The 106369-nt window shown below is 35.7% G+C and overlaps 4 protein-coding genes across 5 annotated transcripts; 1 reads left to right on the forward strand and 3 right to left on the reverse strand.

Annotated features, from left to right (window-relative positions):
* Positions 1-14690: 14690 nt before the first annotated feature.
* On the forward strand, positions 14691-16444 carry LOC127790871 (trihelix transcription factor ASIL2-like). The gene has a single exon (XM_052320598.1). The coding sequence runs from the start codon at positions 15127-15129 to the stop codon at positions 16282-16284; it is 1158 nt and encodes a 385-aa protein (XP_052176558.1). The 5' UTR covers positions 14691-15126; the 3' UTR covers positions 16285-16444.
* Positions 16445-21995: 5551 nt separating this feature from the next.
* Positions 21996-35207, reverse strand: LOC127790637 (uncharacterized). Of its 2 annotated transcripts, none has more exons than XM_052320221.1 (5): positions 35111-35207; positions 34802-34938; positions 25030-25869; positions 23811-24155; positions 21996-22665 (listed from the first exon to the last, which is right to left on the reverse strand). In XM_052320221.1, the coding sequence occupies exons 2-5, from the start codon at positions 34922-34924 to the stop codon at positions 22390-22392; spliced, it is 1584 nt and encodes a 527-aa protein (XP_052176181.1). In that variant the 5' UTR covers positions 34925-34938; positions 35111-35207; the 3' UTR covers positions 21996-22389. The 2 variants fall into 2 exon arrangements, with proteins under 2 accessions (XP_052176181.1, XP_052176182.1); XM_052320222.1 differs by lacking the exon at positions 35111-35207 and having other exon boundaries at positions 25030-25415; positions 25545-25869; positions 34802-35104.
* Positions 35208-35848: 641 nt separating this feature from the next.
* On the reverse strand, positions 35849-43125 carry LOC127790730 (E3 ubiquitin-protein ligase SPL2). Its single transcript, XM_052320362.1, has 6 exons — positions 42545-43125; positions 41669-41770; positions 40361-40531; positions 39947-40068; positions 38926-39045; positions 35849-36571 (listed from the first exon to the last, which is right to left on the reverse strand). The coding sequence occupies exons 1-6, from the start codon at positions 42914-42916 to the stop codon at positions 36280-36282; spliced, it is 1179 nt and encodes a 392-aa protein (XP_052176322.1). The 5' UTR covers positions 42917-43125; the 3' UTR covers positions 35849-36279.
* A 24902-nt stretch (positions 43126-68027) lies between these two features.
* On the reverse strand, positions 68028-70034 carry LOC127789621 (uncharacterized). Its single transcript, XM_052318557.1, has 5 exons — positions 69526-70034; positions 69054-69372; positions 68850-68945; positions 68641-68708; positions 68028-68497 (listed from the first exon to the last, which is right to left on the reverse strand). Exons 1-5 carry the CDS (start codon positions 69933-69935, stop codon positions 68368-68370), a joined length of 1023 nt encoding a protein of 340 aa, XP_052174517.1. The 5' UTR covers positions 69936-70034; the 3' UTR covers positions 68028-68367.
* Between the last annotated feature and the right edge of the window lie 36335 nt (positions 70035-106369).

Genomic DNA, 106369 nt, shown 5'->3' on the forward strand with positions numbered 1-106369 from the left:
AATTTCAAGAGAGGTTTGTACTATTTTTAAAAACTCAGAGATATCGGGTGTAATTTAAGAAAATCTCAAACACGGTATATAAAATATATCTAAATATTAATAATTATATTTTTGTAATCTTATAATAACATTGATATTATTGATATAGTTATAACCATTTCATTAAATTACTTAATACATGACTAAGGTCTGCAGATCCATTGCTAACCTGAATGCCAAAGTATATGGGATTTTTTCGACCAAAGTAACTAACAAAGGGTCACCTGAAACGTTCTCACAGAATAAGAATAAAATAATAAACGATCATATCTACCAAATAAGAAATTCAACTCTTGTCGTCATATAGTGTAAAAACTATGGAGCTATATTTTTTTTTACAATTTTCATAATTTTATAAAACAAATAAGTTAATTTCTATAATATTATTCTTCGTGATATATTATTTTAAATAATATTAATATTAGTTAGTAATATAATAATAGTCATTTATTAAAATCATAATGTTATGCTAATAATATTACACTATTAGCAGTACTAGATAGTAATATGAAAAGTATGATCTTAAATAAAAAAAAAATAACATTGTATTAATCCCTTGTAGTTTTTGAATTGTTTGTACTAAAATTTTATTATAATTTAAAAATATTGTTATTAAAATACAACAATTAAAATTTATGAGACGAAAGAGTTAGAGTCACGACAAAGTGAGGTGAACAGCTGACAGGTATCTGCTTGTGAAAATATGTGTCGGGATAGTTCTGGTCTCTGATTATCTTACCAGGGTCTCGAACAAGCCCTCAGGGGTATTTTCGAAAGTGGATTAATCCATTCAAGAGTAACCTCATGTCCGTTCAATGCATAATTGCGCTCACAAGAACAAATTAGAAAACACGCGAGGATTCCTCACCCATGTATGCCATCCGATGCTTAAGTCCATATGTGAAGAAAAATAGTGCAATAAATAAAAGATGCAACAACAAATACTAAGGGGTCTGCAACACCAAGACTTCCTAGGGAGTTATCCATCCTAGGACTATTCTCACCCAAGCACACTTAACTTTGGAGTTCTGATAGGATCTAATGCATTAATATTGGTATGATCACTTAACTTCCCTGGAGAAATGACTCTCCTTGAAAAAAATGAGTCTCCCTAAAGAATTTGCATGAAGAGTCTTTTTAAAGAATTTTCTTAAAGAAAAGTCTTTCCAAGAGGATTCCCACAAAGAACATGTCTCCTCGAAAAAAATGTCTTTCGAAAGGGTTCTTCCCTGAAGAAATGTCTTCTTGAAAGAATTATTTTCTAATTGATTTCCCTAAAAAAATGTCTTCCTTAAAGAATTTACCTTCCCTAAAGGAAGTCTCTAAAGAAATATCTTCTCGAAATGATTCTTTTCTAAAAGATTTCCCTAAAGAAATATCTTCTTTAGAGGATTTGCCTTCCCTAAAAAAATGTCTTCCCGAAAGAATTTTTCTCTAAAGGATTCTCTTAAAGAAATGTCTTCTTTAAAGGATTTGTCTTTCTTAAAAGAAATCTCTAAAGGAATGTCTTCTCGAAAGGATTCTTCCTTAAAGGATTCCCCTAAAGAAATGTCTTCCCTAAAGGAAGTCACTAAAGAAATGTCTTCTCAAAAGAAAATTATATAGTGTCCCAAAAGAAATGTCTCGTTCAAAAACCGTGCCAACCCCCTACTCTTCTCTTTTTATTGTGTTTTTTATAAGGAATAGTGTCACATTTTTCTTTAAAAAAAATTTCTTTCAAAACCATACATATTTACATTATTAATTATTCATTTGCCATTTATTCATGATTTCTTCTTGGAAAAAATATTTTCACTTAGGATTATTCATTACTAAATTCAACAATTGTATTTATTAATTTAAAATAAGCCTACTTTGAATTTATTAATTAAAAGCATTCTTGGGTGGACGCTCGAATATTTTATGGCTCTAACAAAAAAATAAGTCTGAATGTCTTTAGGATCTAAATTAGTTCCTCCAACACCTTTCCATTACAATGTAAAAATGGAAACAAAAAAATAAAAAAGTGTCCCAACTCGCGAATTCTAAATCTCTAATCATATAATCTTCAAATATACGTGTTATCTTCATTCTTACGACTATCACACTCTTAACATTATTATTTTTATAATTACCACTGTCACTTACTTATTTTATATATCTTTGTGAAGTTTCATTCTGATCATTATTATTAATACACTCTACATATATAATTGACGCTTTCTTAATATAGCCCAAATTGCATATTTTAAAAATTTGACAAACTCATAATTTTTGTTTAATAAGCAAATTTAATTTAATTAATGGTACTGTAATACTATGTGAAAACAAACAGGGGCGTAGAAGCCACGGCCTTACCAGTTCAGGCGGAGCAACGGCGGGTGGTGACAGGCGGTCGGCAACGGAGGACGCAGGCGACAACGGCGGATGCGATGAACGACACAAGAGGCGGCGATCCACTCGGGCGGCGCCGACGACGACGGCGAGAAGCGGCGCAACGGAGAAGGACGACTGGCGGTGATTTGAAGGAGGTGAAAGACCAGCTGTGGAGGAAAAATCGGTGGGAAAAGGACAAGTTTGGTAGAAAAGTTGTCCTGAGAGAGGACACGATGGAAAATATATATGTATACAATGTGTATATATATACTAAGCAGGCTTTCCCTCTATATAGATATATATATATATTTATTTATTCAATCACTATAGCTATAGGCCTAATTAAACTGACAAAGCAGCATTAATTAATAAGATGAGGCAAAGGTTAGTAGGTGTGACGTTGGTAGCATCCATCTAGGGAATGTAGCACACAGCAAAGTAAAACTTTCAGCACCTTTCAATAAATGGTGGCCGCTGCTTGTTGGCGCATCACATCCACCATTAACATTAGAAAAGTTCTATCCGCAGCTAATAAATTTAGTCTTCACAACCTACATTTCATTAAATTCTTGTAAATTTCTATTTTACCTTACAGCTCACAACTCACTCTCTCATCTGACCATCCCCGATCGTCGTCTTATCTCTCTTTTTCTCTCTTACACCATATACACACAAACATATACATACATATATATATATATATATACACGCATGGTCGGTCATAGCTGCCGATCCACCGTAATTGCTGGGTCAATCACACCCCCCCCTCTCTCTCTCTAAAAAAGCATCTTGTCCCGTTCCTAATCACTCTTACCAACCTCATCCCAAATTTGTTGCATTAAAGAAACAGGGGCAATTGTCATTCAAATATATTCGTTCTTTTACACTACTAATCAGTTCTGCTTGTAACAACCAAGCAACTAACAAGTTCTACAAACACTTTGGGGCAGAGAACCACAAATAGTATCTCCAACAAGAGAATTATGTGCTTCCACTGCCGCCATGTATTCTACACCATTACTAATACTTAAAAAATGAAGTCTTAATTGAACATTACAGATTAGAAAAACATAAAATAGAAAATAAATGAACATAATCAAATACAAACTTAGCCACATTGCTGAAATACTAGATCAATCGTCATTAGTCGACCCACACACACACTCTCTCTCTTTGTGCGATGGCCTTGAGGTGGGTGGGCACTGACATTGCCAAGGTGGGTCAACTATGGCCAACCCACCAGGGGAGGAGGGGAACCGCTGAACCCCGGGGTTCAGGAACCCCCCCAAATCGCGGGGTTCAGGAGTTCGAGAAACCCTCGAATCCCGAGATTTGGTAGTTCCCCCCTCTCGATGGGTCAGCTGACCCACCTTGGCAATGGCAATGGGTCGGTAGCCATAACCGACCATGTATATGTGTGTGTATATATATATATATGTGTTTGTGTATGTATGGTGCGAGAGAGAAAAAGAGAGGCAGGGCGGTGGTTGGAGAAGAGAGTGAACTGTAGGGGTAAAATAGAAATTTTAAAATATGTAAAAAATTTGGCGAGATATAGATTGTGAAGAGCAAATTTGTGGGCAGTGGATAAAATTTCCATTTAACACTAATACTCTGGTAACCTCTCTCATATTATTCTCCTTTGTGCCCAACTTCCATCTTATTAATTCAAGCACACCAATAACTTGCTTCAAACCATTAAACCCAACCCCACTAATTAATTAGGTTTGGTTTGATTTGGTTTAAGCTTTTCTCTATTCACATTTTAGTTTTGATCTTTTTTTTAAGAAATACGGTTTATAACTTGATTTCAACTTATGTCACAAAAAATCCCAAACCAAATATTATATACTAAAAGTATATCTAGTACCAAAAACTACTAATTATAATGCACAATGTCCATCTATATATATATATATATATATTTTAAATTTGTATATAAATTTAAATTAATTACTCGTACAAACCCTTTTTTTTTTTTTTTGTCAAAAAGATTCCTATACTTTTTACCTTATTGCTAAAACACCCCATTTGTTACTAACCACATTAATTAAGTCAAAACTGAGTTAAATTTAATCAAAAAGTAAAAATAAAAAAATAAAAAGTGGGAGCCCATCAGCGACGGTGGTTCTTGTTGCCGATGGATTTCTAGAACCCACCCATTCGGTGATCTATGCAAGAATAAAGACCTGATAGGCAAGATCTAGAAGCAACAATCCGATCTAAGTGTTGCTTGCGAAGACAAAATTAAGAGTTGTGCCATGGGATGGGTAGGCAGGCTCCTAGAATAGAATTGCAGCAGAAAGGTGGACCTTGACATTAAAGAAAGACAACACAATCAACAACGAGACCCAATCTTATCAACGGTGAAATGGTAGACTTTTCCCTCTCTACTACAAGCAGAAGCAGTTGCCTCCTCGCCCGCCGCCCATTCAAACTAACCCCTTCTCACCACCTTCTGTCTCTTCGAGTCACCATCACCTTCCTCCCTTGCAAATCTATCTCTTCCTCGCCTCATCTGTCGAGACCCATGGATTCGTCAATAGAGATATCCCTCTTCCTTGCCTCATCTCTCTTTTTCTCATGTTTAACTAGAATGACGAATTTGTTAATGGGTCAATTGGAATGACCAATTTGACTATAACGATGAAATCTCAATAAAAAATAAATATAAAAATGACTGTTCAGTGACAACAGTTGCATGGAAGGAATGCAGCGATTAGGGTGGTCATTGGTACTGATGATGCGGAGCCGATCACCTTCTTCTGTCTCGGACCAAGTACCTGCAAAAAGGGTGGGGACTTGCTCCCCGTGATCCCTCCAACGCTCAAGTCAGTTCATAGGGTTTTTGAGGAGTATAATAGTAATGGAAAAATAATATATGAGTCCCTTAGGAGTCAGATCCGATCCCCATACCTGTAGAGGTTGCCCTCTATTTATAGATGTCTCGTGGCCTTTCCCTTAGGAGATAAGATATATTTCAAAAGAAGAGGTTGATCCCCTTTCCATGGGGAGAAAAGATAATCTTCCCTAATAGAGATAATTCTTGGGATATTTAAAGATATCATTGGTTGACTTAATCTTCTTCTTTATCTCTTTCCAGTTCAAAATCATAATAAAGATTATAAAGATAAGCGGAGCTCCTAAGTCTTGACACATGGCGATCGCATATTGGTCTTTACTGGCACACATGACTCCGAGTTAATGGTAACCTCCCAGGGATAGTACAGTAAAATTGCCCCCCTGTAAATATTCCCTCATCAGGTACCGATCATGGTAATGAAGGCGGGGAAAGGGACAGTGAAAGGCGACGATGACCAAGGTCATAAAAGGTGGAGTGGGTTATCTTTTAATTTTTTTAAAATACGTAAGGTATCATTCTAATTTACCTAAACTATGATATATCCCTTAACTTGAAGGGAGATTTATTGTACCCCTCAAATTTTAAATTGAATCTATTGCATTCTTCAAATCAAAATTTTAGATCCGTTGTCCAATTCAGACAGGTGAAATCTAACGCGGTTGAAAAGGGTGAGCCATAAAATGGATATCTTTTCTCTCTTCAGACCCATTCTCAGCTTCTCCATCGTTGTTGGCGCCTCTATCTCTTTCGTGGTAGCCGTAGTCGCAAGCCATCGCCTCCAACTCTATCCCCATTCTCATCGGTCGTCGCCTCTAGCCTCCATCATTGCCTCTTCCATCAGCTTCTCCGTCATTCATCACTCGCACCTCCATCGTCCACCACCTTATCCATTGTCGACGTCCCCATCTTTCATGTATATGTATATATATATTGTATTAATATATTTTTTAATTATTATAACAATAGCTAATGATAAAATTTTATTTGAACATCAACATATATATATTGTATTAATATAAAATTTTAATAAATAATTACATATATAATTTATCAACATATATATTATATTAATATAAAATTTTGTCCAAATGCATGCATTTAAAATTTGAGGAGCATAATAAATTTCAATTTAAAACTTAAAAGGTACAATAGGTGTCCCTTCAAATTAAGGGACATAAATGATTAAACGGACAATCTCATAGGTATGGATGTGTTTTTAGCCCCTTAACTATTGAACTTCTGCAGAACAGCCACTGTGATTTCACATATTGATGTGAACATCTAATAAAATCCCTCCACATACACACCTATGTGTATTGATTGTGCTTTGGTTTTCAAATACCTTTGGGTTAATTTGAATTCATGGGTTTGGATTGATGTGGGTTTTAGAATTTCCTTGATGCAGCAACTTTTGGGTCAACACGAGGAAGAAAGGAAGATGGCGACACATAGGGCTTCAGACCTCTGGGTCGTTTAGTCAAGGAAAGACAGAAAGAGAGAGACATGGGAGAAAGTGGGAACGGGAGAGAAAGGGCCTTCAGTTAATCATTTCTTGTCATTTTGTTCAAGAAGATTTGTTGCATCAAACAACCACCTCAGGCCCTCAACTACCGCCACCAAAAAAGAGCCTTATCCTTATATATATATGCAAGAGGTTCTTTGTCGTTTAGGGGGTTTTGTTCCACCAAATCTCAAAAGAGTGCTAAGTTAATTTACAATTTATTAATGGGTATATCCAACTTTCAATTTCATTTCAATTATAAGCTATGGTGTAACATTGGCAATTCCTGTCATCATATGACAATATGGAAAGTTGGGGTGGATGCCACCTCATCTTTCTCTCTCGAAACACCACGGTCGAAAACTCCGTCTAGTTTCTGACCATGGGTTCACTATGTGCGGCTAGTTGTAACAATGAAGATGACAAGCTACAATAGAGGAGGCAGTACCGGCAATGGGCTACAACAGCGAAGGCTGTAGCAACATCGACGATGCAAGTGAGCACACTAGTGACGACAACAGAGGCCCATGAAGGAGGAGGGAGCAACGATGGAAAGAGCAGGGGAAAATCTGAGCACTGACGGAGAAGGTGGTTACTGGAGAATATGATTGCAAGGCAGTTTACGGACAACTACAAATCTGAGCATCGCATTTCAAGCTTGAACTCCGCTGCAATGGGGTTCAGATCAGGCCAGAACCCCATTGCAATGGCTTCTATTGAATTGAAGAGAGCATGGCTATTTATAGGAAAATTACAACCAGAATTCTACAAAAAACTCTCACAGATCTCACTCTCTCTAGATCTTCACTAATCATCTATCTTGGGATACAATTACAAGAAGAGAGCATGGCTATTTATAAGAAAATCAAGGTAAGCAAAAGTCAACAAAGTTAGGCAATCTGCCTAACCCGCCTGATGCATCCAAAGATGCCAAACATTTGCCAAACCCACTGCCGCCTGATACAGCCAAGGCTACCAAACCCACTATCATCATTCAAACCATGTGACTTGACTTCTACAATTCTTCCCCTCTAGTCACATCTAGATCTATTGTCACCTGGCAAGTATCCCAGCTATGTCTCTACATAGCTCTACCTTCTCTCGAGTAACTACTTTAGTTAACATGTCGGCTGGATTCTCCTTTGTATGGATCTTCACTAGTCTCAACAGCTGTTGATCCATTACTTCGCGTATCCAATAATAGTGAATGTCAATGTGCTTTGTACGAGAATGATACATTGAGTTCTTGATCAAATTCAGAGCACTTTGACTATCACAATGTATCTTGTAGTCCTCTTGCATGATCCTAAATTCTTGGAGAAAACGCTTTAACCACAACATTTCTTTCCCAGCTTCTGCTACTGCACTGTACTCAGCTTCTGTTGTGGATAAAGCAACACACTTCTGCAATCTTGATTGCCATGACACGGCTCCCCCAGCAAAAGTGTAGAGAAATCCCGAAGTAGACTTTCTACCATCAAGATCTCCTGCCATATCTGCATCCGTATAACCTTTCAAGATTGGATCAGCTCTCCCGTAACAAAGACATGTTTTCGGCGTACCTTTTAAGTACCTGAGAATCCATTTGACTGCCTCCCAATGTTCCTTTCCAGGGTTAGAGAGAAAACGACTCACTATACCCACTATGTAAGCAATATCTGGTCTTGTACATACCATCGCATACATCAGACTTCCCACTGCTGAAGAGTATGGTATTGATGACATCTCCTCGATCTCTCTCTTAGATGAGGGGCACGAACTCGTGCTCAACTTGAAGTGATTGGCTAATGGAATACTTACCGGTTTGGCATTTTGCATATTGAACAGATCACCCGTTCAATGTACTTCTCCTAAGATAGCCATAACCTTCTGTTCTTCCTGTCTCGAATGATCTGCATTCCTAAAATTTGTTGAGCCGATCCTAAGTCCTTCATGTCAAAGGACTTTGAGAGTTCCTTCTTCTGCTGTCTGATTTTCATCACATCTTGTCCCACGATCAAAATATCGTTTACATATAGTAGAAGAACAACAAAGTTCCCATCAGGAAATCTCTAAATATACACACACTGATCTGCAGCAGTTCGCTTGTACCCTTGACTCACCATGCAAGAGTCAAACTTCATGTACCACTGCCTTGGTGCTTGCTTTAGACCGTATAAGCTCTTTTTTAGCTTGCAAACGAGGTTCTTACCTGACACCTCAAAACCTTCTGGCTGCTGCATGTAGATTTCTTCATTCAGATCTCCATGAAGAAATGTTGTCTTGACATCCATCTGTTCAAGCTCTAGGTTCAACTTGGCTACCAAGCCAAGAATGACTCTTATTGAAGTCATTTTTACAACTGGTGAAAAAATCTCATCAAAGTCAATTCCCTTTTTCTGTTGGAATCCTTTGACTACCAATCAAGCTTTGTGCTTCACCACCTTTCTGTTGCCATCTTTCTTCAGCTTGAACACCAATTTATTTTTCAAAGCCTTTTTCCCGTGTGGAAGATTGACTATCTCATAAGTGTGATTCTTCTGCAGAGAATCCATCTCATCCTGCATTGCAAGCAGCCACTTTTCTTTATCCTTATGAGATACAGCTTCTTGAAAATTTTCTAGTTCTCCATCTTCGATAAGCAGAATGTACTCAGATTCTGAATATCTCGTTGACAGAATCCGACCTCGTTCATATCTACGAACTTCTGGGTTCGAAGGTTCACCATCATCTAATCCTTGTGACGGTCCAATAGCTTCTGGTGGAGGGGCTTGTGGCTCCCCCTGCTCAACACCCTTTGCTTCTTCCTCCTCTTCTGCTTCCAGCATTTCCTCAGGCACCAAATCGTCATCAATGGAAAATTTTGTTGGTGCTGGTCTTGAAATGTCTTCATGGGTACTAGAATATGGATTCTAAAACATTATGGGCTTTTCAATGTCTGTTATCGTCTGGCTTTCATGGAACACTACGTCCTTGCTTCTAATCACTTCTTCTCCTTTGGGTCCCATAACCTGTATCCAAATTCCTCATCTCCATAGCCTATGAAGATACATGGGGTTGTCCTTGCATCGAGCTTTTGTCTAAGCTCCTTGGATACATATGCAAATGCTAAGCAACCAAATACTCTCAAGTGAGAATACGAGGGGTTCTTACCAGACCACATTTTCTCGGGGACTTCAAAATTCAGCGGTGCTGACGGTGATTTGTTGATTAGGTAACAGGCGGTTCTGACAGCTTCTCCCCAGAATGGCTTTGGCAGCTTAGTCATACTGAGCATGCTTCTAACTCTTTCCATAATGGTCCGATTCATTCTCTCGGTAACACCATTATGCTGTGGGGTGCGTGGGACCGTCTTCTCATGTCGGATGCCGTGTGTCATGCAGTAGGCATCGAACTCTTTGGAAGTGTATTCGCCTCCATTATCTAACCGAAGACACTTCAACTTCTTTCCTGTTTCACACTCTACCATGGTATGAAATAGTTTAAAGTAATCAAACACCTGGTCCTTAGTCTTGATAAAATACACCCACACTTTTCGAGAAGCATCATCAATGAATGTCAGAAAGTACTTGTTTCCACCTAAGGATTCAGCTTCCAGGGGACCGCAAATATCATAGTGTACCAGACTGAGCAACTCTGATCTCCTCGTTGAAGAGTAACTAAAAGATACTCTGTTTTGTTTGCCAAACAAACAGTGATTGCAAGGATCTGGAGCAGTACCTTTGGCAACAGTAATAAGCTCCTTCTTTTCCAGGGTTGACAAATCCTTCTCACTCATGTGACCAAGTCTCTGGTGCCACAGATTCTGAGAAGTCTTCGTTTCAACTATGTTGAGGCTATCTATACATATTTTTGCATGAGTCTTGTACAACGTGCCACAAATATGTCCTTGGGTAACTACCATAGCGCCTTTTATCAACTTCCATATGCCATTGCTAAACTAATTATCATAGCCCTGTCTGTCAAGAGCTAGTCCAGAAAGTAAATTCAGCTGAAGATCTACACATGTCTGACATCCTTCAAGGTGATTGTGATCCCTACGCTCGTTCGTATCTGAACATCACCAATTCCAGCTATCTCAGAGGAATTAGAATTTCCCATCTTCATTGCTCCAAAATCACCTGTTTTGTATGTTGTGAAGAAATCTCTGTGGGGAGTCACGTGGTAAGATGCTGCAGTAACTACCACCCATTCTGTGTCTTCTTTTGAGACATGAAGGCATGTCTCATCTTGGATGGAACAGTAGGCTACTTCTCCATGAATAGTGACTAGTGTATCTCTATCCTTCTTCTTCGGCTGGGAACTGCCTTGACCCTACTCTCGTTGCAATTTTCGACAGTTCTTCTTCAAATGACCCTCAATGCCACAATGGTAGCACTTGTAAGTCCTTTTTCCATCTGTGGATTTGCCCCTACTCTTGCTCTTTCCTCTCCACTTGCCTCGACAATATCGTTGTTGTCTTCCTCGATTTTCTGTTACAAGGGCATGAGTCTGGTGTCCTTTCTTTTGGCCTCCTCGTTGAACAGGGCATCCTTAACCATTATCATGGTAAGTTTTCCTTCTGGGGCCGAATTGCTAAAAGAGACTACTAGAATCTCCCAGCTATCAGGAAGAGAATTGAGAAGTAAGAGCGCTTGTGTTTCATCCCTAAGCGACATATCCACAGACGACAACTGGTTTACCAGGCTCTAGAACTCACTGGTGTGCTCGGCAACTGAAGTTTCACTACTCAGCTTCAAATTAACTAACCGCCTCATTAACAGGGCATTGTTCCGAGCAATCTTTGCCTGGTACATGCCTTCCAGTTTCGTCCATAGGGCATGTGCGTCTGTCTCTTGTGCGATATGGTGGAAGACACTATGATCAATCTATTGCCAGATTTGACCAATAGTTTTTCTGTTTAATTTCTTCCATTCTGCTGGTTTGGAAGGATCAGGGTTAACACCCAATAACTCCAGGAGATCGTACAAATCTCTACAACTGAGAATATCTTCCATCCGAGGTCTCCGTAGTGTGTAGTTGGTGGACGTGAGCTTTATCATGGCTCCTGATGATGTTCTTTCCTTCATTTTCAATAACTTGTTCAAAAACAAAGTTGAATCTTCCAAAACGGAGCGCATTGTTGCGTCCGGAAGGGTAAAAAATGGTAGATTTGACTCTTACGGAGTCAAATTCTAATTTGTAGAAAATCATGGGGCTCAAATGTAATTTCAGAAAGTTCAGAGGGCTAAAGTACAATTTCTAAAAAGTACAGGGGCTAAATGCAATTTATGAAAAGTTCATGAGCTAAATTACAATTTATGAAAAGTTCAGGGGTCAAAATGTAATTTCTGAAAAGTCTAGGGGTCAAACTGTAATTCCATAAAACTTCAGGGACCAATCTGCAATTTTTCAAAAGTCCAGCAACGTGCTGACGTGGCAATTGACGTGGCGATTTGACCAGATGATGTGGCGATTGACCAGCTGACGTGGCGAATGACATGGCGCCACATTGTCTTCAACCTCCAGACGGCACGTGGTGAGAGTGGTCTTCACTCTCCGATCTTCAAGTGGCGCGTGGAGGCGCGTCTGGTGTCCGTTTGGCCTGCGAAAAATTTCTGCATGCTCATCTTGGCACGAGGAATCTTCTAGTATGATTAAAATACCAATTTGACAATTTTGAAAAAATCTCATTTCAAGAACAGAGGCTTTGTTATTCAGATTCCTATCTTCAGCGCTCAACCTGAGGCTCTGATTTCACTTGTTGGGAAACCAAAAATCAAAATACCAATGAACCAAGAGATAAAATGAGAGAAAAGGAATCTATTTCTCACTGAATAAATTCGCAAAGAATTACAACCAGAATTCTACAAAAAAACTCTCACAGATCTCACTTTCTCTGGATCCTCACTAATCCTCTATCTTAGGATACAATTACAAGAAGAGAGCATGGCTATTTATAAAAGAATGAAGGTAAGCAAAAGTCAACAAAGTTAGGCAATCTATAAGAGAATGAAGGTAAGCAAAAGTCAACAAAGTTAGGCAATCTGCCTAACCCACCTGATGCATCCAAAGATGCCAAACATCTGCCAAACCCACTACCGCCTGATACAGCCAAGGTTACCAAACCCACTACCATCATTCAAACCATGTGGCTTGACTTCTACAACACACACTCACTGACATGATAACTTTTCGACGTCTCCTCAACTCTCTCTCTCCGGCATCTCCTCAACTCTCTCTGTTTTTCCGACGACGTCTCCTCAACTCATTCTCTCCCTCCAACGACGTCTCCACAACCCCTTCTTTCTATCCAATGAAGCTACAGAGCACTTACTCAAGTAACTAGAACAACTAAGGGCACAAAAATGAGTATCTAAAAAGGAAGAGAAAAATGTCAAAGCCAGAGTTGTTCAAACTCTATAGATGGCTGATTGTGAAGAATTATCTCCTTCCTTGTCCTCAAAATCAAGCGACGACAAAGAAGGAGGGAAATTGAGGAGACGTAGCCTGATAGAAAAAGGGAGACCAAAGACGTCGCCGAATATGAGGTGACACAACTGAGGAAAGAGAATGAGCCAAAGAGACTTGAGAAAGAGAGAAAGGAGACGCCAGCGAAAGAAGGACACCAAAGGAGACACAGCCAGATAGAGAGAGAGAAAGAGAGAGTTGAGGAAATGTCAGAGAGAAAGGAGTTAAGGACATGTAGCTAGAGAGAGAGGGGGGGGGGAGTTAAGGAGACACTAAAGAGAGAGATAGAGCTAATGAGAACGTTGGAGAAAGAAGAGACGTTAGAGAGAGAAATAATGAGTTAAGGAGACACCGAAAAAAAGACACGTCAACGCGATTGCGTATCACTTGCTACCCAAATAGGTGATTTTGCATGATTTAGGGACACATTTGAAACTACGAAAAGTTTAGAGTTCCATGAGAAAAAAAAAACGTAAAAATTTGAAAGCAAAAATATGTTTTTGGCCTAAAAGTTAAATAGCCTTTTAATAATCTACCCTTTCAAAAATATTTTTACATGCACACGAAACACTAAAATAGGATTAAAAATTGTTTGTGTAAAATATTTTCATATATAATTATTTTTCAATGTAAATCTACTTGGAAACATGTAGGGCTTGGATTCACCTACTTGTTTTCTTTTGGTGTCCTATTACTTAGTCCCTATAGTGGGAATTATAACCAACAGGGGTGAATCTAGGGAGGGCAGGCACGGGCTGCAGCCCATGCCCGCTCCAGCCCTCCCCTAAATCTATCATGAAATTTGGACCATTGGAGATTGAAATGGCTTCTGGATTTGGGGGACTCCAGATCCATCACTGGATCCGCCCCTAATAACCAACGTATAGCACAAGTAAAAGTCTTGGCACGGATGAAATTAATCCCAAAAACTAATGAATTGGGATACAGATATTTATTATGCTAGGCTTTCTGGCATAATCTTTTTTTGGTTTGTTGTGTGGGGGTTGGGGGTGGAGGGGATGTTCAAGACAATTGTAGGTGACCAATAGTGAAACACTCACTGCCCTTGGAAAATACTAATTTGTTGGTCTCCCTAACATGGAATGTGTGAGAGGGGTCCAATTAGCAACAAAAACTTCTAATAGGTATGGGCATCTAAATTAGATATTGGATAGGATACAAAACAAACACCATACTGAACTTGAGCCATTGCTAACCTAACTAAATACCGGTTTGCGCACAGGTGGCATCCACCACCTTTAACACCGACAACTACAGGTCCCGTCCAAGTCAAATGTGGGGACACTGAGGGGCCGGGGGAGAGAGAACACTTAAAAGATTATGAATGAATGAAAATCAGCAACAGCCCATAGCTCCCAACAACGTTTTCAGCATTTTAATTTATTACCGATGAGAAAAAGGTCGGAAGCGTAAAATGTGTCAAAACCCCCCAAGGAGTTTTTAGTCATTTGATATGAGCGTGGGGGCGGGGTTGGGGGTGGGTGGATGGGAGATGAGAAAAAAGCAGGCAAGGGGCAGCAAGGGGAAAGGTCCGCCAACGAAGCCGGCAGAGGGGAGAGAAGCATATGCATCATCAGTCCGGTGACGACGGATTTCCCGGAACTATCCAATTCGATTCAAACAAGCATTACCGGCTCACCCCTTTCTTTCCTTCCACGTGTCCCGCCTCCACCCACGCCGTCAATACACTCCCTCCGGTCCCTTCGCCCGCCCTCGGTTTTTTCCGTCAACCGAAAAATATAAAAATTCCTTTATTTCCCTGTCCTAAATGTTAAAACGACGTCAAAACACGCACTCCGTCAATAAATTCCTCCGGTCAACACACCGCCCCACCTAATAAACCCTAATCCACCCCTCCCCCATCTCTCTATCTGCTTTTTCTGTTCTCTCTCCAGCGGCCGTCAGATCGGAGGCTTCCATGGAAGACGACGACGAGATCCAGTCGCACCCGTCGGCTGAGACGGATCCTCCTTCTTCACCTTCGCCGCCTCCGAACGGTCGGACAACGGTGACGGTGGCGGCCGCCCCGCCCCCGCAGAGCAGCCTGGCGCTGGCGCTGCCCATGCAGCAGCCGCCGAGGGCGGCCGCCGGTAACGGCGGCGGCGGCCGTGAGGATTGCTGGAGTGAAGGCGCAACATCGGTGCTGATCGACGCCTGGGGCGAACGCTACCTGGAACTGAGCCGAGGCAATCTGAAGCAGAAGCACTGGAAAGAAGTCGCCGACATAGTCAGTAGCCGCGAGGACTACACCAAGACCCCTAAAACCGACATTCAGTGCAAGAATCGCATCGACACCGTGAAGAAGAAATACAAGGTCGAGAAATCGAAGATCGCCAACGGCAGTGGACCCAGCAAGTGGCCGTTCTTCGACAGACTAGATCAATTGATCGGCCCCACGGCGAAAGTAGCGGCAACCGCGACTCCGAGCCTGCCCTCCGGCAGCCACAAAGTGCCTATGGGGATACCAGTCGGAGCCAGATCAGTTCACCCTTACCAAAATCAGCACAAACAACCGCAGCAGCCGCCGCAGCATCAGAAGGAAAAGCAGCAGTTTCGAAGACGTCTTCCTATCACCGATTCTGACTCGTCCAGATCGGAGCCGGAGCCGGAGCCTCCTTCTCCGGACTCTACCGACAGTTTTCCGCCGGAAACCTACGAGAGGAAGAGGCCTAGGATTCAGAAAGAGTTGAATAAAAGGAAATTGCAAACCGGGGGAGGAGGAGGAGGAGGAGGAGGAGGCGGAGGCGGAGGAGCGGGAGCAGGAGCAGGAGGAAGAGAGAAAAATTGGGGGAATTCACTGAGGGAGCTTACACAGGCGATTCTCAAGTTCGGGGAGGCGTACGAGCAGGCGGAGACGTCGAAGCTGCAACAGTTGGTGGAGATGGAGAAGCAGAGGATGAAGTTTGCCAAGGAGCTGGAGTTGCAGAGAATGCAGTTCTTCATGAAGACTCAGTTGGAGCTTTCGCAGCTGAAGCATAGGAGAGTTGGGAACAACAGCAATAATCACAACAATATTAGCAGCAGCAACCACCACCATATCAACAACAATAACAATAACAGTGATAGCAGTGGTTAGAATTTAGATTGATCTAGGCTAGCCATGCTCTCATGCATTTGAATCACTCTCATCCGTGCCTCTGTCACCCATATTGATCAGTTGATGAGACGAATTTGTATTTGAATTTGGTAGTCTTTTTAACTTTTTAATGGTTACCTGTCCCTTGTTGCTGTGTTTTTGTCCAAAATTTTAACTTGGCCACATCCCAAAGGAAGTGTATTTAATGCCCTAACTCTTGTTTAATAATTCACTTTGGACATAAAGTTGCTTTCCTTCTGTGGACTGGATCACAAATGGCTCTGCTCCAAGGATTTCCTAATTGAGAGCCTCTTGTTGAGTTGATTTCACTTTGTAGAAACGGCTTCATATATACTTTGCCTTCTGAACCTTATTCAACGGGATTGGCCTGGAAAACAAACTTGGAGAAGTAAGCTAAAGAACAGATGAGGTACCTTCTGAAGAGATTGATTTTGCTTCAGATGCCTTCCATCCTAGCTATTGTATAAAATTTGACTACTACTCTTCTCCTTTGAAGGATATGAAAGTATAGCAGATGAAGAAAAGAGAGGCAGGGAGGAATGGGATTGTCCAGACACACACACACGAGGAGTTTAGTTTGATTCAAGCTACTACTTTCACTGGCAAAGGAAGCTCATGGTAGTAATATTAAAATGAATATATGCCACGTCAGTGAATAATTACTTGAGCTGTTACGAAGACCTGAGGTAGTGCTTTGACCAAACAAATCAAAGAGCATCTACTGCGGAGCTAGGAAGAACGCAACACAAGGAAATCATATTTCATTTAAAATTTCACAGGGATTGCTTACATTTGAAGATTGCATCTTTTTGGCACAATTAGTTCAATTAGTCAAATAAAATTAAGACTATTCTTCAGACCCTGGAAAGGTTAAAAGAGTCTGAAGCTTACATGAGTGTCACTGGCACATTTACGAGATGTTGACGTCCCACATTATCTGGGGGTGATGAGTAATGTAAAGCGAAAATCATATGCCAGGTAGGTTAAGATTATCTTCTAGGATTCATTCAGAACTGACTACTGGAAGGTGTATGAAGATTTATCATGCCCCCAAAAAGGGGAAATTTCATTTGACTAAATATGCCAATTTCACCCAGGAAAAATAATGCCAATTTAATCCCCACTTGTGCTAACTTAGTGAAACACTTTTCTCGTGCCATGGTACTGGTATCAGCTACTTTGCACGAAAGCTTAGCAGTAAAACAACCACCCAAGTGACGTGGCATATCCTGTTGCTTTCAAGTTTTTAGAACAAACCAGTTAAGAGAAATTCCTTTAGGAACAAGCAGTCAAAAAGTTTTTCAAGTGTACAAATAGTATAGCAGCTGAGTAGTGGATTTTTGGGAACAGTGTTTCCAAATCCAAATTATCATCTGATGTCCCTAGACTAGCCACAATTCTCTAAATGAAGTTAAACGGGTTAATTTAGGCACAACAATATTAAAATCATTCAATTAAGGAACGAACATTCTGATCCAAAGCCATGAGTGCAGCAGTGGGGAGAGATGTACAACTGATGTTTCACTTTTCTGCCTCTTCTAAAAACAATGTTCTTTTTCTTGGCAAGTTTGGCGCCTGGCCTCCTAAGCCAAAACTGTATAATAAAATTCCCCTATTTAATATATTTATCATATACATGTATTAGATATATTCCTCTTGCCTTCAAATGAAAAAATGAAATCCAAGCCAAACCTAATTACGGAGGAGCCAAAGTATATTTATAAAAGATGGATACCAAAGAAATATTGACTATGAACTTAAAGGTCCAGAAATAAATTTGCTCATGGGAATGACCACTTATGTACATATATTTTCCCACCCAATCCCCAAAACCAAAATTTTTTGCTCATCCACGAAATATGATTCAACTTCCATTCTCTGGTATGCATCTGAATCTACATAATATAAATCCAGTAACTTCTTTGAAACGGATAGCTAGTTGGATTTCAGGAAGGGTTCAAGAAGGGACTGAAGCAGAGATTAGATAAACCTTTCTTTTGAGGGGTCACGCAATAGTTGTAAGATAAACTTTAGACTATAGTTCTCTCCCAGTGAGAATGTATAATTCAGTAAGTAACCATTTCATCTTGATATCCTTTAAGATGTATGACAGCCTTTTAATTCAGTGAAATATTACCATACCAATTAGGGACAGAAAGACGACTTCCTGAAGTAGAGATCTCATAATTGTTAAGTTCAAACTATGTAATTCAAATAAAATTCTTAGTGTAAATAGACCTAGATTGTTAGGAATCAGAATCGTGCATTGTTTTCAAAAATTAGTCGAATTGTATCAAAGCTATATCCATCATTTAAATTGTCGATTACAATGAAGATCAGTAATACTCATTCAGCACAAGTACGTTCTTAAATTGTCACAATGCACGCAAGTCTTTTTCTTTTTTCTTTTTTCCAAAATATAGGACTGTACAGAGGAGATAAGTACAAAACAGAGTTCGCCCCTGAAGGGGGTAGATATCCAGTGGAAATTGGTACAATCAACAGGCCATCAAGTTTGGTTTATTAGCAGAAGAACTAGACAGTCTCGGAACTCTCCTAATGATTGAAAAACAAAAAAGAAGAATTAGTACCAAGAAAAAGTTAGCTAAATGGAACTTCAAAAGAGTAACCTAAGAAGTTTCGGCATTGGTTCAAGCACGCGGGCATGATCCATCAACTTAGAGGGGTGCAAGAGGTAAAGCTAGAGCTAATATAAGATTTTAACGATTAAGCTGTTTTTAAGGTATAACGTTTATGGCAAGATATCCTGTCAGCTTTATTCAATCTGATAGCATAACTTTTTAATGAACCAAATATGAAGCAAATTCAACCCAGTCATGATAAAACGTCACTGTTTGACGGGGATATAGTCAAAACTTGAATCTAAATTATGAGACAGGTGCACAATTTTCTGATTACTCATTATTACCTTTTGGATACTTTACATTTCAATATCTTGAAAAAGAAACTGTTGGCACATTGTATCAATGTACTGAATTCCAAGTGCATCCAAACTCCAAAGCATCACAACTTGCAAGTTTACAGTGAAATCAACTATAACCGAGGCACGTAAACATGCAAGCCGCATATATAAAATCAAATGCAAGCAAGTCCAAAATTCTAGTAACAACGCGGGGACACAGTTGGGGATTCACGAAACACCAGTAGAAGCTCAAATTGAATGACACGCAACTTAAAAAGCAAGATCACGATTCCCCCAGAGGATTTAACTCACCGTTCATGCACATAGATGTACACGCATTTTGACATTTCAATAGCGATAACTCGGTACTGATCTGAGTCAAATACACAACCCTAACTCTCTGATAAGATACCGAAAACACGACAAGAGATGTTGAATTGAGCGGGAGAAAGCACTTGAATTCGAAACCCAGCGAATTGGTGAACATGCGTCCAGCAAACAGGCGGATATCATCGAAGCACAGAGAGATTAATCGCCATATGCAGCGAAGACTCGCTTCCTTCCACTCCTTGTTATAATGCCCAAAAATTAGGGAACTTTAACATCAAAGTTTAGTTGAGTATTGTGTCATCCAGATACCTCGGCTAGTAGGATGAATAATATATTCGTGTTAATTTAATAAATTGTGAATTTGATTTTTACTCTACGTAAGGTTCAAAGGCTCAACTTGTAATTTATTTTTTCTGACGTAATCAAGAACCGTGTAAGAGCGGTCGTCCCAAATTAACGATTAATATTTTATTTTAAACTATTTTTTTTAACAGGAAATTATACTGGCAGGTAATTTCTATATTTTCGTTAATATCTCCCTTAATGAGTTGATAATAGATAATTAACAGGATCAATATGAATCTACTTTAAAAAAAAAAGGGAGCAAATTACACTTGGCTGTCACGTAGCTTCACCAAATTACAGTTTGTATCCTAACATTTTGAAAATTATACTGAGTTCTCTTTTTGTTAATCGGATGCAAGGAAATGAGTTTAAATATATAAAATGGTTACTTACGCTACACGAGGTACCATAAGATTACTTATATTTATATTAAATTTCAAAAGTATAATATGGATTTTATTTTGAAAAATTACTTTTTTTTATCATATGAAAATGCCATGAGTTCTATTAATATTAAACTAAATAAAAGTATAGATAACATAACTAATAATAAATATTTATATATTCGATGAAAATTTGACATGTCTATAATTTTTATTCTAGTCTATAAAAATATATTATGATTAGTAACACCTACATGTACTTCTCATCAAGAAAGACCTTATCTTGTCCAGGGGCATAACTAAGTGGTAAAGGGGTAGACTAAAAAGCTTGTCTAAAGGTTCCTAGTTTGGGTTCGATTCTTGGGGAAGCAAAATGCTTCATTCTAGGAGAGGACTTTAAGAGTGATATTAGTGGTGCTAAATTCTACCACCCTGATCACTTGGGCACATTCCTCGATTTACCTCCTTAGTGTAGTTTTAGGAATGGGGTGGTCGAGAACACCAATAATGGGACATAATCTAAAAACAAATAAAACCTTATCTAATAAAAAATGTCTTGCTGAGATAGCTTGAGATGTAAAGATTGATATATAAAATAATTGTTTATTTGATTGTTAATCATGAAAAATATGTTTTAACTATTTGAATCAAGCACAAACTTCATTCTTGCATGCGAACATCCCTGAAAGCATACACTATAATAAGAGATAGAAATTTTTTTAATAACATAATCAAACGAGTAATCTTCTTCCTAATTACAGATCCCGTATTACTTCCATGAAGTGAAAATTCATAACCTCGATTGATACGAGAATACTATTTAGTTGTCCAATACTTGTTTGAATAGACTCGATTGATCTTGTCTTTCCTTTATAAGAATGGATATTTTATTTTCTTTAAATAATTGATAACCCTAACAACTAAACTACCCAAACTGTAAAGATTTTTTATATATCTTTTACTTTTCTTAATATTATCCAAGAGATATTTGAATGTTTAAAAAAGTTTTGAATACATCTAGGAGTTTGTCTAAAGAGTTAAATAAGTGCATTAGATAGTTAGGGCCTCACTTTTACATGCACCTTCTTTTTGACTTGTGTGGAGCTATTAAGAGTATGGATGATTAATTTTTCTTTTAAATTAAAAGGTAAAATTCTTCGTCCTAATAGCTCCCGCAACTCAATTTTAAAATTTTTGTAAAGGGATCAAATTAAGAAACCCAACGGTGGAATTCAAACACGGGACCTACATCAGCTATATAACGACTAAATTCAAGACTCTTTAAGACCAACATGTGTATGGTTTCAACCGCTAAGTTATACCCATGAAGGCATGATTATTAGTTTTATACCATGTCAAACAACGAAATCAATGACTATTGAGATATTCATTCTGCTAGATGCAAACTTCAACGTGAATATTCATATCAAAAGGATGCATGCACTAATCTCACATTAAAGGCGTAATAATTTATCTTAGATCATGTAAGTAAAGAAAAGATAGACAACACTGCTTCAGAACAATCACTCTAGGGTTGAATGACACTAATACCTAGCCCATAAAGGAAAAAACCGTACGATATTAGAGTGTGCTTGGTCAGTCTGATCAGTAAGTTCCAATTGTAGTGACTATGATAGAGAGCAACAAATTACCCACAAGACACTTGTACTGACCAAAAAAAGGACTCCAATTATCACATCAGAATCAGCTGGCTATAATAATAATAAAGTGATTTTAGGACAATATCCTGTTTGATAATGCAATGTTCCTGCAACACAAACTGAGATTCATCTGCAAATTCTAATGCTACTAGCAAAAATATTCCAGACACGGGATTCCATTTCTTTCTACTCGCATGATAATCAGGAATCTATTTCCATAAGAGAGGCAAGCTAGCTACTAATATTTACACAACTTTCTGAGACAACCCCATAGTATCCATACAGTAGGTATAAAGTTTTCTCAAAATCCACCTAGCAGCTGCCAAGAATTCTCAGTTTGTCCATCTTCATTTCCCGCAGCACTTTCAAACGATGGCATCCACGTTACTTCCGAATTCAAAGGAATCAGAAGGATGGGGTTTTTACGCACTCATAATATCAACTAATACTCCCGGAATGTCAGATTCAGACGGCCAGGGATCAGGTTTGTTTCATCCAGTAAGGCCTTAGGAGCAGTGTCTGGAAAAATGGCTGCCACACCGTGATATATCAGTCTAGATTTCCCACCAAATATTAAGACATCTCCTGATTCCAGTGTGACCTTATCAGCCTTGTCAGTATCCCTCTGATCACCATACAAGAATTCTGCAGAGTCACCTATGGAGAAGGAGACTACAGGCAGTTGTCGGTTCAGACTGGATTGGCTTTCATCTTTATCCTGCATTAAGGAAAAAACGGATGAGATATTTACTTTTGATTTCCCTTCCTTTACTCTTACGTTCTATTTGATTGCCAAGCGGATATAAGAACATAAACTTGCAATAACAATGCCGCAGAGTAAGAAGCTTGTGGAGAAAATGATTGTCTGCAGTCTGAATGTTGTGGTCATGCTCCAGTGTCAGCTTGGAAGTAATTTCACCAGTTTTGCATTTTTAACAACAGTTTCTCATGTCAGAAGGAAACACCCAGCAAAAAAACAAACAATCACATCAAAGATTAGAGGAGAACTGGATGCTAGCATTCTCTTTTGGTAATTACTGGCTAAGCTACAGTAAATTGGAGAAACAATTTGCCAGGATATATCAACATGGAAGGGACTGATCCTAACTTGGTTAGGATATGGTGCAGTTGACAATGATTTCAACATTGAAGGGGAAAAACTAGTGCGAATTTGACATTCACATTGAGGAAACTATATTTAATAAAAGTGGCTGCAGCAAAAATCCAGGGAGGTCATTAGTAATTATTCTATAGAACAGCAAGGACCTGAAGCAGTTTCAGCAATAAATGAATGCTGAAAAAAGCCCAACCTACAAGCTCATATAGTGATGGTCCTAAGCAGTCAATACAAAAGCTCTTTTCTATTATTTTTATGAAGACGTGTAGAATTGAACTCAGAGAATTCTGGCCATACACAGAAAGGGTGAGGCTTGGTGGCAATGGAAAGGTTGTTTCTTTATAACTGGAAGGCCACGAGTTACAAGTTGTAGTAACAGCATCTTTGCAAAAAAGCAAGGGGGTGCTGCATACAAATATAACCTTCTCCCTATCCTCACAAACTGGGGGTCTCATGTGCTAGGGACGCCTTTTAGCCAGATGACAGAGCTTAAACTTAATCATATATTATGTTAACCTAATGACTTGGCATTTGAAACCTTGTTGAAAGGCCTAGAGTTAAGCATGGCACAGCACTCAGCATCTTAACAAAGTTGGAGAATTTTCCATATCAAGCCATTCAAATCAGGGACATGGAACAAGATATTCTAGTCTTATCTGGAACAATAGCAGCTAGATTATTGGCAACTAAATCCTGCTGTCATGATAATTGTTTATCTAATGAACAGATCACCAGTAGTTTCAAACCTGATGGAGACCCAGCCGGCCAGTCTTTGTGTAAAAGTTGACAATGCAGATGTTTGGTGATACTGAAGGAAGTACTTCTTCTACACCACGCACAGCGGTATGTTCTCTCAAATAGGAATGGGAAGCTTGAATTGCTCCAGTCACCAGCTGACAAAATTCAGTAGGAATCACGGGTGGTTTAGCTTCATCAATTGGTCGTTGATCTCCATATTGACAGGTCTCAGGGTCCCAATTTTTACCAAGACACATCATCTTTAGATGCAACTTTCCTCCATCCCTATAAGCAGGCTCGTAGAAACCTCCAGAACCAAGGCCAAGATTTCGGCATGCCTTGACTATTTTAACCTAACAGGAGTAACCAAAGTTATGTAACATAAACGACAAAACAGATACAAGTACAGAGGAAAAAAGTGGTAATGTATGCACACAGTGGCCTTTACAGGAAGTTCATTGACATTGAATACTGGGTTACTTTGGAGGAACACAATGCCCTGTTCTTTTCACCAAACATGTCAAAACCTTTTGTTTCCTAGGTGACCAACACAAAATATTAGCAAAATATTGAAGTCCACTAGATCAAATCAGGCTTATAGAGAACACCATAAAAAAAAACAAAAAACAATGAATTGTTTGAGAGCTGTTAAAATCTGAAGAAAAACAAATCCATTTTGATTCTTGTTGTTTTAGTAACAATTTTGGAAAATTTACATAGGTTCTAGTTTTATTTCTAAAAATTTGTAATTTTTTATTGTTTCCCTTGCATTTCCAAACTTTTTCTGTTTTCAAGCCAACTAAAAGAACACAAAGATGAAAACTTAGTTCTGCACAGATGGTTGGTCCAAGCCAAAAACCTCAGAAAGTGTAAAGCAAAAATATGAGCTGAAGATCAAAATACGGATTTCATTATTGATGTTCCAAAATGAAGTCAGAATTTGATCCATCCATTGATCGAGAGAGAGGGTTGGGGGGGGGGGGGAGGAATTTTATGGACACCACAACTGATAGAAGACCTTCTAATGCAATTCTACAAGGTTAGAACAAGGAAAGTTACACATTATTTATCACAATATATAAATTGTAAGAATTAATTTCCCTGTCTATTAATGAATACAGAAATATATATTATATTCCAATATATTAATTACCAGACTGAAACTCTCATCAGGAAAGCTTTAACAAATGATAACAGTCCATAACATGAGAGAGAACAGAGTAGCACCTGATCATTGAAAGAAATGTATCTCCTGAGAAGAAGCATCCCAGACCTTAATACAATTATCTCTGCCCCTCCCTGGGTGCGCTTAGCTTCATTCCTCTTTATTTTATTCTGTACATGTAGGGGGGCCTTCAGTGTGACACCTGTTCGACTTCTGACAGGACAGATTTCAAAGGGAACTACACCAGCCAGAGACTTAGAATTCTCTGAATGGCCACTACCTGCTGTCTTCTCATGTAGAGTTTTCTCGCTTAGGGATCCGGCAGGAGGAGGCTTATCCAGCACACACACATTATTAAGAACAGGTGGGCTATCGGATGCTAAAGAATTGCAGCTTCCCCTTTCGGCACTCAACAATTTCCGATTTGGTGCTCTCCATGTACTAAAACCTTTGTTCCTTACATCAGACTGAGCAGATGATGAAGAAAAGCCCTTTGCAGATGCAGATGCAGAAGCAGGAGGACACAAACAGTCCAGTTGTCTTGAACTAAAACCTGGTGCTCTCCATGTACTAAAACCTTTGTTCCTTACATCAGACTGAGCAGATGATAAAGAAAAGCCCTTTGCAGATGCAGATGCGGAAGCAGGAGGAGACAAACAGTCCAGTTGTCTTGAACTAAAACCCACTTCCTTTGGCAAATGCCGCAAATCCTCCACCAGTTCAAGCTTTTCTAGATCAGGAGACATCTCTTTGGTACTAGACTGCTTGAGATCCTGCCTCCGGTGATCTAATGTTTCTGAAATACTACCCTTTGACAAATTTCCCGAGGTTTCCCTTCCATGATGGGATACTTCAAGTTTATTACCAATGGTTACCTTAGAAGTAGAGTCCCCACCTCCAGCCTGTATATGTAAGGGAATACTAATAATGAGAACATGTTCATCAGTTTTAATCTTCTTTTTAGAATAACTTATCTCATCAAAGTCAGTTGTTTGGATATATTCCAAATATCTCATAGGCCACATTCTGCTAAAGATGCTGAGGGATGAAACTGGAATTGTGATAGAAAGAATTTATTAGGAAGTTTTATCTGGAAAAGAGTTACGGAGAAAAGGTCATTTCCTCGTCTTAATACCAACAGGATTGGGCTTTGGGCAGGATGGACATCATTCAATATGGATTGAGTGATAAGGCATGAAAATGTGTGAAGGCAAGTCACAGATTTCTCTCTTAAATGAAGCTTCCAAATCCAATATAGTTGATAATTCATATGATCTGACATTATACAGAAACAGCTCCAATTAGTAGGGTCTAGTTCTAATCTTTTCACTCTTCTAGTCTACCATACTTGAATTTTATTTCCGTTCAAGTCAGTTAAGCAATCCAGGACACAATAGTAGGGTGTCAATAATTGACAAGTCAGACCAATCATATCAAGTTTTTCAACTGACTTGACTTAGTCCCATATCAAAGCAATAGAATTGACCTCGATCATAACTCCATCTTGCACTCTTGGATGCAAGCACAATCACATATAACCCAATATTGCATGACATACAGGTCTCTTTATCACTCAAAGTTTTAGGTGTCCAAAATCAAAAACAATGGAAATTAAAAAGCTGATGGATGCCAACAACTATATGCCAAGAGGAACATGATAGACCATGCCACAAGCCACCAATGAAACCCGAAGTGTCTACATAGATGGTCCACTGTGCCATTATTGGCTCAATTTTCCTGAGAGCTATAGGCTCCAGCAAAGCAACTACCAAGCCACAGGAGGCCCAACTCAATACCACTTGTAAAACATGAAGCTTCTCCAAGAGTATTAACACCAATAGTAAGAAAAAGTGCATGCCTTAATGAGAAACAACTAAAAGCAGCCAAGCATCATGCTGGAGCACACATGCTAATCAAGCAAAACAGCACAATCTTGGACCTTCCAAGCTAACCATACCGACACTTAGACCCTTTTCATCCTCTAATGAGGCTACACTTGCAACTAAAGTGAGGTGAGTTACTGGAAGACTTATAAATATTTCTACAAGGTAAAGTCTTCCACAAATTCATAGGAAATCCACCTCCATAGATAATTTATCTAATCAACAAAGCTGGTCGCATAGCTGTCTAATGATTTCATAATCGTATAAAATACTGAAATAAATAAGACCTTTGCAAAGTAGGCAGTCTTGTGCACTAGGGAAAGCCATTTTAACCAACAGTCTTGAGCATTTCTTCACTTTAACCATTTTGGCTTAATTCTATGAGTAACTTCTTCAATTGTCTCCCCATCTTTTCAAAATTAATCCTAAATAACATACCCAAGACAAATATCATCTGTAAATAACATAACCAAGAGACCTCTTTTTGGATGTGGGTGAGTTCATCTTGTTAAAAGATATTTGTACTAGATTAGGGTTTTTAATGTAAGAGAGATGTCAGGGATTTATTTTCTGTATAAGTTCTTCTAGAAGGATATGTTTCTAGAAGGCTGACCAGTTTCTGTTTTAGCTACCTTTTAGGGGCAGTTGGTTAGGTTAGTTATTCCGCCTCTATAGGCTATAAATAGGGGTCAGAAGGTAGGCTTTGGGATCAGCTTTCATTTGTGATTTTATACTATCTTGTGCGAGTATGTGCTATGTGTGAAAGAGGATAAATCTTTCAAGAATCAACTCTGTATAGCTTTCAAGTTTTATGGGCTGTGAGAGAGTTGGGTGTAAGAAGCACATGTAATCGTGTATCATCATTCAAAGATAGTGGAGAAGGCAAAGGGCAAAGCCAATCTAGACGTAGGTCTCATTTGAGACTGAACCAAGATAAGTTTTAGTGTTCTTTACTGTTCTTGATTCAATTCTTGTATTTTTCTGTTTCACTTTTATACTGTGAGATTGAGAGATTGTGTCGGGTTTGTTTTTTGAGGGTTGAGTGATCATACTAAGAGGAGAGATCTACACTAACAACTTGGTATCAGAGCTAGGCGCCTCTAAATTGATCAAGAATCTCAAGACAACGGAGACGATCTCAGGGAAAAGAATGGCGCCAATCACCTCACGATCAGACATTGATAAGTTTGATGGGAACAATGATTTTGGGCTATCAAGGATCAAGATGGAGGCATTCCTCTATAGTCTCAGTTTGGAGGGGGCACTGGAACAAGAAGATAAGACAAAGGGGACATCAACCGAGAAAGAACCACAAGTTCTAACCGCAGAACAAAAGGAGGCCCGATTGGAGATTAACAAGAAGGTGTACAACATGATAATTTTGGGCCTGAGCGACAAGGTTCTAAGGAAGGTATCAAAGTTAAAGTCTGCAGCTAACATCTGGAAGAAACTAGAAAATCTATACCTCAAGAAGACACTCTCCAGTCGTCTATATCTCAAGGTCAGGTTTTTTAATTTCAAAATGCATGATCATAAAAAATTATAGGATCACATAGATGAGTTCAACAAATTATGTCTAGATCTTGAGAATATAGGAGTAAAGTATGATGATGAAGATAGGGCACTAGTTCTCCTGCATTCTTTACCTAAGTCTTATGAACATTTTGTAGACATTCTTAAGCATGGCAAGGATAACCTATCTTTAGAAGATGTAATAGGTGCACTTAATTCAAAGGAATTAAAATTCAAGATGGATGGTAAAACTAGTCCAGGAGATGCTCTTACTGCCAGGTCTCAAAGTTCTCAAAGAAACTCTAAAAATAAAGGGAAATCTAGGTCAAAATCTAGAAATGGTAGAAGCACTGTAAGGTGCTATTATTGTCACAAAGAAGGCAATATAAAAAGGCATTGTCCTAAGAGGAAGAAAGACTATGCCGATAAAGAAAGTTCTGATGGGGGGGTTAACATTTGTGACACTGGGTATGATAGTGCAGATGCCCTAACAGTAAGTGATAGAATAGACAGCCAAGAATGGGTTATGGACTTAGGCTGCTCCTTCCACATGACTCCAAAGAAGTATTGGATCCAAAACTTTAAGGAAATTAATGGGGAAAAGGTCCTATTAGGAAATAATTATGAATGTAAGGTTCAAGGGGTGGGGGATGTTATATTAAAGATGCATGATGGAACCTTTAGGACCCTCAACTGTGAGATATGCCCCTGAACTTAAGAGGAACTTGATTTCTCTTGGGGAGTTGGATAGGAGCGGTTTAAAATTTAAGGGTGAGGGTGGAGTGGTGAAAATAAATAAAGGCTCTCTAGTATGCGTGAAAGTTGAGCTAAGGAATGGAATTTACATTTTGCTAGCAACTGCCTTGTGTGGTGAAGCTACAACTGTAAGCTCAAACTCTCATGATAAGGCAAGATTGGGGCATCTAAGAATATCACACATTAGTGAGCAAGGGCTCAAGGAACTTGCCAAACAAGGGATATTGAAGTTAGGTCAGTCTCTAGAACTAAGCAAGTGTGAATCTTGCATTTATGGGAAAGCAGCTAAGATATTATTTAACAAGACAGCTATCCACTCATCAAAAGCACCCCTAGACTACATCCATTAAGATTTGTGGGGTCCAGCCCAAACATTGACTCATCGGGGCTCTAAGTACTTTATGTCGATAATAGATGATTTCTCAAGAATGCTATGAGTATATGTCCTAAAGTCTAAGGATAACACTTTTGAAACCTTTAGAGCATGGAAGACAATGGTAGAGAACCAAAGAGGCAGACCAGTGAAGGCTATTAGGACAAATAATGAGTTAGAGTTTTGCAATAGGGATTTTAACCAAATGTGTAAGGAAGGAGGTATAGTTAGACACTTAACAGCTCCCAAGAACCCTAAGCAAAACGGGTTGGCTGAGAGGATGAACCGGACTCTTTTGGAGAGGGTAAGATGCATGCTCTTTCATGGAAACTTTCCCGAGCCCTTTTGGGGGGAGGCTGTTTCCACAACAACCCATATTATAAATAGGTCACCCTCTGCAGCAATACATTTTCAAACCCCATATGAAAGGTAGACAGGGCACAAACCAAGCCTAACACACCTAAGAATATTTGGATGCCTAGCCTATGCTCATGTGAAGCAAGGCAAATTAGAGCCAAGAGCCAGGAAATGTCTATTTATAAGTTACCCTTCATGTGGTTAAAGGTTATAAGCTTTGGAATCTAGAATCAGAGGGACCTAGAACTATAGTCACGAGATGTGACATTTGATGAGTCATCTACCATGAAATCAGATAACCATCAAACCCAGCATAGCCCAGAAGAGCAAAAAAAAATTGTTCATGTAGAAATAACAAGAGTTAACCCATTTAATACCTCAAAACCACCTGAAACTGCATATGAGTTTCATGACAGTGACCATGTAGATGATCATGGTCAAGACCAGACCCAGGAATCTTCCCAATATGAAAAAAATGAAGTAGACAGTGGTGCAAACTCCAGCATAGGAGATCAACCAAATCCGAACAGGTATAGTATTGCAAGAGATAGACAACCTAGGGTCCGCAAATCACCCCAAAGATACGGTTATTCTGATCTAGTGGCCTATGCTTTTACTAGTGCAACCGAAATAGTGGAGGAAGAACTACTTACCTATGAAAAGGCAACGTCCTCCAAGGATGCTGGAAAATGGCAAGAAGCCATGAAATCTGAAATAGAATCCCTAAAGAAAAATCAGACTTAGGAATTGGTTGAAAGGCCAAAGGGGCAGTGAGTTGTATACTGCAAATGGCTATTCAAGATTAAGGAAGGGGCAAGAATTAACCCTAAGCCTAGGTATAAGGCTAGGCTGGTCGCTAGGGGATTTACCCAAGTTTAAGGCATTGATTTTAATGAGGTATTCTCCCCAATAGTGAGACATACATCTATAAGGGTTTTATTATCCATAATAGCTCAATTAGATCTAAAACTAGAGCAGATGGATGTTACAACTGCTTTCCTTCATGGGGACCTAGAGGAGAAAATTCTAATGGATCAACCAAGGGGGATTTGAAGCTAAGGGAGAGGTGGAGAAGGTATGCTTGCTTAAGTTCCTATATGGGCTTAAGTAATCCCCAAGACAGTGGTACCGTAAATTTGATATAGTTTTGGTAAGCCGAGGGTATTCTAGAAATTCCTATGATAGTTGTGTGTATTACAAGCATGTTACACCTAGAATTTCCGTATATTTACTATTGTATGTGGATGACATGCTCATTGCAAGTCAATCCCATCAAGAAATCCAACTACTCAAGCAAAGGCTGAAAGCTGAATTTGAAATAAAAGAGTTAGGTGAAGCTAGGAAAATTCTAGGAATAGAGATTTCTAGAGATACACAACATAGGAGGATATACCTATCTCAAAAGTCTTACTTAACCAAGGTTTTATCCAAGTTTGGAATGTCAAATGCAAAGGTAGTTAGTGTGCCTTTTGCACCACACTTTAAGCTATCATCTGTCCAATCCCTAAGAATGAGGAAGAAAGGAAGGAAATGAGTCATATTCCATACTCGAGTGCGGTAGGAAGCCTAATGTATAGCATGGTATACACTCAGTCAGATTTAGCTCATCCTATGAGTGTTGTGAGCCGTTTTATGGCAAATCCAGGGAAAGCCCACTAGTCAACAGTAAAATGGATGTTCAGATATTTGAATGGAACCCTAAGTCATGTCCTAACTTATGGTGGTGCTAAGATAGGAGTCCAGCCTAGTATCCTAGGGTATTCGGATGCAGGGTATTCAGATGCAGACTATGCTACTGATATAGACAAAAGAAAGTCTACAACCGGATATGTGTTTAGGTTGTAGAACTCCACAATTAGTTGGAAATCTAGTCTCCAACATGTAGTAGCATTATCTACAACCGAGGTTGAATACATAGCAATTTCGGATGCTTTTAAAGAGGCTATGTGGCTTATGGGACTAGTGAGTGAACTCCTAGGTTTAGAGGTTAAGGCCACCTTGTTATGTGACAGTCAAAGTGCCATACATCTATCTAAGAATCAGGCACACCATGAGAGGACAAAACATATAGATGTGAGACTCCATTTTATAAGAGAAATGATTGAAAATAAATCTATTTTCTTAACTAAAGTTGTAGGTGAAAACAATGCGACAGACATCTTCACAAAAGCAGTACCATCAGCAAAGCTTCAACACTATATAAAGATCCTTCAGTTTGGACAAGCAGAGATCTGAAGGTTGCAGGAACTGGGAGAAGCCTAATCAAGTCAAATGGGTGGAGAATTTGTTAAAAGGCATTTGCACTAGATTAGGGTTTTTAATGTGAGAGAGATGTCAAGGATTTATTTTCCGTATAAGTTCTTCTAAAAGGATATGTTTCTAGAAGGCTGACCAGTTTTGTGTTTTAACTGCCTTTTAGGGGCAGTCGATCAAGTTAGTTATTCCACCTTTATAGTCTATAAATAGGGGTCAGAAGGTAGGCTTTGGGATCAACTTTCATTTGTGATTTTATACTATCTTGTGCGAGTATGTGTTGTGTGCGAAAGAGGGTAAATCTTTCGAAAATCAACTCTATATAACTTTCAGGTTTTATGGGCTATGAGAGAGTTGGGTGTAAGAAGCACATGTAATCGTGTATCATCATTCAAAGATAGTGGAGAAAGCAAAGGTCAAAGCCAATCTGGACGTAAGTCTCATTTGAGACTAAACCAAGATAAGTTTTTGTGTTCTTTACTGTTCTTGATTCAATTCTTGTATTTTTATGTTTCACTTTTAAACTGTGAGATTGAGAGATTGTGTTGGGTGTGTTTTGAGGGTTGAGTGATCATACTAAGAGGAGAGATCTACGCTAACACATCTCTTAAGGGAAGAGGTATAGGTTGTAGTGAAGATCCTTGATACAATCCAATTATAAGTGGAAAAAAAAAAGCCTTAGCATTAGCATCTCTCTCACAAATCCTCACACATCATTTTACTCTATTATCCATGTCTTTAATAACATGCATATAAGCAACTAAAAATCTCTTCTTATCTAAAAACCCTCTTATAAGACTTTTCTGAGGACATTGTTATAGGGTTTTCAATGTCTATAAGACTATAAACATCACATGTAAAAATCCCTTTTATTTATCTATAGACCAATTCATCATAACGTTTGCAAGTCACTCTCTCCTAAAGTTTCGTATAACATGCATATAAAGCAGCTCAAAATCTCTTCTTATCTGAAAACCCTCTTATAAGACTTTACTAAGGACATTGTTATAGGGTTTTCAATGTCTATAAGACTATAAACATCACATGTAAAAAACCTCTTATTTATCTATAGACCAATTCATCATAACGTTTGTAGAGTCACTCTCTCTGAAAGTTTCATATAACATGCATACAAATAACTAAAAATCTCTTCTTATCTGAAATAAGGACATTGTTATAGGGTTTTCAATGTCTATAAACATCACATGTAAAAATCCTTCTATTTATCTATAGACCAATTCATCGTAACGTATGCAAAGTCATCCTCTCCTAAAGTTTTATAGCTCATTAACTTGTTCCCTCTAAGTTTCACAATTTTAAGCATCTCCTTTGTTCTTGTAAATAGGTGCGAGTGTACTCTTTTATCCATCCATCAGGTATCCTCTTTAATTTAAGAATCATAGTGAATCATTTCCCTATTTATAGATGTCTTTGCTTATACATTTCCATGATTTTATCATGGATATCATATGGCCCAATCACTTTACCATTCTTCATCCTTTTGGTGGCTTGCTTCAGTTCTTTCTGGCAAATATGCTTACAAAATGTTAAACTCCTATCTTCTTTAGAATTTTCAAGATGTCCTAATGTAATTGTTGAGAGTTAAAAAATAATAATATAAAAGATAAAGTGAGCCCTCTACTTCCAGCTAAAGCTTTTAAATGACAAGATGATAGCAATTTAGCATAGTATCATAGCAAGCAAATACCCTCAATTCAAACCTCACTATAAATTCAGTATTTAAATAGTTGCACGTATTTGAACCAATTATGCAATGAAGTTTGGCCATCGAGAAGGGAGAGCAAGTTGAGAGTAAATTACAAATACATATACATGTACATAAAATACAAAGTTTACCCTCTATCTATTAGCTTAAACTTTTAGATGAGATAATGGTTAACAATTTAACAGTAATATTTATTTCTCCAAGTTAATTGAATGACATAATATTTATTTCTCCTTGATTAGACCCCTCATTCTCTAGCACCTTTCATTCTTCGACATTATGCACTTAAAATTTCTTATCTTTTTCTTGATTTAGTCAGCTTGCATATATTCCCAATTTTTAGTCAAGTCAATGGTATAGATTTTCAAGAACTTTTAATCTTGTTTCACTAATGGCCTTCTTTGCTTCTCTTTTTTTTTTAGCCTAAATATACATTTTCAAGTATCTCATAGAACATTTATGGAAAGTCTTGTAACAAGCTTTCCTGATTTTCAAATTTCTCAAGTTTCTCATAGAACATTTAGTCAGCAGTGCTGCCAGCCCCTAGGCTGTTGCTAGTGCTAGCCACTTGCAGAAACCATTCCTCAGCTTTGGTTTACCCTAAAACCCTAGTAAATGGTGTCCAGGACATGCTAACCCTGTTGGATAATGCAGCCCCAAACACATGGCTGTGCGTTAATAAAAAATTTCTAGTTGTTAATCCCGACAGCATCTATAGAATCCAAGAGTTTGGAGGATCGATACCAAATTCACCTTCTGAGTTGGTTAATATAATAATGGTAAAGATAAGTGTACAGTGATATAAAGCTGTATTAAACATCAAAACGAATGCTATGAATTTCATGCTGGTAATACTAGAGGGGGGAATCGATAACTAAAGACAATGCTACAAATCAAAGAAACATGAAACCTTGAGGAATCAAAAACACACAGAATCAGATAGAGAAGATGACAAGAGGGATGATTGTATTTACAGGATCGTGACCCCGATACGGTGACGGGCCTCCTCTGCGGCTCCCGCCGCCGCGGCCTGGGCCTGGTCCAGGTCTATTGACATAGTTGCCCCGGTTTAGGGCTCCACGACGACCTCGATTCATCTTCCCTAACTCGGCTGAAAAACAGAAGAAGACAGTGAAATTGGCAGGCTACTTGAAGTGTGGATCATTCATTCGCACACACAACACACACACACATATATATATATATAGGTCAAGTTAATTGTGCAGTGGAAATAAGGGAAGAAAAAGGAAGGAGTAGAGATGAAGCAAAGTGGGGAGGAATACGGAGAGGTCTCTGATGTGATGTCTGACGAGAGTAAGTGCAAGATTCCCTGCCCTTTCCTACGACGATTAATTAATTTATTGTCTATTTAGGCTCCTGCTTCCCAACCGCCAACCGGCAGCAAATATATATATATATATATAATGTTTGTGATTGATTGTTGTCAAAACACAGCAAATTTTTCATTTATTTTTATTCTTACTATTATTCTTCTCTAATTTAGAAAAACACAAAAAAAAAGTAAGCCTTTTTTCATATATAAAGTAATTTCACAAGTGAGTATTCTCACGTACGTTGACACAAATGCAAAGTTCCACAAAGGAAGGATGAAGACTCGCTGGCGTAAATGCCTTCTTTACTATTGGGTGATGATGTAATTAAATAAATGTAATTAAGAGACAGTATTATTTAACATAATAATAATTTACATGATTATTTATTAATTTCGTACTTATTACAAACACGTAATAATAGTAGTATTCTATTCTATTCTATTCTATTCTATTACGCGATTGATTTGATTCTGAGGTGCATGCTTCGGGGAGAGACCATCATCAAATATTTTTCCTTGAGAAGAGCTGGCCTGCGCCTGCCTGATTAGTAATTACCCCAAAACACACATCCCCACACAAACATTGGTATTAATTATTAATTATGTTAGGCCAAAACAAACAAACATAATAATAATGCTTACTCAAATAAAAAACATTTCGGCTATTCTATTCAGCAGCTCAGGCAGGTCCTTCCATTCCATTCCATGCCAACTTATATTCCATTATTATGTTACCAACAAATATTTGGGCTAAATTGGTTAATTCCCTTCCCTTTGTAACCAAATTACAAACACCGAACCAAATAATAAACTAAAAATGTTCAATCCTGTATGGAAATTCAGTTTTTCCCAACTAATGCTATGCTAATGCTCACCCCCCTAACCTTGGCATTTATTTCCATCATGCATTCTCGGAGTCAAATCTCAGAAACATACACCAAAAATACCCGCTTTAGCATTATCATCACAAATTCTAACTTCAAAAAATTCACCACGTAAGGAACTCCACTCCAATGTCCTGATATTAACAGACTTACCCCCTACTTTACACAGATTCCCTGCACTGCACCCGCCGCCCATGATCCTATCAAACCAGAGAAATCTTTGACCTTCTGTTTCTCAAGAATCATATATCCTCACAGAACTCCTGATTGACTGCCTACACACGGGACATTTTGGCGCCACCTCCCGCTCAACTGAGAGGGCACAACGTTGGCAACAAACCAGGTGTCCACATGGAATGAATGCAGACCGCCTTCTCCTTGTCAGGCAAATAACACACAACTCTCCATCACGAACATCTCCATTCTCCTCTTCTGCTGAAATCTGAGGATCGGCTTCCTCTGCACTGGGGAGGTCCTCATGCTGGGCTCGCCTCTGTTGTCGCCACTCTTTAAATTTATTCCAGTTCCTGAAATAATTGTGTTTTGAATCGATATAGCATAAAAAATTATGATAATAGTAGCATGCTACATTTTCACTTATTATCATGTTAATGGGACATTTATGACCGCCTATGCAAACTCCATCAGTCTCAGTTTAATGCATTTATACACTAGAAGTAGTAAAGTTTTTACAGCATTTAATCAAGTTCACTTGCTCCTTATGCTTGTTTGAGACAAGGGCACCTTATACCTCCTCATGCTTGTTTGAAATAAGGGCACCTTATACCTTTTACCATTTTACCTGGTTTTCATTTTGATTTCCACCCATGAAGTAGATGCCATCATGATTTGAACCTTAAAAGTGCAGTTGAAGGAAAATGATAACATTGTGGAACAGCAGCTGACAATGGGGAGAAGACCAGTTGCTTTGGATACCGAGCAAGGAAGGCGCAAAAGAACAAGGAGACTTCTAGCAAGGTTGCGGGATTGATCAGAGAAGAGGTGAGGGCCAAGTGAAGCTGACAGCAACCGAGGCTATAAAAGGAAGAGTGGTCTTTTGTAATAAGTCCATGAAGTAGGAGTTGGGTAGCCATGCGAGACAATTGGTTAGTTTGCTATCTTGTTAGAGATTCTTGGGTGACACGCAGTGAATTGGCCCAGAGGGATGTATACAACTCTCAGATCTGTAACTACCAAGGCAATGAAGAAAGAATCTCAAGTCCCTTCTTTTTCTCTCCTCTCTCAGATTTCTCTTAAATCATTTCATTCTCTCCTTGTTCATTTATATCATTACACTGTACTATCGGGGTTATCACTGCCTTACAGTGATTTTTATCCTGCCAGAAAATGATGGTGTGAGGGTAGGTCAGCTACGAGTGTTGCACGTTATAAGTACTCCTCATGGATGGAATAGTTGTGGGGGCACATTTTGAGAGTATGGGATGACTTTTCAAGCCACTTCAGTTCAAGATGGAAGTAAAGCTAGGGTGAATTGTGGCTGGATAGTTTTGTCAAGGACATTTCTGCAACATTTTCCTTGACACCTTGGTCTCTATCCAACATTTTGGGTTGAATAGTGTTGTCATGAATATTTCTGCAAGAAGGTGGTAAATGACCATGGACAAGGAAGTGATGGCTAGGGTTCACTACTCTACATGTTTAGATGGCATTACTTGGTCTCTTAAAATACAGGCACAACCTTCAATATTGGGAGGTTAGACTCAATAATATCCTTTTTAGTCCTCCTCCAAGACCACCCATCCACTAGTATAAGTAAGGAAGACACAGTCCAGAGTCCCCAAAAAAGAAAAAAAGAGTTGAATATTTCCAGCTCATTCTTTTATGTGGCTCAAGGGGGCAGTTTGGAGGCATATTTTATTTGAACTGCTATACTTATTTCTTTCCACTTTGGATAATACAAGAAAGTAAAGGGAAAATATAATTGAGGTGTTCTTTGGGCAACAACAGTGGCAAGTTAGTGAACCAGATATTGGCTCTAGACTGACTGCCCTGTTGCTTGCAATACCACAAACCTCTCTCTCTCTTGAATTTTATGGGGCCTATTCCATGATACAAACCGAATATCTTTCCAAGGTTTTTAGAATAAGAAGAGTTTAATTTATTGAATGAAAGCCACCTCCTTTCTATATTTTATCAATGGGACCATTTTGCTTCCCTACTTCAGTAGTTGAGGAAGGATATTTGGTTTTGCGTTATAAATTGTCTTTGGGAGGATTGCACATACTTGCAGGCATAGGGGTTCTACAAGGTATGCCCCTTTATAGTGGGGTTCTTCTTCCACATTCTTAGTTACCTAAGAATGCATAACAATTTACCATTAATAGGCATGTGATGCTAATCTCACTGTTTACTTCATCAATCATAAGTTTGAAACATTTTTTTCCATTGGTTGACGTGGTGTTATACAGGAGAAAAAAAGTTCAAATTAAATTTTCAGGAAATTATCCTAATTAAACGTGAAATTATTTCTTAATATGAGGTAAATGTATTCTTGGACTAGCATTTTCCACTATCATTCTTGAAGAAAATAAATACAAAGAACTATCATTTTGATATCTTAACTATTGCTCTGTTTTAATTTTTACGTACTACCATGCAAACATTTCTTTTTGGTCAGGCTGCACGCGCGCACAGATTTATCTTGTAAATAATAACCTAGTTTAGTTATGGCCTGGCCTGTCAAAATGCCCATAATCATAAAATTTTCTAACGCATGAAACCATTGAAAGATTTTGTAATTAAAATCGTATTGAGAATAGCACCTTTTTCATGGATGCAGCAACTATAATCTTGTTAGTTGACACGTGCCAAACCCCTAGTCTGTGTAAAACTTGAAAGGATTTTATGACAATTTTAGTACCTTATAGCAGAATAGCTAATAATACCAATTGAGAATGCACCAAGGGCAATGCTACTCCACAATAACACTTTAGTCTTGAATGCAAGGTCTGCCACCATGTGATCCTTAGTCATGTCAGACCTGCAGAGAACAGAAACAGTATTTCCCATAATAGCAGCACTGCATAACTTAAGAACAAAGTATAAAGTTGCCTTGAACTTTAAGACAGGTCATAGTGAGCGAGATGAGAATTGGACCACCCTCAACCATAATTTAGACACCAGAAGCTATGACATATAAATTTTCTTGTTCTAGATAGCTAGATAACTTAAGTAGTCAAGAAAAAATTGCACATCTATCCTCGAATAAAGAGCCAGCCATCTTATATTGATTAATGGTACGACATCTGTGAACTGATCAGAACACTAGTTGGGAGGCATGTACAAGAGAAAGAAAACCACATTTCAAGATAGATTAAACAAAACTATTAATACCTAGCCAACATTATCATGAGACAAAGCAATGAAGGCAGAGTGATTCCTTGTGGGACAAGCTGGATAGGCTCACAGAGAAATGTGAAAATATGTATGACAACACATGTTTTTTATTACAAGAAAAAAAGTTAACCAAAATGGTCCATCTCTAAATACATATACAGTATCAGAGTGAAATATCAGACACAGGATGCAACGGAGAAATAAAACACAAGAAAAAAAATAAAAGAAACAAAACTGACTTTCAACTGTGCCTTAATGAATGAGGCATCAGTCTAAACACACGCCCAAATAGTCAAATTACCATAGAACGGGACTGCATGACCTTGGAGAAATCCTTCCAAATATTAGAGGATTTTTTTTACTTTAACCCCCTACGGTGACAATTTTTTGCTTACCCAAGAAGGGCAGTTACAGGCACCAAAAAGAAATGCATGGCAAAAAAGGGCCTAAGATCAGATGGACAAAAATGAAAATATTTATCATTTAAGGAAGTGAGAATGGGGCATGAAATCTAACAGAATACTTTCTGAAGCAAAGTTCCGTACAGGAAATAAGGAAGATCTTTGCATGATTTGATCTCAGCAATTCCATCTTTCAAACTGCATAAGCCTACTGCAGTTATATCCTTTCCAAGTGGGAGAATTTTCTCTTCATCGAGCAGTCCAACCTTCAAAAAAGGATGCATAACAATACCAAATCATCTCCAAGAAATTACACAAGATGGAAATTCAAACTAAACTTTTGCTTAGCTTGATCCCTTGACCTGCTGGGCATCATTCACACATAGAGCAGGAAGAAAACGAATTCAATGAAGTGTCAGATTACTTAAAGAGGGATAATTCAATTCCCTGGTATGTGTGAATCACGCTTGCAGGTCTGGGGTCCCGTGAAAACTTCAGGATAAAATCAATTTTCTTCAACAAAATAAGAGGGCCATGTGTTTATATTCCAAAACTCACAGGGTATTCATGTCCAAACAATGCCTGAAGGAAAGTATAAGGAGAAGCAATAATAGGCTGCAAGTGATGATAAACTGTCACAAGAGGCAGTTGATGTCTTGATCCATCCATGTTAACAACAACAAAATCAGATTGTGGCCACATGCTACCTTCAACAAGAACAAAAGGTACCTGTCAAGAGAATAAATCTTCATTGTCACAACCTCTAAAACACCAGATGATTAACTTTATTCAATAAACTGTGAAGTAGGGAGAGTCCAAAGGGAGGAAAAATATAAACAAATGCATGAACACAAGATACCATGAACACCTCCACAGGATAGCTATTTCTAGTGTTGACATGTATTCAATATGAAGACAGCTTTAACGCCTATAGATTTGAGTCAGTCAAAACACTACGCATGACCATACTTTCAGATTTGCTATTTTTCTTCCAATCCAGTCAATTGGAGGCAATTGATTGAACATGTAGTGGATATATTAGTAGAATATGCCTCAACATTACCTCCACCTAGTCCACCCCCCCCCCCCCCCCCCCGGCGCGCACGCGGGGGGAAACCATATGACAAAAACAAATGAAAATACCCCTCTATTTTGACATGACATGACATGAAATAATAATTAATTCTAGACTATATTTCATAAATTCTTCTAAATTACTGGAAGTATCCACATTGCACAGGTCAGGGCATGGAAGAATTACCTATAAATGAGAGGTTTAATTTTATTGTCATTTTTTTACCATAAACGTTAGATATATCTGAAGCCAAGACATGTACCAGAATTTAAGTGAATTGATACAGGGGAAATAAAAATTCTTCATGAAGAGAAATAAAAAGCCACATCAATGGAGATAAAATCAAAGTAAAATTACAGGTGCATGACTACCTTATAATTAATTATTACAGGTGCACGCATGGCATTGCACAGGTGCTTATTTCTTGACTATTGGCTATGAATATGATACCAGTTCTCTCAAGAACATGTGCCTACCATTGAATTGATTATAAATACATCATAACAGCAAAAACATAGAAGGTGAATAATTTCATGCTAGCTTTGTGTTTCGGATAAATCAATATTATACATTAGCAATTAAAACCCTAATGAAAATCAAAATTATTTTAGGTAGTGATTTTGTGACAAAGAAGTGATAACAGCTGTAATAACAACACAAACGAAAAAATATTTTAAAAAAGGAAAAATATGACAAGAAGCATCAAATTACATCTTGAACTCATAAAATACCCAATGACAAACTTGAAGAACTAAATCAAGCTAGAAATATGAAAAGATGCATTAATGTACCGCTCTGAATGAGGTAGATTCTTGTTCTTTCCATGATCTTGAAAACAGAGAGCGAACATCAGAAGTCCATCCAAAGAAGCCCCTCCACTCATTGTATATACACTTCAAAGAAAATTGACCAGGAAATCAAAATCCAAACAAGAAGAGCATAGCAAAATAGCGTAACATGAAGCAACTAGAGAAAAATATGTAGTAAATTTGCCAACTCAATTTTCATTTTTTTTAAATTTGTTTTAATCTTAACATACTATTTTTCTCCCTTACCATTTTGGTTTCCAGGAAACAAAAATTATCACCCTTTCTCCCCCCCTCACACCCCCACCCCCCGCCCTTTCAAATTTGATATATAGAATCATGTAGATTTGCCACCAAAATGATCCAGAGGAACAAGGCGGTATCTTGAACCCAAGTAGATGGGGAAAAGAAGCGCATAATGCTTCATCTTAATAATCAAATATAATCTGCAAGAGTAAAGGAAAACGTTGAATTTCCAGTTCTTACTCACCCTTCCAAGGTTCTCCCGATTTACAATTTCAGATTGCTATCCAACTAATCATGAGTATGAAGCATAAGACAAAGCAATCAAATAGGGTTAGAAAGTTTCAAGGTTTCAGAGATAAATTGGAAAAACACTTCAACGGAGAAGGAAAATAACTAGTTTCAGAAATTTATTTATATATTTCACTACCTCAGAGGGATTGCACAGTTAGGCTACACCCCGGATAATTTCACGTAATAGTTGAGATTCACAATCAAGAACAAGGAAAGTAATGATGGTGCAGAGGAGAAGATACTATGTTGGACACTCGAGTACAGTTGTCGATCACGAGGACGACGACAGCTTCACGAAAAGTTTCAGAAAGGCGTGAATCGTACCGTTTGAGTTCTTTGCAAGACAACCCCTTTTTCGCCAGACTCGTTAGAAATGAGGACATTAGACCTCAAATTCTCCGAATTCCCATCAACAGCCGACTTCACCTGGACAACACCGCGAACAATCACAAGCTTCCCGTCGTCGGAACCGCTAGAAGAATGAGAAGCGTCGTCGGAGGAAGAGAGGACGGAGCGAAGATCGGGGACTCGAAGGGAGGGGGCGTGCCGAATTTTGCGGAGGGCGGAGGAGGCGGCAGTGAATTTGAGGATGCTTCGGACGGCGACGTAGGCTAGGGCAAGGCCGAGGACGGCGCCGTCGGCGGCTAGGGCAATTTGGGTGAGAGCTGCGGCAGCTGCTTGTTCGTGGACGGACATCGAGATCGAGGATAGGTTTGAATTTGACGAGTAGGGTAAAGTGGGATGCTTCTATTCGCATCAAGATCAAAAACAAGCAATGGTTGATGAAGAAACCGGAGATGACTTTGCAGGCGAGGCGGTGGTACTGGTTGCTACGCCCTACCGCAGCGCAGAGGAATAAGGAATTTGCTTCTGCACACTGTCAGCGCGTAGGCAGAACCGGGATGCAAGAGAGGGTAAAGTTACCGATCAATGAATAATTTAAAAAATATAACTATTTACCCATTAAATTTTGCAACTACTAGTTACTTACCTCAACTATCCATCACTTGCTACATTATTATTTGATCTTACAAATAAAAAATACTCACATGACTAATGAAATCTGAAGCGACCCAATCAAATTTTTATTTTCAGCCACCTTAAAAATATAACATACATTCACTGAACTTTAAAAATATAACTATTTATTCACTAAACTCTAAATTGTTACTACTTGTTTATTAAATTTTGTTCAACGTCAATCATTATCACTCATTATATTACCGTCTAATCTTAGAAACGAAAAATGCCCACGTAGTTAACGAAATCCAAAGTAACCCAATCAAATCCTTATTTTTGGCCAACTCAACTCCAAGTCAGATCCCACCCTTCTGCCAACTGCTAAGTAAAAAATCATACTTCTATTCCCAAAAAATGCAAGCCTAATTTCAAACAAATCAAAAATCAATTTTCCCAATCCTAAAATTTCCCCAAAATTCTCTCTGCCCTAACCCTTGAAACCCATATACAATACCAAAATTTGAAGAATGATTTATGGAAAACGTGGATGACATTGCTTATACAAAGAAGGAAACAATGTGTATGTGTGAAAGGATTGTAGTTATGAGGACATCTTGGACGAAAAACAATTCGGGTTGAAAATAAAGATTTGATTGGGTCACTTCAGATTTCGTTAATCATGTAAGTATTTTTCGTTTGTAAGATTAAATGGTGATGTAACAAGTAATGGATAATTAATGTTGAGCAAAATTCAGTAAACAAATAATAACAATCCAAAGTTCAGTGAATAAATAGTTATATTTTTAAAATTTAGTAAATATATATTAAATTTACCTTGCAAGAGAAAATGAAGGCCCGATTATTGTGAAAAAATATTTCCTATTTTTTATTTTGTTTTTTGTTTTTATACATTTATTTTTTATAAAAAATTAGAAAAAAAATTTAAAAATCATACTCATTTCAATAAAATATGAAATTAATTTTAGACTTTAAAAAATAAAAGAATGTGTTCAAAATCATACAAAAGAAAATATATAAAGATTGATGACAAAAGAGGTAAACAATTAGGGTGATTCGATAAAGAGATGAGTTGTCATTGTTACAGTAGTGTTGGACGAGGGATAAGGATAACAAGAGAAGATGAAGAGTGAAGGGAGGAAAAAGGCGTTAATAATGCTCGCCATCACAGTGGTAGAGGATATCATAGCAGTGATAGGGATGAACGACGAAAAAAGAAGAGATTGATTGTGCTAATTATTGAAATGGCTGAGGACAACAAGAAAGTGGAAAGAAATATGGGGTGGTGGGGGGAATGAAACACTAAGAAAAAAAGAAATAAAAAAAAAAATTATTATTAACAAAATTTGAAGTGAAGGTTAAAGGAAAAAAAATGTGTTTTTCTCAATATTTAAAATGTTTTCTAAAATATAGTACAATTTTAGAAAACAATTTTTTTTTTCTATTCTTCAATTCAGAAAAAAGAAACCATTTTGAACATTGTTTCTAATTTTCTATTTTTATAGAAATATTTTTTAAAAAATACTCTAATTTTTCACCAGCAAACAAACCTCAATGTTTTCACAATTTTGCCAAGTAGGTGAAAATGCATATATATGAATGTAAATATATATATTTTGTTAGTGATGTACCCTAATACTATATTTAAATAACGTATGATATATATAATTAATATATATGATGTATTTTTGTATACGAATTAATAAAAGGCAAATTTATCATCATTCATTAAACTCTCTAGTTTGTTATATGAATGAGTTCTTGGATTTCTTATTTGAGAGTCTTATTCTTAATGTGTTCAGAATATGTGATGAGATTATTTGATAATAGAATTTATTAAATATTCCTTCTTGGTCTTTAGATTAATTAGATAGAAACTTTGATTAGTCGATTATGGACATACACGATGTTTACTACCTTGATTAGTATGAGATACTAATGGTTAGGGGTTGTCAATCACATAACATATGACATGAGCATGTCTCTAATAAACTTGTGAATGGTTGTTGGAAAATAACTCACTAAATGTGACACTGATGACTGATTACATGACATTATAGATAATGATATTATCATCGAGTTGCAACTATGTATTGGTCTCTGGACTTGAATTGATACGGTTGTCTTGTGTATTAGTGTGTGGGATTTGTTAATGCGTTAAACCATCTAATTGCGAGGTGGAAACGTTCATCTATGTAATTTCGTATTGTTGTTATATGGAGACAGTTGTTTAAGGATAAGATCTATCACCCTCGTAGTTATTGATGAGGCAAACATCCTATGTGGTCTACTATTAGTGTGATGGAAAAGTTCTTAGCCAACTTAATATGATTAATTAGGAAAGTGTTTCCTAAAATGTCATCTAGTGTAATACTTCGCCTTACACGGGCGCGTCACTATAAGAGTATTTTCGGGAATCTTTTTTTTTTTTTTTCCAAGTTCATCATGCATGGTGATTTCAAGAACAATCTTCACATGCAGATAATGAATCCCGAGAACCCCAGTCTTGCCTGTTTAACTAACAAGATCAATAATCTTAACAACTAAATGAGACATATTATAACGCAGCGGATACATTAACATCAAAATACCGTGGCCTACCACGAGTTCATACAAAGTGTTTCTACAACGAAACACTAATTACAAAACTACCAAATGATAACAACATTATCGTACTACCATTTATACACAACCAAAATACATACTAAAGCTTCCAAAATGATACAATGACTAGCAACCTAAACACCGTTGGTCTCAACTGGCCGTGTCCTCGCCCTCGCAACAGTCCCTGGCTGGAACGTTTGAATGTTCCAGGGGCATAATCTAGATTAGATGACAAAACATCTAAGTGATGGCATGAAATAGTATACTGAATGCATGAAAGACACACGAGCATGACATATACAGACACAACAACATGCAACACGTCTAACTTGAGAAATCTCCCTGACATACTCAACCTCCCGTGGAAAATCCATTCCACACACCGTTGGGGTTAACCTTGCCGCAACATACTTAATCCTCGAGTGTCCTACTGTGTCACTCGTTCACTTGGATTAACCTTGTCCCATTCTCAAGAAGACCCCATCTAGTCCCCCAAAGACATAACAACGACATGAAAACCAATGCCCCGATGATATGAAAATCACACGCCATGCATCGACTCTTTTATAAGTAAAAACAGTTGATGCAATATACCACATGTTCAATATGCAAATGAAGCAACACGTACATAAGTAAAATGCCTTTGCAAAACAACCTAAGTTCTGGAGGGTATAACCGCTCACTTAAACTGGTTCAATCACATATAGCCTAAGCTCAAAAGGGTAAAATTGCTCACTTGAACTCACTACACGCACGCCAAGACACCTCCAAGCAAGGGTAAAACTGGAATCAGACCACTCACCCGAACGTATATGAATTGCCTCGATCCTCGTGCATGACCTCGTTTTGCGTGCCAAATCACAAATACTCGTACTTATACTCAACCTCGAGCCACGACACTCCCAATTTCCACATCGATAATTCCAGAATAATTATTTTCTCAAACGTTTTTCCCAATTTTTTCACACAATAAATCCTAAAATAATTCAATAAAAATACTGAAAGAAAAAATACCAAAATGCCCATTCGCACGCTCCTAGCGCGTGGGTGCAAGTGATGTGTGGCGCATGCAGCTCACGCGCCACTGTCTTCTCCAATTTTTCGGCCGCCGTCGAGTGCTCCAATTCCAGATTTGACTCTACCCCCCTAAAGCCCTTGAAATGTCGATCACAGAGGCACTGGTTTTATCCCAAAAGATCACCAAAAAACGCCTCAAATGGCGAGTTGTAGGTCACGGTGGCAGACTGCCTCGCATTTTTCGGCCTTGCTCGAACAGCCACTAAACGAACACCAAAATGCTTCAAAATGCTCCCAAACTCTTCTCCTTGATGCAAGGATCAAAATCCCTCTATCCATTCTCTAAAAAACATTCAAAATCGCGATTGATTTGTTGCCAAAACCCTTGAAACCCTCAGCCCCTTTTATACTTGAAAATCGGTCATTTCACAGCCAATAAACGGCCACAACTTGGTCCCCAAGCCAACCCTCATTGTATACGACCTTCCCTAGCTCCTCCCTAGCCGTCCCATCATCGAGATCGGCCTCCACGTGCGGTGGATTTGCGGCGGCCGTTTTTGGCTTGCTGTGTTCACATTGCAACTTTTGTTTTATTTCACTTTCACCCTTTGTTTTCTTCATTTGACATTTCTGCCTTTTCCTAACACCCTTGATTAATCCAACTATACTACTAAGGCCCACGAGTTTTGTACTTCTCATTTCATCCTCGAAATTTCTAAAAAAACATCGTTTAGACCTCCCTCGGGCAAATTTAGAAAATTGCACTTAGGCCTGATTGCCCGTTTTGACCCTAAATCTCTTTGTTTCAACCCGAATTCGTGCAAGGGTTGTTCTACATGTAAAATATTGGTCCTCAAGACACTTCGTTGACTCTTCGGATATCTCTTACGTCGATCCGATTTTCTCAGCCCGATCGACAGTTGTACCAAAAACGGTTCCCGATCCCACTTCTTTTGACACCTAAAATCATAACTCGTATTAATTGTTGATACCATTACATTTTCCTTGGCTATCTAAGGTCCGGGGTACTCCCTCCAATCAATTCAGTCTCTTAAAACAGCAATAGTGTACCCTATAGCCGATCTCTTTCAAAAATTTCACTTTTACCCTTCATCAAATACTATTTATATCCTCAATAATTTCCATTTATAGCCTCAAGAGATGCCCGGATATTACATCTAGTCATGTTAATAAGATCTAATACATAGTTACCGAGTTTGTGAGTTTATCATTCCATGACTCTCGCTTGGTCGGCACATTGAGTGGCGGAAGGATTATAATACACGATAATTGTCAACTGTAATAAAGTCACTTGAATTTAGACTTCATTGCCTTCTATATTATCATGTACCGTTGCTAAGTGTTTCCCAGGATCTTTCTAATCATTACTAGAACATAGCGAGATTCCTGTGATAGGTTGAGGTGTTTCGGTTGATGCCAAACAGGTTTTGGTGCTATCTATTTGCTAGTGAACAGTGAACCTAGAAAATCACACACCATATAGCATAGCATCTAGTATCGGCACTGTGTACTTATTGTGTCTCGGACATCATTAATTGTTAATAATGGTTTTGATTATGTCATTAAGTGTTAATGACAGTGGTTCGTTAAAAGTTACTGGGCTAGTTTCCATTCCCTAATTGTTAGTGGATCGAGTTGTAGTTTCTTCTAGAAATAGCAATAGAGTCGATTGCCCTATTTAGCGAATCAACTGTCGCAACAGTCGATTCGCCGAGGCTGTCAGTCGACTTCCATGCCACCTCAGCCAAAAGTAGTGCTTTACACATGGCATGAAATTGGAAAGGGTTTAGGGCTTACCTAGAGGGAGAAAATAACACGGGAGGATGAGCGAATTAGCAAAGGGTTTTGGCTTGTGTAATGGCCGGGGTCCACGAAGCAATGTATTGTTCGGTTCAGGTCACAACCAATCCCCGATTTTGTCGCTCTAGGATTTAATCCTAAAATGTACGTCACTACGTAGAACACTCTCTGCACTTATATGCTCAGTTCCCCCCATTTGCATGGTCGATGTGGGATTCGGCTAAGGTGCCTACATGCACCCCTCTTAGGGACTCAGCATCCTCGCTAAGCTTTGCCCCACCACTGATTAGTGGTTAATTTTGTAAAAATTCTGTTATAATTACACATTTCTTTTGATCTTAAAATTGGCTTAAATTATATATTAATATATATTTTATGGTTATATGCAAGTTTAAATTGAAAAATGAATGAAATGAAGTTCTAAAGTAAAATTTAAAAATAATAATAATAATAATAATAATACATATATGAATATATATAATACATATACATCAATACATGCGTGCATGTAATATATATATATTTATAATATAATCTAATATATATAATATATAATCTATTAATAATACTCAATTGCTTACTTGCAGGCATGAAGAAGGTGGGCTTGAAGACTCAAATTGGATTGAAGAATGAAGAATTCAAACTCAGCCCATGAAGAATTAAAGTCCAGCGCATGCCCATTAAATTGAAGGCCCAACACATGTTTAAGGCCCAACTTGAGCAACCCATAGAAAACATCATTTGAAGAAGGCCCAAGCATTTTTTTTTAATCCTAATGAAAATCAAAAACCCAATTGTAGAAATTTAATTTTTTTTATTTTTAAATATTTATTTTATGAATGCTTTATTAGGTGTGTGTTTTAGCTAAAATCTATTTAATTTTATGCGTGTATTTTAGCTAAAATTCATTTAACTTTAGGTGTGTATTATAGATAAAATCCATTTAACTTTAAGTGTGTGAGTGCCCATTAGATATAATTATGTCTATTTGAATAATTGAAATTGTGTGATTTGTATTGCATCTTGTGGGCTATAAACAGCTCACTTGGTTACACTTGTAAGGGTGATTATTATTCTTGAATCAAAACTTAATTGTTTTCTTAGATATTCTCTTTGAGAATTGTTCTTATTCTTTCTTATTTTCTCTATTATTTTTTCTTGTGATCTTACTTTCTTTCTTTCTTCTCTTGAATTCTTATGTCATTTATTGTTACTTTATTATCCACTGCCTAAATGGCCGATTAATTTCTGTCTTTAAATTTTTGTAATTTTAATTCCTGTCATTTTATTATCCACCGTCTAAATTGACGGTTAATTTCTGCTATTTTAATTCTTATCATTTAAATTCTGTTATTTAAATTATGCCATTTAAATTCCTGTCAATTAACTTTCAAATGGAAATGAGTAGCTAAATCAAATCTTGGGTTAAGGCAAGAACAGTGTCCAACGTCAATGAACCAAAGAAAACTGCACTTTAAATGAGTGACATTAATTTAAATTTCAGTATGAGTGTGCATTAATTATTGAGAAATCACTAGGTTTGGATTAGAGCGTAAGCCTAACTTAGAGCTTTCATGCCATGCATGGGAGTCACTAGAACTAGAAACGCTATCATACCCAAACCCAGATGATTAATTTAGTTGTTTTGTGTATTAATTGAAATTGAATTTATGGTAGTTACTTAAATTAGAATCCCACATATCATGTATGAGGATTGCTTAAAGTAGAACTATCACCATCTCTAATTGCATTTAATAACAAACCCTCATATCTGAAATTAAATTAATATTGCTAATCTTTTCTGCTAAAATTTGGGAATCAACGGGTTTGTGCTGAAATTGTCTTAACTCAAGTGCTATCTAATTTCATATTCATACCTTTAGCGTTTATTTCAACTTCTGCCTTGCTTTATTTCCTAGTATTTGTTATCTAAAAATCTATAAAAAAATCTTGTTACCAATTCGTTCAAATGTGTGTGCGTGTGTGTGACATTCTTTTTCTTTTGCCATAAATAAATCTCTTAGTGGACGATCTGAACTCATCTAAAAAATATAAATTTAAATTTGGACTACAACTGCACTCGTACACTAATGAGTATAAACCTCTCACCAAAATAAAATATATATATGTAAAAGTTTTACTGTGTTTTTTTTATTGTGTTACAAGGTGAGAGTGCAGCCAACCATCGCACTCAGAGGCTCGAGGGTCGACTCTGATACCATTCCTGTAACGACCGAGGTCCACGTAACAACGTATTGTCTGATTCAGGTCGCAACCAATCCCCAGTTTTGTCGCTCTGAGATTTAATCCCAAAATACGCGTCACTATGTAGAACACCTTCCGCACTTATATGCCTAATTCCCCCCCTTTGCATGGCTGATGTGGTTGCAACCTAAACCGAACAATACGTTGCTATGTGGACCTCGACCGTTACAACTTGGCTTCTGTTTCTTCTGCTTTTATGTTTTCTTTTGCTTTTGTTAATTTCACAAAGCGTAAGTGTCACACGCAGTAAATTTTGAAGAGTCTGGTGAGACCTAAAATGCTTGTAGACACCTTAGGCGAATCCCACATGGGCCACGCAAATGGGAGGAACTGGGCATATAAGTGCAAAGGGTGTTCTACATAGTGACGCAAGTTTTGGGATTAAATCCTAGAGCAACAAAATCGAGGATTGGTTGCGACCTGAACCGGATAATACATTGTTATGTGAACCCTGACCGTTACAGCTTGGCTTCTGTTTCTTCTGCTTTTATGTTTTATCTTTTGTTTCTGTTAATTTCACAAAGCGTAGGTGTCACATGCAGTAAATTTCGAAGAGTCTGGTGAGACACAAAAGTGCTAGTGGATCAAGGTTTTCAGGCTAACACAGGACGATGACTGTGATAAGGGATCAGGTAGCTATTAGAAAATTATGATCTAATCATACACAGCGGAAACAAAATCTAATTTTATAGGTATCATGTTTTTCAAAACATACGGTTTATAAATTGAAGACATACACAAAAAGTTATCTCAAGATGAATACAAAATTCGTTGAGAATAACCCACCATATAATCTCTCACGTGTGAGATGCCAAGTTAGTCCATCCGAAATCGCCAAGACTCCAAAAGATTTCAGGAAAAAAAGGACACAAAAATGTTTTATAAATTTTTTGTCTGATCTGGATACAACGGATTGCATTGTGTTTTGGATTCAAGGGCTTAATGTCTTATTTATAGGCAAACCTTGAAAACCCTAAGTGCAGTTGGATCAGGCTTGATGTGCTAGCAAGAAGCCCAATCCAACTTTGATAATTAAATAATTATATTTACTTATCTTATAAATAATTGTAGTATTATTTAGTAATTCCATAATATCTAAATTGTCATTTTCTCTTTAAAATGATTTCTTATTAGGTGAGACTTTCTGGGTTCACAATTAAATTGACAAGGATTAATCAATTATTAATTCTCATAAATCATGAGTGACAAATAATAATATGTCATGATTACCCAATTTAACGTGAAGCGGGTAATGTGAACCTTACACTACGATGCCATACAATATAGTCCTTTTATCATCATATATCCCGACAAGATATAAGATCACGGTCAGCAGGTCAAATCTTTTAATTTCGTCATGTGATCAAATCCAAAATCAATATTGACTAATATGACACAACCTTTATGGAACACACATTTCATCGGCCAAGGATTTATCGTCAAGTGATTACTGGATTGCACAAGATATCCTCGTCGTATATCTCGAGGTGATAAATTCCATATTTGATGCACACATACCCCATGTGTCACTAAACTAGGCACATAGATATGTATGGTCATCCTTGATTAGAACAATCATATAATATCACTGATATCCTAATCCATCAACACATGAATGTCTATGTCATCTCGGGTCTAAGGACTAGTTGTAAATCCATAGTTAACATTGAATTATTGACCCGTGAGATAAAACACACGTGATTCAATGTTAACAGTCATGTTCAATGAACTTGTTCCTTTAACGAGCACCCACTTATCTTTCCTCTATATCTTATACAAATTGGTATGAGACTTACTTACCTTATCTTTCAGTATCTCATACTAAACAAAGAGAAAGATGATGTGCCGGCCTTTGCGAGTTGCTAATATCCAGGTTAGGAACTCTATGGCCAGAAACATATTCATAGTATTGTTACAAAAGGATAAGCCTCGACCAAACACTCAAAGCGGAAGACACATAATATTCAATACTGTAAGCATGCAGATAATCAAGAATAAATCAAACATAAAAACACCAAAGATTTACCGTGATTCACCCGTTAATGAGGGCTACATCCACGTTGAGCTCTGGCAAAGAAAGCTCACTCCACTATCAGATTAAAACGATTACAACCTTGGTTTACACAGATTAACTCTCAACCCTCACTGTACAAAACGATTCTCACTTTTTAAATTGGCCCCATAACCACAAAAACTAAAGGTCAGAGGCCAAACCCTAGAGAGAAAACATACATAAACTATAGAGAGAGAGAGAAGAAAATACAGAGAATAAATAGATCAAACCAAGCAAGAGGAAGGTAATCGGAGGCTGTGCGCACTGCTGATCTCGAGGCCACTGTAGAAGATATATAGAAAGATGCAACGGTGGCGATCGGGATGAATAAAGGCACAACAGAACATTAACGATCGGGCACGCAGCAGGCAAGGCGACAATGCAGTACGCCAAGCAAAACGGCACAGCTGGTTGCCATTTCAGCCATCCACTCAGAGGCCCAAAAGGCTACCGTTTTGGGCGGCTCTGAGGGTTGCTGAAAAAACCCTCCAGCCCCTATGCCAAACGCAACGTTTTGAAGCTTCATCAAAGTACAACAAGTATAATGAACTGTAGATTATCCGTCACACATATTCTTAACACTTAAGAATGGTATCAACTCCTTATTATACTAAAGGATATATATATATATATGTTTAATTTAAACCATATTGTAATTTAAATAAAACATAAACTTGCCATTAAATAGAATTTAAAAAGTTAGAAGATCAAACCCCATTGCATCACTAAAACTAGTCTTAAGGGCTTATATCTAACAGTAACTAGCTAGGTGTGGACAAACAAGGCGTACCATAGGTTGAGGTGAAATTATTCTCAGTATAAAAATAATTTTTCTACTCCACCTGACATCATGCCACATGTATTTTATTTATTGTAGTTCATATAATGAGATATTGTGTTGCTTAAATACCCAAGTTGTGTATGATGTACATATTTATGTATTTCACTGCATATCTTTGATATGTAATTTTATTTTAAATTTACCTACACTACCATATGTGTATTCCAACATATTTATGTTTTTAGGGCATGCCTTGACGAGAACATCCATGTGTTGATATATAGTAACGTTGCACAAGTCTAAGATATTAGTGGTGTGCAAAATTTCGATTTAACCAAAATAACTAAATCGAATCAATTGAAATTATTGATTCAATTCAATTTTTGATAAGGTTCAAAAAAAAAAAATTGTGGCAAATTTGGTTGTTTTAGTTCAATTTGATTCGATTTTTGTGTTGAAAAAAACTAAAATAACCAAATTGACAAAAATTTCAAAACTACGTTTTTTTTTACTTGTAGTGTTGCACTGAAGAAGAAAATAATAAGAACAAAAGAAAGGAAAAACAGAAGAAGAACCAACCAAACAGATCTTTCCTTCTGCCTTCGTCTTCACCTTCAACTATCGTCCTTGCTCCCGTCTCTCGTCTGATATTTTATTCTTGTGTTTAGTTTTGATGATGAATAATAAATTAATTTATACCCTAAGTCATAAGTCAAGTTTATGGTTTTCAACAAAAATCAATTTTAAGAACTTTGTTAAAATAAAAACCAAAAGAATTATATTCTTATACATACATGGAGATTTGCACAAACAAGAATTATGATGAAATCCCATAAATGATTTTTAAAAATTAGTTTTGAACTGTTGGTCGAAATGAAGGTAAAATTTTCAAAGGCAAAAGACCATCAATTGATGATGAAAATCAATTATATTTTGATGATGAAATTATTGTGTAAATGGCTTTTAACTTTGTGCTCCAAATTACTTTTATATAATCTATTAAGCATAAAAATTAAAACTATTTTCATCATGCAATCTAATGTAAAAAATCTTGTGATAAATTTATTGATAATATTTGGAATATTATGTTTTTATTTGATTAAAAATATTATATCAATGAATTTTGAAGTGGAGAAAAAGTTTCAAATTGATTTTTTGGCCATTGCTACAGCAATTTTCGGTTGCTACATTAATTTTCGACAGCTATAATACTTTGCTACAGTAGCGGTCGACTGTTTCTTATAGGTAGTCGATTATTTTCTCTTATACTGTCGATCGTTTGTTTAAATCGATCAATCATTTTTTATGCGAGCTCTCTATTATTTGATGTCAACTGTAGTTTGAATTTTTGAGCTAACCGATCGACCGATTACTTGAACCAGTCAATCGTTTATGTCATAGAAAGTTCCAATGGCTAGTTTTTTCACTCACCCAAAGTGTTCTTCCCACTACCAACAGCTATATTCTTAAAAAAACCCACAAAGCACTATAAACAAAGAGTAAATGGATGAATCAAGTGAACTAAGATGATTGATTTCAAGTTTTCAACTGTTTATTCTTTCAAGAGCTTAATTGTTTCATTTGTTCTTCATTTTTGTCTCTAAAGATTTTGATTATCATTTGTATTATTTTGTTCAAACCTTTATTTTGAGAAATCTTGTAACTAAGAGTGTCTACTCTTAGATCATATCTTTGGTATCATTCCTGATTTTTCTAACAATATTGCTAGAGAGTCTACATTGATTATAGGAGATTGTATTTCCTAATTTGTTGCTATAAAGCTTACTTAGTTGTAATACCTAACTTATTGTTACAGAACTTGCTTATTTAAGTAAGAGATTTTATATTCCTAACTTGTTGCTAGAGGGCCTATTTGGAGAGATAGTAGAATTATAGTAAATTGGTTGAAAAATCCTTAGTGAGAAGTTAAATGAGTGGATTAGACTTGGTTTAAGCCGAACCACTATAAATCGGGTTGTCTCTCTTTTGATTTTGTTCTTATTTTATTTCTTGTGCTAAGAAATTTCATCACTTTCATTAAAATCTTATTTTTCATAAAAAAATATTCTCCAAATTCAATCAAATATTTAATCAACCTAATTCACCCTATCTTGGGTATTGGTGTCATTGCTATACAATTCTAATATCGTCAACCCGAACTGAAGAGCAGATTTTTCCGTTGGTTGTTGCCATTTCAACCAATCCCAACTCTTTCTTTTTGCTTTGACTGGTGACTCGTGAGTCGCAACCAACCCATTTTTCCCCTTTTCTTACTTGCGAGTCACAATCGACCCACCCACCATTCCCTTTCCTCTTTACTCCTACCACTCACGATTGACCCACATTTTCCTATCTTTTCTTCTTTTTTTCAATCGATGACCCACAAATGTGACTTTCAGAGTTTGTAATCCTTGTAGTTTCAATCTTTAATTATTCAAGTTAGGGTTTTTATTTTTTAATTATTTTAGTATGGATTTTTTATGATATATATATATATATTATGATGGATTCTTGTAGCTTCGGTTTGATCATATAAATTTTGTTGGTTTTTTTAATTTGTTCAATTTTCCAGTTTTATTAGTTTTTTTTCAATTTTATCAGTTTGTTCGTTTTTTTTTTTGGTTTATTTTATCGGTTCAATTTTTTAATTTATTCAATTTAAGCATTTCAACCAAATGCTCGCTCCTATGTGTTACCACTCTCCTTGTTTATTTGCTTCACTTGTCCTCCCAAAATTCCAATTCATAATAATGTATTATTTAAGATGTTTTTAGGTTATTTAGAAGGCAGGACTATTTAACCCAAAAAATAAATAAATAAATAAAGAAGGAATAATGCATGACCATAGATTTTAAGATTGAGATTTTTGATAAGGTTGAATCTTTAATACTAGATAAAACAACCCTAAATCGAATCATCTAATAATAATAAAATAATTTTATACAATTAATCAATTCTAAAATAAATAATCAAAGTCTAACTATTTTTTATAATATGCTCTCAAAGAGATACCAAGGCTCAATCTTAGTGTTAGAGTAGTTGTAATGTCACGAGAGATCATCTTATTCCCTTTTCCCCTTCATCTTGCATCATATTCTTTTAAATATATTTATATAATATGTTTATTCAACATAATTAACTAACAATCATCATGCCTAAATCTTATGTTACCTAAATCTTATGTTGCGTTTTCTTTGAGTTTTAATTTTTAGTTTTGAATTTATTTTTAATTTTTTATTTTAATAGTTTGCTTTCAGAAAATAGAAAGCACGTCCTGTTTATTATTTTGAAAAATTATTTCTCAAAATAGAAAATTAAAAAATGTATTCTATTTGAAATTTTGAGAATAATTTTTTAATAACATTTTATTCAATAAATTTGATTATTCAATAAATTAGAACTATTTAATGCTAATATATTATTAAAAAAATCTATACATTTTAAAGTTAGTGAATCTTACAACATTTTTTTCCATTACAAGAATAAAATATGAATAAATAAATAAATTACCTCATCTTTTCTGTATTTTGATTGTTTTGGTTATTTTCAATCAAAATAATTTTTTTGTTATTTTAAGTTTTTTTATAATTTTTTTATTATTTTTAAAAATAGCAAAATAAAGTATTTTTACTATTTTAGAAAACTAAAAATTAAAAATGATCTGAAAACAGTAAAAAGAACGAACCTTAAATTTTCATATTTTTACTCAAAAACATTAACAAACCTTGATCCGTGTTTATAATGCATCAAACAAAACATTGGCATATGCAGAGGCATCACTCTTCACTGGCTAAAAGAAGTTAATGAGCATTTATCATCTTACTAAATCCTTTAATTATTTTATCAAACATGTATAATTATGTTGGACAAAATAAGCATTAATATTATATGTATCACAAAAATTCTTACAATTCTCATAAATCTCCTTCAATTATTCATGTATTCTCCTCGATCATTATCTTTCATATTTTGTGATTTCCTTCTTTTGAACTTGGTTATATTTCTCAAATTTCATTGTGGCCAATCATGCTAATGTGGGTTATGTGAGGCCAATGACATTTATAAGCTACATATATGATGATGCAGAACCAATCACCTTCTTCTATCTCGGATCAAGTACCTGCAAAAAGGGTGGGGATTTGCTCCCTGTGATCCCTCCGACGCTTAAGTCAGTTCATATGGTTATAAATTGAAGATAATAATAGAAAAAGTAAAAAAGTCTCTTAGGAGTCAGATCCCCTTACCTGTAGAGGCTGTCCTCTATTTATAGATGTCCCTTGGCCTTTTTTTTAGGAGATAAAATATCTTTCCAAAATAGAGGCCGATCCCCTTTCCATGGGGAGAAAATATAACATTCCCCAATGGAGATAATTCTTGAGATGTTTGAGATATTCTTGGTTGACTGAATCTTCCTCTTTATCTATTTTCAGTTCAAAATCATAATGTAGAGATTATAAAGACACGTGGAGCTCCTAGGACTTGACATGTGACGATCGCCTATTGGCCTTTACTGGCACACATGGCTCCAAGTTAATAGTAACCTCCCAAGGGTAGCACAATAAAATTTCCCCCTATAAATATTCCCTTATCACTTACCCCCCACTCTTTGAGTTGATCGAGCGAGGAGTTTGGGTAGCTGAAGGAGTAGTCGTTAATGTTTTTCTAAGCCTTTGTAAAAAAGTTCTACTAAAAATTGGGTTAGCAGTCTCAAATGCTGAATTCACTTTTCAAATCTCCCAGTGCCTTTTCACTCTTCCCATGCAGAGGGTGATTAAGTCGCTTGAGGTGATAGAGACATTTAGAGATTTTCCTATGTTAGAGAAGGACCAGCTCTTAAATTAGTATATATATATTTTTGTTGTTATTTTTGGCCTAGGGCCGAGTAGTCGTCATTGTTTTTCTGAGCCTTTGTAAAAAAGTTCTACTAAAAATTAGGTTAGCAATCTCGAATGCTGAATTCGCTTTTCAAATCTCTCAGTGCCCTTTCACTCTTCCCATGTAGAGGGTGATTAGGTCGCTTGAGGTGATAGAGACATTCAGAGATTGTCTTATGGTAGAGAGGGGCCAGCTTTTAAATTAGTATATATATATTTTTGTTGTTATTTTTGGCCTAGGGTTGAGGCTATGTTAGCTGAGGCTACTCACCTCATCTTCGGGGGCCGTTGGCCAAGGCTATGGCGGCCGAGGCTACGTGCCTTGTAACGGCCCGCCTCCCGGAGCCCCCGTGCACCAAGAGGATCCATGAGAGGATCATTACTAAAATGATATCAAACAATAACATAACTACACTCTTACTAAAATCACAATCTTTTTATCATAGCACATCACATAATTGTCTTTACAAAATCATTCATCACTTGGGCCCACCTGGGATTACATTACATACGTCAATTTAAAAAACATAAACATTAACCTTAACATAGGCACAATAACATCCAGGACCTAGTATTGGGAGAGCTCTGCATTTCTATCGTGACTCGACTATCTGGACCCAACTCTGCACATACACACCTGCAGTCTCGGGATGTTCTTACCTGTAATGATGTAAAACAAACGTGAGTCGCGAGACTCAGCAAGCTCATGAAAGGAAGGCTATAGGTTAAAGATATGACTCTTTCCATGACACCTAATGGAATTCATGCCAATGCAACCACGCCATGTCATGAGCCATACGTGCCTTACTTCTACATACATAACATAAAGTTGACTGCACATAAGGAACCAGGGGCCCACATAAGTCATACATTGGCACCCAAGTTCCGCATACAAACCTGTTGTAGCCTAACATAGGCTACCATATCATTATCCATAAAGACTTGCTTTTTCCTGACATTAGTCAGCTTTTCCTGATACTCATTACATGCTTTTCCTGATACCCATCATACCCTCATAGGTTATTCCTGTCTTTCATCACATTGTCATATACTTCCACAATCTTCATCATACCTTCATATGTTCTTCCTATCATTCATCACATTGTCATATACTTCCGCGATCTTGGTTTTCCCTTGGGCCAACCCTGAGCTAATATCTAAGTCGAGTCGAAGCTCACACGAGTCGGTACTCCCGACACCTGGCACGGTACTCCCATCCAGAATAACAGTAACAATAAAACCATGCGATGCAACACATAAAAAATGCAATGGCCTTTGTAGCATAAACGTGATGACAAGGCCCCCATAAACCAAGCATCAAGCCCTGCTACGCCCACATAGGAATACATAGGGGTGAGCAATCGGTTATAACCGAATCGAAACGACCAAAAATTATTAACCGAACCATATGCAATAACCGAACCGAACCATATGCAATAACCGAACCGAATCGAACCAACTAACCCAACAAACCGAAGTAACCGAAACCGAACTAACCGAAACCTAAACCATACTAACCGAACCGAAAACCGAACCAGAGCCCAAGAGCCTAAGATGATTGCAAGAGACCGGCCTTGCTGTTGCTGCCGGCTAGGTGGCCGGCGGTTCCGATGATCGGATTCCCCCAACCACAGTGACCCATGTACCAAAAAATTAAAACCATCTAATGGTTGGATTTTAGTAGATCTACATTTCAAACTTTCAATGTAAAAGAGAAGTAGCCGAAAACTTACCGAAAAGGACGCGTGGTAAGTAGATCCAGCCTTTAATAGATCCGGCCTTCGTCTTCTTCTTCGCCATCGGCGATAGGCAGCGACAGATGGTGGAGGGAGAGAGAAGAGCCCGGCCAGTTCCTGATCTACGAAGCATCGAATCGCCTTCGTCTTCGCCATCACCATCGAAGAGCCTTCGTCATCGCCTTCGTCTTCACCATCGCCAGATCCGTGGAGACTCGAACAGTCGAACTCGAGAAGAAGAGAAGAAATGGCGAGACGAGAGAGAGAGAGAGAGAGAGAAGAACGAAGAGGAGTACAGAAATGGCCCATGGGTTGTCGTGCCCGCGTGAGGGGAGGGGGGGCAGTTCGGTTCACGCGGGGGGGGTGTGGCCGGTTCGGTTCTCCAGGAATATTTGCTACACCGGTTCAGTTTGATTTTTTGTGTATTTTTATCAAAATAACCAAACCGAACCGAATAATCGATTTTTAAAAAAATATATAACCGAACCGAACCGCTTTTTTTGAAAAATCGAACCGAACTGATCGAACTTTTCGGTTCGGTTCGGTTAGTTCAGTTTGACCGAACTTTTGCTCACCCCTAGGAATACACACATGCAGCATGATCTAAATGCACATGTTCGCCTAGGGTACCCAAATTGGCTCTTAGACCATCCGGGTCATGTAAATGCTCACACATCCAATCACACACAAAGCATGTTTTCCCCAAATGAATGCAACCCAGCCCCCGTAGCACACATATCATGATATGCACAAACCAAGGTGGGAATCTAGAGTACCAGCTCTTCTGGCCCGTCTAGCGCTGATCGTAACAGCCGATGATTGGCGCTCATATATCCAGCCATCAACTGCCATGACCCACGATCGACAGTCAGTGGCTTTGTATCCATACCCTTAGACACACTTATTGACACTATTAACTTTATATCTTCTAAACTTAACATTGCCCATCATTTCTCCATAACTTTTTATGTGCATAACAACATAACATCATGATAACATTCTCATTCGTAGAAAACCATCTCAACATACATAATAGACTTTTAACATGTTTCCATAATGCCATATCATGTTCTAAGAACCTAGCCCCAGTGGGTTCGGCATCATTCCTAAGGGAGGCGGAGCGATACGAAGCTCCGTGACGGTTGAAATGAAAGACACAAAGACGTCATGGCTTAGCTCTTTCCAATAACAATAAACCCATTAATAAAATAAAAGTCATAAAGTGGTTACCACGCGGATTATTATTATTAATGCGTGGAACCGAGTCACGGTGAGGGAGGGTTTAAAATATGGAAAATAACGAACACTCTTGCAGGAAATGAAGAACATGAGGAAAAGGTTAGGAGCTTCCCTAAAATCGGCTGTTTTCAGTCTCTTTTGCGCTCCCGATGTGAATTAAAATATTTCCTAGCAAATAATACAATCGGGACTTAAATTAATTAATTCTAATTGCGTAAAATTTATAATTTAAACATATTACGCTTCTACTAATTTTTACCCACGTACCTGATCACTTTCCATGCCGAAAAATCCCAAAATTCCTTTATTTTTCCCTTATTTTCCTTATTTTTCTTTTCTTTTCTTTCTTTCTTCTTCTTCCTCTCTTCTTCTCCTTCCCGCGCCCGCTGCTCCTGCGCCATTCTTCTTCTTCTCCCTCCATTTCATTCTTTTTCTTTTCTTCTTTCTTTTCTTCTTTCTTTTCTTCTTCTTCTTCTTCCTTGCGCACAGCTCCCTTCTGCGCACAGCCGCCACCAACCACTGCCTTGGCCAGCTTCCAAGGCTGCTCCGGCTCTCTTCGCTGCAACAGCTGCGGCCGTGCCACCACCGTCCGCTGTCAACGCCGTAAGCAACCGCGGCCTCCCTTGCTCGCCCGCTCGTCTCTACTAGCTGCTTCGGCCGCTTTGCTCGGGTGCCATGGCCGAGCTTCCCTCGGCCTGTCTCTCTCCCTCTCTCTCTCAATATTGATCTCTCCCTCTCGATCTCTCCCTTCCTCCCTTACTCGGCCGAGCCCTCTCCCTCTCCCAATCTCTCGGCCCACTGATCTCTCTCTCATTTGTTCCTTTATTTCTTCCCATCTTCTCCAATGGCTTCTCCTTTAATCTCTCTGCTCTCGGCCACTGTGCAAAACTTAACCTCCAAGCACTCGCGCACAACCACAAAAATATACATAATTAATTTGATTTATTCTTTTATTATTATGATAATTATTGTTATTATCTCTATTACCATTAACAACATATATATATGTATTTATGTATTAATTCATTAATTTAAGTTATGTTAACATAATTTACACATTTATTATTATTATTATTATTATTATTATTATTATTATTATTATTATTATTATTATTATTATTATTATCTCTATTATTGTTATTATTATTGTTATTAATTTATTCCATTATTTTCATAAATACTTTCAATTAATTTAATTAATTACCTAAATTTCCTATTTCCTCAAACAATATAAATACATATACTTTCTAAAATCTCCAAATATTCAATAATGACTTCAAATATCAAAATTAATAACTTTTATTTGTCTCCAAATTTTGGGATATTACATGCCTTGTCTTCAGGGGCCGCTGGCAGAGGCTGTGGTGGCCGAGACTGCATGCTTTGTCTTCAGAGCCACTGGTGGAAGCTGTGGTGGCCGAGGTTTCCTTCTTTTGCTTGCTTTCCAAAGCTCATAAAATCTTGGCCCTTAACCAATTAGGTGTACTAGGATAAGCTCTACTATCCCGATGAGGTAGCTTTTCCATGTAGTGCTGCTTGCTTAGCGAAAATCTTGATCCTTCGATTTTTGTTGGAGGTTCTTTCTAATCCGAGAGGGGTTAAATCGAACATTCTTTTTGTTTTGGGAGTGATTCCTGAATTGATTCCTTAATTATTAGGGGTGGTCCCCTTTAATTCTTTGGTGGTCGAGGTGCATACCCTTGAACTAGTTCCTTAATTATTAGGGGTGGTCCCCTTTGAGTCGTTCCTATTTTTTGGTCAGGGGTGGTCCCCTGAAGATCACGTTTGAACTTATTTTTCTTTGATTTTGAGTTGTCAGGAGTTCCCCCCCCCCCCCCCCGAGGATCACATCTGATCATTTCATCTTGAGTGTTCGGGGGTTCGAGGCCCCCCGAGGATCACATTTGATCCTTTTGTCTTGAGTTGTCAAGGGTTCGGGGCCCCCCGAGGATCACATGTGATCCTTTGTTTTTTAGTGTTCAAGGGTTCGGGGCCCCCCGAGGATCACATCTGATCCTTTACTCTTGCGTTGTTGAGGCTTTTCGGACCCTTGATCTTCGTGTGCACATGCTGGCTTGGATTATAGTTGATGGCCGAGACTTTAAAGAATATTCATATTTTATTTTCGCGGTTCAACGAAATGCCTACGTCCGTAATCCAAAATAATGTCCATATTTTATTTTTGCAGTTCGGCGTAACACCTACATCCGCAATTAAATAATATTCATATTTTTTTTTTACGGTTCGGTATAATGCCTACGTCTGCAATTAGAGAGAGTATTTTGTTTCCATGGTTCGGCACAATGCCTACATCTGCAATTAAAGAATAGCAATATTTTTTTTTTCCCGCGATTCGACGTAATGCCTACATCCGCAATCAGAGAGAGTATCCATATATATATATTTTAACCCATATCCATTCTATATCCGCACCTTTAGCAAATTTGTTCTAGATATGCTTTTTCAACAACTTAGATATGTTTCTTCAGCACCCAGATCTGGAACGTTCCAATCCATGCGCTTTTTGGGTGTGATTTTGAGTAGTTCATGGAAGAGACTCCTAAATGCTTTCGCCACTCGAACTTTTTTTGTCTTCAATTGTCAACACACCAGATGCTAGTTAGATAAAAAACATTGACCTCCAACACCGCGAAAAACCTGGAGAATACTCTCAACTCAAGGCTCAAACTTTGCAATCTCTACAGATTTGAACCCGATTCAGCAAGAGGCCCCGACTACGCATGTGTAAAATCAAACAGTTATCATAATGCATCAAATCAAATAAAGTGAGTCAGATATATCCAGAACTTCGATCCAATCTGAAACACAAATCAGCGGCCAAAACCGGCTTTGATTGGGCGATTCGCAGTAGGGTGCTTTTAGAAAGACTCGAAGAAGCATAGGACGGTCATCCGAATTGTGATCTTCGTTGCTATTACTCGTTGATGTCGCAGCATAGCTATGTTTGAATATGAAAAGGAAGTGGGTGTGATTTGAACGAACATGCCTCTCCTTGAAAGACTACGAGAAAGCGAGATGGGAGAAGCTCAACAATAGAGGATTTGTGGCGGCAAGGCGAAGGTTCCTTTTGACTTTGGAATACAAATCCTGAATAAGCCCAACCCTTCTTTCAACTGCATTGTGTTGTAGGTACTTGAAATAGATGTCTTTGATGTGGCGTTGGGCTTGCAAAGTTCCCCTGGGCTCCGTTCATAGCTGTCATTTTTAATGGGTCATTACCTGTTTGCTATCAAGCTTCTTTAGAAGCACTTGAAGATAATATATATGTGTATATATATAATATATAATGTACCGCCTCACTAGCCAATTGTCGTTACCGGTCAAGGTCTTCACAAAAATCTGCATGTCGCCCCTCAGACGAAACACCAACTGCTGGGTTCATTGCTCCTGCCGACTCACGGCCTTACCGTCGCTGCTTGCTCTAGTTCCAACATTCTCCGTTGGCCTTGTCGCCGTCATCAACAGCTTCTCACAGCCGCTGTTTACGCTATGTTTGTTCTTGGCTATTTGGGGGTCCTGTATATTTTGCATTTTTCCAAGAAAGCTTCCTCTGGAAGCTCCTTGCAACATATAATATAATATATACATATATATGCTTAACGACACTCGGTCTAGATTTGTCTTTTTCTAATAATCAAGCTTTTGTAAAAAACTACAAAATATGTACATAGAGTGCCTCCCATGACCTTATTTTGTATATAATATATATATATATATAATATAGCAATATTTTTCACTAGGTTCCACATAAAGCTTTTCTCAATATATTATAATATGAATGTATATGTATATGATGTATGTATGATACAAAATAATGGTAGAATTACTTTTCTTTTTTCTACCATGCCTCAACTAGAACTTCTTACAACATATATATACATATGCATATATGAATCTTTCAGCTTGCCCTTTCAATTATTTTCTACATAGAACAATAATTGAAAAAATAAAACCTTAGCAGGCAAAAAAATATTTAAAGAAACGAGTGTACCCATGATCCAATCAACACATACGTGTAATTGAATTGAATAGATTTCATACGGCTTGAAATTGTGCTTGGCAGACATAAAGAAAAGACGAAGGCCCCACTGTGGGTGCCAATTGATGATGCAGAGCCGATCACCTTCTTCTGTCTCGAACCAAGTACCTGCAAAAATGGTGGGGACTTGCTCCCCGTGATCCCTTCGACGCTTAAGTCAGTTCATAGAGTTATAAATTAGAAATAATAATAGAAAAATAGAAAAGTCTCTTAGGGGTCAGATCCCCCTACCTATAGAGGCTGTCCTCTATTTATAGATGTCCCTTGGTCTTTTTTTTAAGAGATAAGATATATTTCCAAAATAGAGGTCGATCCCCTTTCTATGGGGAGAAAATATAACATTCCCTAATAGAGATAATTCTTGGGATGTTGGAGATATTCTTGGTTGACTGAATCTTCCTCTCTATCTCTTTTCAGTTCAAAATCATAATGTAGAGATTATAAAGACACGTGGAGCTTCTAGGACTTGACACATGGCGATCGCCTATTGGCCTTTATTGACACACATGGCTCCAAGTTAATAGTAACCTCCCAGAGGTAGCACAATAAAATTACCCCTTATAAATATTCCCTCATCAATATAATATCTGAAATTGTTGATAAGTTGTTTGTTGAAATGCCCAAATAAGGTTTGTTGATACATTATTGGTTGTGACATGTTATAAGTCAAGACATGTAAGAGTAAATGTTTAAAAAAAGATAAAGCCTAAAACTAGTGAAGAGAAAAGCATCTCAAAATCTAAAAATTTACTTAAACTGTTAACGATATCCTAGAAACTAACAACAGTTCTTGAAAATATTTGAGAAATTGTCGACAATTTTGACATACTAGATTATCCTGAAAGATTTATGAGTCTTGAAAAAAAGAGCTAACAAATAAAACTTCAGGAGACTAGAAGGTCTCTCGGAGACCTCCCTTGTCACGAAGAAGTCTCAACTAATTCACGAATATGATGTAAAAAGTCTATTTAAAAAAAAAAATACATCACTACTACTAGATTAAGAGCTTTACAACTTTCTTTAACGAGAATGGAACTTAAGCATTAGAATGAATGATTGTGTGCTGCGTCATGTGATAGTGTTTTCTTTTTTTTGTAGGAATTTATTAATTTAAAAATTATTTTTCAATGTGTAAATTCTATTAGAAACTATTTCTCAACGTGTAAATTCTATTAGGGTGTATTTGATAATATGAAAAATATATGAAAAATGTTACATCCAAATAATTGAATTCCATCTTTAGTGTTTGACATATTATATTTTTCATTGAATTGAATTTGATGGTACAACTATTAAAGCATATTTTTATTTCTTTTTCATAAAATTTTTTATCTAGAAATAAGATAATTTTTATTTTTCATATAAATTAAAAAATAATTTTTTTTCTAATTAAATACTATCAAACACACACTTATTACACACTTATTATGTTTATTATGTTTAGAGAACAAGAGAATGAAATGGTCAAAGGGCATATAAAGGAAGAAAGTGTATACAATGTCATGATTATTGCAGGTCATAGGATAAGAAAAAATGTGGTTTATATTCAACAAAGCTAAGTCATTAACCTTGTCCACATCCACACTCTAGCATACATCTAGGTAGGTATTTTATCATTATAACTGTAGCAATCAAGTTGACTACATGTCTCATCCAACTTACTATAGTGCTTCAAGATTATTTCATCTTGTCACTTAAAATTTTAAATTCATTCCTTGATTACATTTTTATCTAGTATTTGGATTTGGGCCTAAATTCAGATGAATTTAGGGAATAAAAGGATTTAAAATAATGCAAGTATCTTAAATTACATCATTTGAAATCTCACCACCCAAACACATTGTTAGGATGTGTTTGGATAATATTAATTGACTCTTGTTTTAAATTAAAAATCCGAAACTCCAAATCTATATCATGGAATCTTTGGATGCACCGTTTTTTTTTTTTTTTTTGAAAATATTTGGATTTTGGGACTAACAAAATAAAAGAAGTTAAATTGCAAACATTTTAAATTACAAATTTTTAAATAATATAATTTTCATTTTTTCTAAATTTCCATAAATATAATTCACCTAACATAACAAAAAGTCAATATATATACACATACATAATGCAACTTATGAAGTGAAGAAAACAAAATTCTATAACAAGTAGGCTCAATCGACCCAGTCAGAAAGTAGGCAATTTCCACAACCAGCGCCTTTTCTCTTGTTCTTTATTTAATAAAATGGAAAAAATAAGCCATCTTGTGCAAAATGAGTATCTTATTTTGTCTTTTGATGCACTTAGTCAGTCATTCTTTTTATTTTACTATAATTTGATTAGTAGCATCAATGATTCTCCCCACCTAAATCTTATCTCACCTGTGAAATCACCAAATTACTAAAGAAATTGAAGTAGAGTAATTGATAACTGTAAACTCGCAGAGTGCAGAAGAAATGATGAAGAATTTCAGTTGGTGATCTGATCTGATCTGATCTGATCTCTACATGTAATCTTAGGTTGAAACCAATTAAATCCAAAGAAATTATACAATTGAATAGGGCACATAGCATTGTCAGGGGGAAGAAATTAATTTTCGTCTCCAGAGCTTGGAATACTACTACTTTTTCCAGGCACCATGAATAATTTTTGTAGCTTGAGGGGTTCTGTAGTAAAGACTAAAGAGAAGGTGATTTTGATGAGGCAGGTTGTCTGTTTGTTTGTTTGATCTGTCACATCAGACATCAAGCTTCGAATCACCCAAAACAAACCATTTGATGAGATCATTGAGCAGGGCCGGTGCCTCCATGTTCACTGCATGCCCAGTGTCCCTAATGATCTCTAGCTTTGATTTTGCTCCCAAATGCCTATCACAAGTTTAAATTAAAACATTATATATATATGTGTGTGTGTCTGTGTGTGTGTATTAGTGTATAATATGACTTTTATGTGGGGAAAGGAAACAAAAAATAAAAAATAAGAAGAAGAAGAAGAAGATAAAGCTCTGTACCTCTGCAATTGATAGGCAAAAAACAGAGGGAAGACCCTGTCCTGATCCCCCCAAACAAGCAGTGTTTCCTTTTCAACCAAAAGGGAAGCCATATCACAAGAAAACTTAGAAAATGCTGCTTAAATAGATTGATTGGATTTGGGGTGTATAAGTAAAAGTGTATGTGTTGTATCCGAGTGAGAAGTGAAAGCTGAAAATGGAGCAGTTACCTGGGTTAGAACGGGAAGATCAGATTCTGCTGCTTTCCTTTCCAGTAAGTGCTCCACGAGCTCCAGCCTCTCCTTGCTGTGCTTGGTATGCATCACCTGCACGGATGGATGATGACACATCCCGAATGTAAACTCGGTAAAGTCAGAAGTAATTAAAAATAAGAATTGGGCTGATGGGGGATAGATAATGAATGGGGACCCCACAGTGATGAACTCCCGGATGAAGAAATCTGGGAGCAACTTGGCCACACTGAACTTGTGCATCGTCACGGCGGCCAGCGACCGGAGATCCGCCGGCTTCTTGGGGCAAAGCATCTCGGTGAACTTCTTTACCCCGATCTTCTGCAGCCCCTCCCGCCTCTGCTCCTCCGTGCACCCGCCGACCCCGCTGCTCACGATCACCACCTTCTCCACCATCTCCGGGAACATCTCCGCCGCCCGGTAGCCCACCCATCCACCGTAGCTGAGCGCGTACAGCGAGCACCTCGCCACGCCCAAACTCCTCAACCCTTCGACCACACACCTGGCATAAATTTAAAGTTATTTATTCTTATTTTTTTAAATACTTTTAATAGAATAAGTGAAAACATAACACAAAAAGAGAGATTTATTGTTATTTTTATTTATTTATTTATTTTACATTCCAAACGCAAACAGGCTGAATATATTTGGATACCTGGCCTGAAAAACCTCGGACCGATCCGAGCGCTTCGAGTGGGAGTTTCCGAAGAAGATGAGATCGGGGATGAAGAGGTTGAAGCTCCGGGAGAGGGGGCCGACCTGCCGGAAGAATTGCCAGGGGGCGGTGGAGCCGTAGCCGTGGATGAGGACGAGGGCGGGCTTGTCGAAGCGGCGGTGGGTGGCGGCCCAGAAGTGCATGGTGGTCTGGTCGTCCAGGTCGACGGTGACTGGGGAGAGGCCGCAGAGGCGGAAGTAGGCGGAGATAATTGCGTCGGCGAGGGTGACGGCGAAGGGGAAGCGTTTGATGTGGGATAACGGCGCGAATAGGCATCGGAATTTGGGGATTGTGAGGGAGAGATAGAAGTCCGAGAGGAGACGGTGAAGCTGAAGCCACCAGGAATCCATCGTCGCGTTGGGTTATGTCGTTAATTTGCTTAGCTGTATATGTATATATTTTGGGTTTGCAGCCACTCGAGACTGACTGCAAATTGGTCTAAGCCCATCGAAATGCCATTAATGCATGTATGTGTAGGTAGATAAGATTTTATCAAATATTATATGGACCAAGATAGATATGTAATATTTAAAATAAAAATAAAAAATATTTTAAAATTTTTATTAAATTATTTATTAAATTTTTTTAGAATGTATTAAGAGATATATGGGTTATTTTTTTTTCTTATCATGGTTTAAGATAAATTTATTCAGAGAAAATGAGATAAATTTATCTAAATAATTTTAAATAAAAAGTCACGTGACTTCTTTTTCAATAATTGTAAGATAAATTTAACAAATACAATAAAAAATATTTTCGTTTAAAATATTTTTTATATTTTTTTCTAACGCATATATTGATTAACAAATACTATCATAAAGCAAAGACAAAACGTATGGGGGAGGGCCACGCATCCCAAACGCAAGGGGTTAAAGGAAAAGAAGGTGATTGGATTTGGTGGGTTAAGTGACCCATAAGAAACAATAATACCCGAAGAATTAGGAGCAGCCAATTAATTGTGTGATACAGACACAACATGCAAGGGGCCAAGTAGGTAACGGCCAAGGCTTAGGCAATCAATCTTCTTCCTTATAATATAAAGCCGCCTATTTAGCTGCCTCTAATTTATACTTGTCAATTTATTCTTCTGTTCCGATTAAAATAGTTCGGAACGTCTCCATTGTTTATTAAAATTAAAATAGACGTGGTTTTGTTTCACATCACCTAAAATCTCAATCGTATCTATTTAGATTATCCCAATTATTTGTTAAAGAGTAGTGTCATTTATCTATATCGAAGAAGATGTCCTTTTTTTCATTAAGCAATAAAAATGTATACAATAAATATTAACACTTACACATTTTTATTGTCCAATAAAAATATGTCGCATTCATTTTCAGTCTAAATGAATAAAATTATTCTTTGTCAAAACCCTCGCCAAGCCAAATTTTTAATGAGGGAGACAATCACAACCTACTCCAACATTGCTCGCTCGCCACCCAAATAGCGAATGAGTAAATCCTTGCCTTTTTTGGCTAGCTTAGAGTCTACAACATCTCTAACCATCCATTATCTTACAACGGTTATTGTCGGAAGAGAGCTATGGTTGTTATCACCATTGAATCAGGAAACTCCATCAAAGAAGAGGCATTTCCATTGCCCGTGGTTGGAAAAGATGAAGCGTTGCCATCGCCCAAAGTCGGAGAAGATGAATAGACATAGTAAGTCTTTGATTTTTGTAATTGTGTTTTTTGATTCCTCTTCTTGTTGTCGGATAAATTTTGGTGAATTGTTCAGTCGGTCGCGAAAACAATTGGATGGCTGCTTTTTATTATGTTATAAATAATAGACATGTACTGTTTTTGTGTTTAATTTGAATTGATTTAACATATTTGAGTTATTGGTAAAGTAAAATAAATTAAAATTGAAATTTATTAATAAATAAATAAAATAAAAAGCAGAATAAGGAGTATATTTAGAGTAAACATAATTTTTTAGATAAAATAAAAATAGAGAATAAATTATTTATAACATAATTAAAAAGTGAAATAGAAAGTGTTATTGAAAATGGTGAGTCCGGATCCCATTTCTCTTTTCATTCTTCTCCTCCAATTCTCATATACATATATAATATAAATAATGAAACATTTTATTTCAATAAAAAATTCAAAACGGTATTGACAACCTTGATCTAAATTTCAAATTTTGGTTCGTAATGAAAAATTAAATTGAGCTACATTAAAAATGTTGGTTTAGTTTGAAATTGAATTAATTTTGTCTGATTCTTAAGTTCATCTTAATTTTTACATGGAAGGTTAAAACTAAAAATAAAAAAATAAAATATAAAGTATAGAAAATTAAATTAATTAATAATATCACGAACAGTACAACTGTGAAACCCAATCCCTCCCTGGTCGTTGCTTGCTTCCCCTGCCACTGCCACCAGTCCACCGTGGGCCGATCGAGTTTTGCTGGCTGCATCGTCGCCGGCACTCTCCATCTTCGTTGCTGCTGCCCTATTCGTCTCTCACTCACTGCGTGCTTGTTGGTATGCATGTACACACTGCCCAATGGCTACTGAAGTGAAGAATGATACGACACATAACAAAAGCGCGCGCGCGTACCATAGGGACTAAGTCTTTGATTTTTCATCTCCAAACTATAAGTCGAGTGATTAGATCGAGTGATTAGATGAGTAATATATCGATATTAATTTGATGAGTTATGAATTTTAATTCTTAAATTACATAAAAATTAAATATTTAACATGTAATTTTATTTCTCTTATTATAATAAAAAACACGAATACCGGAAATGTTTGGACGATTCCAAAACTTCAATTTTTCTAGCTTGGTTAAACAATATTCTCAATTTGTTCGTAAATAGACTTAAATTTTTAAAAGCCCTTTGATTTGTCTTCTCCACCTTACTATATATATATATAGATGACGAGGCAAGAGGCTTGGTGCTCACGTGTGATTGGCGTCCTTTTCAGTGGGAAATCGCAGCCAAATTTTGACTGCTTGCTGGGTTTCCGCTGTGGGCGGCCACCACTGGTAGCACGTCCAAAAAGTCTGCTCTTTAAAAGTTTTAATATTGTCAAGCGACAACATTTGTCAAACGAAAACAACAAAACAAATTCACAATTTCTTCCCGTTCCCACATCAATGTCCAATCGGACATCAATTCCTTCACAAAAGGACATATATGCCAATGCTATGCCACAGATTTTTTATTTTTTTATTTTTAATTCATGAAAACTCACAACCATTGTTATTTACCCTTTTAAACTGTGTATGTTAAATAAACACATATTTTTATATGTAAAACATAAGGATTATATAAGTTATAACTATTATTTCAAGGATGATGATTAAGAAATAGTAAATACATCATATTTTTAGATAATGTTCATTTATTATTTTTTTTCAGCTACAAAATACTTTATTAGCTGATGAAATGTTAGGAAATACGATGAGTTTATTATAAATCAAAAGTAAAATATAATGAACAAAATTATTTAAAAATTACATTTATTACAATGTAAAAATTTAATTATTTTGTGTAAAAATTTAATTGTTTACACTAAGCCTAATTTGAGATTATCGTCCTTACACGATCTCTTATTATGTGTGTTTTTGATTTTGGCAAAGACAGACAATCGAACCCAAACTATAAGTGCAAATTTTAATTTATTGTAAGCCAACTATTTGAAATGTACACTGAGAGCTACACTAAGCCTAATTTGGACTTTGGCCATGTTATATTATAATCACGTCAAACATCACATGTTACAAACATCACATGTTATGTCTGCTAATGTGTAATGCCTTGACCAGTTCACACATTATTAATCTATGAATTTAGGGGCATTTTTTTGTTTTTTTTTCCACACTCATTTCTATTAAATTAATTTCTTACTTACCAACTAGAGTTGACTTTTAGGTACTCAGGTAGTACTTAGAGTTCGTTTGACTAAGTGGTTTGACCGTTTATAAGCTATTAGTATAGTTTAAAAGGTACCAAGCTTTTTAAGTTAAGTGTTTGGTAAACTCAAATAGTTTAAAAACTATATAACTTAAATACTATTTGAATAGTTTTTTGAAAAGTTAATTCCCTTCAGCTTTTGCAAACCGTCTTTGGAGAAAAAACTATGTTGACCATGAAAATTATCAATTTATCCTCAACCAAAACACCAATTTCCAACCCATATCTTTTTTCTTCAACCCTCTGCAACTAATTTTCCACCGCCACTGTCGCCCGTGGTTTGTCGCCCCAACTATCGCCCTCATCGTCGCCCCAGCTATTGCCCCCATCGTTGCATCCAGCTCCTCCATCGCCGTAGCTCAGCTCAGCCGTCGCAAGCCAGCTTCTTCACCACCATCGCAAACCTAGTTTGGCCGTAACAAGTCGCCTCAGTCTCGTTACCGCCATCACCGCCTCTGCTTCCAGATCCGCTGCCGCAAGCCGCCCAGTGCCATCGCATCTCTTGCCGCCTACTTCATCTCCTCTCGCCATCGTCGTCCCTTCTTGCGCCGTTGCCCATCTCCTCCTCCATTGCCAGCCTTCTTTTTCACTGTATATATGTATATATATAATATGTAATAATATATATTTAATTTGTATATAACATATATAATAATTTTGTATATAACATATAATATATATTAATTTAAAAAAAATATTTTTTAATAATTATACTAATACAATGTTAATTTATAACAGTAAAATTAACGTATATATTTTTTAATAGTAAAATTTTATCAATTAAACATTAATTTATAAAAATTTATTAAAAGTTAGTATTTTATATTTTTTATATTATTTAATAACATATCTATTTTCGTCTTATTAATTTTTTTAAACTAAAAACAAAACTATTAACTGATAATTTAAAAGCACATTTATATAAACATATCATTAGCTTAAACATTATAACCAACTTAAACACTATTTAGCTTTAAAGCTACAAAAATAAACACCTAATCAAACTAAGCCTTACAATTCTCTATTTGGTTAAGCATCAACCATTCTTAACCTCTAGTCAACTGGGTGCTTGAGTAAACGTCCATTATATCTTAATTTTCGCTTAAGAATGATAAAATTTATTGGGAAAAAAAATTAAAATTTGGCCCAAACTTTTTTGTACTTAGATTCGCATTTGAACTTTTCAAATAATTTAATTTATGGGTGAATTTGAACAAAAAAATCTATAGTTTCATAGGCGAAATGAACTATTTTGAAAAGTTGAGGTTGAATTTGTGAAAAATAAATTAAAAAATAAATTGACCAAAATTAAAAAATTAAGGGGCTAATTTAGTCTTTTATTCATTTTTATTTGAAAAGTGTTTTGGAGGATTAAAGTTCCATCATTAATCGATAATTAATCCTTGTATATCGTCCTAATAATACACCATTTTCCTTAAAAATCTGTTTGATTGTCCATATTTTTTTATAAAAAAAAGTTATTTTTTATTCAAATTTTAGCTTTTGGGTGTTAAATTGACTAAATTTTTTATCACTTGTGGTCACGTAATACTCTTTTCTCACTTTTGTTAGAATTGGTTTTCTCATGGGGTTTAAATTTCATTTCCCATGGAAATGAAAAAACCCACCCACCAATAGCTTGCATTCTCCGTTAACCACCGCCTACTAATGAAGAAGAGAAGAGAAGGCCAGATTTGACAGTTGCAACGGCCATCAAACATTGACCAAATCTGACTTTGTAGGAGGAATATGACAGCAACGACTAGTGAGGATCGGCCATTGGCGATGATAGTAGCCAAATTCGACATTAATTGTAAGAGGGTGATGGCAACGAGGATTAGCCATTGGCAATGCCAACAATGACCAATCAAAGTAAGTTTAAGAAGAGAGATGAGAGAGGCAGAGCAAAGACAAATGTGGGTTTGGGGATGGAGTTCCATGAAAAATAATTGTAATTAAATATAAGAAATTAAAAAGTATGATAATTTATAAGTTGAAAATTAAATCAATCAAACACTCTCAATTAATAATTTTTACTCTCTATTAATAATTTTTACATAAATAATTTCTAGACAATTAAATTATTTAGAACTTATTTTATTTATATGTAAGTTCCATACTTGTAATTAAATGCACACACTTTAAGAAAACTTTATTGATACATTCCTCATTTTGCTAGGAGCATAGATCCTCAAGTTATTTATCAAGTGAGTTTACTATTTTTATATATCCAAACTGTTTTTCCCATCTATAGTTAAACTTATTTTATGTCACCAATATCAAGAATTGTTATTCCCACAAAAGTATTGTTACACACACCCAATTTTATGTCATAATTATATACAGTGTAGTGTTATTAACAAATTATTATTTAATGGATATAGCAACACCTACCAAGATCAACCTAAAAAATATAGAATAATTAATTAAACTCTTAGTATTCTTGTTTAATTATCCATCGTATGTTAAACATAACTAGAGTTAACTAATCAATCAAGGTTGACTTAACTACACTAGGGTTATTGTTTAACCTTCTATGATTAAACTACAAGTTAGGTCAATTATATAAAAATTTTGGGAATTTTGAAAGAATCTATTGGATATGAAAATTTATTTTTCACTTAATTAAAAATAAGTTGTATGGAATGTAACAATAATTTAACGAATTATTGGGCCTCAGGGGCGGGTAGGAGAACAAAAACGTGAATTTCTGAAAAATTGGGCCTAACTGTAATGTGTGAGAAATTGTAAAATAGACTAAGTTAGGAAGTTAACTTTGAATATAAAATTTAACCAAATTAAATCAAATTAGGCCGATAGATTTAGAATCATCTTGGCACTGCTTTGACTAAAAGATTGGAAGATTTTGGCAAAGGATTGTAAATGAAATCATGATCGTTAAATTTGGAAGATTCATAATTGGATTTTTTTTTTTTTGATAATTCAGATTTTGAGTTTCGCGCGATTAGTCTTGGGAGAGAGTAGCCTTCCCCAATAGTTCACCTTCTAAGTAAATTTAGATGTGGTCATAACCTATCCACACTTGAGGGTGGATTTTTTGAGAATGATTGCCCTTTCTGTGAACCCTCATTCACGTCGAACGGAACCTTCAAAGGGGTGACATAGCGCACTAAAACCTTACCTTCACAAGGATTCGAACATCTGATGCTCATTACAACCTTCAAGTGCTTTATTACTGCGTCATGTTCGTGAGGGTAGAATTGAAAATTTTTGCCAATATAAAGAAGGTCTAGTCTTAGTATAAAAACACAATGCAATGAGAAAGAAAAAAAAAAAAGTTTGAAAGAGTTTTCGATGATTGGTGAGCTTTTCCAACAAAAAAGACAATGGCGAATAACGATGTAGACAAGTTTGGATGGTTATTTTTAGCTTCTACCATTGGTTTATGGCAAATTGGGATAATTGACGAAAGTTAAGTATTCATCAATGGCGGTTGAAGGTTTCCTATGATAGTGGCAACAAATGAGCATGGTCAAAATGTTGATGACACCAAGCTGCTTCATTAAAAAAATAAAAAAAAAGGGGTTCAGGTGAAAGTATTTAATCCTTTCAAGGTTTGCTAGGTTACATTTATGCCTCAAAATTTAAAATTATTGTGCTTTGACCTTGTAGTTTATTTCATTGTGCATTTGGCCTCCAATTTCATTCAAATTGTACGAACACCTTGAAATTTACATGTTATTATGCATATAATTGTTAGATTCGCATAAATTGCATTATATCCTTCAAATTTATGCATTTTGAAGAATGATGTGAAAGTTTATGATTATTGCATCTAAAACTATTGTGAATGCTCATTTATACATATATGACCATATTATTGTCTTTATTACTTGGTGGATAAAGTGAAGGGAGGTTATTTTATTATCAATGGGCGATTGGTGTTTTACCTCAAACTAAGCAAAACAAGTTCAATTAATAACCAATAAACAACCATTACTTTCTTGTTTTGTTATAAGGGTGTAGATAATTTATCATATTCATATGCTTGATTATGGCATGCACAAAAATTGTTTTATGAGTGTCATTGGGTACTTCATCACTTACATTCGACATGTTCACATGTGTCGGATAATTCTAACACTCTAAAGGAAAATAAGAAAATGATTAATTAAAAGACAATTTTTCATTTATATTTTTATAATTAACTTTCCACTATAGTGTTTAGTTAGTTTTCTTATTTGTTCAAATTTGATATGTGAGATGTAACTAATTTATGTTTATTTCTTAATTGGATGTTTTATTTTGTAATTATATCTCATTTAGGTTAGATTTAGAGACTATATTATGTTGAAAATTTTAATTAATCACCTTAATTATTATTAAGGGCTAAAAAGGAAATTAAAAAAATTACTAGTGTAAATGTAATTAAAATAGCCCCTAAATTTTTGAAGCAATAACACCTCAAAATCACAGGCCATTTACAAAGTGCATGGGATTGAAATTCTATTCATCATGAGTCATGTATGTTAATTAATTTGATTCTAGATATTAACAAATTATTTAATTTGATATTAAAATTCATTAAGCTCTTTTTAAGAACTATGATTGAAAATGGGGCATGTTAGGGTGAGAAATACCAACACCAATCCGAACCCTAAACTCAAACTCTCAAACTCACCTCTAAACTCGAATCCAAAATCCGATCAATGATAACAAAATCAACCCAACCTCGTCCCGAAGAGGTTCAAGGATCCTATGAAGAATTCATTCCACGAATCATCTATCTAAACCATTCTAAATTGGCCCTAAACCCACCCGAAATCTAAACATTATTTATATATTAAACATTATAAGTTATTGTTATTTATACTTCAATAACAATTAATAGCTTTGCACCAAACCCATCAGGTTCATCTCAGTAAATTTGATTATTTGCTCATCAATCATATCATACCAATCAAAATATTTTCCAGTAGTGGCAATTCAATAATTCTAAAATACTACTGTTGGATTATCCTTCCTTCAAAGTCTGGATCCTCTACTCAAAACCTTTTTTTGTTATGTCGCTAGATAGCTACATCAAAGGGTTCATGGTAAGTTCTCTCCAACAGAACTCTTCATCACTCAAGGTTAGGAACCTGTTGGACTGTTGGACTCTTCATCACTCAAGGTTAGGAACCTGTTGGACACAAATAGCCTCAGATCATGTCTTTGAGGAGGATTTGCCTATAATTGGTTGTCACTCTGGTTCTCTTGTTTTCACCATTCTGAGCATTAATTATTGTCGCTTTCAGATGCTTCCCCTTGAGTTTCAGCCACTTGATTAGGATGAGAAATCCAGGTTATATTTATCCAAGGCATGGATACCGAACTGGAACTGATGTAGGACTTAATACCTAGCATTATGAGAATACCTACTTATTGAAGATTTCTTTAGGGTTGGAATGCTAGGTAAAATTGTTGAAAAGACTAGGGTTTAGATATGTAAGCGACTTTGATATAAATGTATAGCAATGGTACCAAAACTCAAAAGGGGTGAATTGGGTTTATTAAAAAAATTGAATTTACTTGATAAAATTGTGATTAATAATGATGCTTAAAAAAATGAAAATGATAATCAGTGGGTAATGCTTAAGGAAAATACAAAAATCACTAACAGCCACAAGAGATAATGATTTATAGTAGTTCGGCTTTCCAATACTACAAGAAATTTAGGATATTATGACAAAAATAATTGTAATGGATTAAATTTTATCACGAAAAATATCATTTTTGTGACAAAATTGTGACAAAATCGAATTTTCTCATGCAAAATCAAAAAGTAAGTAAAGTTGTGACAAACAATATTTTGACATAATTTTTTGTCATAATATAGTGATGTAGATAATTTATAATGACAAAATAATTTGTATCACAAAATTTTGTCACAATATTTAATTATATAAGATGTAATTACAAAATTTTGTAGTTACAATAAGTAATAATTTTTATAACAAAAATAGTTTGTCACAACATAGTATTATAAAAAACAATATGACAAAAATATGTACGTCACAAGAAATTCAATTTTTTGTGATAAAAATAATTTTATTATAATATTTTGTCATAAATTTTTAGCCCTAATATTAATTAGATATCCTAACAAACATATTAATAAATTATAAAAGAAATAATAGAAAAATAAAATAATAATTAGTTTTTGACTAATTTAATTTTTCTTAAAAATTTCCTTCTATCATTTGCCTCTTTAAAAATTTTATTTCACATTTGTTGTTTTGATTTGACACAAAATATTAAGTTTCTTACTTAAAAATAAAACTTAAAAAAGTTAACTTTTGTTACAATATTTTTTCATAAAATATTTGTAATACCCGAGAATTTACAAAGGGCTCAAGAGTAATTTATCTTGGGGTAAAAAATGAATTTTCAGAAGATTTAGGGTTATAATGTAATTTTTGGTACAGTAATGAGTGACCGAATTGACTGCAGGGAGTGCCCTAGAGCCGAAATGTCTAATGAAAATGATATATTATTGACGAGCATATCGAGATATGATTTATGGCACTGAAAGAAATCAGATTAGAAATTTTTTTCGGTACAGCAAAATACAACTATGATTTAGGCTGAAAAATTGAATTATCGTAGGAGACTTCCAAGAAGTCAACGAAACTCCAAAGAGGTTGATATTTAGTATGTAAAACAACCCTTTAGTAGTTTCAGGAAGAAACAAAAGGGTTTACGGTCAAAACGTAGATTCGGGCCTAAGTGCAATTTCTTAATTTTACCTGAAAGAGGTCGAAATGGTATTTTTTTCAGAATCTTCAGAGTTGCAATGGAAAGAATAGAACTTGTGGGTAGTAATGACACTATTGGGAAGCTCAGGGGCTTCAAGGAAAGGACCAAAGTGCAAAATAGAAAGAAGTTGGTGTCAAAGTGCAATTTTACAAAAGAAAATCTGTCATGGCCGACCAAGCTTCCACCGCCACTTCCCATCACCGAATTTGGTGGCAAAAGACTCGAGGAAAGTGGTCTAAGATGCTCTTGGGTTGCGCCTAGGTCGACAGTGGCCACGAAGATGACCAATTTTGCATGATTTTCGATCGTTTCTTGGCTGGAATTTGGATGCGTTAAATTCGTGTTTAGTGGTGTTTTTGGACTAATCTAGGGCAAGTAGAAGCTTCAGGGAGGTTGGATTGACCAGTCATGAGCGTTGCAAGGCTCAGGATTGCCTATAAATAGAAGATTTGAGAGATGGCTAAAATGTGTGAAAAATTAAACTCTCAGATTCAAAAGTTCAAGGCAAAATTGAGGGAAACGGATAAGGGGTTTTTGTTCCCCATGTCCAAAAGATTGTTTATGGAATTTTCATTGTTCCCCAAGTATATGTATCATAAGTTTACATAATCTGAGATTCAAAAGAAACATATAGTGCAGGAAAAATAGGTGCCTAGAGACAACTCCATAAGTTGCTCACGAAAAATAATCCATCTCTAATTTGAGATAGATGTAGAGATGAAAAAAAATCTGTAATATCCTCAAATTTTGAAAATATTAATAAAAAAATAAATTAAATTAATTTAAATTAAATAAAACAAAAATGAAAATGTAAAATGAGAGGCGGTGCGTGTACGTGGTCTCCAAGCCATCAACAGTGTCCGTTTTCTGTCAAATGGAGAATGGAGAAGGAACAGAGAGGGAGAGCTTGAGAGGAAGCTGGGGGGGGGGGGCGAGTAATCGAGAGAGAAAAGAGAGAGAGATCGAGATGGAGAGAGAGAGAGAGAGAGAGAGAGGAAAGATCGGCCATGGCAGTGGCTGCCATGGCCGGTGATTGAAGCAAGTAGCAGCGGCTTGAGGAAGCCGCTGCCATGGCCGCAACGCTGGAGCTCGAGGGGGGGTCGATGGGGGCTTTGATGACCGGCTATGGCGAGCGAAGGCGGTCGGAGGTTGCAGCGGCTGGAGCAGCAAGGGCCGTCCATGGTGGGCAGCTGCGCGCGAGTGGCCGCGGCGGTGCTGGTTCGGCCGCTTGGAGAAGAACGGGGGGAAGAAAGGAAGAAGAAGGAGAAGAAGAAAGAAGGAAGGAAGAGAAAGGAAGAAGAAGAAGAAGAAGAAGAAGAAGAAGAAGGAGGCGCGCAGAGTAGTGCGCGGGAGAAGAAGGGAAGAAGAAGAAAAGAAGAAAATAAGGGGAAAATAAAGGGATTTTGGGATTTTTCGACAAGGGAAGTGATCAGGTACGTGGGTAAAAATTAGTAGAAGCATTATATGTTTAAATTATAAATTTTTCGCGATTAAAATTAATTAATTTGGGTCCCGGTTGTGTTATTTGCTAGGAAATTATTTAATTTGCCTCGGGAGCTTGAGAGAAGTCGGAATCAGCTGATTTCAGGCAAGTTCCTAATGCTTTCCTCGTATTCTTTAATTCCCGTGAGAAACCCTGTGATTTCTCGTATTTTACACCCTCCCTTCGTCTGTTTCGACTCGTTTATTAATTATGGAATTTGGAGTCGTTTGATTTAAATTTAATTTATTAAGCTGGCTTTATTAGCGTGATTTAATTTAAAATAAATATGAGACTCGTTGAGATATTAATTGTGGTGCGCTTACGAGGGATTTTAGACGGTTAAATTATTTATATTACACGGTAGATTTATTTAATTAAGCTGCGATTTTATTTATTGCCAGCGAACGTTTTACTTCGCAGCGGGAATGCAAGAAAAGCAAGGAACGGCCGTGTAAAGGCAAGCTCTTAACCCTCTCTTCCTGATCTTTAATTCCCGTGGAAGACCCCATGATTTCCTGTATTTTATCACCTCCCTTACTTTAATTTGGTACTTAGCCCTATTTGTTGAATTATTATTCATCTGATTTAATTTAAATTAAATCCGAGACTTCTAGAATTTTATCCGTTGTGAGCCTATGGGGGTTTGTACCGCCCCCATTCCTTTCGGAATGATGCTGAACCAGTTTGGAGACTAGGTTCCTAGACGTGAGGGTTTATTTACGATTTTATTGGGTTTACTTACAGTTTTTCTCGGATTTATTTATGGTTCGGTTAGAGCTATCGAGCAGTAGGGCAGGGGTCGGTTGTTGGTGACATTGGGGTAGACTATTGTACGGTCTTGATGTGGATCGTCGGGTGGACACTCCTAGTCACTAACCGTTGACCGGTGCCGGGCACTGCTGACTAGCTCTGTCGGTATGTGATTTACTGCATGATTAGATACCTTGTATTACTATTCATGATTTGATATGCACATGGGTACGGGATGCATGTTGGGATATTCATTTATTGAGTATGCTTGGACACGGACATTCTAGATTGGTTAGGTTGCATCCAGCGCGACATATGCATGGCGTGTGGTTTACTATGTGGGCGGAGCATGGCTTGATGCCTGGATGTATGGGCGCCTTGTATCACGTTGATGCTCACTACGCCATTGCATTTCTATGTGCATTGCATGGATACTGGTAGTATTTAGTTCTCGGACGGGAGTACCGTTCCGAGGGAGCCTATGGCTCGGTTGTCGGGAGTACCGACGGATACAGGTGACGGGAGTACCGGCCTGGGACAGCGCGCGCAGGTTTGTGGAGATATTTGTTGCCTTTCAGGGCAGCGGCAGGTTGGTATGGGACTTGGGTGCCAAGTGTCTTATGTGGGCCCCAAGGACCGGTATGTGCTTTTATTTTGTTATACTATTGAGCTGTTGTGTTGTAGCGTCTCATGGCTTGTGTGTACCTGAGGGTTTATTTTGGGGAGAGTTTTTGGTTATGTTTAGCCTTCAGCCTTTCTTTTCTTTATGCTTGCTGAGTCTCTCGACTCACTTTGCTTTCCATCATTCCAGGTAGTGCCAGCGTAGGTCCGAGCAAGGGAGTCAGCTTTAGCGGCAGAGTCGGTGTGGTGTACAGGCAGTCTCGTCAATCCCTATCCACTCTGATGTCTAAGTAGAATTTACTCTATTATTTCGTACTGTGCCGGGTGTTTTCTCGAGTCTTGTGTATGTCGGCACAGGAGTTTGTGTTTATTTATTTATCTGGTGACCGCTGTGTTAGCGGGGTACCCATAGTGCATGCATGTCTTGACCTTTGCTTCCGCTGTTCTTATTTTTTGTGTATGCATGCCGGGGTGGTTTTTGTCTGGTGTCTCATTCTTTTCTCCTCCCGTAGGCGCTCCCGTTCGGGTAGTCCGGGTGCTTGGGATATCCGGGCGGGGGTGCTTACAAAATCCGTCTCTAATTTGAGACAAAAAAAATTCCGTCTCAAAAATCTGTCTCAAATTTGAAATTTTAATTTTTTATTTTTAAAATTACCCACACATATTTTTAAAATCCATTTCTATTATTTTTTATTTTATTATTAAAATTTTAATTTAACTTTTTAAACAATTACCCACACATATTAATAAGAAATGTTATGTATGTATGGGTTATAAACTTATTTACACATAATTACAAATGTTATATATGTGTGAGTATCCACGTATCTATGATTTTATACTTAAGTTATAAAATGTAAACAAACACTACATTTTAACGTGTATAATTGGTAATAAACAAACACTAAAAATGTTATATAATAATTAATTATTGGTAATATTTAATAAATGTGTACAAAATATAAACAAACACTACAAATGTTTATCTGCCGAACACAGCTAATCCAAGTTCATCGACATTTTCTTCTCAGATATGAACAAAATCACTGGTGAAGCTTCTTTAAAAAGCCTAGATAAACTTGGAGATAGTTAACTTAAAAATCACACATTAATTAGCAAATTAAGTCCAGAAACTCAAAAAGATTAAGGATTTAGGACTCATCATACCTACTGTTGGAGGGCAAAAATTTCAAATACACAGTCGTAAATCGGATCTTGAAGTCTAGATTGAGCTTCATACAAGATTGTAGCGACAACCTTATAACGGTCTTTTACCAGAAGATGGGCCAAGAGATTAGAGTCATTTCTGACACCAAAAACCTTGTGGATAACTTCAAAATCAGTACATCTTTCTTCATGGCAGAAATAAGGGGCAAATATGCATAATTGGATACATTTTGTTCTCAAGAACTTGCTGACACCGCATCGAGAATCATATACTAGAGTTATGGCCGGGGTTGCAACCAAGGTAGCAAATGAGGTTGAAGGAGCACTATTGATAGCAGTAGCGTCGGTGGCCATGGCAACTTGTTTTGTTCTCTAGTGAATAATGAAAAACGAGCAATTGTACTCTTTAGTGAATAATGAAGCAAGTTGAGACAGAGACTGAGACATAATTTCAATAAAGAATGAGACATTTGGATACATTAGTTTTTAGAAATTAGTTACCTACACCTACGTACTTTGGGAAATCTGAATTTACAATCCTCATGTTTCAAGCTAATAGTAATAGCAATAAGTGTCAATCCAACTAGACAACAACCCCCCCAAAAATGAAAGGTTGTTGACTTCTTAGCTTGAGTTCTAATTTTTAAGTCTTTGTTTATTCACCTTGTATTTAATTTTAATACTATTATTTATATTTGTGCGTGTGTGACTGGTGACGGACTTAATTTCTTATCATTTTTACAATTTTAAACATGATTCTTATAAATAAAGAATTCTCTAATTATACTCAAATAATTTTTTTTTAAAAAAAAAGAACGATCGGAGCCTACCATTAGAACCGTCATGCTAAGGAGGTTAATATATCTAAAAATGGGTTAGATCTAACAACTGAATTTTTGTGAATCTGATTTTTAATTTCCAGCCAGATTTAACAAGCACAATGCCCGTCTCCACTAGCCACCACAACCAACATTTTTCAGCGATCCAAGGCCACTACTCGACTCCTTTACCCCATTCAACCAACATACCTAAAAACCAGCAAGATTCAATAGCCGAATCTCTATAAATCTAAACTTACAGTTTCGACCAAACCCATAGTATGTATATATGTGTTGTCAGTCGTCACCGACCATCGTGGCCAGTGGTTTCCAGCAATCAGAGGTAAGCACCCGACATCTAATGGCCCATTGACCAATATACCCAAAAACAAATAAGATCCAATGACCAAAACTCAGTAGATTTAAGCATAAAATTTCGGCCAAACCGAATAATGCGTAAATACGTATATATCATGGATGGGTGCAAGACTTACCTCCATGTAGATCGAAGCAATGGAGATAAAAAACGGACGAGAGAGACAAAGAGAGGGTCGGAACGAGCCCAAGAGACGTTGGAGATGAAGTCGCACAAGTGATAGATCGAGAAAGAGGCAACCAAAAACGGAGGAAAATCAAAAAAGCGGAGAGAAATTCGGAAAGCTGTTTGGATATTAAAGAAAATAATATATAATTTATAAAAATAATATATAAATTTTAATTTATATTTTTATATTATAATAGTTAATTATTATACATTTAATATATATTTTAATTGATAAAATTTTATATATATTAGTTTACATGTATATATACTTTATTTTATATTTTATGCATATGAAATATATTTATTTATGTATTTAGAATTTAATTTCTATATCTATAGATAAAAATTTTACATTTTATAAATTTGAGAGGAAAAAAATAATTTAAATTATTTTGTCAACTATCATAATTTTAAATTATATTATTTTTATCAATTAATTAATTATTAATATTATTTTTATAAATTATATATATTTTTAATTATTAAATAAAAAATAAAAAAGATGCGAGAATCTCTCGAATCTTTGCTAGGGCCAAAATCATCATTATGACTTTTAATAATTATGATGTATTAAATTGTGGGTTGCCACACTTGAAGAGTGGGCCGTGTATTATTATGGACAGATCACACATAATCAAAGTTGAGAATCCAACACAATTGATTGTCCTCGTAGAAGAAGAAGAAGAAAAGTACCATAATGACCAGACCATAGACAACTTTGGAGATATATCCAACATTTCTTGGCTCTACCTCTCACGAATTCCCCCCTCATCTCATTAATTAAACATATTTAATTAATTGAGTATTTAAATCATAAAATTAAGAAAAAAAGAGAAGAAGAAAGAAGAAAAAAAAAGGGAAAATACTATTTAAGTTGACATATAATAAGCAAGTAAATAATTTTGAAAATAAAATAAATATTTATAATCACAAAAAAAAGACTATTTTGATTGGAGAAAATTACCCCAAATCTAAAGGAAATGGTTGAGGATGCTCTTAATAAACACTTATCCACGCAACATGCGATTTAAAATGAAATTAAGTGAGAACATGTCATGATGAATAAAAAAAAAAACAATTTTTAGTTTGGCAATAGGCATTGCTGAGTTGTTGTTGCAAGTGGTCTTTCCCACCACCCCCAGCTCTTTAAATAGAAAATTGTTGAGTTGGTGGCAATAATGACCTCTAAACATCATGTGTGCTATTTACCTATGGTCCGACTCTCATTTTTGTGGCAACTTACTTTGGGCGGGAGAGAATGTTTAGTCCAGGGGTCCTTCTACTCCCATCTCTCTTTTTCTCTCTCTGTGAACTCACTCTTGCCGATCCGCCTTTGTTCCTCTTCCTCCAGCTTTATCGACCGACTTTCAGGTATTTTTCTATGTATTTTAGTGACCAATAATATAATAAATCATACAAAAACATATAATTGATTTGTTAATCAGGAACTTAGTTGACCCTAATTTTTTAATTGATTTTTTTTTAAATATTTGATTATCTTTATTATTGTTCAAACAACCTTACTTAAGAATACTTTGATATTGAGATATAATTAATAATTTAATAAAATAATTAATTTCTATATTTGAGGTGTTCATCGAAATTTGTGACTTGGAAGAATATAAAGGAAGATATTAGATTTATTGTATTTTTAAATAGAAAATGAGGGGAAGTTTGTAGAATTTAGGAACTAAGCTGCTATTAAGTGTTTAAGTAGGTAAAATATTAATATAATAATACAATATTTATTGTGTAGTAAATAATATGTATAAAATAAAATAATTAAGTGAGAGAAGTTATGGCAATTTGAAAATGGGATAGTCCAATTAGGGAAGTGTTAGTGTGTGTAAGTTGAAAAATCAAAGAAAATGAGAATATAAGGTTGCGTTCTCTTTGCTTTTCAATTTTCAATTTTGAGTTTTGAATTCATTTTCAGTTTTCTGTTTTGATAATCTATTTTTAGAAAATTGAAAACGCATTCTCTTTGTCATTTTGAAAAACTATTTTTCAAAACAGAAAATTAGAAAACGCGTTCTTTTTGAAATTTTGAAAATATTTTTTTAATGATATTTTATTCAATAAATTTGATTATTAAGTAAATTATAAATATTTAATGTTAATATATTATTAAAAAATATATATACATTTTAAAGTTAATGAATTTTGTAATATTTTTTTCCATTACAATAATAAAATATGAATAAATAAATAAATAGATGCATTTTGAGTTTAGATTTTGTTTTGGATGAAAACACTCAAAATAACTTTTTGTTGTTTTGAGTTTTCTTTATAATTTTTTTTTTGTTTTCAAAAATACATTTTTAAAAACAGCAAAAAGAACGCGTTTTCATTATTTTAGAAAACTGAAAACTAAAAATGACTTGAAAACAATAAAGAGAACGCAACCTAATTTATTGGGTTGAAGGTAGAGAAAATAGGATTTTAATTTATTTTGAAAAGTTAAAAGAAGATATATATCTATAATATTATAAGAAATAATTAATTAATTAAATTAATTATTTATAAGCAGATTGAGAAATTGGGAGACATGTACATGAACTATGATTTAAATATGTGATAATAAGTGGTTTTAATTAATATTATATTAATATTTTGTGTATGTAAAGTCAAAGCTCTGTTGAATTGAATGGGAGTTGAATTGATATATATATTTTATGAATATATAAAGCGATGGTGGATATTTATGGAATATAAAATAATATAATATATAAGAAATAATAATAAAACAATAAAATAAGGAAAGTGAAGACAATATGAAATTTAGAGACTACCGTATATCACTATACATGTACATGTAATTATATATGCGTAAATATTTGTTTTAAGTCTTAAATTTATTAACTTTTAATTAGATTATATTTAATTATATAATAAAATATTGAATTTTAAATAAATAATATTATATAAATTTATTAATAAATTATAAAAAAATACTAAAAGAATTTCTGTTGAAAACTTACTAATATTGTATTTCCTTGAAAAATTTCGATATACTAGAAATTTCACCTTGATAGTCGATAAACAATATTACTATGAATGACTTACATATTTTTATTTTATTATATAATAGATTTAATTTGTAATGACCCGTTGGTAGGTCTAGGAGTTATTAATATTTTATTTATGAGCATTGAGAATTTTTTTCCTATTAAATTAAATGTGAGAAATATTTTATGTGGCAAATATATGTAAATAAATTATGTATTAAATTAATGGATTGGATTGCCCATTTGGGCCTAAGCCCATGTATTAGTGGGTTGTGTTTTAATTAAATGAAATTGATATTGATTGGGACCTAGGATGGAAATGGACCACTTGGAATTTGACCATTGAAATGGGCTTTGAGCCCATGTGTTTGAAGTTATATGTATTAATGAGTAATTAAATAAATGGGAATGATATGGATTGGGCTTTGAAAATTGGTTAGGTCAATGTGAAATTTTGTTGTATTAAATGAAGTTATAAAATTGACCTATTGGACTAAATATGTGTTGAATTATTGATTTGGGCTTGAGCTCAATTGTAAATTGTGTTTTAAATTAAATGAAAATGAGAATTGTGTCAATTGTCAAAAATGAGCTTGTTTTTTGAATAAAGATGAGAGTAAAAAAGGGATTGCATAATTGGTTTGATAAAGAAAATAAGAAAGAAATAAAAAAAAAGACAAAATGTCCAAAGTGGGTTTATATGTTGATGTTGTGTAAGAAAAAGAAGAGGGTAAAATGGTAATTGGCATAATAGGTTGAATAAAGAAAAGAGAAAAGAAATGAAAAAAAAAAAGAAGCAAAATGATAAAATTGGGCATGAGATATTTTGTGTTGTGTGTGTATATGAGGGCATTTTGGCAATTTTTGAGGGGAAAGTGGTTGGTAGCCCACTTCTCCCCATTTTTTCTCTCCATGCCTTCATGCTCCTTCTTCATTATTCTCCTTCTCTCGGCGGAAGCTTCTCCTTCTTCTTCTATTCTCCTTTTTCTCCTTCTGTTTATCTCCTTGTTTGGAGCTTTAAGAAATGTGGATGTTGACTTCATCAGAAGGCATTTCTTCTCTTTAGTTTTCTTCAAAGAGGCAAGTTCTTCTTGCACCATTTTATCGAGTTATGCAAGTTTTCTATTGTTCATTTCATTTCATGCAACTCCTCATTCTCACTTATTTTAATGTATAAGAATACGGCCTTGTGTGCCTCATTTTCTTACTAAAAATCATTTTTGAAGAAATTTGAAAAATTTTCTATTTTTCTCCAAAAATTGGTGGGTTTTCCAATTGAGATGATTTTGGGGTCCCTTTCAAAGTCTTAATGGGATATATTTCATCCCATTTCTCTTTCATGGAATGACATTGTGGGTTAGGAAGCTAGAATGAGAGTTTTGGGGTAACTGGTGTCCATTTTGTGTGTTTTATGTGGATTTCTGACAAGTTTTCTTTGTTCTCGGCCAAGTCGACTAGTCCGGAAGGTCAAGTCAACTTGGCCTAAGTCGACTTGGTTTCGGGCTAGTTGACTCGGATTTTGTAACACCCCACTTACCTGGGCATGTTATGCCTTAGGAAATTTGGGTCTTATTTTTTTTTTTTCATTACATTATTTTCGAAATTCCTTTAAACCTATCTAGTGTTTGACGAAATATTTTCTACACTAGAGATAAATACAATCTTATAAAGCGGAAGCAGAATCGAATCTGCTCGTGGCATTACATACACAAATAACTGAACATGACACCTATTACAAAGATGATACATGAACTTCTAAAGATAAATTAAAACGAACATAATTCTTGAACTATTCATATACAACATAACATGGCACATTTGTTCGTTTCTTGACGACTCGCGTCACCACACATCTTTAATCTCCGTACCATCACTGCAAGTCCCGACTGGAACGTCGAATGTTTCAGGGGCAAAACCCAAGTTAGATGATGAATAATCTAAGTAAAGGTACATAATGCTATATCATGAGTATATGTAATGTCTTTCATCGTATGTGTTAACTGCACCCCTCATGCTACCTACCGTTCTTACGGCCATCTCTTTCGAAGCCGGGGTGTCTGGGGGAACCCTTAGTAAAGTAGCGGTGCCAGTTCATACTCCATACGGCCTCAATGCGTGTGATCAATGATATTAACGTGTATTTATGCATTTCATAGTCATGTCATGTATGCAGTCTACGTGATGGGTAGATAACAGAGTATGTCAATATGATGAAAGCATTCTCAAAGATAAACATTTATAACCGTGTTAATTCGTAAAAAGTACACTTACAACTGAGTTGCCTCGAAAAGCGTGTCAACCTCGATAATTGTGTCGAGCGGGCTATTTCCCAATCCTCTTACCCCAAGGATTCTTAAAACATTAAATTTATTTTCAGAATATTAATTTACTATTTTCTCATAATTTCTACAATTTCTCTTTATTTTCTAAGTCTTATTTCTTCAAAATTACATAATAATTATCTAAAATTTCATATAACCAAATTTTTCTTTACTAATATTCCTTAAATAATATTTCTAGCCTTCTGAAATTTTCTTGGAATTTTTCAAATTAAATTCCTATTTTTTCCTTATTTCCATAATAGCAAAACTATTTAAATAAATAATTAAGTTAGCATTTTTTAGATTTTTTTTTCACAAAATAAGGCATAAACAAAATTCTAGATTTTCTGGAATTTTTTTTGCAAAATTTCATTTATTTTCTTTTTATTTTTTCCTTTCTTTTCTTATTTTTCTTTTCTTCCTAGCGGCCGCGTGCAAGCCACGCGCCTTCTTCCTACTCGCGGGCGCGTGGCTGCATGCGCTCGTCTACTTCGTCTTCTCCAACGGCCCTACACGTCGTCGGCGACGCTACTGGCCCCAAAGCTTCAAACGAAGCTTGCTTTCCCCTTAAAATCGACTTCCCGAACTCGAATATGGCCTTAGATTTGAGAAAAAAACATAGCAAAATACCTTGATTTGTGCGATGAAGTCTCAGCTCCGGCGGCTTGTTTGATTTTTCGACGAGCTCGATTCTCCTTCTCCGCTGCTCCGTTGGCCACCAAACGCTCCAGAAAGCTTGCCCACGACGCAAAGACCAAGACCCCACTCACCAAGCTCTCAAACGCTACCCCAATCGAGCGATCTATGAAATAAAAGAAGTTGATGAAGAAGGCTGCTCGAACGCGGCTATTTATAGCCGAAGCTCCGCCGCGAAACGTCTAATCAAGGGCGCCACGTGTCCTAGAGGCCATTAATGCCCCTCCTCACCTCTGATTTCTTGGTTGCAGGCGCGGCCAGAGCATGGCCGCGCGCCTGCTCCAGATTTTCAAGATTTTGCTTCTTTTTTTATATATATATATATATATACATATAAACAGCTTACAAAAATCTTATGATCAACTTAAATTTTTTATTGATGAGTTAAGACGTAAACGAAGTGGTAAAGTTAATATATCTGCTTCTTTTCATGAAGGTAATATATAATTTAATTATTAATTAAGTACTTTATTCAATTCAAATTTATTTAATTTTCATTTATTCTAATGATTTCCTTTTTGTTAGATTGAAATTATGGAACAACAAGAGGAATTATGGAGAAACAAGTAGATGAAGATCAAGGATATTTGGTACCAAGTAACTTTATTTAATTTTTATGTTTGGTGAAGATCAATGATGTTTGATGAAGATCAAGGATGTTTGGTGAAAGTAGTATTGTTTTGGAGCATTGTTCTTATTTAGAAATAATGACTTTCCATATATGAAGTTTTTTTATTTATATTGTTGATTTTATTTATTATATTTAGCATTATTGACTTTATTATATTTCAAGCATTTTTTTATTTTTTATTTGATATAAGGATGAATAAGATATATCTTAAAAATAATTGCATCAACATAACTTTTATCACTAAAAAAAATTAAATAAAGAAAAATATCTGTCATTGCTTGTTATTATTATAGTACAACAAATGAATTTTTTTTTTGTCACAATTAGATTATTGAAAAATAATTTTATATTTTCAAATTTTGACAAAAAATCACATTTTCAAAAAATAGTGACAAATTTATTTTGTCACTATTTCTATTTTATCAAAAAAATATTTGTCAAAATATTAGATAATTGACAAAATTAATTTTATCACATTAAAAATTATGTCAAATAAGTTTTGTCACTATTTAAATTGTGACAAAATATTTTTCAATTTTATGACAAAATAATTTCATTAGTATTAATATTTTCTTACTCAAGAAATTCGTCACTTGTACGAATAATTGACAAAAATATTTTTGTCACTATTGAGACATTGAGAATATGACAAAAATATTTGTCACTCTTTCATGATTTTGACAAAATATTTTTATCACATTTTTAAATTTTATTGAAAATAATTTCATTAATATTAATATTTTCTTATAAAAAAAATTGTCATCTATACTAATTACTGACACAAATATTTTTGTCACTATTGGGTCATTAACAAAAATATTTTGTCACCATTGAATAATTTTGAGAAATTTATTTTGTCACTATTTCTATTTTATCAAAAAAATATTTTTCACAATATTAAATAACGGACAAAATTAATTTTTTCAAATTAAAAATTATGTCAAATAAATTTTGTCACTATTTAAATTGTGACAAAATATTTTTTGTCACAAGATACATTTTGTCTCGATAAAACATATGATTTTTATCTAAAATTTGAATTTATTGTGACTAAATTAGTACCTATTGTGACAAAAAAAAAATTATTTTATAACAAAATAATTTGTCATAATAAGTTGGTTTAAGTGACAAAATATTTGTTGTCACAATAAAACTGTTGATATTGTGACAAACTCAGTTTTGTCACAATATACTTATTAAGACAAACTTGTTGTGACTAACATGATGACAAGTATTTTCATCATAATAAGTATGTTCTGACAATTTTCATAGTTATTGTGACAAAATATTTTATCTCAATAAACCTAATTTCTTAATTTCTCACTAAGGATTTTGAAATCAATCCACTACAAACTCTCTACTCAAGCCGAGTAGGTCCTTTAGTCCTCAACTAGGAAAGTTACAAAACCTCCTAGTCAAATGGGCCTTCTAGCTTATGTTAGGTAAGATACAAGAAATAAATAAAAGTATCTAAGAGTAAAACTCCTAGTTACAAGATCTCTTCACAGAAAAATAGAGGCTTGAAATGAATATAACAATGTAGATATAAAGCCTCAAAAAGATAATTACAGAGAGTGAAAAATTAAAGCTCGATGTAAACTTGAATGCTCGGTAGTTGAAAATAATAAATGTGTTTAGCCTTCAACGACCCTTCAACCACCTATTTATAGTTGATGGTAGATAAATACAAAAATTCGAACGTTGTGGTAGTTGAGCAAGCATTTAATACACCGAAAACTAACCATTACAACTTTCTGTGAAACAAATTGTTGACAGACTAAAGATGTTAGTTAACTATATTTGTAAGTAAAATTAAGACATAGTCGACAAACATATAAGCATAGTCGACAGAGAGCCAACCAAACTCATTGATAGTCAACAAACACCTTCAAATAGTCGACACATCCAAAATATGAAGAAAACTTCTACAATCATACACAATGATAGTCGGCAGATTAAATTAAACTATCAACAGAACCATCAAGATAGTCGACAGATTACTAGGCATAATCGACAAATGCACTGCATACAGTCAACAGATCAAATACATTTAGTCGACTATTCACTTAAAAAAATTGAACACTTAAATGATAACATGTAAAAGAACACTTAATTGATATAAGTGAGATTCCAAACATAAAATTCTTAATCATTGAACTCTCTTAATTTTGTTTTCTTTGAAAACAAGTTGAGATTATCAAAATGATATTGATTTCGAATTTAAACACCCAAACTTATTCCTTTAGATTTAAAGATTGATTTTTATACTCTTGTGTCATTATCAAAACTCGTTTAATTTCCAAGAGTAAAATATCACACTTAGGGCTGAGATGATAAATTTCGAGGTCAGGTTTGGAAGCAAGCTTATGAAAATAATGTATAATCTAACCCTGAAGACTACTAGGGTGGAGAGGGAGAAATATCTTCTAAGCATCACACCATTCAAATAAAGCATGCTTAGAGAAAACTGTAGCTAATTATTCCGTTCACTATCAATTAAACAAGAGATTATAATGGTTTTATAAAATTCTAATAATGTTATTCCTACTAGGGTTAGGAAGATCCTTTTCCTATTAATTAGGAAAATTAAACAAAAATTGAACTATTAATAATAAGGCTAGGAAAAGACCACAAATATGACTTAAAACACATAATTAAGGAGAGTTGCCAAAAGACCCTAGGAAATATTTTTGTTGAATGACAAAAATACCCTAATCCATTAAACATCAAAAGGAAGCCGAACAAAGCTTTTAAAATGGTCCTTCATCATCTAAAATATCCCAAGTCAATGCTTGGGCCTTAGAACCAGTTTTGATATGCCAACTTGTAATTGGTAAAAGATTTGAGTACTGGCATTTCTATATCTCTCTCTCCTATCATCTGGGTGGTTGTAGATGGTGGAGACTTTAATTTTTTTTTTTTTTGAAAACTATCACCCAAATTTGAAGAACACTTATGTCCAACCATTAAGAATAAATAAACAATAGGCATAAACGTACCTGAATCCATAGAGATTCTTCTCTGTAGAGCCGTGCAATTAGTCTTCTAGATCAATACGATTTTTGAGAGAATCCTTTATCTTTTCCCTTATAACCTGTCTCTAATGATAGGATACATAAATAGAAAAACTGATTCGTGCGATCTAGGGACCATAATCGTTGTTTATATATAGATAAATTTCTTATTATTTTTTGGGTATTTCTATTTCAATCTATCAAGAAAATATAAATTACTCTTTAGGTCTCTACACATTAAAGGCACACACTCTCATTACAAGAATTTGGGGAATTTATCCACTCATAAATTATCCACACATATTATATATAGGGTATTTACCCACACATAATGATAATATATGTGTCGATAAATAAATTAGACAAAATTAAATACTTCACTTTTAATTGAATTGAATATCCTCGCTGGAAAAGCTGCATGCAATTGATCACTAATTAATGATATCAAGCTCGCTATTCAATCAAAAGTGAATTCCAGCTCCTCTCAACCCCCCACCTTGGGAGGTAATTTATTTAAAGTTATTTTTCTCTAGATATTGGATTCAGTTATTGTTTCTTTTCTCAAATTATCTAGGAAACTGCATATACTTTGTTTATACATTTTTATCTGATAATAATTAGTTTAATTTGTGCGCCGTTAATATGATGATATCACTTGTTTTCAAATTTCTATCGTTAAATTGATCATGAGGCACGTTACAGTTTGAATCTTGAGCTATTTGGTAAGATTTGAGCATAATTCTCAGGCATAATTATATATTTGATAAAATACTTGAAGCCAAATGCACCAAGAAGAAGTGGAGGCCTTAATTTTTATTTAATAATTGTTATTTGATAAAATAACAATTATATATTTGATAAAGGTAAAGACAACCTTAATCGTTTTCCTTGTGCTTAATAAGGTACACTTAAATTCAATATGGTTAGGTCAATTTGATCTTTTTTTGTCAACTGGGTGCAATTTTTGGGATTAGGGTATCTGGTTGGGTTGGTTTACATAGACTACCTACTCAAGTGGGTTCACTTGACTTATAAAAATAACAACAAATTAAACTCCTTTCCTTATTAGTACGTTTTTATGTTTTTCTTCTTAGCTTATGCTTGTTATTAATGTTTTAGAATTTATTTAAAACAACTTTCATAAATCTTAATATTTGATTTAATGGAAGTTTTAGATAATAAATTTTGAATATGATTATTGATGATGGTTTTTGGAACCAATCACTACAACTCTGTCTCGATGTGAGAACATGTAAAAAAGGTTGGATTAGTTCTCCCGATACGATCTACAAATGCTTAAATTAATAGAGTAAATGAGCAAATAAATATGTCTTCAGCAATAAGAGTCTCTTGGTTTACTTGTGGTGTGTCTTGGCCTTTATATAGGTGAAATAGGTTTTATTCAAGATTTTTGAACTTAATTATCTTGAGTTGGAGGCGAATCCATTGTACTGGATAAAGATAATGCCGAGCTTGGACTCTTCGAAAGTTTAGTGAGCCAAGATATCCCGAGTTATCTCCAATACTCTCGTATTTGGTTATCTTAGGTTGGCGAGAAGAACCAAGGTTTTCAAATTTATCTCCAAGGTTCTCAAGTCCAATTGTCTCAATTATACCAATAGGGGTTAGGATCTCATAAGTTAATTTATCCTTTAAAGTTGAGTTGAGTGAAATGCCACATGTCATCTCCGTGTTGCTTGTTGATAGGGACATGTGGTAGAATGACATTGATTGATCTTCAAGAGTAGTTTAGTGATTTCACTTTTTTGAGTATCTCCCCGTTAATTGCCCCCCATTCCCTATGCTAGGTAGTCTGTTTAGTTTTGGAATAATAAGTTTTTTTTTTTTTTTTCACTCAATGTTTGGCTCTTTTTTTTTTTTTTTATGATTGTTCAATTGACACTCGGGAGATTGTGCTTTTATAGATCGTGTGTTCCCATGGTGCCTTCTCAGTATAATAATGTCTTCATTCAAACAACAAGGGAGTCACATGGTTTTTTTCCTTAGCTTATATATATATGGCCATGTCCTATCCCTAGATCCTTCACTTGTTTTCTTTTACTCTTGAAAGGCTGCTCAGTTATCAAAAGTGTAGGGGTTTCTTCAACTAGGTTAGTATTCTCCTATTCTTCTTAGTCTTTTCCTTTATTTTTGGCTTATTGTTGCCCTTTTGCTCATTTTTCCATTGAGTTGACCTACAGTTGTTCGGTTCATTGTTGTTGTTGTTGCTTGGTTCACAATTGCCTCGACTGTTTGGCTCGTTCCTTTAACTAGATCCACTTACCCTTCTCTAATTGCTCATTACTTGGCCTACTTGATTCACTCATTGCCCAACTTGCCTCAACCCCTACTTGGTCACGTTACCTTGGCCCCTACTCTATCCTCTTATCGTCTTGATCTATATTATTCTCGGCCCGATCCACTATCAAGTTTGCTTCAAACCCTCTTGGGTCTCCTCTCTTTCTTAGTTCATTTCAAGTTCTTACACTTTGTCACATGGGTGTTAAAAAAAATCATTAAACCGTGAAAATTGATCGCACCGCACCGCACAATTTTTTTAGGGAAACGGGTTGACATGGTTTGAGAAATCTATAAATCATGCGGTTTGCAGCCTTTAATCGAACCAACCAACTATTAAGAGTCTAATAATATAGAAATTAAAAAAATAAAACCCTAAAGCCTAAACAACTTTTTCTACCATAGCCCCCACCGACACTATCTACCTTTCATCCTCATTTCTCAACTCTTTCACTAAAAACCCAAATCTTTCATTCCTCCCCACCGACACTCTCTACCTCTCATCCTCCTCTTTCTAAACCTTTCATTTCTCTTTCCCAAATATTTATTTCCTTTAAGTTAAACAAGATAGACAATCAACGATTAGCAAGTGTTGATCCGATCCAAACTGGGACGTTTCATATTCAAAAGGAGACACATTTCCAACTGCTGATGAAGACTGAAACTTGGTCATAGCAAGTGATATCCTTTTGTGTGAGTTTTTTCCTATTTAGCATATGCAATTTACATTATATGCTTGAAGAAATGCAGATATACAAATGGATTAATGGTTTAATTCTTTTGTTTTACATTAATATTTGCATTCAGTAGAAACATGGAAAAACCTTAGCACTCTTGATTAGAATTTTGAAAACCACCATATTGAGTGATGTTGGACCCCAAAGAGTGATAAACCAGAAAATCAAGAAGCTTGGAAACAATTTTGAATTTTCATCTTTCTGTGCTAATTTGATATATAAAATTTAAAATTTTGAATTTTACATCCATCTGTCAATTTGTACATGAGTGATGAGATTAACACATTCATTTTAGCTTCCTTTTTTAATATATATTTTTTAAAAAAGTAAACTGGATTGATGCATACACCTGATATATGAGTAAACAAATATTCATTCCACTTAATTATTTATAGGTGAAAAATGGGTATTAAGCTAGTAGAATTTGGATTATATTTGGATACTGCATCTCTTGGGCTCTCATTTGTAGTCTTTTTCTTTGAGATTTAGGTAAAGGTCTCTCTCTATAACATCAATTACTTTAGTGTTGTTATGTTTGTGTGGTATGTGAATATGTTTTCAATGTTATAATTGTTAGATGGAAGAAATAGTAGCACCAATCTTTCATCTATGAGAAACCTCAATCAAATGACCAATACTCTTGATTCAAGTAATGGTTCTAAACCTCCATTACCTCCTAAGTCTAAGGCTAAAGCTGTGAAAAAAAAAACTTAGGCCACTATCTAAAGTATGAGATCGTTTTACAAAAAAACAAGGATGACCCTTTTGACCCTAGATTGTGTGAAACTATTGTGGTAAAGATTATGCAAGTGATAGTAGAAACAATGGGACAAATACTTTTTGGAATCATGTAAACAATCAATGTAAGAAGAATTCTTACAAATTAAAAGATAAGAAGCAGAAGATTTTATGTTTTCAAAAGAATAGTGGCAATGATGATAAAAGTGTTGCAGGTAGTAATCTTATAGCTGTGGGATTTAGTTAGGCAACTTGTAGGATTGCATATGTCAAAATGATTGTCATTTAGTTTTGTGGAGTAAAAATGCTTTAGATTATTTTGTGGTACTACATGCCCTAAGTTTGATCCTCCTTCACGCATTACAATTTCTAGGAATATAATTAGACTTTACAATGTTGAAAAGAAAAGGTTGAAGTCATTTTTTGTTAAGAATTCACAATGAGTCTTCCTTACCATTGATACATGGACTTTTATTCAAAATGTCAATTATATTGTGCTTACAGCTCATTTTATAGATTCTGAATGGAAAATGCAAAAAAAAATCTTGATTTTTTGTCAAATTCCAAATCATAAGGGAGAGACAATTGGTAAAGCAATTGAGACATATTTGAAATGATGGAGTATTGAAAAGGTTTTCACAATCACAATTAACAATGCTGCTTCTAACAATATATCACACACATGAAAAAAAGATTGTAGATTTGGAAGAGTGTTATTTGTGATGGGGAATTTGATATTTTACTCTTATGGTTAGTTTGATGATGAAAAACAAATTAATTTACACCCTAAGTCATAAGTCAAGTAGATGGTTTTCAAACAAAAATAAATTTCATATACTTAGTTAAAATAGAGTTTTATTTATATATATCTTAAATGGAGATGTTATATTCTTATACATATATGGAGATTTGGACAAACAAGTATTATAATGAAATTCCCTAAATGATTTTCAAAAATTAGTTTTGAACTATTGGTCAAAATGAAGGTAAAAATTTCAAAGGTAAAAGACCATCAATTGATGATGAAAATCAATTATATTTTGATGATGAAATTATTGTATAAATGGCTATTAATTTGGTGTTCCAAATCACTTTTATATGATTTATTAAGCACCAAAATTAAAATCAATTTCATCATGTATTATAATGTTAAAAAATCTTGTGATAAATCTCTTAATGACATTTGGAATATTATGTTTTTATTTGATTAACAATATTATATCAAAAATACTTTTGAAAATAATTTTGAAAGTGGAGAAAAAGTATCAAAATTGATTTTTTGATCGTTTCTTATAACCAATCGACCTTTTTTATGCGAGCTCTCGGTTGTTTGTTACCGACCTTTGCATCATAAGTTGTTGACCGCTCTTCAATATGGTTGACAATTCTACACCAACCAGTCAACTGTTGTTTGAATTTTTAAGCTAACCGGTCAACCGATTATGTGAATCTGTCGACTGTTTCTTTGCAGACAACATCCAACGACTAGTTTTTTAGGTTCCAACGGCTATAAACGTTAGTTTTTTTTTTAAACTTTGAAGAAACCTATAAATACTATTTAAGGAAGCTCTTGAAAAGACCAAGAAGGAAGAATAAATTCATTTGAGCTAACATTTTGTATTTTTACTTTTCCATTCTACTTGTATTTTCATTTTTCCCTCAAAAAGTTTTGATTATCATTTGTATCATTTCTTCACACCTTTATATTTATCTTTGAGAGATCATTGTAACTGAGAGATTCATCTCTCAGATCTTCTCTTCTATATCATTCTTGTATTTTCTAGCTTGTGAACTAGAGGGCCTACTGGGTGTTAGTAAGAGGTTATAATTTTCTATCTTATTGCTAGAGGGCCTATCCAGAGAGATAGGAGGATTGTAGTAGATTGATTGAAAAATCCTTAATAAAGAGTTAAAGTAGTTTATTAGGTTTGGTTTAAGCCGAACCACTATATATCGCTTGTGTCTTTCTTATTTTTGTTTTTGTTTTACTTATACCTTCAAGGAATTCTCTTACAAGCATTAAAATCTCTTTTTTCACCAAAAATAATTTCAAACTTTAATAAAAATTTTTAAATAACCCAATTCATCCTCCTCTTGGGTATTGGTGCCATTGCTATTCAAACCTAATAGAATTCTTACATGTAAGGTGTTAGGCTCATATTCTAAACTTAATAATGGGTGATAGCTTAAAGGAATTGGACTTCTTTATTATGGCTATACATAATGTAGTTAGATATGTTAGAGTTTCTTCTTCAAGATTAGCAAAATTCAAAAGTTGTGTGAAGAATACTTGTAAAAAAGAAAAGGCTCTTGTGTGCTTGAATGTACCAACAAGGTGGAACTCCACTTATTTGATGTTGGAGCATGTATTGAGATTTGTTGATACTTTTAAATTTTTGTGAAGAAAATAAAAGTGGGAAAGGGCCATTGGGCCACCAAATTCTAAAGATTGGGAGAATTGTGTAATATTCTGTAAGTTTTTGAAGAATTTTTATGATGATACCCTCAAGTTTAGTGTTCTTTGTATGTTACTGCAAATAATTATTTTTATGAAATTTGTAATGTGCATGGGAGACTAATCTAATGGAGTTCATCTGATGAATCAATCTTGAAAGATATGGCTTCTAGCATGAAGATAAAATTTGATAAGTATTGGGATAACATTGAAAAATATAATATGCTTCGTTATGTGGCGGTTGTGCTTAATCTTAGGTACAAGATAAAATATGTGGCATTTTGTTTGCACAAACTCTATTTTGAAGATGAAGTTAAAACCATAATAGATTATATCAAGAGCACTCTAGGCAAGTTGATGCATTTTTATGCAGCAAATAACTCAAATGGACAATCACCAAAAGATAAACAGGGTGGGATAATTTCTCAACAAAGTTTCCAGTAGTGGATTCTGATGATGATGATTCTGTTAATATGTTTGAATCTGATTTTGAGAAAGAATGTATTTATGATAATGCTTTTGAAATGAAAAATAAGCTTGAAAGGTACTTAGTTAAGCCTAATGAGAATAGAAGAAATAAGACTTTTGATATATTGGCATGATGGAAGGTAACTTCATCAAAGTACCATATCCTATCAAAGATTGCTTGAAATGTTCTTGCCATCCAAGTGTCAACAGTAGTTTCTGAATCAGCTTTTAGCACTGGAGGTAGGGTTCTTGATTACTTTCAAAGTTCATTGAGTTCATCTATGGTAGAAACGTTGATTTGTTGCCAACATTAATTGAGTCATGTCTTTACCATTGGATATGACCTCAGTATTAGAAGATCATGCTACTTATGAATCAGTTGAATCTGGTAAATTTTTTATTTACTCATCAAACATGTTTAATATTTTATTTGTATTAACTCTAAGATTTTAATTTTCTAACTTTGTTATTCCCCTTAATTTTACATATAAGTCCACTATGACAACAAATATTGTAAACCTTGATTAGTAATGAAGTTGAAATTGGAGCATGATTGCTTGACCATGAATTATGTTGTGGACTTTTGTGTTATTTTTGTGTTATGGAAATGTGGTTGTGTTGTTGTAATTTTTTCAAGGTATGGTAGACTTTGAACTTTTAAGTTTGCATTTCGATTGGATTGTAACTTTTAATTGGTTACGCTCGATGTTTGGACTTTAGTAATTAGTAGTAAATTGATTATGCTTAGTGTTTGTACTTTAATAGTTTTGACATGGTTTGGACATGTTTAAATTTGCATTTTGATTTTTGATTAAGTTGTAGTTTGTTTAAACTATTTACTAGTATAGTTTTTCTTTTTTTTTTCCTATAGAAAAGTTAATTTTGAAGTGAAAAACTCAAGATATGTTAAAATGATTAACCAAAAAAGCTTTTGATCCAATTTGTTAATCTACCAAGCCCAATAAAAATCCTACTAGAACAAATCACAAAAACCACATCATATTGTGTAGCGTGGTCTGGTGCTGTTTATGGAGATTAAATCAAATCGTACAGTTTGGAGTAATGAAAAAATTGCACCTATGGTTTGACGTATTGAAAAGGGCTTAGATAGGCCAAATCGTATCGTGAACACCCTTACTTTATCATAATGTCTTCCATCAAGTTTAGTTCTAATTTAGATAGTTCATGTACTTAGTTCAACTATTCTTTTGATTCTTTTGTTCATCCTTTCAGGAGACTAAGGATGGTAGACTACAAGGGGAGGTGTCTTCCCATCTTACTGAACTTAGAGCTTTGGCTTTCTAGCTTGGTGATGGATCTGAACTATCCTTTCTTCTTGAAGATTTTACCCAAGCTCACTTGATTCTTACTGAAGTCATTACTTAGTGAATAAATGTCATCTTTCTCAAAGGGGTTATTTGTACCTTGACCCTAGGTAATTGAAGGGCCACCAAGCACTCTCAAGTTGTCTTAATGTGTATAAGTACTCTAGGCCCAAATGAGGCTTCCTTTAATCACACCATAGTTAAAGTTTCTCTTTCATTAGTTTATGCACCTCTCAACTTGCTCTTGATGGGTGGAGGAGCTTGATTTCCTTCATTCTCTATTGTCAAGTTGGGTCATTTGTCCTAGTGTTCGACTATCTTTAAACTATTTGAATTAAGTTTTGTTGATAGGATTGAACTTAGGTTTTTTTCTTGGCCTTTCCTTAGAGGAAATTTATGGTAGACAGCTCATCCTTTATGAAGAAATGGAATGAATGGTTCTTCTTTATTAGGTTGGATGTGGATGGGACCTAATTTGGTGTTCCTTTATGTTAAAGTTGGGACTAGACCAATCGCTTAGTCACAAGGTTTTTGAGTTGAAGGAGATTGATGTTAAAAAACTTTAGAAATTAAAGCACGTAAATGCTCAGTCTCTTGAGTAATCAAGCCCTTTTTCGACGTGAGATTACTAAACAACTATGCCTAACCGATGGCTCTTTTTTAGGTTGTCGACTTGTTCTAGCGTACCTTATTAACTCACTTGGTTGAGTTTTAACTTTACTTGGTTGAATTGCAAGAGATATGGTGACTAATGCTTAGTTGTGGGATAAGAAGTAAATTCAATAAGAGAAGGCAAAGAATGAGCAACATCAGGCTTGGAGGCAAGGAAAATATATCCTAACCCTGAAGAAGGTGAAGTCTACCTCTAAGCGATTTACTCCTAAGGCCATGGCAAGCAAATCTTCTAAGGGTAAGTCTTTCATGGTCTTCCCAAGCTCCCCAACTCATCTAGCCAAGCCATCTCCAACACCTATTTACATTCCAAGTACGAGGTGGAGAATGACCTTAGGCACTGTAGCTACATTGCTTGGTCAAGGATTTTAAGGAGGAGATAGATGTTGATGATGATGAGGCCCCAATAATTGATCCTCCAACTTGGATTTAGTTTGGCTTTTGTCTATTAGAGTTTTTTTTTTTTTCTTTATGTAAGAACCTATGAATTGTTCTTCCTTAACTTTGTATTGTTTGGCCCATTTAACCTTAATGAAAACTTGTATTCCAATTGCGTGTGGCTCGACTACATAAGCTTTTGTTCTTTGCTATACCTTGGTTGGATTGATAGCTCATTCTCCAACCTCATTTAGCTTAATCGTTAACTAAGGTTAAGTTAAAAATTCTTTAAGATGGTTTTTCTTTTTGTAATTGAGAGATTTATTCCACAGAAATTGAAAATAAGTTCATAGAGCAAGCTAGGGCATACCCCAAGTAAAAACACAAACAAAATAAACAAACCATAAACAAAATAGGTAGGGGTGTGTGTGGAACGGTTTGGTCGGTTTGAATCATTTTCATCATGCCAAACCGCTGGTGCAGTTTTTCAACCAAACCAGATCGGTTTGGTTTGGTGCTGTTTACCGCGGTTTGAAAATATGGTACAAATGAGCCTTAAAATCACTAAAAATGCTACTTAAAAATAGTAAATAAAGACACAAATATTGGTAAGTAAAGACAATCAAAGGTAAATAAATAGGAGCAGAAAATAAAGACAAAATAATGTAATTCAACATACAACATTTCAACATTGAAAGCAGAAAATAACATGTTTAGCAATGAATTATGCAATTTACTTGTTTAGAAAATAAACAAATTATCAAATTAACCTGTTAGGGTTGCACGGGTGGGGAAGGAGGCTGTTGGGGGTGGCTTTTATAATAATAATTTTTTATATTTTCTGGGTGGTTCAGTAACTTCAGTTTAAAACTGAACCGCTAACTGTACAAACCGTTTTAGACCGCAAAAATAAAAAATCGACCGATTTGGTCTAGCCGATTTTCGAGGTGCACCGATTTTTTTGAACACCCCTAAAAATAGGCATGACACCATACCACAAAACAAAATAGACCCTAACTAGAAGACAAAGCTAATCGGATTGCTTTGACTACTTATTTTTCTTCTTCTAACGATCCCGCTTGCGCTATGACTTAGAATTTGATGGAGGTTCTATAGAATGCATGGTAGACAACTCATTTGAGTCAAACATTGCCTCCATTACATGCTTCATATTAGGGTTCTCAATAGACCGATCCTAGGAGTTTGAAGCACTAAGAAGGAATACACTAATCATCTTGCATTAACAAGAAAAACCTATTAGTCGTTAAACTATTACTTACTAGAGCTGGGATAAAGTTGGAATGAGAAGACTGAGTCCTGGGGGAACATCGATCCTTGCCCTAAAGATGACCATGAGAACTATAGCTCAACTAAGGAGGTATAACATTACCTACTAATACAATTGGATGAGGAACTTGAGGAACCCTGCCACTCATTCTCCCTTTATTAGCATTAGTGCCTTGGGGCACATTGGCGGCCTTTGGGATATAAACCTGTTTGATCTTCTTCACACAATTTGGTCAAAAGTGGCCAAAAACTCCACAACTTACAAACCAACAGAATCTATTGGTATTCAACTTGAAGTTTTGACATTTTTGGTTTTCTTGTAAATACATTAGTTCTTTGAAATAATTCGATGTATTCGAGGAATGAGGAAGTAGTTTATACCTCAACACAATATCTAGAATAACCCAAATGCACCATATATTCAATCATTGCATTTGCATGGATGGGGTGACCAATGATTAATAGAGGGCTTACTTTAAGTTTAAGTATGAGATTTTAGTGAATTTGGAAATCTTTAGTGAGAGTGAAGTAAGCCAGTTGAGCCGAATCGCTATAAATTACTTGTATTGATTTTTTTTTTTTTTGCTTTAGATTTTTCAAGTTTTGCAAATATTGTTTCATACTTATTGTTCTATTGCACTAAAACTTCTTTTCAAACAAAAATTTGTAAATCTTAACTCATTTTCT

Source organism: Diospyros lotus, chromosome 14 (genome assembly GCF_014633365.1).
Source record: "Diospyros lotus cultivar Yz01 chromosome 14, ASM1463336v1, whole genome shotgun sequence".
Taxonomy (NCBI): Eukaryota; Viridiplantae; Streptophyta; class Magnoliopsida; order Ericales; family Ebenaceae; genus Diospyros; species Diospyros lotus.

Coding starts and splice junctions, on each gene's coding strand:
- LOC127789621 (XM_052318557.1), bottom strand. CDS start 69,935: ATGGATTCCTGGTGGCTTCAGCTTCACCGTCTCCTCTCGGACTTCTAT. Junction 69,373..69,525: donor TCCGAGGTTTTTCAGGCCAG/GTATCCAAATAT, acceptor AATTTATGCCAG/GTGTGTGGTCGAAGGGTTGA. Junction 68,498..68,640: donor TTTGCCTATCAATTGCAGAG/GTACAGAGCTTT, acceptor AACTTGTGATAG/GCATTTGGGAGCAAAATCAA.
- LOC127790730 (XM_052320362.1), bottom strand. CDS start 42,916: ATGTCCGTCCACGAACAAGCAGCTGCCGCAGCTCTCACCCAAATTGCC. Junction 39,046..39,946: donor AAAGATCTTCCTTATTTCCT/GTACGGAACTTT, acceptor TGTTCTCTGCAG/GTCTGACATGACTAAGGATC. Junction 36,572..38,925: donor ATTAGCTATTCTGCTATAAG/GTACTAAAATTG, acceptor CAATTATTTCAG/GAACTGGAATAAATTTAAAG.
- LOC127790871 (XM_052320598.1), top strand. CDS start 15,127: ATGGAAGACGACGACGAGATCCAGTCGCACCCGTCGGCTGAGACGGAT.
- LOC127790637 (XM_052320221.1), bottom strand. CDS start 34,924: ATGAATCGAGGTCGTCGTGGAGCCCTAAACCGGGGCAACTATGTCAAT. Junction 25,870..34,801: donor CGTATCGGGGTCACGATCCT/GTAAATACAATC, acceptor TTACATATACAG/GCTGGAGGTGGGGACTCTAC. Junction 24,156..25,029: donor ACATTTCTTTCAATGATCAG/GTGCTACTCTGT, acceptor TACTCCTGTTAG/GTTAAAATAGTCAAGGCATG.